The 139,344-nt window shown below is 45.1% G+C and overlaps 7 protein-coding genes and 2 pseudogenes across 22 annotated transcripts; 4 read left to right on the top strand and 5 right to left on the bottom strand.

The window, feature by feature from the left end:
- The first annotated feature begins 9,920 nt into the window (after nucleotides 1–9,920).
- Nucleotides 9,921–11,090, top strand: LOC101600251 (annotated as a pseudogene).
- A 5,451-nt stretch (nucleotides 11,091–16,541) lies between these two features.
- Nucleotides 16,542–18,221, bottom strand: LOC123460758 (protein SET-like). The gene is made up of 2 exons (XM_045149778.1): nucleotides 17,852–18,221; nucleotides 16,542–17,787 (listed from the first exon to the last, which is right to left on the bottom strand). Exons 1-2 carry the CDS (start codon nucleotides 18,123–18,125, stop codon nucleotides 17,228–17,230), a joined length of 834 nt encoding a protein of 277 aa, XP_045005713.1. The 5' UTR covers nucleotides 18,126–18,221; the 3' UTR covers nucleotides 16,542–17,227.
- A 21,893-nt stretch (nucleotides 18,222–40,114) lies between these two features.
- On the bottom strand, nucleotides 40,115–64,320 carry Retn (resistin). Its single transcript, XM_045149161.1, is given in 6 exon segments — nucleotides 40,115–40,128; nucleotides 44,036–44,155; nucleotides 44,436–44,476; nucleotides 47,141–47,159; nucleotides 54,015–54,079; nucleotides 64,313–64,320. Coding segments are annotated over 6 exon segments (267 nt in total).
- Nucleotides 64,321–64,323: 3 nt separating this feature from the next.
- On the top strand, nucleotides 64,324–67,621 carry LOC101599672 (annotated as a pseudogene).
- A 3,715-nt stretch (nucleotides 67,622–71,336) lies between these two features.
- On the bottom strand, nucleotides 71,337–82,649 carry Stxbp2 (syntaxin binding protein 2). 13 transcript variants are annotated; one of them, XM_045150140.1, is made up of 20 exons: nucleotides 82,493–82,649; nucleotides 80,836–80,885; nucleotides 80,526–80,607; nucleotides 79,893–79,990; nucleotides 79,260–79,338; nucleotides 79,062–79,165; nucleotides 78,579–78,727; nucleotides 77,978–78,062; nucleotides 77,757–77,887; nucleotides 77,547–77,654; nucleotides 76,941–77,037; nucleotides 76,748–76,813; nucleotides 76,579–76,659; nucleotides 75,464–75,602; nucleotides 74,979–75,088; nucleotides 72,612–72,707; nucleotides 72,242–72,349; nucleotides 72,050–72,135; nucleotides 71,810–71,967; nucleotides 71,337–71,478 (listed from the first exon to the last, which is right to left on the bottom strand). In XM_045150140.1, the coding sequence occupies exons 3-20, from the start codon at nucleotides 80,581–80,583 to the stop codon at nucleotides 71,393–71,395; spliced, it is 1,839 nt and encodes a 612-aa protein (XP_045006075.1). In that variant the 5' UTR covers nucleotides 80,584–80,607; nucleotides 80,836–80,885; nucleotides 82,493–82,649; the 3' UTR covers nucleotides 71,337–71,392. The 13 variants fall into 13 exon arrangements, with proteins under 13 accessions (XP_045006075.1, XP_045006066.1, XP_045006070.1 ...); XM_045150131.1 differs by lacking the exon at nucleotides 82,493–82,649 and adding an exon at nucleotides 82,306–82,413; XM_045150135.1 differs by lacking the exon at nucleotides 82,493–82,649 and adding an exon at nucleotides 82,306–82,412 and having other exon boundaries at nucleotides 72,242–72,274.
- Nucleotides 82,650–86,222: 3,573 nt separating this feature from the next.
- Pcp2 (Purkinje cell protein 2) lies at nucleotides 86,223–88,171 on the top strand. Its single transcript, XM_045150324.1, has 3 exons — nucleotides 86,223–86,331; nucleotides 86,485–86,612; nucleotides 88,052–88,171. The coding sequence occupies exons 1-3, from the start codon at nucleotides 86,262–86,264 to the stop codon at nucleotides 88,169–88,171; spliced, it is 318 nt and encodes a 105-aa protein (XP_045006259.1). The 5' UTR covers nucleotides 86,223–86,261.
- Nucleotides 88,172–88,236: 65 nt separating this feature from the next.
- Nucleotides 88,237–91,427, bottom strand: LOC101597513 (protein PET100 homolog, mitochondrial). The gene is made up of 4 exons (XM_004661742.2): nucleotides 91,366–91,427; nucleotides 89,548–89,634; nucleotides 89,346–89,378; nucleotides 88,237–88,391 (listed from the first exon to the last, which is right to left on the bottom strand). The coding sequence occupies exons 1-4, from the start codon at nucleotides 91,390–91,392 to the stop codon at nucleotides 88,308–88,310; spliced, it is 231 nt and encodes a 76-aa protein (XP_004661799.1). The 5' UTR covers nucleotides 91,393–91,427; the 3' UTR covers nucleotides 88,237–88,307.
- A 225-nt stretch (nucleotides 91,428–91,652) lies between these two features.
- Xab2 (XPA binding protein 2) lies at nucleotides 91,653–101,816 on the top strand. The gene is made up of 19 exons (XM_045150831.1): nucleotides 91,653–91,724; nucleotides 94,129–94,277; nucleotides 94,553–94,676; nucleotides 94,932–95,129; nucleotides 96,245–96,379; nucleotides 96,474–96,638; nucleotides 97,453–97,597; nucleotides 97,926–98,077; nucleotides 98,163–98,282; nucleotides 98,403–98,534; nucleotides 98,637–98,768; nucleotides 98,858–98,971; nucleotides 100,015–100,177; nucleotides 100,270–100,460; nucleotides 100,656–100,778; nucleotides 100,890–101,061; nucleotides 101,251–101,380; nucleotides 101,494–101,603; nucleotides 101,693–101,816. Exons 1-19 carry the CDS (start codon nucleotides 91,674–91,676, stop codon nucleotides 101,752–101,754), a joined length of 2,568 nt encoding a protein of 855 aa, XP_045006766.1. The 5' UTR covers nucleotides 91,653–91,673; the 3' UTR covers nucleotides 101,755–101,816.
- Nucleotides 101,817–103,078: 1,262 nt separating this feature from the next.
- Camsap3 (calmodulin regulated spectrin associated protein family member 3) lies at nucleotides 103,079–128,145 on the bottom strand. Of its 4 annotated transcripts, XM_004661739.2 has the most exons (19): nucleotides 127,976–128,145; nucleotides 115,768–116,021; nucleotides 114,745–114,867; nucleotides 114,562–114,657; nucleotides 114,327–114,359; nucleotides 112,967–113,014; nucleotides 112,559–112,697; nucleotides 110,528–110,667; nucleotides 110,342–110,435; nucleotides 110,201–110,255; nucleotides 110,000–110,073; nucleotides 108,678–108,747; nucleotides 107,119–108,580; nucleotides 105,535–105,674; nucleotides 105,125–105,438; nucleotides 104,313–104,412; nucleotides 103,920–104,032; nucleotides 103,726–103,844; nucleotides 103,079–103,631 (listed from the first exon to the last, which is right to left on the bottom strand). In XM_004661739.2, the coding sequence occupies exons 1-19, from the start codon at nucleotides 128,121–128,123 to the stop codon at nucleotides 103,326–103,328; spliced, it is 3,828 nt and encodes a 1,275-aa protein (XP_004661796.1). In that variant the 5' UTR covers nucleotides 128,124–128,145; the 3' UTR covers nucleotides 103,079–103,325. The 4 variants fall into 4 exon arrangements, with proteins under 4 accessions (XP_004661796.1, XP_012804925.1, XP_012804924.1 ...); XM_012949471.2 differs by lacking the exon at nucleotides 112,967–113,014; XM_012949470.2 differs by lacking the exon at nucleotides 114,327–114,359.
- Between the last annotated feature and the right edge of the window lie 11,199 nt (nucleotides 128,146–139,344).

Raw genomic sequence — 139,344 nt, 5'->3', positions numbered from 1 at the left:
CCCTGGTTGAAATTTGTCTTTCTGCCTCTTTTCTGTATTGTTTTGTGTGTGTATATGTATGTATACAGGTGCACATGTTTATGCATGCATGCACATTGCACATATGTGGAAACATAAGTATCACCCCTGTCCACTTTTTTTGTTGTTGTTTGTTTGTGTTTTTTTTTCAGGTAGAGTTTTACTCTAGTCCAGGCTAACCTGGAATTCACTATGAAGTCTCAGAGTAGTCTTGAACTCACAGTGATTCTCCTACTTCTGCCTCCCAAGTGCTGGGATTAAAGGCATGCACCACCATGCCTGGCCCTGTCCATGTTTTTGAAAGTATGTCTCTTACTTACCAAGCATGTCAGGCTGGCTGTTCAGCAAATTCCAGGAATCTACCTCCCTCTGCCTCCCAAAGCTGGGATTACAAGCACATGACCACCACCACTCCTAGCTTTCCTTCTCTGTTTTCTGTCTCAGTATCTGTATTGCCTCAGAGTCTTGGAGGTAAGACTCTTGGGTTCCCCACACCTTCTCTCCTCCAGTCTCAGGTCTATTCCCACCCTTCCTCACAACCCCACCCTGTCCCAATAGCTCTACTTCTCTAAGACACTATAAAGGACAGAAAAGGCTGTGAATTGAGGGCATAACCACTAGAAATCCACATATGCATCTGGGGCAGAGCTCAGACCTACATCAACTCTTGCTTTAATAGAACCCTCAAGGTAGTTTCCCCTAAGAAAAGGTACCCCAGTGAGAGAAACACACTATTATCCATATACCTACCTCTGCTATCTCCTCACACACAAGTGTACACACCTCCATCAATCACATATTTGCTTCTGGATGCACATTACACACTGCTTTGCAGTCTTCATTTTGTACATACAGTGATATACATATATGCTTGCTTCCATATTTCAAAGGCCTATTATCCATCTAGATGTCTTAAATTTCTTTGGTGTTGCATATTTGTTGGTTGGTTAGTTGATTTTTTTGAGAGTCTCACTGCATCTCAGGCTGGCCACAAACTCATAATTCTCCTTCCTCTGCTTCCTGAATGTTGGATTGATGGATGTGCATCACCATGCCTAGCATTTCTTGTATTTATCTCACCTTAACAATGGGAAGTACAAAGGTCCTGAAGTATATAAGGAATTTTCTGTTTAAGTCAAGAGATGAGTCTCAAACATGTTAACTACATGTTTAAGCTAGTTATTTTTTTCCATGCTACAGATCAAATTTAGGACCTCATATATGCTACACAAATATTGTACCACTAAAATATAACCTCAGGCCCTCACATGTTCAATTTAAAACTTCAAGGCAGAGCCAAGCATACTGACACACACCTTTAATTCCAACACTTGGAAAGCAGAAGTAGGAGGATTGCTGTGAGTTCAAGGCCACTCTGGGACTACATAGTGAATTCCAGGTCAGCCTGGGCTAGAGTGAGACCCTACCTTGAAAAAAACTTCATAGAACCTACATTTAAAAGGTATAAAAAGGGCCAGGGGACTTCCGGTTAAGATGGCGGCGTAGGTACCATGCCTAAGCAGCCTAGGGGGGAAAAGGACCAAAAAGACTCAGCAAAATACACACTTTTACTAAAAAGTGAGGTGTATAGGAAATTGAAGTGGCAGCGGAGAAGTAGAAGAGATCCAGAGCGTCCAGAGACCGCGCAGGCCAGCAAAAGCAGCTCGGCAGCTCCGCCAACCACGGTGGAGGCAGCGCAGCAAAAAGCCACCAGGCTTGGCTCCAGCTGCAGGAAAATCCAGGTGTGGGGATGGGCCCCTCACACTGGTGCTCTCCGCAACTCAGGAAATGTGAAGGGAGAGCAGCAGAGAGCAACGGAGGAGCAGACCACAAGAAGAACACGTGGAGCAGCAAGAGATCCAGAGCAGCTGCGGCTCCCTCCCCTCCCCCACCACCTGTGTCCAGCTGCAGTGAACAGAGCAGCGACCCAGGACCTGGCCAGGCCAACTTGGATCTACAGCGAGACTCAAGCAGGAGCAGAGTTTGGCAGCAACATCAGTGGCTCCTGCAACAGTAACAGCGGCCCCAGCAGTAGCAGATCCAGTAGCAGCAGCAGCGGTGGCACCAGCAGTGGCAGCAGAGGCAGCAGCAGCAGAGGCAGCAGCAGCAGAGGGCACAGCACAGCGTCAGCAACAGCGGCTACAGACCCAGCAGTGGCAGCTTTAGCAGCAGCAGTTCCAACAGCAGGGGTGCTAATCTGCAGGGCCACAGTTGCCAGGCTCAGTTTGGCCCACAGGAGAAGCCAGAGCCCAGCTCCAGAAATCAGAACAGCAGCCCGACGACCCAGGCAGCAACTTGACTGAGACCAAAATCATCCAAGGTAACTGGGATTACACCAGGGAAGGGACTCACTTGGTCACGAGCTGACTTGGATCCCTCAACAGACCAGAAATCTTAACCTCTTTGTTGATAGAGGATCTGGTCATTATAATAACTACTCTTGCATACATACTTGGGGCTGTTTTTGATTGAATGTGTACAGTGTTTAGTTAAGTTTTAGAATCAACCTGTATTTTATTCCATTCAGCCTGCTTGAATACTCCCATAGCAAGGAAACTCAGCCCCTAGGAACACCTTTGTAGATTCTCTGAGAGTCTTAAGAGCCACACCTAACACCTTAAGCTCCTACCCTGAAAATATATTACATCAAATCAATTGATACAGCTAAGAATACCCAGCTAGCTAGAGAATCCAAGCCTTAACTTAATGCAAGATGCAAAAATATATACATTATAACACAAGAAACACTAAAAAGCAAGATGATATAAATCCACCTAAAAGTATTAATGCATCAGAAATGTCCTCCAGTGAGAACGAGTTAGAGGAAATGCCTAGAAAGAGTGCAAAAGAATGATTATAAATATGATCAAAGAGGTCAAAGAACAAATCAAAAGAATCAAAGAGGAAATCAAAGGAATCAAAGAAGACGCAGGACACCAATTTAGTGAAATAAAGAAGGCAATACAAGACATAAATAAGGAAATAGAAATAATAAAGAAAAATCAGTCAGAATTACTAGCAATGAAGAACACAGTTAATGAAATAAAAAACTCTGTAGAAAATCTCACCAGTAGGATGGATGAGAGAGAGGACAGAATATCTAAGCTAGAAGACCAGGTGGCAGATCTAATACAGTCCAACAAAGAAAAAGACAAACTTACAGAAAAGTATGAGGGGGAATTTCAAGATATACGGGACACTAAGAAAAGATCAAATATAAGAATTCAGAGCATAGTAGAAGGAGAAGAATTCCACTCCAAAGGCATAGTAGGCATCTTCAACAAAATCATAGAAGAAAAATTCCCCCAAATTGGAAAGAGGTGCCAATGCAGATACAGAAAGCCTTTAGAACCCCAGCCAGACAAAACCTTGAAAGAACCTCTCCTTGCCATATTTTAATCAAACTTCCAAACACACACACCAAAGAAAAAATATTGAAAGCAGTTAGAGAGAAAATCAAGTTACCTACAAAGGCAAGCCCATCAGGATTACAGCAGATTATTCCACACAAACTTTAAAAGCCACAAGGGCTTGGAGGGATATATTCCAAGTTCTGAAAGAGAGTACTCTCAACCAAGGTTACTTTATCCTGCAAAGCTATCTATTCAAATAGATGGAGAAATAAAGACATTCCATGACAAAAGCAGGTTAAAGGAGTATTTGAAGACAAAACCAGCTCTACAGAAAATAGTTGATGGAATCCTCCATGCTGAAGAAAAGGAAAAGCACACATATAAGGAACCTAGAAAAAACAAGCAATACTCAAATACTAGTTAACACAAGAGAGCACAGGTAGAACCGGAACCACACACACAAAAAATGGCAAACATAAATACACATCTTTCAATAATATCTCTTAATATCAACGGCCCCAATGCCACAACGAAAAGACATAGATTTGCAGACTGGATTAAAAAGCAAGATCCTACAATTTGTTGTCTCCAGGAAACTCACCTTTCTACAAAGGATTGAAATTATCTTAGGGTGAAAGGTTGGAAGACGGTGTTTCAAGCAAATGGGCCCAGAAAACAAGCAGGGGTTGCTTTCCTAATATCGTACAGGGTAGATGTTAGTCCAACGTTAGTCAAGAAACATAAGGAAGGTCACTTTATATTGATTAAGGGCACACTCCAACAGGAGGACATTACAATCCTAAACATATATGCACCTAACAATGGGGGCTCCCAAATTCGTCAAACAAACACTATTAGAACTACGGTCACAGATAACACCAAACACAGTGGTGGTGGGTGATTTTAACACCCCACTCTCATCAATTGACAGGTCATCCCGGGAAAAAATAAACAGAGAGGCATCTGGACTAAATGAGGTCATAGAAGGAACGGACTTAACAGATATATACAGGACATTCCATCCAAAGACTGCAGAATATACATTCTTTTCAGCAGCACATGGAACATTCTCTAAAATAGACCATATATTAGGACACAAAGCAAATCTTAACAAATTCAGGAAAATTGAAATAATTCCTTGCATTCTATCTGACCACAATGGAATTAAACTACAAATCAGTAGCAAGAAAGGCTATAGAGCATACACAAAATCATGGAAACTAAACAATACACTACTAAATGATGAATGGGTCAATGAATAAATCAAGAAGGAAATCAAAAGATTTATAGAGTCAAACGATAATTAGAACACAACATATCAAAATCTCTGGGACACAATGAAGGCAGTTCTAAGAGGTAAATTTATAGCCTTAAGTGCCTATATTAAAAACCTAGAAATGTCACAAGACCTAATGCTTCACCTTAAAGCCTTGAAAAAAGAAGAACACAGCAAACCAAAAATCAGTAGATGAGAAGAAATAATAAAGATTAGGGCAGAAGTTAATGAAATAGAAACAAACAAACAAAAAAAAAAAACTCCAAAGAATTAATGAAACAAAGAGTTGGTTCTTTGAAAGGATAAACAAGATTGATAAACCCTTAGCAAATCTGACCAATAGAAAGAGAGAAGAGTCACAAATTAATAAAATCAGAGATGAACAAGGTAACATCACAACAGATTCCAGAGAAATTCAAAAAAATCATAGGGACATACTATAAAAGCATATACTCGGCCGGGCGTGGTTACACACGCCTTTAATCCCAGCACATGGGAGGCAGAGGTAGGAGGATCACCGTGAGTTTAAGGCCACCTGAGACTACAGAGTTAAATCCAGGTCAGCCTGGACCAGAGTGAGACCCTACATCAGAAAACCAAAAATTAAAAAAAATTTTTTTAATTTTAAAAAAATTTAAAAGCATATACTCCACAAAGTATGAAAATCTGAAAGAAATGGATGATTTCCTTGATTTATATGACCTACCTAAATCAAATCAAAATGAGATTAATCACTTAAATAGACCTATAACAAATATAGAGAGCCGAACACTTATCAATAATCTCCCAACTAAAAACAGCCCAGGCCCAGATGGATTCACTTCTGAATTTTACCAGACCTTTAAGGAAGAGCTAACACCATTGCTCCTTAAGCTTTTCCAGGAAATAGAAAAAGAAGGAGGCCAGGCGTGGTGGCGTACGCGTTTAATCTCAGCACTCGGGAGGCAGAGGTAGGATCGCCGTGAGTTCGAGGCCACCCTGAGGCTACATAGTGAATTCCAAGTCAGCCTGAGCCAGAGTGAGACCCTACCTCGAAAAACAAAAAAAAAAAAGAAAAAAAAAGAAGAAAGAAAGAAAGAAAAAGAAAAAGAAGGAAATCTACAAAACTCCTTCTATGAGGCCAGCATCACCCTGATACCAAAACCAGGCAAAGATAGAACAAAAAAAGAAAATTACAGACCAATCTCCCACATGAACATAGATGTAAACATTCTCAACAAAATATTGGCAAACAGAATACAAGAGTATATCAAAAAGATCATTCACCCTGACCAAGTAGGCTTTATCCCACAGATGCAGGGATGATTCAACATACGCAAATCTATAAATGTAACACATTACATAAACAGGTTGAAGGACAAAAATCACATGATCATCTCATTAGACGCAGAGAAAGCATGTGACAAAATCCAACATCCCTTCATGATAAAAGTCCTACAGAGACTGGGAATAGAAGGAACATATCTCAATATAATAAAGGCTATTCATGACAAGCCTACAGCCAACATATTACTAAATGGAGAAAAACTGGAAGCTTTTCCACTAAAATCAGGAATAAGACAAGGGTGTCCACTGTCCCCACTTCTATTTAATATAGTTTTGGAAGTCTTAGCCATAGCAATAAGGCAAGAGACAAACATAAAAGGGATACAAATTGGAAAGGAAGAGATCAAGTTATCATTATTTGCAGATGACATGATTCTATACATAAAGGACCCTAAGGACTCTACTAGCAAACTGTTAGAGCTGGTAAAAACCTACAGCCATGTAGCAGGATACAAAATAAATACACAGAAGTCAGTAGCCTTCATATATGCTAACAACAAACACACAGAGGATGAAATCAGAGAATCACTCCCATTCACAATTGCATCCAAAAATAATAAAGTACCTTGGAAGAAACCTAACCAAGGAAGTAAAGAATCTCTACAATGAGAACTTTAAAACACTCAAGCGAGAAATTGCAGAAGACACTAGAAAGTGGAGAAACATTCCTTGTTCCTGGATTGGAAGATTCAATATTGTGAAAATGGCAATCTTACCTAAAGCAATCTATACATTTAATGCAATCCCTATCAAAATTCCAAAGGCATTCTTCATGGAAATAGAAAAAAAATCCAAAAATTCATTTGGAATCACAAAAAACCTCGAATATCTAAAATAATACTGAGAAATAAAAATAAAGCTGGTGGTATCACCATACCTGATTTTAACCTATACTACAAAGCCATAGTAACAGAAACAGCATGGTACTGGCGCAAAAACACACATGTAGATCAGTGGAACAGACTAGAGGACCCAGATATAAGCCCAAGTAGCTATAGCCACCTGATATTTGATAAAAATGCCAAAAATACTCATTGGAGAAAAGACAGCCTCTTCAGCAAATGGTGTTGGGAAAACTGGATATATATCTGCAGAAGGATGAAAATAGATTCTTCTCTCTTGCCATGCACAAGAATTAAGTCCAAATGGATTAAAGACATTAACATCAGACCTGAAACTCTGAAACTGCTAGAGGAAAAAGTAGGGGAGGGCTGGAGAGATGGCTTAGCGGTTAAACGCTTGCCTGTGAAGCCTAAGGACCCTGGTTCAAGGCTCGGTTCCCCAGGACCCACGTTAGCCAGATGCACAAGGGGGCGCACGTGTCTGGATTTCGTTTGCAGAGGCTGGAAGCCCTGGCGCGCCCATTCTCTCTCCCTCTATCTGTCTTTCTCTCTGTGTCTGTCGCTCTCAAATAAATAAATAAATAAATAAATAAATAAATAAATAAATAATTTTTTTAAAAAATCCTTTTTTAAAAAAAAAAAAAGTAGGGGAAACCCTTCAACATATTGGTCTTGGCAAAGACTTTCTGAATACAACCCCAATTGTTCAGGCAATAAAACCACAGATTAATCACTGGGACCTAATGAAATTACAAAGATTTTGCACTGCAAAGGACACAGTGAAAAAAGCAAAGAGACAACCTACATAATGGGAAAATATCTTCTCCAGATATATATCTGGTAGAGGATTAATATATAGGATATACAAAGAACTCAAAAAGTTAAATAATAAGGAATCAAATAAGCCAATCAAAAAATGGGCTATGGAGCTGAATAGAACATTCTCAAAGGAAGAAATAAGAATGGCATATCAGCATCTAAAAAAATGTTCTACGTCACTAGTCATCAGGGAAATGCAGATTAAAACTACATTGAGATTCCATCTCACTCCTGTCAGATTGGCCATCATCATGAAAACAAATGATCATAAATGTTGGCGGGTGTTGCAGTCTGGGTCGCATTGCTGTTAGAAATCACCCAACCAAGAGCAGCTTCTGGGAAAAAGAGATTTATTTTGGCTTACAGGCTCGAGAGGAAACTCCACGATGGCAGGGAAAAACGATGGCATGAGCAGAGGGTGGACATCACCCCCTGGCCAACAGAAGATGGATCACAGCAACAGGAGGGTGTGCCAAACACTGGCATGGGGAAACTGGCTATAAAGCCCATAAGCCCGCCCCCAACAATACACACCTTCCAGGAGGCATTAATTCCCAAATCTCCATCAGCTGGGAACCTAGCATTCAGAACACCTAAGTTTATGGGGGACACCTGACTCAAACCACCACAGTGGGGATGTGGAAAAAGAGGAACCCTTCTACACTGCTGATGGGAATGCAATCTGGTCCAGCCATTGTGGAAAACCGTGTGGAGGTTCCTAAAACAGCTAAAGATTGATCTACCATATGACCCAGCTATAGCACTCCTAGGCATATATCCAAAGGACTCATCTCATTTCCTTAGAAGTACGTGCTCAACTATGTTTATTGCTGCTCAATTTATAATAGCTGGGAAATGGAACCAGCCTAGATGTCCCTCAACGGCTGAGTGGATAATCAAGATGCGGCACATTTATACAATGGAGTTCTACTCAGCAGTAAAGAAAAATGAAGTTATGAAATTTGCAGATAAATGCATGGACCTGGAAAGGATTATACTAAGTGAGGTAACCCAGGCCCAGAAAGCCAAGCACCACATGTTCTCTCTCATATGTGGATCCTAGCTACGGATGATTGGGCTTCTGCGTGAGAAGGAAAATACTGATAGCAGAGGCCAGTAGGTTAAAAAGAAGACATAAAGGGAAGAGAAAGGAAGGGAGGAGGGTTCTTAATAGGTTGGTATTGTATATATGTAAGTAGAATGATTGAGATGGGGAGGTAATATGATGGAGAATGGAATTTCAAAGGGGAAGGTGTCGGGAGAGGGAGGGAATTACCATGGGATTTTTTTTTTTATGATCATCGAAAATGTTAATAAAAATTTAAAAATTAAAAAAAATATTTAAAAGTTAAAAAAGGGGAGGGGCCAGGAAGTTGGCTCAGCAGTTAAAGCAAAACTTGCTGGCCTGGGTTTGATTTCCCAGTACCCACGTAAAGCCAGATGCACAAAGTGGTGCATTCTTCTGGAGTTCACTTGCAATGGCAAGAAGCCCTGGTGAAGCCATACTCACTCCCTTTCTGTCTACCTCTTTCTCTTTGTCTCTCTCTCTCTCTTTTTCTCTCTTTCAACCTTTAAATAAATAAAAATATTTTCTTTAAAAAACAAAAAAGAGTTCAGGGCCAGGTGTGGTGGTGTGTGCCTTTAATCCCAGCACTTGAGAGGCAGAGGTAGGAGGATTACTGTGAGTTCAAGACCAACCTGAGACTACACAGTGAATTCCAGGTCAGCCTAGGCTAGAGTGATACCCTACCTCAGGAAAAAAATGCCTATGCCTGGAGGGGTCATGAGTCATAAGGAATAGTCTACTGTTGTCTGGTTAAATGCATATATTATGTCCACCAAATTGCCCTCTAAATACTTATATTTATGCTCAAATATTAATGCTACTCTCACTTTTGTTTAGAGAATCTTCTCTTTTTAGATGGTGGTGACCACTGGGGAGACTCAAAACTCACCAAAGTGCTAAGAATAAATGATAATGTAGTTTTCACCACTAAGTGAGATATCTTTATCACACTGTACAAGGCTCAGGAACTATTGCAGAATAAATGGTAGAAAAAATGTAAGCGCCAAAGGCAGAGAGGAGTGCTTACAATACTGCTGTCCTGACACAAAGTGGCTCTATTACATGATCTCACTGTGGCTGATGTTACCTTTACAAGGTCTGCATAACAGGAGGAAAAACAATGATATCAAAACAGAAGAGAGGCGGGGCGGGGCGACTGTCAGCTGATTGAGGCGGCGGCAGCGGCCTCGCGGGACAACCATCAGCATCGCAGGTTCTGGCGCGGAGCGGAAGAGCTCTCCCGGCACGTCTGTGTGCGGTCGGCGAGGCTCGGTCGCCGCCGCAACACCATGGCGACCACCGTCAGCACGCAGCACGGGCCGGTGTACATCGGTGAACTCCCACAGGACTTACTTCGCATCACACCCACACAGCAACAGCAGCAGATCCAGCTGGATGCCCAGGCAGCACAACAGCTGCAGTACAGAGGGGCGGTTGGCACTGTGGGCCGCCTTAGCATCACGGTTGTGCAGGCAAAGTTGGCAAAGAATTATGGTATGATTCTTATGGACCCCTATTGCCGCCTGCGTCTGGGCTATGCCGTGTATGAGACGCCCACAGCCCACAATGGGGCCAAGAACCCCCGCTGGAACAAAGTTATCCAATGCACAGTGCCCCCAGGTGGGGACTCGTTCTACCTCGAGATCTTCGATGAGCGAGCCTTTTCCATGGATGACCGCATTGCCTGGACCCACATCACCATCCCTGAGTCCCTGAAGCAGGGCCAGGTGGAAGACAAGTGGTACAGCCTAAGTGGGAGGCAGGGTGATGACAAGGAGGGCATGATCAACCTGGTGAAGTCCTACACGGAATGCCTGCTGTCTGCAGTCCTGGCATGATGCCCATGGCTATGCCCCCACCAGCTGTGACTGCCCAGCCCCGCTGTAACGAGGAGGACCTCAAGGCCATCCAGGACATGTTCCCCAACATGGACAGGGAGGTGATCCGCTCCTTACTCGAAGCCCAGAGGGGGAACAAAGATGCCGCTATCAACTCCCTGCTGCAGATGGGTGAAGAGTCCTACACCTGCCTTCCACCCTTGGCTTCATGCCATTGGCCCTTTGGACTTGCCCACCCAGGGCTCCTCTGCAGGGTCACTGTCCCCACAAGATTCCAATGAGAGACCGCCCATGTACTCCTTCCTCAGACATCTGTGTCACCCTTTCCGCCTCTTCCTGGGATGCATGTGGGTTTTTGTTCCAGGCAGCCAGCCCTCTGCCGTCAGTGGCAGGTAGGACAGCCCCTCCTTGCTTCTGGTTCAGTGATGTTGGCGTGACCCTGTCACTGAACAGACAGACCTACAGTCCTGTTACTTGGGGACATGCATCTCTCCTCCTCACACTGTTCTGGAAAGTATCTTACAGAAAGTAGCTGCCTCAGCCAGGGCGTTAGAAAATGTGGAGCATCCTTCTGAGTCAGTGAGCGGCATGGGTTATTCATCCTAGTGGGATAGACCCAGGAGTTTAAGGCATAACTAGTCCATGTGCACTGACTTGTGGGCTATTTTTAGGACTTTCGAAATGAAAGTTCCTTCCTTCTCTTGGTGGTATATGTGGACCTGGAGCCCTGGGCTGGTCTTGAGCTGGTGAGCTGGGCTTCTAACCTGACTCTTGCCTAGCTCCACTGTTACTGTCTAGCCAGGCCTAAGCCACACATTCCCATGTGAATCCAGATGGAATCCAGACCTGGCTCTGCTTGGCCTTTGCCTGCTGGACACTACTTTTTGCCTCCTGTTTCATCCCAGTGCCGTGGGAGTTATCCTGGGGATCCTGGGACTTCTCTTCTGTTAGGCTCTTGCCACAGAGCGAGCCTGTGGTGAAGGAGACAGACCTGACCCTGTGTCTACTAAAGGGCATTCAGTAGATGCTGTCACCAGTACTGTAGCTTGGTTTGAGTGATAGAAAGCAGTACACGTCACCAGCTTACAACAGAGGTGCTTGCCCCAAGGGTAGTCACTGTATGTTGCATCTTGGGTTGCAAGCCTCTGAACATGTGTGCTGGCTATAGATCTCAGGGTTAGGGACAGAAGGTGTGACACCTTGTTGTAAGACTCAGAATTTTGAGAGCATTCTCAGAAGTGATGCACTTTCAAGTCTGCAGAACATTGAAGGCTAGTGTGCATCATTGCATGTTTGTGCTCTTGTCATTTTGCATTAAATTGCCATTTCTTCTTCCACAAATTAGCACCCAGCCTTTGGATTTGAGGTCCCACCAGCGCAGGCACGCAGGTGACTCCCAGGAGCAGAGAGTTGCATGACTGACTTAGAATGAGGAAGTTAGTGCTTCAGGTTCAGTCTTTTCCCTAAAAACAGGTTAAGTTTTAGTGCCATTCAGACAATATTGCTTTTTGCCAGCAGTTGTGGGGTGTTTTTTGTCAAATATTTGTTCATAAATATTTATTTTTATATACCTGAAGGTGGTATGGGGTGGTTGGCGGGCATGGGGTGGTGGCATCACATGCTTTTACTTGTGGATCATTCTTAATCCATAATGGAGAAGAAAGAGCAATGTTTAAGTCAATTCAACCGCTCACTTTAACACCATCAGCACTGGAAGTCTCCATTCCAGACTGACATGTGGCCTTGTGCCTGAGTAGCCAGTGCCCCTCCTGTGGGACAGACATGTCAGGTGGGACAAGAGCTGCCAGGTGGTCCAGTTGGTGTCAGCAACAGATGCAACACTGCAAAAAGTGTGAGTCTGCAGGTTCCAGGCATGGTCACAACCACCGGCTTCTGCCTTAACATTGCTGGGGTGTCTGGGCACAGGACCACCTCATTCATGTGGGGGTTCTGTAGTGTGTGACCTGGGAGGAGTGCCACCCAACCCCTGTGGCACCCACAAGGCAGCTCTCGCTCATGAAGGAGAGCAATGATTTCAAGATAGATTCAGACTCAGAACTTGCCAGATTCTTCCCTTCTCATGAACATTTATTTTTTAATAGATTGAAGAAAGATCATATTTTATAAGGCTGAAGTTCAGTGATGCCCTCTTGCCTTCGTTTGCACTATTTTCATTGAAAGCTTGCGTGTCCCAGCCTCCTGCCCCTCCCAGTGCAGGGGAAGAGGCAGCGCTATCCGCCCCATCCCCCAGAGCCATGGTGTTAGCTCTGCTTGTTTGATTCTCCATCCCATCCTGTGTCTGGTTTGTGTGAAAGGTGGAGCAGATTGGCCCCAGCTCAAAGGCAGAGCCATAACAGATGTAGATAGGCTTCTGGCTGGGGATCTAGTCCCTCACTAGGCCTCATTGCTGTCCTGCCAGGTTTAAAGATGTATATCAGTAGCAAAGCCACACAGAGTGCTTGGTGGGAACTCAGCCATTTCTGACATGGGAAGGGGTCTGGGCATAGCCTGGCCTGTTTTCTTCTTGGCAGATGCTAGTGGCTAGAGTTGGAGCCCACCTGGCATCTGTGATCTGACATGAACTCTGGCTTCCATCTCACCATGTGAGTGATGACTGCTGAGGTGAAAGAAGTGTCTCATGTAGTTGGGTTCTGCCCATATCCTCTCAGGCCGCTCTCCTTCATGGCCTCTAACGTGGCTGAGATGCACTGCTTGGAGGTTAGTGGGAATGGTTCTCAGAACTTTGCGTTATCTTGGGAGGGAGGTACATGTCCAGAATTTTCTTTGATTGTACAATATATTTTTACTTTTCAGCCTTCTAATTTAATAAGTGTTCCATATAAAAATAGAGAAATAAAATCTTCTAAGGGAATATTTCCCAAAAACAAAAAAACAGAAGAGAGACTAGTTAGAAAGATGAGATTTAGTGGAGTAGGGATTTTGAAGGGGAAAAAGGAGGTGGTTGGAGGGGATTATGATCATGGTACATTGTCTATATACACAGATGTCAATAAAAAAGACTAAACAAAAAATGATAAGAAAAGCATAATTTTTGTTTCTTTTCGTGTTCTTTTGCTTTGTTTTCTCTTTGTTGTTGTTGTTTCTTGTACTAGTTTTAGATATTGAGACTGAATTTGTGGTAACTACATATCTCCCCTCCACACACTGCCCAATTATAAGTATATAACACCTGCTAATGGACAGTGAAGGATGAGAATATTATTGTTTTCTTTCTTTGGGAAAAAAAAAAAAAGGAAGAAGGAGAAAGAGAAAGTCAGTGTGGTGGCTCATGCCTGCAAACCTAGAACTTGGGAGGCTGAAGAGAGAGACAGAGAGTTGGTTGGAACCCTGGACATGTAGTTCAGTTGATAGAGTGCTTGCCTAGCATGCATGAATCCAATACATAACTAAGGAGGCTAAGGCAAGAGGATCAGTCATTCAAAATCAGCCTGGTGTAAATGAGACCCAGCTTCAACAAAAAAGAAGAGGAGGAAGCCAGACATGGTGGTGCATGCCTTTAATCCCAGCACTTGGGAGGCAGAGGTAGGAGGATTGCTATAAGTTTGAGGCCATCCTGACACTACATAGTGAATTCCAGGTCAGCCTGTGCTAGAGTGAGACCCTACCTCAAAAAGCAAAACCAAATAAATAAACAAACAAAAAGAAGAGGAGGAAGCTGTTAGATCAGGACAAAATGGAGTTATAGCAGGAGGGCAACAGAGGAATCATCCACCACATTCTCAAGAAGTTGTCCAGCCATTATCCCTACCTTGCCTAACAGGGTTCCAGGTCTAGATTTACTGCCCCCTTATCTCTCATTGGGTCACTTCTGGTCTCACCCTATGGCTAGTGTAAAGAACAGAGATTTACTGCCCCAACAAAGAAATTCCTTCCCTTCCTCGCCTTCCCCCAGCTAAAGAGCCTATAAAGCCCACTATCTGTAACCACAAGCTGACTGCTCCACTCTTGAGAGTCAGTCCTGGCAGCTCGTGTTTTTCCCCTGAATAAAAACTTCCATCTTTGCCTTAGAGTGGTCTCCATGGTCCTTGGTCACTCTTGAAACCTTTCATGTGGTGCTTTGACTTGGATGGGAAGGTTGCTGATTACTCTCTTGGGTAGCCAGACCTTCTTTTTCCCTGACCATACCACAGAGCTGCTATTCAACCCTCTGAAGGCCTCAGACCATCTCTGTCTGATACAGGCTCTCACACCCGCCACAATTCGCCTCACTGTTCTTTTCTCCATTATCTCCTCCCTTCTCAATAAGTGTCCCTCTCTCTTGGGCTGAGCTGTCTCAGGTTTCACCCCTCCTCATGGAAGCCATGCTGGCAAACCCAGCTACACCCCTCAGCCACTAGGCCCAACCCCAGATCTTCAGAAAGATGCACTCTGGACACCTCAGGTCTCTCGCTCTGGTCTACCATACCCTAAGGGGCGCCTTTTGGTTCAGTTGTACCATCTTGGGACACTGCCTCTCCCTCTCTCCTCTCCCTGCTGTGCTCTCATCTTCCACTGCCAGCCACTTCATCTTCCACAGCCAGACATTTTCACCATGGGGAGCACAGGCGCCCTCCTCGACCACTAACAGGCTAAGCAGGCGACAGTTGTGACCTGCACAGCCTCTGCCCACGTGGGTGGTGCAGGCCCTGTTCGCCCTAATGGGCCACGGATTCATATTGGTGTTCTGTGTAAACCCAGCTTAAACTCTGGTTTATTTTTCTCTCACCCTTATTTTGCTCTTTCCCTGTCTCCTTAAGAACTTGAAGCCTCTGTGACTCTTGGATAACATCTTATCTTTCTCTGCAACTCTGCTGAGCCATATCCACAATCTGGACAATGGGTCCAAATAGCCTGAAAATGATACTTTTGATTTCCAAGTTCTTGCTGATTTAAAACAAACATCTGCCAACATACAGGCAAATGGTCCGCAGTACCCTATTTTTCACTCTGTATGCAAAGCCTTCTCTCTACTCTACCTGCCATTCTCACCAGGTCCTAGCCAAGGTCTCAGAAATGTGCTTTTAATCAACCCCTCCCCCATATTCATCCTCACTCTCTGCTTTTGACCCTGAAGCCATAGAAGTCCTTGCCCCAACTGCTCCTCTGGCTCCTCCAGCTCCCTCAGCCTCTCCTAACACCCTGCCTGGTAACAAGGTTTGCTTTTAGTCTCCGAAGTTGTAAATAGAATAGAAATTTAAAATGGAAATGCATAAGTTCTGAATGAATTAATTAATGTGTGAAGGGTTGTCTAGAGTCTATATGAAAAGTGCACTTAAAATGAATGTGTGTATGTGTGAATATGTACATGGCTCACATCCCTAATGTTTTCCACCAAGCCCACTGTACTAGTCAGCATAGCCTATTTTTACTTTTGAGAGTCCCCCAGAAGGAGCACTAAAAGTAATTAAAGTAATTAAGATCATAGACAAAAAAAAAAAAGCAAGCTTCTCCTACTGTTAGAGAGTTGTAAAATGACAGGTTCAAAAAGCTGCCTTATAGATCTGAGGGAAGATCAAAACTCTCCCTGGAATTTAGTGGGGGTGGGGCTCTTTCTTAGTTTCCCTGCCTTGCAGAGTCAGGGAACTACAAGCCCAGGGAATCTCAGGATCTTGGCCCCAGCATGGTGATGAATGAATGCCACGTCGTTATGGGGACTTCTTATAAGAAATCTGTAACTATCTTTCTATGCTTATATAGAACTACTAACAGACAATAGCCTCAAGATTAATATTTAAATTTAAAAGTACTCAATACTAAATTTGTAAAAAAAAAATTTTAATTTCTGATAATGTTTAAATCTGCTTTCATATTTTATTTTGTACACATTTAGTTTTATTGTAACAAAGCAACTGGTACACTTAACGTTTAAAACTGAGCAGTATCTTTCCTTTCCAGTGAAAACAAAGAAAATTTAAAAATAAAACAAAATTACAATAGAGAATGTCAATTCCAAATAAATCCTACAGGTTCTGCTGATTCTCCCATAGAGTGGCAGGGCTCAAGTCATCATTAGGAGAGAATTTTATTTTAAAAGTGTCATCTTAAACTGCAAGGATGTCCATTAAACATCACAATTAAACATGCCAAAGGAGAAGCCATGTTGTCAAAATGCCCACTTAACCCACCCAGACATCTCAAACCCACCCTTTGCTGACCTTCTATACCCCATTTTTTTAAAAGATTTTTTTCTTTTTATTAAACAAGAGAAAGTAGACAGGTACATGTTGGTAAATGCTAACTGTCCGTATTCACATAGAGACACAGTGTAATCTCTGAGCCCAATATACAGAGAAAGGAGGAAAGAAGCTAGAATCTATGCACTACTACACAGGGCCAGCACCCTCCAGCTTCTGTCCGAGTGAAGGGAGCAGAAGGTTTTTCTTTTTTTCCCACAGAGCACGGTGGTGGTGTTAATCCATACAGTTCTTGTTTAGACAGGAAGGGATAAAAATGATTTTAGAACAATTTTTTTTAAAAAGATTATTTTCCTGTTGTATTCTGATCAGGGTAATTTCCCCCCAAAATAAGATGAGAACCATGATGTTGAGAAAAAGAGATCTCAAAAATAGGGCTACTGAGCATGAGAGGTTGTGGGGAGAAAAGACTGCGACTTGCTCCCAGGGACTGGAGAAAATTTAAAAAATAAAAAATAAAAATAAAAGGTTGGAATCCATCAGTGTTCTTTTCTATTAGTCATCTTCTCCTTCATCCTCCTCTCCTTCTTCCCCTTCATCATCATCTTCATCTTCTTCACCTTCATCCTCATCCCCTTCTTCATCAATATCTTCCAATCCTCCTTCTTCTTCATCATCATCATCATCATCTTCCCCCTCTCCTTCTTCATCATCCATATCAGGAACCAAGTAGTACTGCAAGGGATTTGGCCAAATATCATCTTTGATGACCTCTCCTAACTCATCTGCACCTGCATCAGAATGGTCTGTAAACCAGGTAAAGAAGCTCTCTGGCTCTTCGTGCTGCCTCTTCCTACTGGCTTTATTCTGTGTCTGACTTGAGCGTTTCGTCAAATCCTTTCCAGATTTCCATTTGATTTCAGTGGACTTTGAAGATGGATCACCACTCTCATTCAGATGAAATTCTTTGGAGAGGACTTTATTTTCAAAGTAAGGATTTTCATCAAAATAAAAATCTATTCTGTAACCTGATTTTATATCTTCAAATTCTGTCACCTCAACTCTGGTCAGGTAATGCAGCGCCTCTTCATCTTCCTCCCCAAGCAGTGCAGACACTAAATGGGTATACACAGATGGCTCACAGTAAGTGACTCCTTTTGAATGTTTCCAAATTTACACCTTGTGGATGGTTGACAAATGTTGTTACCCAAAAATTTGGGATTTTGGCGATCAATTCTGACCTCTTCTGAAAAAATGGTTGGCGAAGTTTGTTATATTTCTGTTCTACTTTCAAAATTTCCTCACTGGCTTGTTCATTAAGTCTGTCTATTTCATTTTGTACTTCATCAATATGTTCAATTGCTTCTTGCTGTTCTTTTTCTGAGGTCTCGTCGGCCCCGTCGTGGTTGGAGTTGAGCTCCTTTTTACTGACTTTGGCAGCCGGCGCCGACATGGTGCTGCTCCGCGGTCGTGACGGGAGGGGAGCGGGGAAGGGGGGAAAAGAAGGGAAGGCGAAGGGGGCGGGCGGGCAGGCGGCTTCCCCTCACGCCACACGCGCGGGCGCCCGCGCGGTCCGGCCGCCTCCTCCCGGCGCTCGCTGCTTCTCCCTCCCCCTCGCTAGCGCGGGCCTCGCGGCCTGCTGACCGGGGAGGGGCGGGGGCGGCGTGCCGGGCCCGGGCCCGGGCTCTCGGTCGCGGAGGGGAGGCGACTGCTCATATTTTTTTTAAAAAATGTGTTTCAAGAAAGTTATAAGAAACAAAGTTCCAAAATCTATGCTTATCCTGGGTAAATAGCATAAGTCAAATCTGATCTTTAAAAAAAATCATTTCAAAAGGCCTTTTGAGGGGTAAAATGGTCATATTAAAAGTGTTATGGTTGGGCTGGAGAGATAGCTTAGCAGTTAAGTGATTGCCTGTGAAGCTGAAGGACCCCGGTTCGAGGCTCGACTCCCCAGGACCCACATTAGCCAGAAGCACAAGGGAGTGCACGCATCTGGAGTTCGTTTGCAGAGGCTGGAGGCCCTAGCGCGCCCATTCTCTCTCTGTCTATCTCTCTCCTAGATCTCTTTCTGTCTGTGCTTGCAAATACAATAAAATATTTTTTAAAGTGTTATGGTAAGAACAATAAAATTTTTGTCAATAGTTATGAGATTAATGTGAATAAAGAAGATAAACTACAAAGAAAACATATGTTTAATGTTAAATGTTTGATGAAAAAGAGTTGTTACATGGATTGTAAGGTAAAAGCATGAAGGTATGAATAAAGTAGGTAGATGAAGATATGAGTAAGCTTAAACAGAAGGTTAAAGGCAAAGTACTTAATCAGATCACAGACTTCTTGAGTTTTAAAATGACTATTAGCCTAGGGCTTACATCAGACTAACAAAGTATGGCCCTGGCTGATAGCAGGATGCTAATGGTATTCAGGTTGTAAGCTTGGACTTCCGGCTAAGATGGTGGCATGGGAACCATGCCAAAGCAGCCTAGGGGAGAAAAAACCAAAAAACAACAACAACAAAAAAAAAAAAAACAGCAAATACACTCTTCTACTAAAAAGTGAGTTGTATAAGAAATTACCAAGGGCAACAGAGAAGTAGGAGAAAACCACAGCATCCAGAGCCCACACAGGCAGGCTCCAGCAGCAGCAGCACCAGGACCATGGGGCCACAGCTGCCTGACGTGGCTTAAGCCTCAGGAAAAGCCAGGTGAGGGGATTTTCCACTCACACTGGAACGCTACATAAGTCAAGAAACATGAAGGAAGAATGGCAGCGAACAATGGAGGATCATGTGGACCAGTGAGAGAACTAGAGCCACCATCCACAGCCTCCCCTCCCTTACTGCCAGCACAAAAGCAAGCAAGCACCAGAGACCTGGGGAAGGAAGCTCACAGCACTGGAGACCAGAGAAGCGATCAAAAAACCCAGTCAGCCTACTTGAACCCACAGTGCACCAGAGAGGGACCCAAGCATCATAACTGAGACCAAAATCATCCTGAAAGGTAACTGGGATTACACCAGGTCCATCCCCACCAAATAAACCTGGTATATAGGACTGAACCAGAAATGCTAATTGCACCTCCCATATCAGGATAAATTATATGTTAAATCTGATGGAGGGTCAGATTTTTCACTCTTAAATAAGCTATATTTGGGGCTTGCTTTTGTTGCTTCTTGATTTATACTGCCTTTGCTTCCTCTTCTGTTATACATTAGGGAAGGTTCTCACTTGATCACAAACTGACTTGGAACACTCAACAGACCAGAGATCTTAACCTCCTTGTTGACAAGATTAAGGGTGTGGGGCAACACACACCCTAAGGAACAGTGATTTTGTTAGAGGATCTGGTTGTCATAATACCTACACCTGCATAAATACTCTGTGCTGTTTTTCATTGAATGTGTACATTGTTTAGTTAAATTTTAGAATCTGCCTGTATTTTGTTGCACTCTGCCAACTTGAATACTCTCATAGCAGGCAAACCCAACTCCTAGGGTCACTTTTGTAGATACTCTGAGAGTCTTGAGAGCCACACCTAGCACCTTAAACTCCTACCCTGAAGATATATAACATCAGATTGATTGATACATCTAATAATACTGCAGCTAACTAGAAAACCCAAGCATTAAATTAATCCAAGATGCAAAAATATATACATTATAACACAAAAAAATCAATACAATATCAATCTACCAAAGAGTATTAATGCATCAGAAATGACGCCCCGTGAGAATGAGTTAGATGAAATGCTTGAGAAAGATTTCAAAAGAATGAATATAAATATGCTCAAAGAAGTCAGAGGAAAACAAAGGAATCAAAAAAGAAACAGGACAACAATTTAATGAAATAAAGAGGTCAATACTAGCCAGGCATGGTGGCACATGCCTTTAATCCCAGCACTCGGGAGGCAGAGGTAGGAGGATCACCATGAGTTCAAGGCCACACAGAGACTACACAGAGAATTCCAGGGCAGCCTGAGCCAAGGTTAGACCCTACCTCAAAAAAACAAAAAAAAAAATAGGCCAATACTAGACATAAATAACAAAATAGAAATAATAAAGAAAAACCAGTCAGAATTACTAGCAATGAAGAACACAGTTAATGAAATAAAAAAAACGCTGTAGAAAATCTCACCAGTAGAATTGATGAAGGAGAAGACAGCATATTTGAGCTAGAAGATCAGGTGGCAGATCTAATACAGTCCAACAAAGAGAAAGACAAACTAATAGGAAAGTATGAATGGGAATTTCAAGATATTCGGGACACTATCAAAAGATCAAACATAAGAATTAAGGGTATAATAGAAGGGCAAGAATTTCACTCCAAAGACATAGTAAGCATCTTCAACAAAATCATAGAAGAAAACTTCCCCCAAATTGGGAAAGAGGTGCCAATGCAGATACAGGAATCGTTTAGAACACCAGCCAGACAAAACCTGGAAAGAACCTCTCCTCACCATATTATAGTCAAACTACCAAACACACAAACCAAAGAAAAAAATATTGAAAGCAGTTAGAGAGAAAAAAATCAAGTTATCTACAAAGGCAAGCCCATCAGGATCACAGCTGATTACTCAAAACAAACTTTAAAAGCCAGAAGGGCTTGGAGTGATGTATTCCAAGTTCTGAAAGATAACAACTGCCAACAAATGTTACCTTATCCTGCAAAGCTATCCATTCAAATAGACGGAGAAATAAGGACATTCCACAACAAAAGCAGTCTAAAGGAATATTTAAAGACAAAACCAGCTCTACAGAAATACTTGAAAGAATCCTCTATGCTGAAGAGAAAGAAAAGCACACATACAAGGAAATTGGAAAAAAGCAAGCCATACTCAAATACAAGTTAATACAGAAAAGCAAAGGTAAACCAGAAGATCTACAAGAAAAAATGACAAAAAATAGTTATGCACTATTCAATAATATCTGTTTATATCAATGGCCTAAATGACTCAACCAAAAGACATAGGTTTGCAGACTGGGTTAAAAAGCAGGATCCTTCAATTTGCTGTCTCCAAGAAATTCACATTTCTACAAAGCATGGACATTATTTTAAGGTGAAAGGTTGGAAAATGGTGTCTCAAGCAAATGGGCCTAGAAAACAAGCAGGGGTTGCTATCCTAATATCTGACAAGGTAAACTTCAATCCAACATTACTTAGGAAAGATAAGGAAGGTCAATTTATATTGCTGAAAGGCACACTCCAACAGGACATTACAATCCTAAACATATATGCACCTAACATGGTGGCTCCCAACTTCATCAGCCAAACTATTAGAACTAAGGTCACAGATAACACCAAACATGGTGATAGTGGGGGACTTCAACGCCCCACTCTCATCAATTGACAGGTCATCCCAGCAACAAATAAACAGAGAGGCATCTGGATTAAATGAGGTCATAAACAAATAGATCTAACAGATATATACATGTCATCCAAATGCTGCAGAATATACATTCTTTTCAGCAGCACATGGAACATTCTCTAAAATCGACCATATATTAGGATACAAAGCAAATCTTTACAAATACAGGAAAATTGAAATAATTCCTTGTATTCTATCTGACCACAATACAATCAAACTACAAATCACTAGCAAGAAAAGCTATAGAGCATACACAAAATCATGGAAACTAAACAATACACTACTAAATGATAAATGGGTCAATGAGGAAATCAAAAAATTCATAGAATCAAATGATAATTAGAACACAACATACCAAAACCTTTGGGATGTAGTGAAAGCAGTCCTAAGAGGTAAATTTATAGCTTTAAGTGCTTATATTAAGAAATTAGAAAGGTCTCAAGTAAGAGACCTAATGCTTCACCTTAAATACTTGGAAAAAGAACAAGGCAAACTGAAAATCAGTAGACGGGAAGAAATAATAAAGATTAGGACAGAAATTAATGAAATAGAAACAAAAAAAATCCAAAGAATTAATGAAACAAAGAGTTGGTTAGTTGGTTCTTTGAAAGGATAAACAAGATTGACAAACCCTTAGCAAATCTGACCAAAAGAGAAGAGACACAAATTAATAAAATTAGAGATGAAAAAGGCAACATCACAACAGATGCCAGAGAAATTCAAAAAATCATAGGTACATACTATAAAAACATATACTCTACAAAGTATGAAAATCTGAAAGAAATGGATGATTTCCTTGATTTTATATGACCTACCTAAATTAAATCAAGATGAGATTAATCACTTAAGTAGACCTGTAACAAATATGAATATCCAAGCAGTTATCAAAAACTCCCAACAAAAAAAAGTCCAGGCCCAGATGGATTCTCTGCTGAATTTTACCAGGCCATCAGGGAAGAACTAAAACCATTGCTTCTTAAGCTTTTCCATAAAATAGAAAAAGAAGGAATCCTACAAAACTCCTTCTATGAATCCAGCATCACCCTGATACCAAAACCAGGCAATGATAGAACAAAAAAAGAAAATTACAGACCAATCTCCTTCATGAACATAGATGCAAAAATTCTCAACAAATTATTGGCAAACAGAATACAAGAATATATCAGAAAGATCATCCACCCTGACCAAATAGGCTTTATCCCAGAGATGCAGGGATGGTTCAACATATGTAAATCGATAAATGTAAGACATTATATAAATGGACTGAAGGACAAAAATTACATGAGCATCTCCTTAGATGTAGAGAAAGCATTTGACAAAATCCAACATCCCTTCATGATAAAAGTCATACAGAGATTGGGAATAGAAGGAACATACATCAGTATAGCAAAGGGTATTTATGACAAGCCTACAGCCAACATATTGCTAAATGGGGAAAAATTGGAAGTTTTTCCACTAAAATCAGGAACAAGACAAGGGTGTCCACTGTCCCCAGGTTTTTTTTTAATTTTTTTTGGTTTATTTTTATTTATTTATTTGAAAGTGACAGGATTGAAAGAGGCATATAGAGAGAGAATGGACCCGCCAGGGCTTCCAGCCACTACAAACGAACTCTAGACGTGTGTGCACCTTTGTGCATCTAGCTTACGTGGGTCCTGGGGAATGGACCCTTGAACCGGAATCCTTAGGCTTCACAGGCAAGCATTTAACCGCTAGGCCATCTCTCCAGCCCCACTGTCCCCAGTTTTATTTTTTTTTCTTTTTTTTTAAATTTTTATTAACATTTTCCATGATTATAAAATATATCCCATGGTAATTCCCTCCCTCCCCAACCCCACACTTTCCCATTTGAAATTCCATTCTCCATCATATTACCTCCCCATTACAACCATTGTAATTACATATATACAATATCAACCTATTAAGTATCCTCCTCCCTTCCTTTCTCTACACTTTATGTCTCCTTTTTAACTGACTGGCCTCTGCTACTAAGTATTTTCATTCTCAGGCAGAAGCCCAGTCATCTGTAGCTAGGATCCACATATGAGAGAGAACATGTGGCACTTGGCTTTCTGGGCCTGGGTTACCTTACTTAGTATAATACTTTCCAGGTCCATCCATTTTTCTGCAAATTTCATAACTTCATTTTTCTTTACCACTGAGTAGAACTCCATTGTATAAATGTGCCACATCTTCATTATCCACTCACCTATTGAGGGACATCTAGGCTGGTTCCATTTCCCAGCTATTATAAATTGAGCAGCAATAAACATGGTTGAGCACGTACTTCTAAGAAAAGGAGATGAGTCGTTTGGATATATGCCTAGGAGTGCTATAGTTGGGTCATATGGTAGATCAATCTCTAGCTGTTTTAGGAACCTCCACACTGTTTTTCACAATGGCTGGACCAGATTGCATTCCCACCAGCAGTGTAGAGGGGTTCCTTTTTTTCCACATCCCCGCCAACATTTATGATCATTTGTTTTCATGATGGTGGCCAATCTGACAGGAGTGAGATAGAATCTCACTGTAGTTTTAATCTGCATTTCCCTGATGACTAGTGACGTAGAACATTTTTGTAGATGCTTATATGCCATTCGTATTTCTTCCTTTGAGAACTCTCTATTTAGCTCCATAGCCCATTTTTTGATTGGCTTGTTTGATTCCTTATTATTTAACTTTTTAAGTTCTTTATATATCCTAGATATTAATCCTCTATCAATAGCTGGTGAAGATTTTTTCCCATTCTGTAGGTTGCCTCTTTGCTTTTTTCACTGTGTCCTTTGCGGTGCAAAATCTTTGTAATTTCATTAGGTCCCAGTGGTTAATCTGTGGTTTTATTGCCTGAACAATTGGGGTTGTATTCAGAAAGTCTTTGCCAAGACCAATATGTTGAAGGGTTTCCCCTACTTTTTCCTCTAGCAGTTTTAGAGTTTCAGGTCTGATGTTAAGGTCTGTAATCCATTTGGACTTAATTCTTGTGCATGGCGAGAGAGAAGAATATATTTTCATCCTTCTGCAGATATATATCCAGTTTACAAAACACCATTTGCTGAAGAGGCTGTCCCTTCTCCAATGAGTATTTTTGGCATTTTTATTGAATATCAGGTGGCTATAGCTACTTGGGCTTACATCTGGGTCCTCTATTCTGTGCCACTGATCTACATGTCTGTTTTTGTGCCAGTACCATGCTGTTTTTGTTACTATGGCTCTGTAGTATAGGTTAAAATCAGGTATGGTGATACCACCAGCCTCATTTTTGTTGCTCAGTATTATTTTAGATATTCGAGGTTTTTTGTCATTCCAAATGAATTTTTGGATTGTTTTTTCTATCTCCATGAAGAAAGCCTTTGGAATTTTGATAGGGATTGCATTAAATGTGTAGATTGCTTTAGGTAAGATTGCCATTTTCACAATATTGATTCTTCCAATCCAGGAACAAGGGATGTTTCTCCACTTTCTAATATCTTCTGAAATTTCTCGCTTGAGTGTTTTAAAGTTCTCATTGTATAGATTATTTACTTCCTTGGTTAGGTTTATTCCAAGGTACTTTATTTTTTTTGGATGCAATTGTGAATGGGAGTGATTCTCTGATTTCATCCTCTGTGTGTTTGTTATAGCATATATGAAGGCTACTGACTTCTGTGTATTTATTTTGTATCCTGCTACATTGCTATAGGTTTTGATCAGCTCTAACAGCTTGCTAGTAGAGTCTTTAGGGTCCTTTATGTATAGAATCATGTCATCTGCAAATAATGATAACTTGATTTCTTCCTTTCCAATTTGTATCCCTTTTATGTGTGTCTCTTGTCTTATTGCTATGGCTAAGACTTCCAAAACTATATTAAATAAAAGTGGGGACAGTGGACACCCTTGTCTTGTTCCTGATTTTAGTGGAAAAGCATCCAATTTTTCCCCATTTAGTAATATGTTGGCTGTAGGCTTGTCATAGATAGCTTTTATTATTGAGATATGTTCCTTCTATTCCCAGTCTCTGTAGGACTTTTATCCTAAAGGGATGTTGGATTTTGTCACATGCTTTCTTTGTGTCCAAGGAGATGATCAAGTGATTTTTGTTCTTCAACCCGTTTATATAATGTATTACATTTATAGATTTGCATATATTGAACCATCCCTGCATCTCTGGGATAAAGCCTACTTGGTCAGGGTGAATGATCTTTTTGATATACTCTTGTATTCTGTTTGCCAATATTTTGTTGAAAAATTTTGCATCTATGTTCATGAGGGAGACTGGTCTGTAATTTTCTTTTTTTGTTCTATCTTTGCCTGGTTTTGTTATCAGGGTGATGCTGGCCTCATATAAGGAGTTTTGTAGAATTCCTTCTTTTTCTATTTCCTGGAAAAGCTTAAGAAGAAATGGTGTTAGCTCTTCCTTAAAAGTCTGGTAAAATTCAGCAGTGAATCCATCTGGGCCTGGGCTTTTTTTTAGTTGGGAGATTATTGATAAATGTTCAGATCTCCATGTTTGTTATAGGTCTATTTAAGTGATTAATCTCATTTTGATTTAATTTAGGTAGGTCATATAGATCAAGGTAATCATCCATTTCTTTCAGATTTTCATACTTTGTGGAGTATATGCTTTTATAGTATGTCCCTATGATTTTTTGAATTTCTCTGGAATCTGTTGTGATGTTACCTTGTTCATCTCTGATTTTATTAATTTGTCTCTCTTCTCTCTTTCTTTTGGTCAGATTTGCTAAGGGTTTGTCAATCTTGTTTATCCTTTCTAAGAACCAACTCTTTGTTTCATTAATTCTTTGGATTGTTCTTTTTGTTTCTATTTCATTAATTTCTGCCCTGATCTTTATTATTTCTTCCCATCTACTGATTTTTGGTTTGCCTTGTTCTTCTTTTTCCAAGGCTTTAAGGTGAAGCATTAGGTCGTTTACTTGCGACCTTTCTAATTTCTTAATATAGGCACTTATGGCTATAAATTTACCTGTTAGAACTGCCTTCATTGTGTCCCAGAGATTTTGGTATGTTGTGTTCTCATTATCATTTGACTCTATACACTTTTTGATTTCCTTCTTGATTTCTTCATTGACCCAATCATCATTTAGTAGTGTATTGTTTAGTTTCCATGATTTTGTGTATGCTCTATAGCCTTTCTTGCTACTGATTTGTAGTTTAATTCCATTGTGGTCAGATAGAATGCAAGGAATTATTTCAATTTTCCTGAATTTGTTAAAATTTGCTTTGTGTCCTAATATATGGTCTATTTTAGAGAATGTTCCATGTGCTGCTGAAAAGAATGTATATTCTGCAGCTTTTGGATGGAATGTCCTGTATATATCTGTTAAGTCCATTCCTTCTATGACCTCATTTAGTCCAGATGCCTCTCTGTTTATTTTTTCCCGGGATGACCTGTCAATTGATGAGAGTGGGGTGTTAAAGTCACCCACCACCACTGTGTTTGGTGTTATCTGTGACCTTAGTTCTAATAGTGTTTGTTTGACGAATTTGGGAGCCCCCATGTTATGTGCATATATGTTTAGGACTGTAATGTCCTCCTGTTGGACTGTGCCCTTAATCAATGTAAAGTAACCTTCCTTATCTTTCTTGACTAACGTCGGACTAAAGTCTACCCTGTCTGATATTAGGATGGCAACCCCTGCTTGTTTTCTAGGCCCATTTGCTTGACATACTGTCTTCCAACCTTTCACCCTAAAATAATGTCTATCCTTTGTAGAAAGGTGAGTTTCTTGGAGACAACAAATTGTAGGATCTTGCTTTTTAACCCAGTCTGCAAATCTATGTCTTTTCGTTGGGGCATTGAGGCCATTGAAATTAAGAGATATTGAAAGGTGTGTATTTTTGTTTGCCATTTTGTGTGTGTGTGTGTGTGTTTCTGGTTCTACCTGCGCTGTCCTTTGTTAACTAGTATTTGAGTATTGCTTGTTTTTTCTTGGTTCCTTATATGTGTGCTTTTCCTTTTCTTCAGCTTGGAGGATTCTATCAAGTATTTTCTGTAGAGCTGGTTTTGTCTTCAAATACTCCTTTAACCTGCTTTTGTCATGGAATGTCTTTATTTCTCCATCTATTTGAATGGATAACTTTGCAGGATAAAGTAACCTTGGTTGACAGTTGTTATCTTTCAGAACTTGGAATATATCACTCCAAGCCCTTCTGGCTTTAAAAGTTTGTGTTGAATAATCTGCTGTATCCTGATGGGCTTGCTTTTGTAGGTGACTTGATTTTTCTCTCTAACTGCTTTCAATATTTTTTCTTTGGTGTGTGTGTTTGGAAGTTTGATTATTATATGGCGAGGAGAGTTTCTTTCTGGGTTTTGTCTGGCTGGGGTTCTAAAGGCTTCCTGTATCTGCATTGGCACCTCTTTCCCAATTTGGGGGAAATTTTCTTCTATGATTTTGTTGAAGACGCCTACTATGCCTCTGGAGTGGAGTTCTTCTGCTTCTACTATGCCCTGAATTCTTATATTGTATCTTTTCATAGTGTCCCGAATATCTTGAAATTCCCACTCATACTTTTCTATAAGTTTGTCTTTCTCTTTGTTGGACTGCATTAGGTCTGCCACCTGGTCTTCTAGCTTAGATATTCTGTCCTCTCCCTCATCCATCCTACTGGTGAGATTTTCTAGAGAGTTTTTTATTTCATTAAGTGTGTTCTTCATTGCTAGTAATTCTGACTGGTTTTTCTTTATTGTTTCTATCTCCTTATTTATGTCTTGTATTGCCTTTTTTATGTCATTAAATTGGTGTCCTGCATCTTCTTTGATTCCTTTGATTTCCACTTTGATTTCCTCTTTGATTTTTTCTTTGATTGTTTTGTTGTGTTCTTTGACCTCTTTGAATATATTTATAATCATTCTTTTGAGCTCTTTCTCAGGCATTTCCTCTTACTCTTTCTCACTGGAGGACATTTCTGATGCATTAATACTTTTAGGTGGGTTTATATCGTCTTGCTTTTTAGTGTTTCTTGTGTTATAATATTTTTGCATCTTGGATTAAGTTAAGGCTTGGATTTTCTAGCTAGCTGGTAATCTTAGCTGTATCAATTGATTTGATGTAATATATTTTCAGGGTAGGAGCTTAAGGTGTTAGGTGTGGCTCTTAAGACTCAGAGTATCTACAAAGATGTTCTTAGGGGTTGAGTTTCCCTGCTATAGGAGTATTCAAGCAGGCTGAGTAGAATAAAATACAGGTAGATTCTAAAATTTAACTAAACACTGTACACATTCAATAAAAAACAGCTCTGAGTATGTACGCAAGAGTAGTTATTAATACGACCAGATCCTCTATCAACAAAGAGGTTAAGTTTTCTGGTCTGTTGAGGGATCCAAGTCAGCTTGCAACCACGTGAGACCCTTCCCTGGTCCAATCCCAGTTACCTTGGATGATTTTGGTCTCAGTCAAGTTGCTGCCTGGGTCGTCGGGCTGCTGTTCTGATTTCTGGAGCTGGGCACTTGCTTTTCCTGTGGGGCAAACCAAGCCTGGCAAGTGTGGCCCTGCAGATCAGCACCCCTGCTGCTGTAACTGCAGCTGCTCAAGCTGCCCCTGCTGGGTCTGTAGCCACTGCTGCTGAAGGTGTTGCTGCTGGACCCACTGCTGCTGCTGCCTCTGCTGCTGCTGTAGCTGCCACTGCTGGAGCCACACTGCTGCTGAAGCTGCTGCTGCTGTGTCCACTGCCGCTGCTCCCCCTGAAGCTGCTGCTGCCGAGTCTGACACTGCTGCCACTCCTGGGTCTGCTGCTGCTGGGGCCACTGTTACTGGTGCTGGAGCCACTTATGTTGCTGCCGAACTCTGCTCCTGCTAGGGTCCTGCTGTCAGCCCAAGTTGGCGTGGCCGGGTCCCGGGCCACTGCTCTGTTCGCCGGAGCTGGGCTCAGGCGGTGGGGGAGAGGAGGGAGCTGCAGCTGCTCTGGTTCTCTCGCTGCTCCAAGCATTCTTCTACCTCACGGTCTGCTCCTCCGTTGCTTGCTGCTGCTCTCCCCTCACGTTTCCCGAGTTGCGGAGAGCGCGGTGTGAGGGAAAAGCTCCCATACCTGGCTTTTCCTGCGGCTGGAGCCGAGCCTGGCGGCTTTCTGGTGCGCCGCAGCCGCAGCGGTTGGCCGAGCTGCCAGAGCCGCTTTTCCTGCCTATGCAGGCTCTGGATGCTCTGGAACTCTTCTACTTCTCCACTGCCACTTCAATTTCCTATACACCTCACTTTTTAGTAAAAATGTGTATTTTGCTGAGTTTTTTTGGTCTTTTTCCCCCCTAGGCTACTTTGGCGTCGTACCTACTATGCCGCCATCTTAACCGGAAGGCTCCAGTTTTTTTTTAATATAGTACTGGAAGTCTTAGCATAGCAACAAGGCAAACATAAAAGCCCTAAAAGCACATAAAAGTAATACAAATTGGAAAGGAAGAGATCAAATTACCATTATTTGCAGATGACATAATTCTATACATAAATGATCCTAAAGACTCTACCAGCAAACTATTAGAGCTGATAAATACCTATAGCCATGTAGCAGGATACAAAAAAATACACAGAATTCAGTAGACTTCTATATGCCAACAACAAACACAAAGAGGATGAAATCAGAGGATCACTTCCATTCACAATTGCATTAAAAAAATAAATAAATAAAATACCTTGGAATAAACCTAACCAAAGAAGTGAAGGATCTCTACAATGAAAACTTTAAAACTGTCAAGTGAGAAATTGCAGACGACACTAGGAAATGGAAAAACATCCCTTGTTCCTGGATTGGAAGAATCAATATTGTGAAAATTGCAATCTTACCAACAGCAACCTACACTTTAATGCAATCCCCATCAAAATTCCAATGGCAACTTCTGGTTAAGATGGCAGTGTAGGTACCACACCAAAGCAGGCTAGGGGGGGAAAGGCCAAAAATCTCAGCAAAATACACACTTTTACTAGAAAGCAAGGTGTATAGGAAATTGAAATGGCAGCAGAGAAGTAGGAGAAATCCAGAGCATCCAGAGCCCACACAGGCCAACAAAAGTGGCCCCAGTAAGTCCGCAGACCATGGCAGTGGCGGCACACCAGAAAGCTGCCAGGCTCGCTTGAACCACAGGAAAAGCCAGGTAAGGGGAGTTTCCACTCACACCAGAGCTCTCCACAAACTCTAGAAACGTGAAGGGAGAGTGGCAGTGAACAACTGAGGAGCAGATCACAAGGAAGAAGAACACTTGGAACAGTGAGAGAACTAGAGCAGCATCGGCTCCCTCCTCTCCCCCACCACCTGTGCCCAGCTCCAGCAAACAGAGCAGCGGTCCGGGGACCTGACCATGCCAACTTGAGCTGACAGCGGGACCCAGACAGGAGCAGAGTCCAGCAGCACCATCAGTGGATCCAGCACCAGCAACACTGGCCCCAGCAGCAGCGGATCCAGCAGCAGCTTCAGAGGCAGCAGTGGCAGCTACAGCAGCAGCAACAGTGGCAGTGGCAGCAGCAGATCCATCAGCAGCAGCTTCAGCAGCAGCAGCAGATCCAGCAGTGGCAGCTTCAGCAGCAGCAGTAGAGGATCCAGCAGTGGGGGTGCCGATCTTCAGGGCCACAGTTGCCAGGCTCGGTTTGCCCCACAGGAAAAGCCAGTGCCCAGCTCCAGAAATCAGAACAGTGTCCCAATGAGAAATTGCAGAAGACACTAGAAAGTGGAGAAACATATCTTGTTCCTGGATTGGAAGATTCAATATTGTGTAAATGGCAATCTTACCTAAAGCAATCTATACATTTAATGCAATCCCTATCAAAATTCCAAAGGCATTCTTCATGGAGATAGAAAAAAAATCCAAAAATTCATTTGGAATCACAAAAATCCTCAGATATCTAAAATAATACTGAGCAACAAAAATAAGGCTGGTGGTATCACCATACCTGATTTTAACTTATACTACAGAGCCATAGTAACAAAAACAGCATGGTACTGGCACAAAAACAGACATGTAGATCAATGGAACAGAAAAGGAGACCCAGATGAAAGCCTAGGTAGCTAGAGCCACCTGATATTTGATAAAAATGCCAAGAATACTCAATGGAGAAAAGACAGCGTCTTCAGCAAATGGTGTTGGGAAAACTGGATATATATCTGTAGAAGGATGAAAATAGATTCTTCTCTCTCTCCATGCACAAGAACAAGGTCCAAATGGATTAAAGACCTTAACATCAGACCTGAAACTCTGAAACTGCTAGAGGAAAAAGTAGGGGAAACCCTTCAATATATTGGTCTTGGCAAAGACTTTCTGAATACAACCCCAACTGCTCAGGCAATAAAACCACAGATTAATCACTGGGACCTCATGAAATTACAAAGATTTTGCACTGCAAAGGACACAGTGAAAAAAAGCAAAGAGGCAACCTACAGAATGGGAAAAAATCTTCTCCAGCTATATATCTGATAGAGGATTAATATCTAGGATATACAAAGAACTCAAAAAGTTAAATAATAAGGAATCAAACAAGCCAATCAAAAAATGGGCTATGAAGCTAAATAGAGCATTCTCAAAGGAAGAAATATGAATGCCATATATGCATCTAAAAAAATGTTCTACATCACTAGTCATCAGGGAAATACAGATTAAAACTACATTGAGATTCCATCTCACTCCTGTTAGATTGGCTACCATCATGAAAACAAATGATCATAAATGTTGCCGGGGATGTGGAAAAAGAGGAACACGTCTACACTGCTGGTGGGAATGTAATCTGGTCCAGCCATGGTGGAAATCAGTGTGGAGGTTACTAAAACAGCTAAAGATGGATCTACCATATGACCCAACTGTAGCACTCCTAGGCATATATCCTAGGGACTCATCTCATTTCCATAGAAGTACATGCTCAACCATGTTTATTGCTGCTCAATTTATAATAGCTGGGAAATGGAACCATCCTAGATGTCCCTCAACTGATGAGTGGATAATGAAGAAATGGCACATTTATACAATGGAGTTCTACTCAACGGTAAAGAAAAATGAAGTTATGAAATTTGCAGAAAAATGGATGGATCTGGAAAGTGTTATACGAAGTGAGGTAACCCAGGCCCAGAAAGCCAAGCACCACATGTTCTCCCTCATATGTGGATCCTAGCTACAGATGATTGGGCTTCTGCATAATAAGGGAAATACTTAGTAGCAGAGACCAGTAAGTTAAAAAGGAGATATAAAGGGAAGAGAAATGAAGGGAGGAGGGTACTTAATAGGTTGGTATTGTATACATGTAAGTAGAATGATTGAGATCGGGAGGTAATATGATGGAGAATGGAACTTCAAAAGGGAAAGAGCCGGGGGGAGGGTATTACCATGGGATATTTTTTATAATCATGGAAAATATTAATAAAAACTGTTAAAAGATAAAAAATAAGATAAAAAAATAAAAACCTAAGAGGATATAAATAAATCATATGGAATCCTCTGGTGTTAGACAATGGGACACTCAGGAGCCGTAGGTCATTGGTAGAAAATTTTCAGTGCCTGGTTGGGATACCTTCCAGTGAGTTGTTGGCCACAGATGTCCCTGATGCCCTCAAAACATTATAGGCCATTGCCGAAGCCCTTGGTTTCCCACCAGGAATAGATGGTAAGACCCTATTGCTGAAGACTCCACATACTTAGGCTGCAAGGCTACTGAGAAATCCTGCTGGAACCAAGCTGATAACCTCCTCCATGTAGACCAGCTGGCAGAAAGCTGGAAGAAGCTATTCTACATGCGGTTCATTGGGAGAAAGAGATACCACTAGTGAAGATACTCAACAGTGGACACTGCAAGCCTTATATTTGGCCAGCCAGGCCAAATGAGCCAACTGGTGCAATAGTGGCACGTCTATCATGGTGGAAACCCACTGCCCTCTAATTGGACTGGAGGCCTGCTCCATGGGAGGGAATACATCCCTGATACTGAAAACTTAAAACAGGGTTAGTCATGATCCCTAGAGGTGTAACATTTGCTGATGTCTAGATAAATGTATATACTATGCTCATCAAACTGCCTAGTAAGTACTTCTCTTAATATTCATACCTTTATTAATGATACTCTCACTTAGGTAGAGAATCTTCTCTTTTCAGATGGCAGTGATCTTGGGACAACTCAGAAGGTATCATAGTGCTGGAAAGAAGTGACTGGATCTCTATCACCCCTTCCAGGGCTCAGGGTCTGATGCAGAAGAGGTGGCGGAAAGAATGTAAGAGCCAAAGGAAGAGTAGGACTCCTTACAACATGCTCCCTCCAGACATAAAATGGCCTGGATATCCATGACCTCAATGTGCCTGACACTACCTACACAAGACCATCATAAGAGGAGGAAAAGATCATGACATCAAAATAAAAGAGAGATCAGAAATGTGGTTTTGTTTTATATACTCTTAACAGAAAACCAGTGTTACTAACATGCCTCAGCACGGTCACTTTTAAAACCTGTCAGGGTGACACTAAACTTGGAACTGGGCAGTGCTGCATTTTCACATACTATAAACTTTACTCAACTTCTGGGTTGATTGTGTTCTATTTAACAATGAGAGAAGCAGTGGTAAGACCTGTACTTCCAAAAAAGCATAAAGTGAAGATAAGACAGGGAGTTTTGATATCTAGCCCAGAGCCTGTTTTTGAATCGAGGTGTGTGCATTGATTGGACATGCTTATTACTTAGATTTACATGGTATGCACACGTGGGTCACTTCCTCCTCCTCTGCGTGCCTCCTGCCAGTGGTAGAACGCATGCATAGAGCCAATGACCACTTAATTTTGGACTTACTCGGTATGGGGTGGATTTTGTCAGAAGCACTTGCAGGGTAACTACCTCAGTTTCTAACCTACCTTGTCATTTCATCTGGTTTGCTCTAAAATCTGCCTCCGGTGTTAAGATATTCATCCATGCACACACTGAGAGTGCAACACTATGAAGCTGGTCACATGTCTGCAGGACTCTTTCTGTGTGTTGTGAGCGCAGCTGCAGAGTCTAGTATGGACCATGGAAACAGACCAGCTTCAAGCCTTGGTTGGAAAGCAGGCATGTGCCTAAGGAAGAAAGAACTGACACTGCATAGACAGTCTTTTAAAACCAAAACTAAAGCATGATATTTTATTTCAGAGATTTAGGTTATTTTTGTGTTTCTGAAATCCAGCACCTGTGGGATAGCTGTACATTCATTAAGTTTTGAAGATTGTTTCCTGAGATTCCACCTCACTACTAGTAAGGAAAAGCCTGGTTAAATATCCCAATACACATAACCCTGTAGAAATGATGAGGGTGGAGGACAGAAACTGGACCAGAGGAGAAGAGAAAATTCCGGTCCTTGACATCCCAAACCTTACATAAATAACCCCTCCCAAGAAAAGAAACTCCTTAGAGGTTTCAGCTGAGTGTTTTATACACTCTCATCTTGTAATGGTGCTTTAAGTGTTGATGTAAGCATATGAAAGGCTGAGTGACAGATGTGATAACAGCTCATGTATAACTTGAAATCAGAACCATCAGACTTTATTTTTTTATAATTTAAGGCAGATCAAATTAGGAGTAGATGATTTCTAAATTGGCTTCTTCATATCCAGTGATTTAAATGTATCCAGTTGGGATTTTATAGCTAAAATTCTATTTGTATATAATTGTTAACTAATTTGTAAATTGTAATAAATATATTTGCAGTTATTAAATGCTATATGATATTTTTGTTCAAAAAAAAATAAAAGAGAGGCTGATTGAGATGGGGAGACGATATGATGGAGAATGGAATTTCAAAGGGGAAAGTGGGGGGAGGGAGGGTATTACCATGGGATATTTTTATAATCATGGAAGATGTTAATAAAAATTGTGAACAAAAATATATATAAAGAAAAATTAATAAATAAATACTTTAAAAAATTCCAATGGCATTCCTCATGGAAGTTTTAAATAAATCCAAAAATTCATTTGGAATCACAAAAATCTCAATTGTCTAAAACAATATTGAGCTACAAAAACAAGGCTTGTGGTATGACCATACCTGATTTTAACCTATACTACAGAGCCATAGTAACAAAAACAGCATGGTACTGGCACAAAAGCAGACATGTAGATCAATGGAACAGAATAGAGGACCCAGATGTAAGCCCAGGTATCTATAGCCTCCTGATATTCGATAAAAATGCCAAAAATACTCATTGGAGAAAAGACATCCTCTTCAGCAAATGGTGTTGGGAAAACTAGATATATATTTGTAGAAGGATGAAAATAGATTCTTCTCTTTCATGATGCATAAGAATTAAGTCCAAATGGATTAAGAATTTAACATCAGACCTGAATATCTGAAACTGCTAGAGGAAAAAGTAGGGGAAACCCTTCAACACATTGGTCTTGTCAAAGATTTTCTGAATGTAACCCCAGTTGTTCAGGCAATAAAACCACAGATTAATCACTGGTACCTCATGAAATTACAAAGATTTTATACAGCAAAGGACACTGTGAATAAAACAAAGAGGCAACCTACAGAATGTGAAAAAAAATCTTTGCCAGCTACACATCTGATAGAGGATTAATATTTAGGATATACAAAGAACTCAAAAAAATTAAATAATAACAAATCAAACAAGCCAATTAAAAATGGGCTATGGTTTCAAAGGGGCAAGTGAGAGGGAGGGCATTACCATGAGTTATTTTTTATAATCATGGAAAATGTTAATAAAAATTGAGAAAAAAATGGGCTATGGAACTGAATAGAGAGGTCTCAAAAGAAGAAATATGGATGACCTATAAGCATTTGAGAAAATGTTCTACAGCCCTAGTCATCAGGGAAATGCAGATTAAAATTACATTGAGATTCCATCTCACTCCTGTCATATTTGCTATCATCATGAAAACAAATAACCATAAATGCTGGCAAGGATGTGGAAAAAGAGGAACCCCTCTACACTGTTGGTGGGAATGCAATCTGGTCCAGCCATTGTGGAAATCAGTAGGGAGGTTCCCAAGGCAGCTAAAAATAGATCTACCATATGACCCAGCTGCAGCACTCCTAGGCATTTATCCTAAGGCCTCATCTCATTACCTTAGAGATACTTGCTCAACCATGTTTACTACCACTCAATTCACAATATCTTGGAAATGGAACCAGCCTAGATGTCCCTCAACTGATGAGTGGATAATGAAGATGTGGTACATTTATACAATGGAGTTCTACTCAGCAGTAAAGGAAAATGAAGTTGTGAAATTTGCAGGAAAATGGATGGATCTGGAAAGGATTATACTAAATGAGGTAACCCAGGCTCAGAAAGCCAAGTGTCACATGTTCTTTCTCATATGTGGATCCTAGCTACAGATGATTGGACTTCTGTGTGAGTAGGAAGAAAACTCAGTAGCAAAAGCCAGTAAGCTAGAAAAGAGACACAAAGGGAATAGAAAGGGAGGGGGCTACTTTTTAGGATGGTATTGTATATATGTAAGTAGAAGAATAGATTAATGGGGGTGAAAGGGCCCAAGTGAGGTCAGGGGAAGAGATTGAGTAAAGGAAAAGTGGAGGGAGGGCTAATCAAAATCTAAAAGGATATAAATAAATCACATGGAAACCTAATTTTTTGAACAATGAAACACTCAAGAGCCGCAGATTGTTGCTAAAATATTTTCAGTGCCAGGAATGGGATAACTTTCAGTGAGCTGTTGACCATGGAGGTCCCTGATGCCCCCAAAACATTATAGGCTATTGCCGAGGCCCTTGGTTTCCCACCAGAAATAGATGGTAAGACACTATTGCTGAAGACTCCACATACTTGGGCTGCAAGGCCACTGAGAAATCCTGCTGGACCTGAGCTGATAACCTCCTCCATGTAGACCAGCTGACAGAAAGTTGGAAGAAGCCATTCTGCGTGCAGTTCAATGGGAGAATGAGAAAACACCAGAGAAGATACTCAACAATGAACACTGCAAGCCTTATATTTGGCCAGCCAGGCCAAATGTGTCAACAGGTGCAATAGTGGCACATCTGTCATGGTAGAAACCAACTGCACCCTAATTGGATTGGAGGCCCGCTCCAAGGGAGGGAATACATCCCTGATAGTAAAAACTTAAAACAAGGGTATTCAGGAGCCCTAGGGGTGTAACATCTGCTGATGTCTGGCTCAACATATATACTATGCTTATCAAACTGCCCAGTAAGCACTTGTCTTAATGTTCGTACCCTTATATTAATGCTACTCTCACTTTAGGTAGAGAATCTTCTCTTTTCATATGGCAGTGACCTTGGGAGTCTCAGAAGGCATCATGGTGCTGAAAAGAAGTGACCGGAGTGCTCAGCACTGCAATATCTCTGTCAAACCGTCCAAGGCTCAGGGTTAGAATTGCCAACAGAAGGGCAGGACTTCTTACAGCGTGCTCCCCCGCAGAAACAAAATGGCCTGAATATCCATGACCTCATAGTGCCTGACACTACCTACCCAAGACCATCATAATAGGAGGAAAAGATCATGACATCAAAATAAGAGAGAGACTGAGATGGGGAGGGGATGTGATGGAGAATGGAGTTTCAAAGGGGAAAGTGGGGGTGGGAGGGTATTACCATGGGATCTTTTTATAATCATGGAAGTTGTTAATAAAAAAAAGGCATGCACCACCATGCCCAGCAATTCTTTTTTTTTTTTTTAATTTTGTTTATTTGAGACGACAGACAGAGAGAAACAGGCAGAGAGAGAGAGAGAATGGGCATGCCAGGGCCACCAGTCACTGCAAATGTACTCCAGATGCATGTGCCCCTTTGTGCATCTAGCTAACATGAGTCCTGGAGAATCAAGCCTCGAACTTGGGTCCTTAGGCTACACAGGCAAACACTTAACCACTAAGCCACTTCTCCAGCCCAGCAATTCCTTTTTTAATATGTTATTTTTATTTATTTGAGAGACAGAAAGAGTGCCAGAGGGAATGGGCATGCCAGAGCCTCCCACTGCTGCAAATGAACTCCTGATGCATGTGCCACCATGTGCATCTTGCTTACATAGGTTCTAGAGAATCAAACCTGGGTCCTTTGACTTTATAGGCAAACGCCTTAACTGCTAAGCCATCCCTCCAGCCAAATAAATTATTTTTTAATATACAAACAGACCCCTGACTTTTACCAATTCTGAGGGTAAAAATGAATATCATCAGATATCATCTGTGGCCTTGTAGTGGCTTAAATGTAAAATGTCCCCATAGACTCATGTGTTTGAATAAGTAATCCACAGTTGGTGGCACTTTTTAGAAAGGTTGTGAAGCCTTCAAAACCTTGAACCTTACTGGAGGAAGTATGTCACTGGGGATGGGCAGCTCTGCTTGCCACACTCAGCTTACTCTCACTGCTTCCTCCCTAATGATGAGATATGATGCCCAGCCATCTGCTTCTGCCATGTTGTCTCCACCATGATCAAACTTCCCAACAATCAGAAAAGTGACTGCTGAAGCTGACATTTCCCAGCTTTGCCAAAATCTGCAGGCCTAACATTTTCACCAATATATTTGAAGTGTCTTGATTTGTGACTTTCTTTATTCTGTTACTATAAAAAGTTCATTAAACTGTTACTATGTTAAAACATATTTATTTCTTTATTATTCGTTTATCTATTTAATGCTGACAACAGTTTCACAATCCATTTTGAAAGCACACCTCCCAATGACATAAGAACCTTCTGATAAGCTCCATCCCTTAAGTCCACAGATCTCTCAATAGTGCCACCCTGGGATCCAACCCTTTGACCCACAAACCTTTGCATACTTTTGGCAAATACTCATCAAAACTGTAGTACCATGCTGAGTGAATTCTGTGTTGTGTATGTGTCTTGTGAAACTGTGTGCACATGTAACATGTATACATCTAAGTTTATCTAAGTGTCTATGTGACTGTTTATTCAATGTTTACCAATCATTTACCACAGGTGATGGTATATCCTAAGCCCCAGAGAAATACAAAAATCAAAGAAGTCATCTACCTGAGGTTTTATATTGTTGTGTTCAGGAGAGTATAAGTGCCCCATATGTGCTAGTTATAATTAATTATTTGAAACTGTATCTGCATGTGTGAGAACATATTGTGATGTTTGCATTCCCAGCCCCTGCAAAGATTCCTTCCCATTCACAAGTAGACTCTACCTGTAACTTAGGGATCTATTCCTGTATGTAGGGAGTGAAGGATAGGGGTTTAAGGAGCTCTGTGATAGATTATTCAGGGCTCTGGGGTAGGAAGATGGCTTGGTCAGTAAAGTGCTTGCTGTGAAAGCACAATGAGCTGAGTTTGGATAACCAGCACTCAGCTAGTATGGCAGCATTACCTGTAATTTCAGTACTTGGGAGGCAGAGACAAGAGGATCCCCAGGGTTTGCTGGCAAACTAGCTAAATTGACAGCTCCAGGTTCAGCAAGAGACTCTGCTTCAAAAAAAAAAAAGTAAGTTGGGCTGTAGAGATGGCTTAGTGGTTAAGGTGCTTGCCTGCACAGCCAAAGGATCCAAGTTCCATCCCCCAGGATCAATGTAAGCCAAGCACACAAACTAGCGCATGCATCTGGAGTTCATTTCCAGCCTGGCACACCCATTCTCTCGCTATCTGCCTCTTTCAAATAAATAAAAATAAATGTTAAAAAAAAATTAAAAAATAAGGAGGGCTGGAGAGATTGCTTAGCGGTTAAGTTGCTTGCCTGAGAAGCTTAAGGACCCATGTTCTACTCTCCAAATCCCACATAAGCCAGATGAACAAAGGTGAGGCAAGCACAAGGTCACACATGCCCACTAGGTAGTGCAAGCATCTGGAGTTTGATTGCAGTGGCTGAGACCCTGTCGTGCCAATTCTCTCTCTCTCTCTCTCTCTCTCTCTCTCTCTCTCTCTCTCTCTCTCTCTCAAATAAAATAAAGTAGAGAATGACTGAGGAAGACATTCTATGTTAGCCTCTGGCCTCACTGTACTCACACATACACATGCATACACACACACACATATGCAGCAAAAAAAAAAAATTTTAAATAAAATAATATAATGAGTATAAATATACAATAATAACCAAGGATCTGGGAAGATGTCTCAGAGGCCAAATGTGCTTGCTTGCAAAGCCTGATGGACAGGTTCAATTCCCCAGTACCCACATAAAGCCAAATGCACAAAGTAGCATATATGTCTGGAGTTTGTTTACAGTGTCATGCCTTGTGGAAATAAGATGGAGGACTGCTAGAGGACATTTGGTGTGCTTCTCTGTTCTCATGTGTGCATATATAGCACTGCATATACCAAAGCACACATATACACAATGCATATCACACACACTTGGAGACAATATTGATGGTCTGGTTGGCTGGATTGGGCTTTGAAGGTTACCTGGTTGTCTCTGTCCTAGAACCAGGCCAGCCCAAGACACCACCCAACACTTCCAAGGTTCCTCTTTGGTTGCACACAGCCATCATGAGCATGTACGTTCTTCTTGCTCTCATCTTTGGATTTTGCGTCATCCTCTGTGTTTTAGCTTCTCTCTCGTTTTCTTTCTCTCTTCTCTTCTCCCATTCAGAGTTCACTTTGGCTTTGGGGATGCAGAGGGCTTAGCACCCACAGAGAATTTTGGGGGGCATCCAGAATCAGAACAGTGACTTCCAAGGTGACACACAGATTAGACTCTCTACCCCCTCCTGAAGGCCATCATGAGTCTTAATTATTAAGGAAGAATGAGTTACATTTTTTTGTTGTTGTTTTTCAAGGTAGGGTTTCACTCTAGCTCAGGATGACCTGAAATTCACTATGTAATCTCAGGGTGAGCTTGATCTCAAGGCAATCCTCCTACCTCTGCCTCCCAAGTGCTGGAACTAGGTGTGTACCACCACACCTGGCTAATGGGTTCTATTTTTGGAGAAAAAATGGAAGGAAAGGGTACAGAAGGAAGTTATAGCTGAAGTTGGGCATGGTAATTCAAGTTTATAATCCCAGTGCTCAGAAAGTAAAAGCAGGAAGATCAGGAGTTCAAGGCCAGCCTCAACTCTAGCATTCATGTGCAAGACCAGTGACAGTGCATTGAATAGGCTTCATCCAGATGGCAGCGAATACCAGGGAGACCTAAGACTCTCCAGAATGATAAGAAAAGAAATTCAGGTGTGGCAGTATATGCCTTTAATCCCAGCAGAGGTAGGAGGGTCACTGTGATTTCGAGGACACTCTGACTTCATAGTTAATTTCAGGTCAGTTTGGGCTAGAACAAGACCCTACCTTGAAAAAAAAAAAATAGGGATGGAGGGATAGCTTAGTGGTTAGTGTGTTTGCCTGCAAAGCCTAAGACCTAAATTTGATTCTCCAGGACCCACATAAGCTAGATGCACAAGGGGGCACACATGTCTGGAGTTCGTTTACAGTGGCTGGAGGGCCTGGCATGCCCATTCTCTCTCTCTCTCTCTCTCCCCCTCCTTCTCTGTTAAATAAGTAAATAAAAATAAAATATTTGAAAGAGAGAGAAAGGAAAAAGCTGACGACCTAGCATGAGATGGAGTCATCTTTATCATACCAGCCAGGACCCAAGAAATCCTGCAGATTACATATGAGTGCTACTCCCACTGCTAGCCTGAGAATCTCCTTTAGGGAGATGGAAGTAGACAGTGAGGAGATTCAAATGTATCAAAGCAGAAAATAAGAGGCTGCTGAAAGCTCAAAACGAAAGGAGACTTACAACACACCCTCCAAGGGCTTAGGGAACATTGAGGAACTGGGATAGAAAGAGTGTAAGATTCACAGGTAAGAAGGAGTATCCTGAGACATTTTCCACCACACAGAGACTGATTGTATTCATAACCCCACAGTGAATACTTATAACCCCACTGAGGAGGGCTCTCAGCTAAATAGGGGGGAGGGGACAGTGTGAATATGATCAATTTTCAATATGTTTATATATTAAAATTTTCAATAATTTTTTTTAAGAATGGGATGGGGAGATGGCTCAGCAATTAAAGGCACTTGCTTATGAAGCCTGCTTGCCAGGGTTCAATTCCCTAGTACCCACATAAAGCCAGATGCACAAAGCAAATTGCATGTATCTCGAGTTGATTTGCAGCAGCAAAAGGCCCTAGCATCCCATTCATTCTCTCTCTCTCCACAAAATAAATAAAGTATTTTTTAATTTTAAAAACAAACTACACACACACAGCACTAAGGAAATGGTTCAGTCAGTAAGGCACTTGCAACATACACATGAAGACCTGAGATCAGATCCCAGAACCCACAAAAATGGCAGACATGGAGGTAAGCATCTGTAATCAGGAGAGGATCTCCAGAGCAAGCAAGCTAGCTAGCTAGACTAGCCAAATCAGTGAACTCTAGGTTAATTAAGAGACACTGTCTCAGAAAATAAGGTGGAGAGCTGGGCGTGCTGGTGCATGCCTTTAATCCCAGCACTTGGGAGGCAGGGGTAGGAGGATCACCATGAGTTTGAGGCCACCCTGAGGCTACATAGTGAATTCCAGGTCAGCCTGGGCTAGAGTGAGACCCTACCTCAAAAATTAATAATTAAGTAAATAAATAAGGTGAAGAGCAAATGAGGAAAACGCCTGATATCTGGACCTCTGACCTCCACATGCATACAAATTCAGTCCATGCACATATATGAACAGGCATATAAACATGCACATATATCACACATATGCACACACACAAAAAGTGGCAGTCCTCCACAGAAGTCTCCCATGCCCCTCTCTGACTAAAGAAACCACACAGGGTGGAAGAAATGGCTTAGCAGTTAAAGTGCTTGCCTGAAAAGCCAAAGGACCCTAGAAGCCACATAAAGCCAGATGCACAAAGTGGCACACACACCTGGAGTTTGTTTACAGTGGCTGGAGGCCCTGATGCCCATTCTCTATCTGTGTTTTCCTTTCTTTCTCACATCTCAAATAAATTTAAAAATTTTAAATCTTTTTACAAAAAGAAAACACAGAGCCTATACCACTTCATCATCTTATCACTTCCATCATCTCTGGTTTATTTCAAGTCCCCAAGCTTGGGTCTGCTCTTCTCCTCCCCCCCCCACCCCTGCAAACCACACACACAACTCTCTTAGGGGACCTTCAGAGTCACTGTGTCCTGTCCAATCCATGCCAGTACATTAGCAATGACATGTGGCCTCAGCACGCACATCCCATGAACCACAGGCAGAGCCACACGTACAGCCAGTAACTAAAAAGCCTGCAGGGGGGAAGACAAGAAGTTTAGTGGGAGTTGTGGAGTGGAGGTGGAACAAAGTGGCTGGAAGCTCCAGATCAGGGAATGTGTGCAGAATGCCTGGACAGGACCTGGGAAGTATGGACACTAATGTCCTGAGAGACCTGGAGCTGGTGTGGAGGGTGAGACTACAGGCTGGACCAGAACCCTATCAAAGGAGATATGGAAGCTCCAGTCAGGACAAGGGAGGAAGGAAGTCCCAGGGGATTTTCAGATAGTCTGAACAATGGACCTTTGCACTTACCTTTAGGACAGGTGGCCAAGTCTCCCCTGGAAGTGACACTCCTGCAACCCAGGAAATGCTCTTTAGTGTCTCTAAAACTGGCAGCAATGAGGACAGAAGGCCATCATTGACTTGGTGTTAGACAAGGGATCAAAAATTTCCACTAATGACATAATGAAACCCATTATTTTTTAAAAAATTTTATTTTTATTCATTTGGCAGAAAGAAATGCTGCTGCAGACAAACTCTAGATGCATGCACCATCTTGTGCATCTGTCTTGCATGGATCCTGGGGAATCACACATACACACACACACACACACACACACACACTCACACGTACATATGAAGTTGTGAATGTGGTTATGAAACTAGAAAGGAAATCACAAGAGGAGAAAAGGAGTCACTGAGGGAGTGGGGCAATAGAACACAGGTGACATGAAAGTAGAAAGGAGTCTCCTGGGGCTGAAGAATACAAGAAATCAGGAAGACACGTAAGAGGAAACAGGAGGACCAACAGAAACAAATGACTGGGCTGGGGAGATGGCTCTGTGAGTAAAGTGCTTGCTATGCATGCATGAAGACCTGAGTGCAGATTCCCAGAACCCACATAAAGCTGGCTGGCATTTGTGATCCTGGGACTCCTATGACAAGATGGGAGGTGGAGACAGAAGAATTTCCTGAAGCTCACAGTCCAGCCAGCTTAACCTGTGCAACAATGAACAGCAAAGATACCCTGCCTCAAACAAGGCAGAAGGTGAGGAAAAACACTTGACATTGTCCTTTGATCCCCCACATGCATGCATGGCACACATAAACCTGCACATAACCCCCCCACACACACACAAAATATGCTTGAAAATACCATAATGAAACCTTATATTTTATATACTAATTTTTTAAATTTAATTTATTATTTTTCTTTTCAGCAAATACAGGCAGTTTGGTACCATTGTTTAGGCTCATCCATGATCTACCCCTTCCCATTGAACCCTCCTTGTTGATGTAAATGGGTCGTGCTTTGTGGAGTTAGCCCACAGTTATTGGTATGATAAATGTCTCTGCATATCATGACCCAACATGTGACTCTGACATTCTTTCCTCCCCCTCTTCCGCAAAATTTCCCTGAGCCATGTTGGGTTCATTTTTGGTCTGCTTCAGTGCTGAGGTGTTGGGGGCCTCTGAGGCTCTGGCTCTCTGATTTGGTAGGAGTTGATTTTTCTCTGTGTTGGTCTCCTTCCCCTTTGTGCTGGTATCCGGTTCATCAGGAAAACATCACTCTTGCTTGTTTCGCCAATTGTCCTTAGTTTCAGTTGGGCCCCTTTTGAGGTATGTTGGTGCAGCTCTCTCCTTAGGATCTGCATCTATCTGAAAAAGAGAAGCAGATTCTCCAACGGAGAGTAAGTTAGCACCCAGAAAATTGAGATAACAATTACTTTTTTGATGGAGAGTTTGATAGGTGTAGGCCCTCTTGTACCCCATGATTGATGGTAGCTTGATATTGGAGAGTGGGCTTATGTTTGGGTATGGTTCTGACTTGTTTCCCAGCTCCAGCTATGGGTCTCGTACCACTGAGGGGATCAGTTAGCCAAATCAAGAGCAGTTGGTTCCCCACCATGGCTGTGTGCCACTATTGCACTTGTGTGGGCATCACATCAGGTTATTTGTTGCTAATTAGGTTAGACAATGAGTTGCCTGGACAGATATTGGTCATTTCCCCCAGTCGCCCATGTAGCACCTTCTGGCACTAGACACACTGACTGTCTGGGGACTGACTCTCTCCTGGCTTCCAGCCATACAATTCCATTTTACATGTCAGCTGCGTATGGAGTCTTCAGCAATAGGGTCTTACCACTGGCCTTTGGTGGGTCATCAAGTCCTCTGACAGAAGTCTGTCATTGTTTTGGGAAACCTTGTAGGTTTCTCTGAGCAAAAGCTCATTGTGGATGGTAGCCCCAAGCTGGTAGTGGGGGTTACAGGTCAGTGCCCACTAAGAAATTGAGGAAAAACATAACTAATATACAAGAGTTAGAGAGGAGAGAGAGAGGGGGAGGGAGAGGAGGAGAGGGAGGGAGGGAAGATGTAGAAGATTTGGGTTAGTCTTGATCCTAACCTCTCCAGTGTCTTGTGGTTCAGGTGTTTCCTGTAAGGGTCTAGTGAAGGTTCAGCCATTTGGTCTGTCTTTTAGGAAGTAGAATTTTATGGTACCATTGCCGTTTGGGTCCAGATTACTGTTTTCCACCCTTCGATGCCCTCCTCACCCTCCCCATCCATCCTATTGTCTAGTCCATGAGGTGCTTGCTGGGTATGTAAGGTATCTTGGGTAGATTCAGATTAGGTGTTGTAGATGAGGGAGACTATGTGTCGATTTTTTTGCTGTGATTGGGTAAGTTCACTGAGAATGATCTGTTCCAGGTTCAACCATTTTTCCTCAATTTTCTTTGTGTCATTTTTTCTTACTGCTGTATAGAATTCCATTGTGTAGATTTACCACATCTTTGTTATCCATTCTTCTAATGATGGACATCTGGGTTGATTCCAGCTTTTAGCTATTACGAATTGAGCCGCTACAAACATGGTTGAGCAAATCTCTCTGGCCTGTGGTTTGAAGGTTTTAGGGTAGATGCCAGTAAGGGTATAACTGGGTCTGTTGGTATTTCTATAGTCAGCTTTTTCAGGAGTCTCCATACTGCTTTCCAAAGTGGTTGTACCATCCAGCATTCCGCCAACAGTGAATGAGTGTTCCTGCTTCTCCACATCCTCGCCAGCATTTATTTTCATTTGATTTTTGATGTTGGCTATCCTTATTGGGATAAGGTGGAATCTCATAGTTGTTTTAATTTGCATTTCTCTGATGATTAGGGATGATGAACATTTTCTTAAGTGTGTGTTTGCCATTTGTATATCTTCCTCTGTGAATTGCCTGCTTAACTCTGTGCCCCATTTTATGAGTGGGGTATTTGTCTTCTTAGTGTTTAGACTTTTGAGTTCTTTGTAGATTCTAGAAATTAGGCCTCTATCAGTTGGATAACCTGCAAATATTTTCTCCCATTCTGTGGGTATTCTATTGGCTTTGCTTATGATATGCTTGTCTGTAAAGAAACTCTTCAGCTTCATATTATCCCATTGGTTGAGTGACTGTTTAAGAACTTGAGCCACTGGGGTTTTGTTCAGGAAGTCTTTTTCCATTCCTATATCATGGAAAGTACTTCCTAAATTTTCTTCCAGTAGTATTTGAGTTTCTGGTCTTATGTTGAGGTCTTTCATCCATTTGGATTTGAGTGTAGTACATGGTGAAATGTGTGGATCAAGTTTTAGTTTCCTGCATGTGGTTATCCAGTTTGTCCAGCACCATTTGTTGAAGATGCTATCTTTTTTCCATCCTATATTGTTTGGGCCTTTGTCGAATATCAAGTAGCTATAGTTGCTTGACCCAAAATCCGGGTCCTCAAGTCTATTCCATTGGTCTATACTCCTGTTTTTATGCCAGTACCATGCTGTTTTTATTACTATGGCTTTGAAATATAGCTTTAGATCAGGTATGGTGATGCCACCAGAGGTATTTCTTTTGCTGAGGATATGTTTGGATATGCGAGGCCTTCTGTTTTTCCATATGAAATTTGAGATCATTTTTTCTATCTCTGTGAAGAACACTGTAGGGATTTTAATTGGAATTGCATTAAATCTATATATTGCCTTTGGTAGGATTGTCATCTTCACAATGGTAATTCTGCCTATCAAGGAGCATGGGAGGTCTTTCCATCTTCTCAAGTCCTCCTCAATTTCTTTTTTGAGAGTTTTTATATTTTCGTTGTATAGATCTTTTACTTCCTTGGTTAACGTTATTCCAAGGTATTTTATTTTTTGGTGCTATGGAAAATGGGACTATGTCCTTTATTTCTTTTTCTGTGTCTTTGTCATTTGCATACAGCAATGCTACCAATTTTTGTTCATTGATTTTCTATCCTGCTACTTTGCTATAGGAGTTAATCACCTTCAGGCATTTTGGGATGGAGTTTCTCGGGTCTCTTACATATACAATCATCAGCGAATAGAGTTAACTTACCTTCTTCCTTCCCAAATTGTATCCCTTTTATTTCCTTCTCCTGTCTTATTGCTTGAGCTAGGACTTCCAGAAATATATTGAAAAGCAGAGGTGAGAGAGGACATCCCTCTCTTACTCTTATTCCTGATCTCAATGGGAATTCCTCCAGTCTCTCTCCATTAAGTATTATTTGGGCCTTTGGAGCTTTATATATTGCCTTTATTATGTTAAGAGGTGAACCGGCCATGCTGATTCTCTCCAATGTTTTGATCATAAAGTGATGCTGTATCTTGTCAAAGGCCTTTTCTGCATCTATCGAACTGATCATGTGTTTTTTATGTTTAAGCTTGTTTATGTGGTGTATTACATTGACAGATTTTCATATGTTGAACCACCCTTGTGTTCCTGGGATAAATCCCACTTGGTCAAGGTGGATAATGCTTTTGATGTGTTGTTGGATTCGATTTGCGAGTATTTTGTTCAAGATCTTTGCATCTAAGTTCATTAGGGAAATAGGCCGGTAGTTTTCTTTTCTTTTTTTTTTTTTTTTTTTTTGCTTTTTCAAGGTTGGGTCTCACTCTAGCTCAGGCTGACCTGGAATTCACTATGTCATCGCAGGGTGGCCTTGAACTCACTGCGATCCTCCTACCTCTGCCTCATGAGTGCTGGGATTAAAGGTGTGTGCCACCACGCCTGGCAGTTTTCTTGTAGAATCTCTGCCTGGTGTTGGGATTAGGGTGATACTAGCTTCATAGCAGTTGGGTAGCTTTCCCTGTTCTTCAATTGTGTGGCACAGTTTTAGAAAGATTGGTTTGAGTTCTTCCATCAAGGTTTGATAAAATTCGGCTGGGAATCCATCTGGTCCTGGACTCTTCTTTTTTGGGAGGATTTTTATTACTTTTTCAATCTCCATGAGTGTGATCGGTTCATTGAGGTAATTAATCTGCTCTGAGTTTAGCTTTGGTAGATGATATGCATCCAGGAATTTATCCATCTCCTCCACATATTCCAGTTTTGTGGAGTAGAGGTTTTTGAAATAAGTCCTGATGATTCTCCCAATTTCACTTATGTCTGTTGTGAACTCTCCTTTTTCATTTTAAATTTTGTTAAGTTGGAGTCTCCTTTTTTTGCTTGATCAAATTGGCCAGAGGTTTGTCAATCTTGTTTATTTTTTCAAAGAACCAGCTCTTTGTTTTGTCAATTGCCTTATTTGCTTCCTTGGTTTCCAATTCATTAATTTCTGCTCTGTTTTTAATTATTTCTTTCCTTCTGGAGATCTTCGGGTTGGATTTTTCTTGTTTTTACAGTGCCTTTAGGTGGATGTTTAGGCTATTGATTTGGGATCTTTCTGTCTTTTTATGAAGGCATTGAGTGCTATGAATTTTCCCCTGAGGACTGCCTTCATTGTGTCCCATAAGTTCTGGTATGATGTGTTCTCATTGTCATTCCATTCCAAAATTTTGAAATTTCATTTTTTATTTCATCCACTATCCATTTATTGTTTAAGAGTGTGCTATTCAGTTTCCAGTTGCCCTTGGGATTCTTGGTGGTTTTTTTGTTGTTGATTTCTAGTAATATAGCATTATGATCTGATATCATGCAGGGAATTATGTTAATTTTCCTAAATATGTGGAGGCAGTCTTTGCGACCTAGTATATGGTCTATTTTAGAGAATGTTCCATAGGCTGCTGGGAAGAATGTGTAGTCTGTGGATTTGGGATGGAAAGTTCTGTAGATGTCTGTTAGGTCTAAGTGTTCTATGGTTTTGTTGAGCTCTCCTACTTCCCTGTTGTTTCTGTTTGGATGATCTGTCTATTACTGATAATGGTGTGTTGAAGGCCCCAGCTAGGATGGTATTGGTGGTTATTTCTGTTTTATTGTCAAGTAGGTTTTGTTTTATGAACTGTGGTGCCCCTGTGTTTGGGGCATACAGATTTATGATTGTAATATCCTCTTGATGGATTGTTCCCTTTATAAGTAGGAAGTAGCCTTCTTTGTCTTTTTTGATTATTTTTGGTGTGAAGTCAATTTTATCTGATATTAATATAGCTACACCCGCTTGTTTCTTATTCCCATTTGCTTGGAATATTGTTTTCCACCCTTTCACCTTGAGGAGGTTTCTGTCTTTAGCGGTAAGGTGGGTTTCTTGAAGGCAGCAGATTGAGGGATCTAATTTTTTGATCCACCCTGTTAGCTTGTGTCTCTTAATGGGTGAGTTAAGGCCATTAATATTTAGGGTGATGACTGTGAGATTTGATTTTATCCCTGCCATGTTGTGATGGTAGAGGTGTTTTGGTGTTTTCATGGAATTTGAAATTTATTGTGTCTACTCTGGGTTTGGTTGTTGTGATCTGCTTCTTGCAGGCATTTGTGTTTGGTTATTTGTTTCTTCTCTGTGGAGAATTTCCTGGAATACTTTCTGTAGGTTTGGTTTTGTGTTCATTGTAAAGCTGAGTTTTGTCATGGAAAGTTTTCCTTTCACCATCTATTATAAGGGAGACTTTTGCCGGGTAGAGTAGTTTGGGTTGGAAACCATAGTTTCTTAAAGTTTGGAGGGTTTCATTCCAGGCCCTTCTAGCTTTCAGGGTTTCCATTGAGAAGTCTGAAGTAATTCTGATGGGGTTTCCTTTGAAAGTGGTGTGCTGTTTTTCCCTAGCTGCTTTTAGGATTTTCTCTTTGGTGTCAATGTTTAGAGTCTTAATGATAATATGTCTCGGGGAGTTTGTCCTTTGGTCTAGTTGGTTAGGAGTTCTGTTTGCTTCTTGTATCTTGATGGGCCTTTCTTTTAAGAGACAGGGGAAGTTTTCTTCAATTATTGTGTTAAATAAGTTCTCCATGCCTATGGTCTGAAATTCTTCAACTTCTGGTATTCCAATGATTCTGATATTAGGACGTTTAAGTGTATCCCACAATTCCCTCATGTTCTGTTCACAGGAACTTTTGCACTTACTGAAATTTTTGGACTCTCAAACTGTTTCTTCCATCTTGTCTTCCAGATCAGAGTTTCTATCCTCCACTTCGCTGACTCTAGTCTTGAGAGCCTCTAGCGAGTTTTGGACTTGTTCAATTAAGTTTGCATTTTCTACTACTTTCCTATGTATCACTTCCATCATTCTGTCCAGCTCCCTTTCCACCTCATTTTTCTGGTTTTCTTGATGATGCTTGGAAATCATCCTTGCATTTCTTTATGTTTTCATTTAGTGTGGCCAGCTGATTTTTAAGGTCCTCTTTTTTTTTCACTCTCCCTCAACTCTCTTAGCTCTCTTTGAATTCCTTCCAGTGTCTTATCATATTGCTCTAGCTTAGTGATGGTAGCATCCACACGATTATCTGTCCTTTGTAGCTTTCCTGAAAGTTCTAGCAGTAGATTGGTCAGGGTTGCATTGCTCATAGCTTCCACTTGATGTTCTGATCCTAAACACTCTTCTATGTTTTGGTTAGATGTAATCCTTGTTGGACTGGGAGATCTGTCTGGATTTTCTTGCATTTTATTTTTCATGTTATTTCTTTTGCACTGTGGTCTACCCATGTCAGTGTATGGGCGGGTAGGTGGGTGGAGCAGCCTGGGCTCTATCTCAGTGAGAATCCAAGGCAACCTGGGGCAGTTGCAAGCAGCCTGGGTTTTTGCTCTCTCTTGCCAAAGCCGCCTATCTACTGCCTGACAGGGGCGCCAAAGTTGCCTGAATTCTCACCCAGTAATGCACCAAAGCTGCCTGCCTTCGAGCTTGAAAGGGAACTGAGGTAGCAAGCCCTGAAGCTGCCCAAACTCTGGCTGCGAACACTGGGGCCTGCAAACAGTCTGTGCTCTTCTGCCTCAGGGGAGTGGGGGATGGGTGACGATGGACAAGTAGGGGATGGCACCTGAGCTGGCGCTAGTGACTATGTGTGGGCTTGTGTGGCCCTTGCTGTGGGACTGGGCCCACTGCACGTTCAATTGTAGTGCAGAGGCAGCTGATGCAGACATGGGATCGGGACACAGCAGAGGCTGGCTGGTGGGCAAGTGATTGGAGCACAGCAGCGGGGGGGGGGGGTCTGGCAGCAGCCTAATCACAGCAGAGGTGGCCCCCACGGGTGTGTGAACTGAGCACAGCTTGGTGGGCCAGCACGCGAAATCAGAGCACAACAGCAGAGGTCTCCACATGGTCAGCACAGCGGGCTGGCGGGTGCACAATGGGCTGGCGATTGGAGCACAGTCGTTTGGGGCACGGGGTGCGGCGGCCGTATGGGGGGGTAGACTACCCACCCGAGAGGGGATCTGTGATTCCCTCTTTTTCCCCGCTCTGTGCCCTCCCACTGGCAATAAGACCCTGATAACCCTTAATTTCTTGCTTTTCTTTCCCCAGTATCTGCAGCGCAGCTAGGCGGTTGCCATCTTGGCCGTTTATATACTAATTTTAAAAAATAAAAATTGAGTGGCTGAGGAGATGGCTCAAAGGATCTTGCCTGCAAAGCCTGTCAATTCCCCAGCACCCAAGTAAAGATGTATGCAAAGTGGAACATGCATCTGCGATCCCAACATTCCCACAACAATGGAAGGTGGAGCCAATTTACAGGCAAGCTAATCTGACTTGTTTGCAGACCAGGAATTTGAGTTCAAACCCCCAGCACTCACCTAAATGATAGGTTGGCAAGGAAGTCTGCCTTTAATCCAGAGGTCTGGATGCAGACAGGGGGTCCTCAGGGTAAACTGGCTAGCTTGACTAGCTGAATCAACAGGCTTGAGTTCAAATAAGAGACCCTGTTTCCATATCAGGTAGAAAGCAACCAAGGAAGACATTTGTCATCAACCACTACGCATATGCCTACACACATACTCCCCACAGTCATATGCTCAGCAAAAAAAAATTGAACACTCATGAGGATAAGGACTTTAAGGTCATCTCTGGTTACATAACAGAATTTGAGGATGGTATGTGACACATGAGACTCTGTTTCAAAAAATAAAATAAAGAAACAGTTCCAGAGAGCTTGATATGGGGCTTACACCAGTCCTCCAGCACTCAGAAGGTGGAGACAAGAGGATCATGAGTTTGAGGTCAGCCTGGATTACAAAGTAAAACTTCATGTCAAAAAGAGAAGTTTCGCTGGGCATGGTGGCACAAGCCTTTAATCCCAGCACTGGGGAGGCAGAGGTAGGAGGATTGCCATGAGTTTAAGGCCGCCCTGAGACTACATAATGAACCCCAGGTCAGCCTGGGAGAGTGAGAGCCTACCTCGAAAAACCAAGAGAGAGAAAGAGAGAGAATTTCTCTGAGATAGGCAGAAGGAGAACACTTGCCTAGCATGTACAAGACCCTGGATACCATCCTCAGCACTGCCTTGGGTTGGAGGTTTTAGAGTAAGGCAAGATTTAGAGGTGATGGATAAGATTAAAGTTGGGGTAGCATCTGGAACAATGGTTCAAGATAGGGCTGGGTGAGGTTGGGCATAGGATTGGAGTGGGTCAGATGAGTTTCAGGTTGAGGTTAGCCTTGGCACTGGGTAGGGTTAGTTTTTAGTCAGAGATAAGAGAGAGCTCTGAAGTCCCTACTGAGGTAGGGTATAGGGATCCTCACTTAAGGAACTTCCATCTTCCTTGACCTTCTTCTTGATGGCTTCATCCATGGAACACAATGATGTGCTGGTTGCCAGAGGCTCCAGGATTAGGAGGAGGGCATAAAAGAAGAAGACCTTTCATTCCACAGGTACTGAAAAAGACAAACAAGACTCCCACCTCTGTGTCAGAATTTTTTTTTTTTTTTTGAGTTAGGGTCTTAACTCTGGCTCAGGCTGACCTGGAACTCACTCTGTAGTCTCAGGTTGACCTCGAGCTCAGTAACCCTTCTACCTCTGCCTCCTGATTGCTAGGATTAAAGGCATGTGCCACCACACCAGCCTGTGTCAGACTTTTTAAGGTTGGTGAGAATTAGGCCATAAAGCTGGATCCCTGGGTCCCTGTGGGAACATAGATAGACATCTAGGTTGATCCTAGGCTCTACAGAAGCTACGGTAAAGGCAGGAAAAGCTTACCTTGTCAGTGGACTCAGCTAGACACAAATCAAATCTGGCACATCAATTTCTGTACCACAGCTCCTCCTTGGAGGCCTCTGGGTATAGGGATTCCTGTTGAGTAAGAACTCCCTAGCCCTCCCCTTCCACATCTGGGCCCAAGAGGAGCAAATTCTAGAGGCCCCAGCGAGGAGACTTCCCCCTCTTTCTTCCTTTCCACACACTGCACACCTTCAGCACCGATCCCTTTAGGCATTCTGCCACTGTTCAGGAGGTAATATCTAGGACCAAATCCAGGGCCATGATGGGAAAAGCAGGTAGAGAATAAAGACTTTGCAGGGGCTGCAGATGCAAACTAAGATTATGTGGAATCCCTGTATGACCACTACATGCCATGTTTGCTTGTTCTATGGTAGGATTTGCATTCCAAGAACACTACCACTGTGTTTAGTATTATCTGTGACCTTAGTTCTAATAGTGTTTGTTTGATGAGTTGGAAGCCCCCATGTTAGGTGCATATATGTTTAGGATTGTAATGTCCTCCTGTTGGAATGTTCCTTTAATCAGTATAAAGTGTCCTTCCTTATCTTTCTTAACTAATGTCGGACTTCAAGCTACCTTGTCAGATATTAGGATAGCAACCCCTGCTTGTTTTCTAGGCTCATTTGCTTAAAACACCGTTTTCCAACCTTTCACCCTAAGCTAGTGTCCACCCTTTGTAGAGAGGTGAGTTTCTTGAAGGCAACAAATTGAAGGATCCTGCTTTTTAACCCAGTCTGCAATCCTATGTCTTTTGGTTGGGACATTGAAGCCACTGATATTAAGAGTTATTATTGAAAGGTGTTTATTTATTTTTGCCATTTTTTTGTAGTTCTTCTGGTTTTGCCTTTGTTCTCTTGTGCTAACTAGTATTTGAGTATTGTTTGTTTTTTCTAGGTTCCTTGTATGTGTGCTTTTCTTTCTCTTCAGCAGGGTTCTTTCAAGTATTTCTGTAGAGCTGATGTTGTTTTCAAATATTCCTTTACTCTGCTTTTGTTGTTTTCTCCATCTATTTGAATGGATAGCTTTGCAGGATAAAGTAATGTTCGTTGACAGTTGTTATCTTTCAGAACTTGGAATCGTCACTCCAAGCCCTTCTGGCTTTTAAAGTTTGGGTTCAGTAATCTGCTGTGATCCTGATGGGCTTGCCTTTGTAGGTAACTTGATTTTTCTCTCTAACTGTGCTTTCAAGATTTTTTCTTTGGTTTGTATGTTTGGCAGTTTAATTATAATATGGCAAGGAGAGGTTCTTTCCAGGTTTTGTCTGGCTGGGGTTCTAAAGGCTTCCTGTATCTGCATTGGCACCTCTTTCCCAATTTGGGGGAAGTTTTCTTCTTTGATTTTGTAGAAAACATCTATTATGCCTTTGGAGTGAAATTCTTCTCCTTCTACTATACCCTTAATTCTTATGTTTGATCTTTTCATAGTGTCCCAAATATCTTGAAATTCACATTCATACTTTCCTATTAGTTTGTCTTGCTCTTTGTTGGACTGTATTAGATCTGCCACCTGGTCTTCTAGTTTAGATATTATGTCCTCTCCTTCATCCATTCTACTGGTGAGATTTTCTATAGAGTTTTTTTATTTCATTAACTGTGTTCTTCATTGCTAGTAATTCTGACTGATTTTTCTTTATTATTTCTATTTCCTTATTTATGTCTTATTTTGACCTCTTTATTTCATTAAATTGGCATCCTGTGTCTTCTTTCATTCCTTTGATTTCCTCTTTGACTTCTTTGAGCATATTTATAATCATTCTTTTGAAATCTTTCTCAGGCATTTCCTCTAATTCATTCTTACTGGAGGTCATTTCTGATGTATTAATACTTTTTTGTGAATTTATATTATTTTTTTATGTTGCAGGATCATTCTTTGTTATTTATATTGTATTGATTTTTGGTGTTTTGTGTTAGAATGTATATATATTTGCATCTTGGATTAATTTAATGCTTGGATTTTCTAGTTAGCAGCAGTATTATTAGATGTATCAATCAATCTGATGTTATATATCTTCAGGGTAGGAGTTTAAGGTGCTAGGTGTGGCTCTCAAGACTCTCAGAATATCTACAAAAGTGAGCCTAGGTGTTGGGTTTGCCTGCTATGGGAGTATTCAAGTCGGCGGAGTGCAACAAAATACAGGCAGATTCTAAAATTTAACTAAACAATGTACACATTCAATGAAAAACAGCACAGAGTATTTATGCAAGAGTAGGTAGTATGACAACCAGATCCTCTAACTGTCTAACTGTCCCTTAGGGTGTGTGTTGCCCCACACCCTTAATCTTGTCAACAAGGAGGTTAAGATTTCTGGTCTGTTGAGGATTCCAAGTCAGCTCGTGACCAAGTGAGACCCTTCCCTAATGTACAACAGAAGAGGAAGCACAGCCACTATAAATCAAGAAGCAACAAAAGCAAGCCCAAAATATAGCCTATTTAAGTATGAAAATCTGACCATCCATCAGATTTGACACATAATTTATTCTGATGTAGAAGGTGCAATTAGCACTTCCAGTTCAGGCCCATATACCAGGCTTATTTGGTGGGTACTGACCTGTCGTAATCCCAGTTACCTTTTGGGATGATTTTGGTCTCAGTTATGCTGCACTCCTGCTTGGGTCCCTGTCTGGTGCACTGTGGGTTCAAGTAGGCTGGCTGGGTCATTGGATTGCTGCTCTGGTCACCGGTGCTGGGTGCTATGATCTCCCTTCCCATGGTCTGTGGTGCTTTCGGGTGCTTGCACTGGCAGTGGGAAGGGGAGGTTGTGGATGGTGGCCCCTGTTCTCTCACTGGTCCATGAGATCCTCTACCTCATGATCTGCTCCTCCTTTGTTTGCTGAGGTTCTCCACATTTGTTGAGTTTGCAAAGAGCTCCGGTGTGAGTGGAAAATCCCCTCACCTTCCACGTTTTCTTAATTAATTAATTTTTTTGCAATGCTGGTGATGGAACTTGGGGCCTCACAAATGATACATGAGTGCTCTACTGCTGAGCCACCCCCAGCCCCTCACTGAGGGATTCTAGTCAGATACTCTACCACTGGGTCTCACCCTCAACTCCACTTTCTCATACTTCTGTGACTGCTCTCATATGAGAGGCATTTTTACATCAATGGCAGAATTGAGTACTTGTGATATGTCAGTGGATTTGGTCTACAAACCAAGCACATTTACATTTGTTCTTTTACCCAAGGGGGGGAAAAGCCCAGCTGAGGTCTCTAACAATGCTTGTTATATGTGGGTGAGAGGTCCAGCTAGCCAAGGCAGCTCCATATAATGATGTGGCACAGTAGCTAGATGCAAAAGAGGACATAGCACACAAACCTACTTACACTAAAGGATGAAAAAGAGGCAAAACTAAGGCTGGGGATGTAGTTCAGTTGATAAGAGTGCTTGCCTAGCTTTCAAGAAGTCCTGGTGTTCATCCACACATAAATGTAGCATGGTGGTACACATCTGTAATCTCAGCACTCAAGAGGTAGAGACAGGAGGACAGGAGTTCAAGGTCATCCCTGGCTACATAGTGAGTTTTAGGACAACCTAAGCTACATAAGACCCTATCTCAAATAGGCAGAAGAAAAATGGGATATTTATATTATCCCCTCCAAGGCTCACGGACCACTGTTGAAGATGGAGGCAGAAAGATTAAAGAGCTCGAGGATGTGGGGGAGTGCTGTGTAACACTGTCTTCTAGACATGATGTGGCCATTACACTCATAAGCCCTTACCCTAATAAACTCAAAGCAGCTGTGACTTCCTGCACAAGATTGGGCCTTGTCAAATGGAAGGGGAAAGGCTCCTGAGACCCTAACCCTCTCTGAGGAACTATTGACAGTTAATGGATGCTGGGGGATGGGTACTTGTGCTCTTCAGTGGTATAGCTAGTGGTAAATTGCCTATACTCCAATAAATTACCTCTAACCATGCTCATGCAAACAACTTTAACTTAACTCAGTGGGCCACAAAGAAATCAAAAGTAGGAGGGGGTGTACTTAAAAAGAACAAGAGTGTTAGTGGGAGTAAAGGAAGATAATGAGGGTTATCATGATCAAAATATATAAATGAATTTGTGAACTTGGCAAGAAATAAAGTAATTTTTGAGACAAGGTCTTATGTGGCCCAGATTGGCCTGTAAATTGATATGTAGCTGAGAATGACCCTGAACTCCTGATCCTCCTGCTTCCCCCTCCCAAGTGCTAGGATGACAAGCATGTACTACCACACCCAACTCTATGCAGTGCTGCAGATGGAACCCAAGGCTTTGTGCATGCTAAGCTAGCAGTCTATTAACTTGAGCTACACCCTAGCCCATATATATATATATATATATATATATATATATGACTCAAAAAGATTTAAAGAGAAAGACCAGCAAAAGAAATCAATGCTACTGGAAAGGACCCTACATATTTCCTGAGCAATAAAAGGTAATAATTGGTGATAAAGGGACAAGGGACACACAGAAACTTTCTGCAAGTTTCATGCAAGAAAGGAGCTATGCACTTTTTCTCTATGTACATTATGTTTCAATAAAGGTGATAAGCATGTCTGAATCCACCATGTAAATTCAACAGAGTCCAAAGTGGGAGGATTTTCATTAGGCATATACTAAATGCTAGTGCTAGTGATAGAGATTAGGAGTAAGGTAATCTTTTGTGGGTAGTATGTAGAAGAAGAGGGATTCCCAGTGTTTACCTGAGAGTGATTTATGGGATGGTGACACAAAAACACCATCTCAGACAAACTAAGTGTGTACTTCATAGGGTGAACTCAGACTGAAGAAGCACACAGCTGAAAGGAGAGATCATCTTTTATTACAAAAAGTTTACTGTTAAGGATATTACAGTAGTAATCAACTAATTAGTAAACTTAAAGTACATCTGAAGATTATTTATAAAGTCTAATCATCAAAGTAGTTTAGACATGAGAGTATTGAACTGATCCTATCTAGCAAAACACAGAGAAAAGTTAAATTGATGATTTTATGTGGGGATGAACTATTAGAACAAACTGTGGGGGTGAACTGTGGGAAAGAACTGTAGGAATATTTCTTATGGACCTAACAAATAACTTTTCTGATATTATTGATGTGAGATGCTAAATTCCTTATTTCTAACTTGCCCTAAAGTTAATCTTATACAAATATGTAATCTACCTGCTTAAAGCAGTGTGACTAGATTTCCTCTGCTTTGATGTACCTTTGGCCTGAACAACACAGATGGCCAATATTGACAAGCAATGTTTAAAGATGCTGACTAACCTTCAACTATGCTGATTTCCTCAGTGGCCTGATTGGACTGTAGACTCTAAGCAAACATACATGCATAAGAAGTGCTGACTGAGCTAGAGAAATGGCTTAGCAGTTAAGGCATTTGCCTGCGAAGCCTAAGGATCCAGGTTCATTCCCCAAGACCCACATAAGCCAGATGCACAAGGTGGCACATGCATCTGGAGTTCGTTTGCAGCAGCTGGAGGCCCTGGCATACCCATTCTCTCTACCTGCCTCTCTCCCTCTCTCTCTCTAATAAATAAATAAATAAAATATTTTTAAAAAGAAGTGCTGACCATAGTGCTGAAGACAACAAGATCAGTTGCTATGGGCCCACAGATCTGTTGAAGACAAAAGATGGGCTTGATGTGATTGCTCTTGTGATCAGAGTATGTTCTAGATCAGCAGAGTCCAGCAGGTCGTACCCGTAAATCCCTTCCTTTAAAAAATGTTCAAGGATTATCCAAAGTTTAAAGTTCCTTACCCTTTGCTCATGCACTGTGATACTTGTTCATGTATTACTGGGTTTTTGGCTGTTTAGTAAAAATGCCAATGAGTACTTATATGCCGAGGAAGCCAGGGCTATAGTAACATCAGAACGACAGTGACAGCATATGCAGTAGGTTTATTAATGGCTTAAACTAAATTTCTCTTCAGCCTTTTTCCCCTTAGGCTGCTGCTAGAGGCAGCTAGCCCACTCCTGAATAGGAGTTAGTTCTATTTCTCAGGCTCTGCTCCTAGAAACAGTTTGCCCACTTCTAGAAAGGAAAGTTCTACAGTTTAATCTTCCCCAAATTCAGGGCTGTGCCCCACAAATAGGGCAATAAAGCAACTGAAATGTAAGCTTCAAAAGAAAATAGAGCAGCAGAGAAAATATGAAGACTATAAAATATAAAGATATAAAATATAAAAAGTGGGCTGGAGAGATGGCTTAGCAGTTAAGCGCTTGCCTGTGAAGCCTAAGGACCCCGGTTCGAGGCTCGGTTCCCCAGGTCCCACGTTAGCCAGATGCACAAGGGGGCGCACGCGTCTGGAGTTCATTTGCAGAGGCTGGAAGCCCTGGCACGCCCATTCTCTCTCTCTCCCTCTATCTGTCTTTCTCTCTGTGTCTGTCGCTCTCAAACAAATAAATAAAAAATTTAAAAAATAAAAATAAAAAGTATAAAATATAAAATCTTAAGAATATAGGATTAATGAAATGTATCTACTGCTGGGAATTAGCATCGTGTCAGCTAGGCAGGTGCAGAGTGGGTTAAAAGTTTAATTGTGGGGGCTGGAGAGATGGCTTAATGGTTAAGGCGCTTGCCTGTGAAGCCAAAGGACCCAGGTTTGATTACCCAGTACCCACATAAGCCAGTGCACAAGGTCTGGAGTTTGTTTGCAGCAGCTGAAGGCCCTGGCACCCCCATTCTCCCTCTCTCTCTCTCCCCCTCCCCTCTCTATTTCTCTCTCAGACATACACACATACAAAATAAAATAAAAAGGTTTTTTTTTTTAATTTTTTTGGTTCAGTTTTTATTTATTTATTTGAGAGCGACAGACATAGAGAGAAAGACAGATAGAGGGAGAGAGAGAGAATGGGCGCGCCAGGGCTTCCAGCCTCTGCAAACGAACTCCAGACGCGTGCGCCCCCTTGTGCATCTGGCTAACGTGGGACCTGGGGAACCGAGCCTCGAACCGGGGTCCTTAGGCTTCACAGGCAAGCGCTTAACCGCTAAGCCATCTCTCCAGCCCAAATAAAAAGTTTTTTTAAATCTCCTTTTCAAAAAAAAGTTTAACTCTGAACCCCAACAGTAATAGTGACACAGGCCCAGAGGAACATAAATGATGACTTGCCCAGGCACTACTAGAAAGCAACTTCAGTCTGACTCAAGATGGAGATCAAGAACAACTTCCTGGTTCTACCTTCCTCCCCTGCCCATGGCTCATTCTAAGTCTGTGCTCTCCTTGACCCACCAAACCATCAAGGTCCTCCATATATATTTAGATTTAAGCAACTGTATGCCTAATTTATATCTCTAATGCAAATATAAGAAAATCTGACCCAAATCACTATGCAGACTACCTGCTTGTGATCTATATTAGTCAGGGTTCTCTAAAGGAACAGAACTGATAGAATGAATTGTATTTAAAGGGAATTTATTAGATTAGTCCAACAATAGCAGTTTGCAGGCCTGAGAGTCAAGGAACCTGGTAGTTGCTCAGTCCACAAGGCTGGATGCCTCAGCAGTCCCAACTGAGCACTGAAGGCCTGGAGGCTTCCTGGAGAACCACTGGTCTTTGTTCCAAGCTGGTCTTCAGTTCACACTGGAAAGCAGCTAGCAGTACCAGCAGCCAGGTGGGAGGAAGGGATTCTTTTTTCCCAGAGCTCCCTTAGATAAAACTCCCTTCAGAGAGGGGCCTGCCCAATCTGGGGGACTCTGGGAGGACTTCGTCCTTCAATTAATTCTTCCTGGAAGCAACCTCAGAGACCCACTCATGAGGAATGTCTGTGGATGCCTAAACAGACTAAGTTGACAACAAAACTTAACCATCACAAGACCGTCCATCTTTCTTAACTCTTTATACTTGCTAATTGCTTGTGAGTCATAAAACAAGAACTGGAGAACCACTGGATTAGGGAATCAGAGGAACTGTTGAATGTCTGGTGTTCTAATCCCTAAACTACACCTGTCCACAGCCCAGAGGGGCTCTGTTGCTCTTAAAACTGGTAACATCAGGTGCTGTCCCAAGAAGTGCAGGTACCAGAGAGCTAACAGACACTGCTCTTGCCTCAGTGGAGTGTATATTTGTCTGAAAAGACAGACACTCACTAAAGAAAGCTTGAACAGCCCTGCATTACTTTTCTCATTGCTGTGACTAAATTCCTAAAGGGAGGAAGGCTTATTCTTACTATTCTGGCTTACAGTTCAAAGTTATAGTCCATCATGACAGGAAAGGCAAGACAGGAGGAGGGGGAGGCAGCTAGTCACATGGTATTAGCAGTCAGAAAGCACAGAGCAATGAATGTTGGTGCTCAACTATGTCTCTTCTTTTTCTACAGTCCACAGCCCCAGCCCATGGAATGATATCACCCATAGTTAAGGTAGGCCTTGCCACCTCAATTAACCCAGGCTACATAATCTAATAATCTAATAATACAGGCATATCCCAGGGTTCATTGCCTAGGTGATTCTAGCTCTTGTCAATAGAAACAATCAATATAAAGGCAACAATTAATAAAAACCATTACAAGCCCTAAATTCCATCCCTGCTTGGAAAAAGAGAGGTCCAGTTTTATAAGAACTTCAAGCAAAACAACAGAGGAATGTAGGAAGGTTTTGTGGAGGAAGAAGTGGTGAAAGAGAGATTGAAGAATGAGTCAAAGTTAGCTGGGTGTACAAGACAGGAAGAGCATTCAGAGTGGTGGGAAATGCATAGCCCAAGGTCCTGAGGCAGGTCAGAGTGTACCAATTTTGAGGAAGTGGAGACAAACTAACAAAGCAAGGAAAAAATAAGGCTAGCTGGGAAAAAAAAACAAAACCCAGGTTCTATCATGTAATTTACATTCGGTAATATTCTGCATTCTTCCCTGTGACTATGACTATTTAATGCTTTTAATTTACATTTAAGTAAAAGGAAATCCCAAAATACTAAAGTAAATTGGCCTCAGTTCTCCCTGCAACCAGAAAGAGAATTTTATTCTGCCCCAGAGGACTAATTTTTCTTTGTGAATATTCAAACACACTGCTCACTTGTTCTTGCTGCTACTACACATCTGTCCTTGAAGCCTTATTTGGACAAAGGAGATTCTTGTCTTTTAGGAGACACTGTTGCCATTTCCTGAGAATTTCAGCCTTCTGATTGGCTTCCTTATCCACTGATAACTTGTTGCCCTGGCGACAAGGTACTATGACAGAGGCCTCTGTCAAATTGGAAGAAAATCCTTGATATTTTGCCAATTTGAATGATATAAAAGTAAAAAAAAAAAAAAAAGTAAAAGCCTTTAATTGCTGCAGGATTTCCTTAATAGTGAGCTAAGGACTTACAAAATTCCTTCTTTTTAAATTTATATACACATGCACATATATAATCTTAAAGCTAGGTTCTAGACATGAGAGAAAGCATGTGATATTTGTCTTTCTGAGTCTGGTTTATTTCACATGATAATCTTAAAATTTTTATTTATTTATTTCAGAGAGAGAGAGAAAGAAAGAGTCAGATATATAGAGAGAATGGGTGATCCAGGGCCTCTAGCCACTGCAAATGAACTTCAGACGCATGTGCTATTTTGTGCATCTGGCTTACAACACTTAACAATTTTTAGTTCCCTCTATTTTCCTAAAAATATCATGATTTGCCTTGATGGTTGCATAAAAGTCACTGCACATAATTCCTTTATCCATTCATCTGTTGATGGATGTCTACACTGGTTCTATTTCCTGGCTATTGTAAATAATGCAGCTATAACCATGGACATTGTTTGTTTGGTTGGTTGGTTTGAAGCAAGGTCTCATGAAGCCCAGGCTGGCCTTAAACTCTCTATGTAGCCCAGCATGGCCTCAAACTCCTAATGCTCCTTACCTCCACATCCCATGTGCTGGGATGACAGGTGTGTACCATCACACTCCATTTATAGGGTGCTGGGATGGAACCCAGGACCTCGTGCATATTAGGCTCTGTTTTACCACCTGAACTACATTCCTAACACCTACATATGGATGTTATGTAGATGCCTCTGACCTACAGAAAATCCAAACTTCAGACTGAGGATCCATGTGTCTGTCAGCCACACAGGTGTTCAAAGAGGGTGTGACAAGAAGGGGGCATGCAGGAAAGGAATGGTGACAACCTCTGGAATGGATAGTTAGTACCATGAGATGTCCAGTGTTAACAAGCCTAGATTGTTTTTGTTTGCTTGCTTGTTTTTGAGGCAGGATCTCACTCTGGCCCAGGCTAATATAACTGCCAAGTCACAACAATCTTCCTACCTCAGCTTCAGCTGAGATTATAGGTATGAACCACATGCCTGGCTTGATTTGTGCGTGCGTGCATGTGAGAGAGAGAGAGAGAGAGAGAGAGAGAGAGAGAGAGAGAGAGAGAGAGCGCGTGTGTGTGTGGTGTGGAGGTTACTGGGGATTGAATTTATCCCCCCACCCCAAGTGCCAGACAACCACTCTACACTGATCTGTACTCCAGTTCAATAACCCTAAATTTTGTTTTGTCAGACTCAGTCCTCCCACTCTGTGTTCCTGCCAAGGAAAAGAAGACTCCCACAGTCTCTGACACCTTTCCCTTCAGGGTCCAGGTCAAGGTCTGATATGATCCCAAGTAATCCCTGTGGAATGCTTAAATTTGTGCTAAGCAATTTTGGCTAGTGACGTAGCTAAGCTATGCTGGGTCCTGGCATAAAACTGTGGTGCCACACATCTATAACACAAGCATTCAGATGCAGACAGGAAAATCAGAAGTTCAAGGTCAGCTTCAGCTACATAGTGAGTTGGAGACCAGAGTGAGCTACCTAAAACTCTGTCTCAAAGTCAAACACAAAATTCTGTTCTGCAACTTACGTATAGGAACTCAATTATTGCAACCACCAGTGAGTTAGGTACAATTTTTTATCACTGCTTCAAAAAAGTTAGATCCAGAGAGACTGAGTGACTCATCTGGGCAGCACAGCCCACGTATGGACAAGCTAGGACATGACCCCAAGTCTTCACTTGGCACTAGGACCATCACATTTCAGCCACAATGTGGGGCCGCAGCACTTCTTGGGCAGCTGGCTGTTGTCACTCCACATTGCTGAGACAAACATCCAACCATACCCAGTTTATGTGAAGAACAGGTTTATTTCAGACTTACAGAGTCCAGGAGAATAGCATTAATGGCAGAAGAAGCTGACATTCACAGATCCAAGCACAGAGACAACACCAACAGTCAGCACCACAAGCAAGCATAAACTGCCCACACCAAGAACAGCCAGAACTCAAAGTGCTCTCTCCACGCCTTATAGGATTGGGCTGAAATTCCATCCCAAACACACCTAGGGCTGGACCCCAGGATAAGCCCCCAGTGACACTTTCTCTAGCAGGCTGCAACAGACTTAAGCAGGAAGCTTAACTTTAATCAAAAATACCTGAAGCTATAGGAAACATACATTCACATTCAAACCACCACAGTGTCCATAGTGGTTGTGTGAAGTTATTAGTAAATTCTCATATTAGCATATAAAATTTATAATATATATTATAACATATGTATATATTATAATGATAATAATTTATAATATTTTCATACATATATGTCAGTGTACTTTGTTTATATTCACTCCTCCATTATTCTCTTTTGTCTATCCTCCCTTTCCCACTGATCTCTTTTCTCCTCTTCCAATATTCCTTCTGCTTTCACATTGTATGTGTCTGTATGTTAAGTAGATAGACAGGTGAAATGGATGATTGAACAGAAAATAGTACAGGATTCAATAGATAACATGAATTAGATAGATGAATGGGCTGATGATACATGAATCATAAAGATAGTACATGATAGATGATAGTAAGATAAATAGAAGCTAAAATGGATGATTAGCTAGATGAATGGGTATATGATAGATGGCACATGATTAGATAATAGATAGATAGATGATGACAATATATACTTCATATAACAAAAAAGTGATATTTTATCTTTGTTTTTTTTCCTCCATTACCTTCATTTGTTTCCTACCCTCTTACCCACCATACCCCTTCCTTTCTCCACATGCTTTTCCGTATATTTTCAGGTCTTATAGTTGTTTTAAATCTTGACTCCATGTATGTTAAAGGACATGTGATTTTTTGGGGGGGGGATTTCAAGGAAGGATCTCACTGTACTGCAGGCTGACCTGGAATTCACTATGTAGTCTCAAGCTGGCCTCAAACTTACAGCAATCCTCCTACCTCTGCCTCCCAAGTGCTGGGATTAATGGCATACACCACCACACCAGGCCAATATCTACCTTTTTAAGTCTATCATATTTCATTTAACATGATGACCTATGCTTTCACAAACTTTTCCTGCAACTGAAATAATAATGATTCATTGTTCATATTTTTTATTTAGGCATCAATATGTTCATGGACATCTAGGCTGGTTCCATATCTTGGCTATTGGGAATAGAGTAGTGGTAAACTGAATTAGATTACTTCAGGTGTATATCCAGGAGTGGTATAGCTGGATCATATGGTAGTTCGATTTTTAGCTTTTTAAAATTTTATTTATTTGAGGTTGGACAAGTTGGTGGTCTCCACAGGAGTTAAAGTTCCTCGTAATTTTCACTTGTTGGAAGAACTGGAAGAAGGACAAAAAGAGGTGGGTGATGGTACAGTTAGCTGAGGCCTGGAAGATGATGAAGATATGACACTTACAAAGTATACAGGCATGATTATTGGGCCATCAACGACAAACTATAAAAACAGAATATATAGCCTGAAATTAGAATGCAGACCTAAATATCCAGAAACTCCTCCATCAGTTAGATTTGTAACAAAAATTAATATGAATGGAATAAATAATTCCAGTGGAATGGTGGATGCATGGAGCATACCAGTCTTAGCAAAATGGCAAAATTGATATAGCATTAAAGTTGTGCTTCAAGAGTTAAGACATCTAATGATGTCCAAATAAAATATGAAGCTTCCACAGCCACCAGAAGGACAGACATACAACAATTAATTCTAGTGGATCTCAAACTTGTCTTAAATTGACAACTTTCTACTCATGTTAATGTCTTGATTAAATATCACAATGCAAAAACACCCACACATTAAGTAAAAGAATTCCAGCTGGTAAACATGACCTGGACATTTGTAAGAATATATTTAATATATGTACTCCCAGTATGTTTTCAGGTAACAGGAGGGAAAATACAGCACAATTTTTCTTTCTCTTGTTAAGGCACCATCATTTAAACATGAACCTGGCGTACTCGAAATACCGAATTCAGTTTACAAGATGAAAGAAAGCATTGCAAGAGGCGTCAGATGGCAGTGGGATTCTGTTTTTCTGAAAAGGAAAATCTCAAGAAGGAAAAACAAATGGCAGCTTTATCCATCTTGCTTAGAGAGATGCAGTTGAAATTGTTTAAAGTAGCAGGTACCATGAATATTGTCACAAATTGTGTTAATTTTTGAAGCAGTGTGGGTGCTAACTACTAGTAGTATCAAAAATAGGTTCAGGGCCGGGCGTGGTGGCGCACGCCTTTAATCCCAGCACTCGGGAGGCAGAGGTAGGAGGATTGCCGGGAGTTCGAGGCCACCCTGAGACTCCATAGTGAATTACAGGTCAGCCTGGGCTAGAGTGAGACCCTATCTCGAAAAAAAAAAAAAAATAGGTTCAGGATTATTTTGATACCTGTATTTATAATAAAAGGATGTTGCAGGAGAGGGGTCTGATGCATTTCTGTTAAAAGATGTTCCTGTTTGGTACATGTAACAGACATGATAAATATTTGTTTGCAGTCATGGTTTAATAAACCATGCATTTAAGTTTTAAGTGAAAGCCAACAAAAAGGAAACAGGTGTATGGATATGTGATTTTGAGATTATAGTTAGTCTTAAAATGTAAATAAAATGTGGAATGTGTCCTCAGGAAAAAAAAAATTATTTATTTGAGATTGAGACAGAAAGAGGCAGAGAGAGAGAGAGAGAGGAGAATGGGTTCCTGCTGCTGCAAATGAACTCCAGACACATGTAACATTGTACATCTGGCTCTATGTGGGTATTGGGGAATCAAAATCAAACCCAGACCATCAGGCTTTGCAGTCAGGTGACTTCAACCACTGTGCCATCTCTCCAGTTCTGTTTATAGCTTTCCTTTTTTTATGTTTTTTTTTTTCTTATTTTAAAGAGAGAGAGGAAGAATTGGCATGGCAGAGCCTCAGCCACTAAAATTGAACTCCAGATGCTTTTGCCACCTAATGGGCATGTGCAACCTTGTATTTGCCTCACCCTTGTGCATTTGGTATACATGAGATCTGGAGAGTCAAACATGGGTCTTTAGGCTCCACAGGCAAGCACCTTAACCACTAAGCCATTTCTTCAGTCCTATTTTTAACTTTTTGAAGAACCTCCACAGTGATCTCTATTGTGGCTACACTAATTTACATTCCCATCAGCAGTGTATTTTGTTTATAAGGCTGGGATATACATCAGTGGTTAAACATTCACCTAGCCTGTGGAAGGCCCTATGTTCCATTTCCAGCATCAAGGAAAAAGTAATCATATTTTGATCATTTTCTGTAACTTTTCATACTTTGTGGGTGGGGGGAGCCTGGAGGCAGGGTCTCACTATAGCTCAGGTTGACCTGAAACTCACTCTGCAGCTCAGGCTGGCCCCAAAATCACGGCAATCCTCCTACCTCATCCTCCCAAGCACTGGGATTATAGGCATGCACCACTACATCTGGCTTCCTTCATACATTTGATTGCACATATTTAAGGGGTACAATATGATGGCTCAAAATGCAGACAGGTGGTAAAATGGTTATCCATTAACATATATTAACATAAATTAACATATAATCTCATATAGTTACCCATTCTGTGCATGTAGGATAACAAGCATATCTAAAGTCTTTTAGCAGAAATTCCAACTACAATTATTACTATTATTAAGTTGGGCATGGATGGTGTCTCATAAACCCAAAAACCAGCTATTCAGAAGTGAAAGCAGGGCCAAGAGTTCAAGTACAGTCTTGCCTAAATGGTGACTTTGGAGCCAGCCTGGGCTACACAAGACCCAACTCATCTCTCCACTGAACAAATGGTAATCTGTGTAGTCCTCATGCTGTGCTGGACAATGGAGAGCTGTCTCTCTGACATGTTTGACACTACTCTGAGCTACATCTTGTTTCCTCTTTCCCTTAAATAAACAAAGTGTCCTGATTTTAAAAGAAACCCAAGAGGTGCTGGGGAAATGGCTCAGTGGATAAAGGACTTGTGGGAACCCAAATTTGGATCCCTGGCACCCGAATAAGAACCAGCAAGTAGCAAGCATGGCTTTGTACACAAGTAATCCCAGTGCTCAGGAAATGGAGACAAGAGGATCCCCAAGGCAAGCTGGCTAGCCAGACTAGCCAAGTATGTGAGCTTCAGGCTATGACCTTGTCTCAGTAAATGAAGGGGGAGGCATGGAGGGAGCACCTCATGTCAGTCTCTGGCCTCCACATGCACACGCACTCACATGTGCCTACACACATGCACCTGGACACATGCATGCAGAGAGAGAAATCCAATAATACATAATTTTTCAAACTAAAAGTTCCCTTGTATTTCTACTCCCCTGGAGTAAACTATAAATGGGAGTTGGTTTATGGAGAATTTTAGACCCCCAAATGAGGAAGTATGGGGGAAAGGAAGGGCTGGGGCCAGGATCAACTGGTCAATTTCCTGGAAAAAAGTTGAGCCACCCTCTTCCCAGCTGCTCAGCTTCCACTATACACCTACTACTACAAACACACTCCCTATCCCCTTGAATTATAGCAAGAATGTGCAATTTTACAGTTGGGACAACTGATATGGGGTGACCTGGAGCCACATTCAAAAGGTCACTGGAGAGCAGGAGAGCTGGCTTAGGGATTGTGGTAGTTTGTATGTCTCCCAATAGACTCAGATGTTTTATTAAAGCTTGAAACTTCTTGGATTTCTAGCTGCCTGGCTAGAAGAGGTGTTACTGTCAGCAGATACTGGGGTCCTAAGGTGTCTCCGGGGGCAGATCTGCTTTCAAGCAGTTTGAGCTCTGCCTGGGGCCCTGCTGCTTGCTAGGGGCATCTGCTGCTTTGCTGCTGGTTTTGTGCTTACTTGTGGTGCTGGCTGTTTGGGTGGCGTCTCTCTGCTTGGATTTGCAAAAGGGGGCCAGTCTCTTCCGTCATTATGGAACTTCCCCTGGATCCGTAAACCTGAAGCAAATCTCATTCCTCCCATAAACTCATAAACTTGTGTTTGTTTGAAAGTTCATCCCAGCAACATGGAGCTGACCACAACAGAGGTTGCAAAGCCTGATGGTCCAGGTTCAAAACAGGGGGGTCACCGAGTATACTGGCACATTCCTTTGATCCCAGCACTGAGGAAGTTGAGGGTGGAGGATCACTATGAGTGTGAGGCCAGCCTGAGCTACAGAGTACGTTTCAGGTCAGCCTGGACTAGAATGAGACAGACCCTCCCTCAAACAAACCAACAAACAAAAAAGATTACTGGGACAGTTAGACTTCACACCAGATATCTGATGCTATGCTTCCTCTCAACACAACACTACTGGAAACCCTTTGGCCACATAGAATGGGTGGGTCTTTTCACTATGTAGTTTCAGGGTGACCTCAAACTCATAACAATCCTCCTATCTCTGCCTCCTGAATCCTGGGATTAAAGGCATGTGCCACCATGCCCCACCCAGCCTTTGAAAAGGAGACCAGCCAGATAGCCAGGCCTCCTAGCTTGTAGGACTTCAAGCCAATATTGGAACTACAACCCAGAGCTGAAGATGCTCTGAGGAGCCAAGGAAAGCAGGCCCTGGGGAGGCCTGTGGCACAAGTGTGATCCAGTAGAGCAAAACAAAATGAAGTGAGCACCAGTGGAAAGACAAAAGGAATTTATTTATATGGAAAGGCAGGATGTGGGGGCAACAGAGTCAGGGCAGGGCAATGTCCTCCAGCTTCTGATCCAGAGTCTTGAGGTCATCCAGGAAGCGGGTAGGTGTAAGGATATGTGAGGATCCTAGTCAGGAGCAGAGTGCGGGGAGGGGGAGGTAGGGGTGTTGTCTCAGACCCAGGCACCCCTACTAGGATTTCTGCTGGTAGGGACCATTTCATGTCACTCTGCACCCCAGGTTCCCAACTTTCCAAGGATTCAAGTCCAGCCCCAGACAGACCTCTAGGGACCCAGAGTCCTGCCCCAGCTCCCACGGGTCTACAGAATCCATCCCAGCCTTTTAGGGACCCTGGACCCAACAACAGATCTCATAAGACCCCCAGAGTCCCAAGCCTGGGCACCAGGTGGCAGTCCCAAGTCCAGTCCCCAGGAACCACAGTTCCAACCAACCACTCACCAATGAGCACTTCCCATTTGCCCTCGGTGGCCCTGGTCACCTCGTAGGCAGCCCTCATCTCGGACATGGCCACACCACCCACAATGTAGACAATAAGCCTGGGCCCGGCCCGAGACTCCACACCAGTCTTGTTCTTATGCCAATGACCAAAACGTGCACTGGGTGGGGTTGGGGTGCAGAGGTCAGTCTAGGATGGAGACACCAACTCACCCCCAACCTGGGCCTCCCTGGGTCCCTCACCTGACCGCAGCTTGGGAGCTGGGTGTAGGGGCAGGGTCAGACACGAAGGGCCAGAGTTTTCGGTCTAGCCGGTCCTCTACCGCATCCTGGGTGGCCAGAGGTGGCCAAGTTTAAGAGAGGAGCCATTAGACAATGGGACCAACTAATGTGTTCAGGGGCCACAATTCTGGTAAAAAGAGCCATCAAGTGTACCTTCGGAGACCTAAGAGTCCAGACATCCAAGGCCCTCAAGCAGAAAGAGTCAAAGACCAGCAAGAGCAACACCCTGCTGTTGCTCTGGGGTGGTAGGATGGCCAGAAACTAGCACGAGAAAAGCTTTTAGGCTGACAGGTGGAGGTTAGAGGGAGAGACAGGATGGAGAAAAGGCCAGGTTTTTCAATAAGTGAGTCCTATGTGACTTAGGATACATGTGCATTCCCAGACAGAGCAGAGACAGTGCCAGGGGAATGCTGATAATGAGGGATTTTCCATTAAGCCCAAGGCTTAGCACTGAGAGTGGGAAGGAAGCTGAGCAGCTGACAGGATCAGGAGGGAAGAGGTGGACCCCCACAACCTTAGGTACCTCCATTATGTCCTTAATGACTGGAGACCAGCGAGACAACTGATAAGTGGACTCTGTGCGTTCCCTCCTCTCCAGCCGGCTTGAGGTTGTAGAGCCCTATAGGAGGGATGGGCAGAGTTGGGAAAAAGGAGGCTGGTCACAGATGGGCCTGGGCCTCAGATGACTGGAAGAGGGGAAAGGCAGAGAAATGGAGCAGGGAGAGCACTCAAGAGAGAAGGAGAAATACAGAGAGAAAGAAAATCAGAAAGAAACAAAGAAAGATATAGATACAGATAGAAGGACAGATATAGAGAAGGGGGGAGAAAGAGGCAGACACTGAGAGGCAGACAGACAGCAAGGCAAACAGAGAGAGAAAGACAGAAAGAAAGAGATAGAGGAAGAGACAGAGAAAGAGAGACCAAAATGACAAAAAGAATCAGAGATAAGGGAGATGGGGATGAAAAAGAAACAGAAGGAACAGAGATGGAAGAAAAAGGAGAAACAGAGAACAAAGAAAAAGATGAGAGTGAGATGCAGGGCACAGAGAAACAGGGACAAGCAAGAGACAAAAGACAAGCCAGGCATGGTAGCTTATGATTACAATTCCATTCACTTGGGAATCTGAGACAGGAGGACAGCCATGATGAGTTCAATGCCAACTTGAGCTACACAGTGAGATCCATGGAAGCCAGCCTGGGCTAGAGAGAGATAGTGATCAAAACACTAAATAAGGGGACCTAATCCTAGCACTCGGGAGACAGAGTAGGAGGATCAGTGAGTTTGAGGCCACCCTGAGACTACATAGTGAATTCCGGGTCAGCCTGAGCTAGCATGAGATCATGACTCAAGAAATTAATTAATTAATTAATAAACAAACAAGGGGGTGCTGGAAAAATGGCTTAGTGGTTAAGGCGCTTGCCTGCAAAGTCAAAGGACCCAGTTTCAATTCCCCAGGACCCATGTAAGCCAGAAGCACAAGGGGGTGTATGCATCTGGAGTTTGTTTGCACTGTCTAGAGGCCCTGGCATGCCCATTCTCTCTCCCTCTCTCTGCCTATTTCTCTCTCTCTCTCTCTCTCAAATAAATAAAGAAAAAGAAAAATATTTTAAAAAAATAAAATAAGGGGTCCAGGTGTGGTGGCTCATGTCTTTAATTGCAGCACTCTAATAGGCAGAATTTTGGCAGGACTAGGACTTTTAGGGAAGGGGCCTTGGAGAGGAGTGAGATTTGGGTGAGAAGGTGGAGTCTTGGAGAGGTTGGTGGAGTTATAAGAAAGTGGTTCTGGGACAGGGATGTGGCCTGTATTCAGGTGTGCCAGACTTTGGGAGGCAGAGGTACAGGGATCCCTGTAAATTCGAGGGCAGTCTGGGACTACAGAGTGAGTGCCAGGTCAGCCTGGCCTAGAGTGAGACCCTACCTTGAAAAAAAAAAAGGAAAGAAAAAAATACCAAATAAAATAAGGATTAGGAAGATGCTCAGTGCAAACATGAGGACCTGTGTTCTATTCCCCAGCACTCATGTAAAAAGGTGGGCATGACCATACATACCTGTAATCCCAGTGCTGAGGAGGGCTTACTGTCAGCCATCTAACTGAAAAATGGCACATGCTACAGGTTCAGTGAGACTCTGTCTCAGGGAGAAAAAGTGGGTAGAAGAGCAATAGAGGAGGATATCTGACATCCTCCTATGGACTCCACATATGTATGCATAGGTTATGCACACAACACCAAATGTACGTTCACGCATACACACACCAAAAATAAAACAAGCTGGGCATGGTGGTACATGCCTTTAATCCTAGCACTTGGGAGGCTATGAGTTCAAGGCTACCCTGAGAATACAATGTGAATTCCAGGTCGGCCTGGACCACAGTGAGACCATACCTTGGAAAGCCAAAGGGAAAAAAAAACAAAAAGGAAAAGAAAAAAGAAAGAAAGAAAACAACGAAGGACAGACATACAAACACAGGGAGGGTCAGAGGATGGAGGCAGGGTGGAAGGCACACAAGGAGCCACAGGCCCATAGCAGAGAAGGGTCAAGCGAGGTGGTTATATAGGGTCAGAGAAGACAGGAGAGGCCAAGTCTAGGGCTGAACACAGGAAGTCACCATGTGTGCTGGGTGAGGGATCTACCAAGACCTTCAGGATCACTAGGATACCATCCCCCAACAACAGTTACCCTAACACCCACTCTTAGGGATTAGACCATACACCCCACATTGTGCCAACATTTCAGGGATCCCATCTTAGCCCTGCTGCCTATCATGTGATCCAGAAATGGGGGTGACTTGCATGCTTTATGTCCCCAACAAGCCATGCTGTGTACCCAAACTGGTCATATGCCACCCTTACCCTACAAGACCCCACCTCTTGCCAGTTCCCAGCATACCCCGGGGTTGGTGACAGTACTCCCCAGCTGCTCCAAGTTCCGAATGAGGCTGCTGTAGGCCTGCACGTTGGCATGCTGAATCAGCTTGGCCAGGTTCTCCTCACTCACACCTGGGGACAGCAACAGGGAGGGGCTGAATGGGGTCCTGGGTAAAGAGGGTTGGAATGAAGAGATGGATGCAAGAAGTTTCCAAAGTTAATTGTAAAGAGGAATTCTCGTTTTAGAGAAATTGTGAATTGCTATCCTTGATAAGGTAGGATGGGAGGGTTCATCACAATTAGTAGAAGGAACCCTAAGTCTATAGGATCCACAGATTTGGGGATCTGTATATCATGAGGAACTCTCATGTTGATAAGTGGGTTACTGCACCATTGAAGGGTCATCCCTGGCCCAAAACAGTATCTGCTTGCCTGGTTATTGGGGAATGATAAACTTGAGGTTTCTTAGACTAGAGACACTGGTGAGTAGGGTGTCCCAGAACTCACCATTCCGTAGAAGAATGTAAAGCAACAGGACCCGGATCTTATCATAGGGAGGTACTGTGGCATCTAGTAGGACCGGAACTATCAGCTTCATGGCATCTTTGATCTTCTCCCCCTCTGCATCAGAGCCCATGGCCAGGTCCTGTGGAGCATGAGGGTCAGCTGTCCAGTCAGATGCTGGGGTGGACAGGGGTAGGAAGGTGGCAGAAGAGAGGCAACCCAGGGTCCTTGATAAGAGGTAGGGACCCTCCTTCAACCTAGTAACAGGCCTCCCAAAGTCTGGCACAACTGTACACAGGACACATCCCTATACCAGGACCACCTTCTTATAACTCCACCAACCTACCTCTTCAAGGCTCCATCCTCTCACACAGGTCTCACCCCTCTCCAAGGCCCCTTCCCTACAAGTCCTAGCCTGCCCAAGTTCTGCCTATCAGAGGGCTCTGCCCTGCTGGGAGGCAACATAGTACCCTACACTCTTATTAAAAAAATTTTTTAGCAGGGCATGGTGGCACACATCTTTAATCCCAGCACTCGGGAGGCAGAGATAGGAGGATCACCATGAGTTCGAGGCCACCCTGAGAATACAGAGTGAATTCCAGGCCAGCATGGGCTAGAGTGAGACCCTACCTTGAAAAAAAAATTAATCTTTACAAATTTTTATTTATTTATTTATGAGAGAAAGAGGCAGATAGAGAGAGAATGGACCCACCAGGGCCTCTAGCCATTTGCAAAATAAACTCTAAACGTATGCACCACTTTGTGTATCTGGCTACGTGGGTACTGGGGAATCAAACCTGGGTGCTTTGGCTTTGCAGGCAAGTGCCTTAACTGCTAAGCCATCTCTCCAGCCCAACCCCACACTCTTAACTCCCTGCCCTTTCAGAGGCTCTACTGCTTCCCCACTCTCCTAAGTACCCATCCCCTCTTAGAGGCCCACCCCTCCCTAGATCCCAACTACCAAAGGGTACAGCCCCCTTTTGGAGACACCAAACCTCCTTACACTGCCTCCTCTCTGAGGCCTCACCTCTCCTCATGCTCTGACTCCTGGAAGCCCCTGCCCCCTCCCAGAGGATGTCCTCCTACAGGGCCACGCTCCCAGCAGCCCTGCCTCCCACCTGCTCTACACCGCAAAGCTTCTCCACAGAGCCCTTGAAATGCTTCATGCAGTCATCAGCTAAATGCAGATGTGTAGAATACTGCAGGAATAGGGATAACAGAGGTGGTCAAATCAGAGAGCAGGACCATGCTTGGGGCTGAAGGTCCACTCCACTTGCCAGAGCTCACCTTGTTCAGCTCCTTCTGATACTGTGGCATCTTTTTCAGTATGTAGGACAGGTCTTTGATGTTGGCCTGGGGTGGAATGGGTGAGGGTAGGAGGTGGTAAGAAGCCAGGCCCTGGTCCTGTACCAGTAGGGATCCCACTCCAGACTCAGGATAAGACTGAAGCTCTGCCCACCTTCCATGGGCTAGCCCCTACCTTGTCAGTGGTCAGCCGCTTGCTCTCACAGAATGACTTCAGAAGCTCAGTGACCTTCCTAGCCATGAGGGAAGGCAGGGAGAGGTGGAGGAGGGCACTAAGACAGTGTTGGGGGGGGGTCTCACTGCCATGGAATGGTAAACAGGGGATGCATATTCTAGTACCAGGCTACGGTGGTGCCCAGGGTTGGGGTTAGAGGCTGGTCAAGTGTACCACTGAGGGTCTAGGGAGATGGCTCATTGGATAAGATGCTTGGTGCATGAGCATAGAGCTGAGCATGGTTAGATGTACCTAAAATTCAGCACTGGAGAGGCAGAGATGGGGGATTCCTAGGGTGTGCTGGCTAGCTAGTCTAGCCAGATCTGTGAGCTCTAGGTTCTCAGTGAGTTCTCTGTCTCAAAAAGGTGGAAAATAACTAAGTTAACTCTGCCCTCAACACACACATACACACACATAAGACCCACTAAAGGGCATTGCTTATAGAATGGTCATGAGCAACTTGAGGCTTGGGTGCCCCAGGGGTCCTACAACCATGTACCAGGTTCACAATGGGTGAGGAAGTATCTGATGAGACCCACACTGCCAGCACCCATGGTGTGCACATACTTGGAAACATCTGCAATGTGCATGTGTCGAAGCTCCACCCACAGATCATCATCTTCATCCAGGAGTACCACCTTCTCCCGAGCCTCACTTAGTCCTGTTGTCTCATACCTGGAGGAGAAGGAGACATGGAAGGACATAAAGGTCAAGGGTATTAACTTAGGACCAGGGATTACCAGTGGGGATGGAGGGTGCCCTCCTGGGTCTGGCAACCTGTATGTATCCTGTTCGATGTCTAGCAGGTCATAGGCCATGGCTTGGAACGTGAGTTCATGCAACAGTGGGGACACAGGATCGGCTGCCCGGTCCATGATAAGCAGCTGCGAGCGGGTTTTCTCAAGGCCCTAGGCGGGGTGGTGCAAGGATAAAGGTGCTTACCCCAATCATGTGAACCCTGAAAAGCCTCCCTCTGTACCTCCTCATTGTCCCCTCACCTCGCCTAGACTGGGAGTATCTGCCTTGAAGGCATTCAGCTTGGCTAAGACAGCATGGGCCAACTGGGCTGTGTCTTCTGGACCCCTGAACATGGTAAAATCACACAGAAGGGCATCAGGAAATGGAGTCTGGGAAGACTGGGTACAATCTTGAGATCAAGGTTGGGGATGGGAGTCAGGGGCTGAGATGAGGACCAAGTTAAAGATTGGTTAAAGGGATCTTGGGAAATAGCTTTAGATCAAGCACTTGCCACTAAAGTGTACAGACCAGAGTTTGAATCCCCAGCACCCACATACTACCCAGGCAGACATGGAAATCCATCTGTATTCCCTGTGCTCACGAGGCAGAGAAAAGGGATACTTAAGAAGCTGGCTAGCTAGACTAGATAAACCATCGCGCTCTGGGTTCAAATGACAGACCCTGTCTCAACAAATAGGATGGAGAAAAACTGAAGACACCTGACTTCAAACTCAACACCTGCACACACATGTGCCCACATGTACACACACATGCATTTTACACATGCAAAAAAATATTGGACGCAGGCTGGAATGAAGGTCAGAAGGTAGCACTGGAGCGGGGATGGAACTGGGTCCCCACTTGCGGTAGCGAATAGATGGGTATTCCTGAAGTGTGGCACAAAGTGTAGCAATCTGCTGGGCCAACACATCGACCTGCCGTGCCCGTTCCCCAGCCCGGAAGGGGCAGTAGAGGTTGTAGGTGCTGTGAGGGGCATCCAGAGAGAACACCTGGAGGACAGAAGTACAAAGGCCACCACTATAGGAGTAATCAGCCCACTTCCCAGCAACTGCCCCTTGCATTTCTCTGAAATCTGCTTTCCAGCCTGAAGGCAAGCTGAGGCTGCCCACCAACTGGCTGGCCCAGAAGGGGTGCAAAGATAAGCCCTCCCTCCCCACCCTGGCAAACTTCCTCCCTCTCCTGTAGGAGGAAGTCTGCTCTGTGATCTGTACTGTCCCCTAGAAATGAATGCCCAGAGGGATAGAACTCCACCCTGTTTCCAAGGGAACCTGGGCTATTTGGTTGGGAATGCACATACACACCCTATCCAGGCCTGGGCTATACCTGGGCCTCATAGGGGAGGAAGGCAAGGTGGATTTCTTTCAAGGTCTTCACCACTTTTGCTAGGCGAGAGCGGCCCAGCTCACTGAATAAGGGCTCAGAGCAGGCTGGGATGGACAAGAAGGTTGTTAGACCAAAGCCAACCCCATGCTTCTCCCTTCTTGCCCCAGCTCCTCCCAGCACCTCCTTTCCCTCACTCACTGTCAGTGAAGAAGACATGTGCAGCTTTATAGGCAAAGGTCGGAGTCCCCCGGAAGTCTGCGATTAGGGCCTGAACTGACTGAGGAATGCAGATCACTCTCAGAGTAATACCCTGCACCCGTGGACTTTTCTGCTGCAGGAGTCTCAAGCTGTTCCCCATGCTACATTATATGCAAACATGCACAGGGACATGCACACATACATGCATTGACATATACAGGGCTGGCAATACAAACATTTCTTAGGGCTGGGTGTGGTAGCGTGGCACATGCCATTAATCCCAGCACTTGGGAGGCAGAGGTAGGAGGATCACCATGTGTTCAAGGCCACCCTGAGACTACAGAGTGAATTCCAGGTCAGCCTGGGCTAGAGCAAGACCCTACCTTGAAAAACCAAAAAAATTCTTAGGACGCATGTTTTGGCATGTATATGCATGCACACACATACATATGACACATGCATGTACACATTTAGACACATGCACTTATGGCATATACAGGTACACATGCATACACAGATACATTATGGCATTGTACATGCACACACACTATGATGTACTCACATATTTGTGCAGACACATGCATTCTGACGTGTGATGCACACACACACACACACACACACACACACACATACACACGCAACTCCTGTGGGCACCTTCTCCGTGGGACTCAGCAAATAAATGGCTTCCAGGCTGGGAATGGGTTCTCGACGTTTGTTGATGTCTTCCACAACTGGTAGCAACAGAGGAAGGGACATATGTAGGTGGTATGGAGGAGAGAGACAGAGGGAGTCTCAGGTTTGAGGAACTTGACCCTTAGCTATGGTGGGTGGAGGATCATATGTTTAAGACAGCTTCACTCTCTAAGGTTCCTAAACAGGAGGAATCATGGGGTTCCCCTACCTAAGAGCTACAAAGTCAAGGGTTCTCTCTATTTCAAGTCACATGGCCATACCCTTGGAAGGGCTCTAATTTCTAGGATGACCTGAGTTCCATCCTGGATCTCTTTAGAGTTGCATATGCAATAGGAGTACTCAATGAAACTGAGCCCTTAAGGGTTGTAACAAGGTAGTCCTTCATGGGACCTCATGGGCTCCCTCATCTAGGGGATGTACTTTGTTCCATGCCTAGACTATGTAAGGGGAGCTGCATGTTTGGGACAACTGGAAGAAATCCTATACTCAAGAGTTTCACCCAGGGGCCCCACTTTCAAAAAGTCCCGCATCTGGGTACCATGTGGAGAACATGAGGTGGGGACATCCACTCACTGGTGATGCCCTCTGCCAGGATATCTGACATTTTACAGCAGGACGATAAGATACGCATACTTGGGTGGTCCAGAATAAGCACCTGTCCAGATAGATAGACACATAAGCCCATACACAGGCAAGTAAGGCAAAAGAGGCCATAGCTAGCCCCAGGAGGAACACAAGCAATGAGAAGACACTGAAAGTTTCAAGGGCCCAGGGCCCACCCCCCCACCCTCAAGAAATTCCTGGAAGTGCCATATTCAGGGACCCCAACATAGACTTGGGTAAAGGACTGCCTCTGGACACCCAGCATTCTGCTTCACCCTACCTTCCATTCGCCATCCTTTTTCACACTCCGAATAACTCCACTCAGGATTTCTACAGGGGAGTAGATGGGAAGAGTTCAAGACACTTGTCATACCAGGTTTCTTCTGAGTTGGAACCTTTTCTGTTTTGCAAAACAAATGTGGGCGGTATGCAAGTGTATATATGTTTGTAGACATATGGAGGAATATGTGTGTGCATGAGTATGGGGGGGAGAGCAGAAGCCAGCTGTCAATGTCAGGTGTCTTCCTCAGACATTCTTATTTTTTTTTTTGAGACAGAGTGTCACACTGAACCTAGAGCTCACCAATTTGGCTACACTAGCTAGCCAGCCAACCCCAGTCTCCACCACACCTACAATTTTATATGGGTGTTGAGGATCTGAACTCAGGTCCTCCTGTTTGTAAAGCAAGCAGTTTATTCACTGAGCCATCTCCCCAGCCCTGTGCCCTCATCTTAATGTCTACCCACTGTGATCCTGAGACATCACCCCCAATTTACAGATAGAAAAACTGAGGTTCTGAGAGGTCAAGCAACTTAACTAAGCACCCTCACATTTAGGTACAGTGCTTAAGAGAAAGGAATAAGTAAAGCCTTCCCCCCCTGTGACCCTCACTGTACCTCCATCAGGCCTCTTTTGCCTACAAGGCAATATCTGGATTCCCAACACTTAGGGGTTTTGGGGGGGGAAGGGCGGGGGGCTATGGTCATCCCCTCAACCTCCAAGCCTCGTTTTCCTCATCTGTAAAATGGAATTACTGCTTTTACCCCCAATATCCCCATTAACTCCTGAGTAGTGGCCTCATTGCACTGTACAAGAAGGTTTCTGCTTGGCTCAGCAGTGGAGAGAAGCGACACAGGGGTTTTACCTTAGCCTGGACAGTGGGCCAGAGTGTCAAGTATACTGTTATAAGGACAGAAAGCACAGCTGAGGCTGGAACTACCAGAGGGGAAAGGAAGGAGGTATACTCTATCCCTCCCCCCAACAAGAACCCGAGCCTCTCGAGGCCTGGATTTTCAAGCTGCAAGTTCTCAGTCATGAAGCCAGGAGGAGGGTGTCCCTCGCGTCGTCCCCGCGGGGAACAGACATTTCACCTGAGCGCTCACACAATTTGAACCAGGAGTTCAGCCCCTAACTGAGTGGTTCGGACACACAAGAAGAGGGTGTCCGAAGCTGTGTCTTCCTCCTGCTGCCACCCTAGCTGGCCTACAGGTCGCGATCGAGCCTACGCCAACTCCCTACCCGTACCTTAGAGTCCCCACTCTCCCAATTTTGTTCAGCACAGACACCCGAGGACCCGGGAGCCCAGCTGGAAACAAGCCCCGCTACCCCCGCTTCGAGGATCAGGAGGTCCGGAGTCCAGCCTGGCGTGGGGCTCGCCGCCACGGGGATCCTAAGACCCCAGAGTCCCCGTGCCACCCAGGTCCCCGTCCCCCAGGGTGCACCAAAGCCTTGCCCCAGGGTGGCACTCACTTTCCCCTACCACAGCCTTCAGCCCGGTGGGCGCCATCTTCCCCCAGGAACGCCACTGAGGCTTCCGGGTCGGTCTCAAGGTGGGGGCGTGGCCTCGCGTCATCCACGCGGGTCCTGCCCCTCGGGTTTGGGCTACGCCCTTACGCACCTTGTCCCGGAAGTCGAGTCCCCCTCCCCAGCTCTTTACCTGCAGTCACACGCCAAGTTACTGGGCCGGTCCCTCCGACATGCGCTCAGATGGGAGGTTAGCTACACAGGTCCCCAACATGTGTGCGCCTGCACAGGAGGAGGGGAGGTTTGGATAGTTGGTTAACTCAGGTGGTCTATCTAGATACCCACTGCACATTGACTGGAATAGTTTTTCCTCAAACTTGACATTCTGCCAGAAAGCGTTATGCAAAAGGAGGGAACAGAGACTCACGTGATCGTGACCCTATGTGAGCCAGCTGGGATTTGTGCCAAGCGTCTGATCGTGGACTGGGGAGATGGCTCAATGGATAAAGCATGAGAACCAGAATTCAGTCTCCAGCTTCCACATTACATGCCAGGTGGGAATGGCAATCCACCTGTAATCCCCGCGCTCAGAGATAGAGGATTTCTGGGGCATATTGGCTAGCTAGACTAGCCAAATTGGTGAATTCTGAGTTTTACTGAGATACCATATTCAGTAAGCAAAATGAGTGATAGAGGAAAACACCTAATGGCGATCTCTGATCTCCACATGTACACACATACACGTGCACAAGCTTGCCTACCCCCCCACACACCATCCACACAAACACGTGTTGAAAAGGTGTTCACGAAAGAATGTTTTATCACAGTCTGTTCTCTTTATTTGTGTGTGTGTATAGTACTGAGGATTGAATCCAGGAGCACCGGCATGGTAGGCAAGCATTTTGCCAGACCTACACCGTAAGCCTTCTTGGTATACTTGCCACTGTAAGAAACATACATGCCTACCCTCACAAGCTGACAGTTGCATTGCTGATGTACACAGCAACTCAAATGCACGCGCATGCGCACAAACTCAACTCAGATGCTGCCACTGTTGCTCCAGAGAGGCTGACACCCTGTCTCAAAGAGGGTGCAGTCCTTGCAGTACCTATACAAATGAGCAAATGAGGTCAGAGGTGAGGGGTATGAACACAATCATGCTTGGCTGAACTAGTTGTTTCATTAAATGACACTAAGTCTTCTAGAAGGGCTTAGGGATGTAGCTCAGTGGGTAGACTGCTTGCCTAGCATGCAAGAAGCCCTGGGTACAATCCCCAGCCCTGGATAAAACCAGGTTTGGTAGTACACATTTGTCATCCCAGCACTTGGGAGGATGGAGGCAGAAGGGTCAGAGTTCAAGGTAATTCTTGGCTGCTAAACTGGGCTAAAGGGGGTGCTGGGGAAACAGCTTAGTCAGTAAAGTGCTTAACCTCACAATCACCAGGACCTATGTAAAAATGCTGGGCATGGTGTTATGTGCTTGTGATTCCAGTACTAGGGAGGCACAGACAGGGGGATCCCTGGCACTCATAGGCCAGCCAGTCTTTACACTCACACAGGTAAGCTCCAGGCCAAAAGACCCTGTTTCAATTTGTTGTTGTTGTTGTTGTTTTTAGAGGTAGGATCTCACTCTAGCCTGGGCCAACCTGGAGTTCACTATGCAGTCGTAGGGTGGCCTTGAACTCATGGCAATTCTCTTACTTCTGTCTCTCCAGTGCTGGGATTAAAGACATGCACCACCATGCCTGGTTTTGTCTCATTTTTAAAAAATATTTTGTTTTTATTTGTTTGACAGAGAAACAGGGAGAGAGAGAAGAGAGAGAGAATGGGCATGCCAGGGCCTCCAGCCACTGCAAATGAACTCCAGATGCATTTGACTAATGTGGGTCCTAGAGAATTGAACCTGGGTCCTTCGGCTTTGCAGGCAAATGCCTTAACCACTAAACCATCCCTCCAAACCCACTTTCTCAATTTTTTTTTTTTAAGGTAGGGTTTCACTGTAGCTCAGGGTGGCCTGGAATTCACTTTGTAGACTCAGGGTGGCCTAGAACTCATGACGATCCTCCTACCTCTGTCTCCTGAGTGCTGTAATTAAAGGTGTGCACCACCACCCCGGCTCCACTTTCTCAATTTTTTGAGTGTGGGCTGGAGAGAAAGCTCAGCAGTTAATGTGCTTGCCTCCTGGGGGAGCTGGAGAGATGGCTTAGCAGTTAAGCATTTGTCTGTGAAGCCTAAGGTCCCAGGTTTGAGACTTGATTATCCAGGACCCACATTAGCCAGATGCACAAGGAGGTGCATGCATCTGGAGTTCATTTGCAGTGGCTGGAGGCCCTGGTGTGCCCATTCTCTCTATATATATATATCTGCCTCTTTCTCTTTCTCTATCACTCTCAAATAAATAAATAACAATAAACAAACAAAAAAAGGGTGGAGCCAGGCATGGTGGGGCAAGCCTTTAATTCCAGCACTCAGGAGGCAGAGGTAGGTGGATTGCCATGAGGCCACCCTGAGACTACATAATGAATCCCAGGTCTGCCTGGGCTAGAGAGCGAGAACCTACCTCGAAAAAAACCAAAAAAAATTTTTAAACAATTTTTTTGTTTGTTTGAGAAAGAGAGAAGAGAGAGAAAGGCATGCCAGGACCTCTAGCCACTGCAGATGACCTTCAGACGCATGTGCCACCATGTGTATCTGGCTTACATGAGTACTGGGAAAATGAACCTGGGTCCTTAGGCTTCACAGGCAAGCGCCTTAACTGCTAAACCATCTCTCCAGCTCAGTGTTTATTTTTTGTTTTATTTACTTGCATGTGCTTGTGTGTACACACTGGAGCCAGGGTTTCTTGCTGCTGTAAATGAATACCAGACACATGTACTACTTTGTGTCCAGTTTTACATGGATGCTGGGTAATCAAACGTGAGCTAGCAGACACCAGATAGGCTAAGCATGCCTTTTTAGGATACAAGAAGAAAGGGAGGGGGAAGGGGTCTTGGGTTCCAGCTCCCTTCAGTAGCATGAGCCCAAAGGCCCATCTTCCCCAACACTGTGCTGGCATCTTCCACACTCCACCTGAGAATCCCAAAACCTGGTGAGTGTGGCTGGGTGCCCTGCCCCCATACTTATGCCCAAACCAGCATCAGTCAGAATAATTATTGAGAGATCATCTTTATGGAGCTTAAGCTTGGGTGGGAGCAGATGGGATATGAGCTGGGGATTTGGGGTAGGGGAGTATATCTAACCCCCCCTCACACACATCCTGGCTATTTAAAAGGCCTTCTCTGGTGTGGGGCCCCCTCAAAGGCTAGCAGATAAGTAGAGTGTGAAAAGAGACATGATGGAACAGCAAAAGGGAGAAGGGTGCTCAACACCCCTGGACAAGGTAAGAGGACTCTGTTCTAAGCCACCCCCAGCTCCTTGAGTTCTTACTACCCATGACTGACAGGACCAGTTCATTTGTAGGGCACCTAATTAGCAAGTGAGTCTCTGGGGTCACCTGACCTAGATACAATAGCAGAGAGGTGCTGGTGGGCACAGGGTATGAGCATCCTGCCAGGGCACAAGACAAATTATGGGGTACTTGGTGTTGACCCAGGAGATGGGATATTCCTTGGCTGGACCCTACTTCCCTGGTTTATGGGCCAGGCCCCAGGTCAACCCATCAGGCCCCAATCTAGGACAGCGGTGGGACAGTCACGACAGCCTCTCTCCTGAGGCAGTATCACGTGAACTAGTGCTGCTGGCTGGGACCCCTAGGGTGGGGGCCCAGATTAAGAAGGACACACACACACAGAAATCCGTGAAGAGCATGGTGAGAGCTGAGGGAGACTGGAGGCAGGCCTGGGTCTGGATGGGAGCTGGGGTGGCTGGAAAAACACAGGAGAGTAGTCCTCAACTGGACTAATTGTGTTTGTCCCTAGGCAGGCTCACCAGACCAGGAAGGCTTCTTCAACCTGCTGAGCCACATGCAGAGCAATCGTATGGAGGAGCAACGCTGTTCACTGCAGGCTGGGTCTGGCCAGACCGCTGAGAACCGTGAGCTTGGGCATGGGAGTACTTGCATGGAGAGGTGGAGGCAAATGGGGTTGGGATGGAGGGGCTTCTGGGAAGCTTGGGGGTCTTGAGGTCCAGAGATCATGCTGGACTCCTCTGGAGTCTGTGTTCACATTTAAATGCCTCCGTTTCATGCAGAGGATGCTCCGGTGCCTGAGATGGACAGTCTTATGGACATGTTGGCCAGCACTCAAGGCCGCCGTATGGATGACCAACGTGTGACCATCAATGCCCTTCCTGGCTTCCAGCCTATCGGTCCCAAGGTATGTGACATCTGGACAGTGCTGGGGAAGACAACTTCCAGTTGTAGTTTCTAACCCTAGATAGAATGGCACTCCTATCTGTACATTTGTTCAACACCTGTCCTGAATTCAGTCTTAAAGACCAAGGCACAAGATGGAGCTGAGGGGGGCTTAATGTCACACCAGGGCTATGGTAGTGTTAGAACCATGACTAGCTCCTGCCCCCATGCCTGTGGTTTTGCTCACATGATTGTAGCTTCTGTTCTCATGGTTGTAAGTTTTGGAGAAGGAGAAAATAGTCCCCTTTCCTGGGGTGACATTTCAGGAAGTGGTCACAAAATAAACATATCTATGCATCCCAGTAGTCACACAAAGCCTGGGTTGTTTTTGCTTCCTTGAGGTTTCTTTGTTTCTGAGACAGGCATATCTCATGTATCCTAGGCTGGCATCCGACTCACTATAGAGTGTACAAACTGAAGGATGACCTTCAGCTTCTGATCCTTCTACCTCCATCTCCTGAGTGCAGGGATTACATCATCACACCCATTTGTGCAGTGCTTGGGATCAAGTCCAAGGCTTAACTTAATGCATGCTAGGCAAGCACTCCACCAGCTGAGCTGTATCACCAACCCTGTCTCATGTGTGTGTGTTGTGTGTGATGTATGTACAGGTTGCATAGACCTCATGTGTACACACAGGCCAGAGGAAGACATGGGTGTCCTCATTTGTTGCTTCTGTTGTTGTCTTCTGTCTTATCTTCCTCCCTGAGAGAGTATCTCACTGAACCCGGAGCTCACCAGCTTTCAGAGAGAGAAGAGAGGCCCCAAAGATCCTGTTTCCACCTGCCCCCAACTCCTACCCCCACCCCAGTGCCGGGCTTACAGATATGTGTGGCTTTTTATGTGAGTGCTAAGGATTGAACTAAAGTCCTTAAGTCCTCAGCAAGCACTCTCCCTCCACCCAGCCTGCTTTTTGTTTTGTTGTTGTTTTGTTTTGTTTTTCTGAGATAGGGTCTCACTGTAGCCCAGGCTGACCTGGAATTCACTATGTAGTCTCTCAGGGTGGCCTTGAACTCACAGCAATCCTATCTCCACCTGGGAATTAAAGGTGTGTGCCACCACACTTGGCTCCTGGTCCCAGCCTGTTTTATTGTTGTTGTTTTGAACTATGTAGACCAAGCTGGCTTTGAACTTGTGGTGATACCTCTTCCTCTTCCATCCACACTAGCATAACAGGCATGCATGGAAAGTTTGGGTTCTGATAGAGACCACAGTAAGAGCCTCAATATACACCATCTCACATGCAAACACCACCCAAAGTGGCAGATGAAGACAAACACAGAGGAATGCTCTCTGGAAACAAAGGGGAGGAGAGACACACACTAGGAAATGGGACACTGATTCCCATCTGCACCCTCTCTGCAATGTCTGTGTTACCTCTGGCCCCTTCTTCATCCACAGGATGGAATGCAGAGACGCCCTGGGACCCTCAGCCCTCAACCCCTGCTCACTCCTCAAGACCCTGCTGCACTCAACTTCCGAAGGAACAGCAGCCCTCAGCCTCAGACACAAGCCCCCTAAGGGTCTGAGCCATACTGGGTCCCCACTGGGTCCCCCAAAAGCAGACAATAAAATATTCCTATAAGTAACAAGAAACTGAACCTGTATTATTTCATGGGGGGGGGGGCGGGGAAGGGCCAGGACTCAAGTGAAGATCTCAGGAGCTCTGTTGGGCAGCTCGAAAGACTCTCTCTTCACGCTGCTTCCGTATCTTCAGTTTTAATTCTTCAAGGTCCTGGCGCTGAGGGTGGGGAAGGAAGCGAGATGGAAACAAAGGAGGGGCGCACACCTCAGCACCTGGACTCTCTCCCACTACCCTCCCTCTTGAGAGTTGGCTTGAGAGTTTAATGTTTACATTGGCCAATTAAATACCAATTACAACCAGCATGCAAGTGAGATCAGCTTCATCCTGGGAGAAGTTAATATAGGAAACCATTTGTCCCTATGTCTGTCTGTCTTTTTCACTCAACCTTCTGCTTCTTCCTCCTGTCTCTGAGACAGGGACAGTGTATGATTAGCCCAGGCAGGCCTCCAACTCTATGTAGCTGAGGATAACCTTGAAATTCTGACCCTCTTGCCTCCATCTCCTGAAAGCTGGGATACCTGTCACCATGCCCAGTTTACAGGATGGAGATCAAACCCAGGGCCTTATGGATGCTAGGCAAGTACTCTACCACCTGAACTAAACCCACAGCTCCAAGTAGTAATACTGAGTCAAACAACATGATTTTCTTTTTACTTTTCTTTCTTTTTTTTTTTTTTTGAGAGTGTCTCCTATAGCTCAGACTGACTCAAATTTCCTACATAGTTGAAGATTAACTTGAAATTCTGATCCTCCTGCCTCCACCTCCTCACAATGCTGAGATTACAGGCATGCCTTAGCATACCCAGTTTATGCAGTACTGGGGATGGAACCTAGAGTTTTGTGAATGCTAGCCAGGCACTATATCATTTGAGGCACATCCTCACTCATTTATGACAGGGTTTTTCTATACAGCCAAGACTTGCCTCAAACTCACAGTTCTCCTATCTCTGCCTCTGAGTGATGAGATTACAGATGTGTGCCATCATGCCCATCTCTGCTTAGGGTTTCCTACTCATAACTGAGGATGAAATTTTCCTTCCAAACCTATTGTGGTGAAAGTGACCTAGTTCCAATCCATCTATCTGTTGGGAGGAAGAGTAAGTGACTTACCTGACTCTCCTTTTCTGGTGGCCATAGCTCCCTCTGTAGGAACAAAGTCATAAATGAGGAAACAAGCCAGGAATATTAAGAGCCTCAAACCCAAAGTATAGTTGGCCTTGGAGGTAGACAATGATCCCCAGCAGCAGGTTGGTGCCTCCTCCCCCGTGTAACTCCTTTAGAATGACCCAGTAAGCACTCTCCTGATGCCCACCTTGCGTTGGATAACATAATCCTCAAACCACTCGGCCTGATTGGAGATCCAGAACATAGCCACAGGAAAAGTGAGGTAGAGGGTCATCTAGAAAGGTAAGGATGGAAAAACAGAAACTGGAACTGTCACCACCCCAAGCAACATATGAAATGTGCTGAAGAGGGTGGAAGACAGACACCTCCTCCTACACAGCCCAGGAGCACATCTGCAGAACCACTCCACCAGGGAAACTGGTACACGCTGTAATTCCCACCAGGGGAACAAAAGCTTGGCCCACTATTTTTAGTAGCCCCCTTCCAAGTCTTTTAAAGAAACATGGGGCTAGGGAGATGGTTCACTTGCTACACAAGTATGAGGGCCTGAATTTGATCCACAGAAAAAGTAGAACATGGGCTGAAGAGATGGTTTAGTGGTTAAGGTCTGTGAAGCCTAAGGCCCTAGGTTTGATTTTCCAGTACTCACATAAGCCAGATGCACAAGGTGGTAGATGTGCCTGGAATTCGTTTGCAGTGGTTAGAGGTCCTGACAAGCTAATTATCTACCTGCCTGCCTCTCTCTCTCTCTCTCTCTCTCTAGTAAATACATTATGTTTTTAAAAAAAGAACACGAAAAGAATGACATCAAAAAAAGAGACTGATTGAGAGGGGAATGTGGGAGGGATTACCATGGTTTATTGTCTATAATTATATAAGTTGTCAATAAAAAAATAATAAAAGGTGTTGTTGTTTTAAGCAGAACATGACAGCACATGCCTATGACCCCAATGACAAGGGAGGCAGTGACAGGAGGACCTCTGGGACTTACTAGCTAGCCTGTCTAACCAAAAAATAGCTTCAAGTGTCTCAGGGAAGTAAGGCAGAAGAGCAACAGAGGTAGACCCTCGCTGTCTTCCTCTGGCTTCTGTATGTACACGTACATACATCAGGCGCACAGGTGCACATACACATTTAAAAAAAAACCCTGGGGCTGGAGAGATGGCTTAGCGGTTAAGCGCTTGCCTGTGAAGCCTAAGGACCCCGGTTCGAGGCTCAGTTCCCCAGGTCCCACGTTAGCCAGATGCACAAGGGGGCGCATGCGTCTGGAGTTCGTTTGCAGTGGCTGGAAGCCCTGGCGCGCCCATTCTCTCTCTCTCCCTCTATCTGTCTTTCTCTCTGTCTGTCACTCTCAAATAAATAAATAAAAAATGAACAAAAAATATTTAAAAAAAAAAAAAAACCCTGTGTGCAAAGCTAGGCGTGGTGGCGCACGCCTTTAATTCCAGCACTCGGGAAGCAAAGGTAGGAGGATTGCCGTGAGTTCGAGGCCACCCTGGCACTACATAGTGAATTCCAGGTCAGCTTGAGCTAGAGTGAGACCCTACCTCGAAATAAAAAAGAAAGAAACGCGTGCACACACAGACATCAGCAGCACAAACAATGCTCCTACAAAGGCAATTTCCTTGTGACCTCATGATCGTCCACCCCCGTATGATCCCTGGAGCATCCACAACCCTGGGGCTTTTCTTGAACTCTACTCTCCTACAACTCCCCACAGAAGCACACACCATGAAGGCTCCCCAAGATCTTCTGCTCCTTTCCTTGAACCCCCTTTCCAGCTCACTCCTCTCGAAAGCACTTCCTCAAATCAGCAACCTTAAGTTCCCTAAACGTTGTCCCTCCATTTGGAGTTCCTACATCTACCGCCCTTCTTCTGGGTTTCCAACTGTAAGTCTCGTCCGTCTCAAGTTAATTCTCTGGAGCGTCCCTCTCTTTGCATCTCTCCCCTTTTAAAGCCTTTTCTCAAATTCTGGAATATCCCCGTCCAAACCACTCCACTGACCCGAAACACTTCCAGCTTCACCCCCATTTCGCAGCTCTACGTCTACAAAGCCACTTCCGCCCAAAACTGACCTTCTAACAACATAGCAACGCATTGGTGATTCTTAGCACCATTGCTGAGGCTGATTGGCCATGGAGGACGCAATGTTCGAGCGTCTCTGCCCTGCTGTTTATCACGACGTTATCTATGCGAAAGTAGCAATCCAGTATAGTGCAACCAATAGGAAAAAGAGCTGAACCGGAGGGGCGGGCCTAGGGACTTCACGTCATTAGCGCGCGACTCTCATCGGTACCGGGGGAGCCAGAAAAATGGTGGTTATGGCGCGAGTTCAGCGGTCTGAGCGACAGGACCTTGTCTTTGTAAGTCCGCGGAAGAACCAAGGGTGACTCACGTGAGGGGAATCGAAACCTGGATTGTTCTGGGGGATCGAATCCTGAACAACTTGGAGGATATAGGCTAAAATTGTGCCTGCCCAAGACCTGGGGGACCCTAATAACCCAAAAGCTATCTAGTTAATAGCCATACCGGCATGGCCTCGAATAAAGGTATCAGGAGCTGTTGTCGGAGTTAAGAGCCTGAAGTCTGTAGCCAAGTGTGGAAGTGAGAAGTCAAGGAGAATGGGAGAGGAGAAAAATCACACGAGTTTGACAGATAAAAACATAGTAAATCAGATTAAGGTTCTGGTTTGTGGTTAAGTGCTTGATGCCCAGGGTTACAAAAACCCTGAATCATGAAGAAAAGAATTGAAGGTGTAGAGCTTGTTGGGTGATGACTAGTGAAATCCTAAAAAACTGAAAACTTGATGTCTGAAGTAGAGGTTTGGAGTAGAGGCTGGACACTACATTCTGCTCCTGCTAAAATAAAGCCCCGCTTGTAAGTTCTGGGGCAGAGTTGAGCTAGATTAGGGTTATTGGTATCTTGAGGGGCCAGAAATTTGCTGTCTGAACTTCAGAGTCCAGGTGACTGAGGTAAATAATTGATCACCTGGGATTGGGATGAAGATAAGTTAAATGCTGACAGTGGGTATGTAACCGGCTAAAGAGCTGGTGTCTGGGAGGAGGTATGTCCTAAGGAGGTAAGACTTGATGCCCAGAGCATAAGCCTGGTGCCTGGACCAGGGATCTGGTATTTTAAAACTCTTAAGGATTGGGACCATAGAGTAGGCAGTGAGATTTGCAGAGCCAGTGCTTGATGTCTGGGTAATGGTTTCATTATCTGGGTCAGATTGAGAGGAAGAGCTCTGCATTATTATCCTGGTGTCTGGGTGACCTGGCTTTGACAGTGTCAGTAGCTCCCAGACCTTTTGTGGGGGGTGGGTGGGTGTGTAAGTGCACATATGTGCAGGCATGTATGCACTTAGATGTGCATACATGTGGAGGCCGGAACACCTTAGATGTTCCTCTTACATTGCCCACTTTTTTTTTGCATGGTTATATTTGTGTGAATGTATGTAGGTGCATGTATGGATGGATGTATATGCGAGTGTGTGCACAGAAAGGCTAGAGCTTAATGTCACTGTCTTACTTGATTACTTTCCACTTGACTTATTTTTTCAAGGTAGGGTCTTTAGCCAAGGATGACCTGGAACTCACTCTGTAGCCCCAGGCTGCTGGCCTCAAACTCACAGTGATCCTCCTACCTGAGCCTTCCAAATGCTGGGACTAAGAGTGTGTCAACACACCCATCTCTACCTTACTTTTGTTGTTGTTTTTTTTTGTTGTTGTTTTTCCGAGATAGGGTCTCACTCTATCCCAGGCTGACCTGAAATTTACTATGTAGTCTCAGGGTGGCCTCACATTGATCCTTCTACCTGTACCTCCCCAGCATTGGGATTAAAGGCGTGTGCCACCATGCCCAGCTCCACCTTACTTTTTGAGACAGAGTATCTCACTCAACCCAGAGCTCACAGATTAGCTAGCGAACTAACAAACCCAAGATACCCTAATGTCTCTACCACCCCCACACTGGGATTATAGGTGAGTGCCACCATACCCAGGATTTTACATGGCTGATAGGGGTCTGAACTCAGTGGCCGTTCTGCAGCCCCTACCTTCACCCTGTAGCTCACCAATTAAGCCAGACTGGCTAGCCACTGATCCCCAGGGTTCTGCCTGTCTTCACCTTCCCAGCACTGAGATTCCAGGCATGTACCACCAAACCTGGATTTTATTTATTTATTTTTATTTTTGTACTTTTTGAGAGAGAGTGAGAGGCAGGGAAAGAGAGAGAATAAATGAATGAATGAGTGACTGATGGCCTCTAGCCACTGCAGATGAACTCCAGATACATGTGCCATCTTGTGCATTTGGCTTTACATGGGTGCTGGGGAATTGGACTTGGGTCCCTAGGCTTTGCAGACAAGTACCTTAACTGCTGAGCCATCCAGCCCAGACCTGGCTTTTTAAAATGTGGGTCTTAGGAATTGAATTCAGGTCCTCATGCTTGCAAGGAAAGCACTTTACTGGCTGGGCTATCTCCCCAGACCTTGTTTTGTTTTTGTTTCATTTTTTGAGACAAAAATCTTACTATATAGCCTTGGCTGGCCAGGAACTCACTATGTAAAACAGGCTGGCCTCAGACTTGCAACAATACTCCTGCCTCTGTCTCCTGAGTGCTGAGATTACAAACGTGCTCTACCACATCTGATGGAGGCCTGAGATCTTAGGAGGCTCCTAGAGTAGGTTTAAGCGCTAGTAGTGAGGTGGGACTGCATTCAAGCTCTGAGGATAGATCTCCCTTCTTCCCATGTCTTGGTTCTGCCAGGAGGAAGAGGACCTTCCCTATGAGGAAGAAATCATGCGAAACCAGTTCTCTGTCAAATGCTGGCTCCGCTACATTGAGTTCAAGCAGGGGGCTCCAAAGCCCCGGCTCAATCAGCTATATGAGCGGGCACTCAAACTGCTGCCTTGCAGGTATGAATAGTCCTTGCTTTCTGCCCACCAACTCCCACCCCTCCTGGTCCAACATAACACCATTGGCATTAGGTTTCAAGTGATTGCTTTGTATTTTGCCATCAAGATACAGCCTCTGACAGGTCATATACCTCCCTGATGTCCCACTTTTTTCAGTCTTCCTCGGACTTGTCATTCTTCTTCAGTCCCTTTCTCCCCACAGTTCTCTTCTATAGCAGGAGGAGGGATTCTAGGGGTTCATAATCCATCAATGTCCGTTTCCTCCTATTCCCCAGCTACAAACTGTGGTATCGTTACTTGAAGGCACGCCGAGCACAGGTAAAGCATCGCTGTGTGACTGACCCCGCCTATGAAGATGTCAACAACTGCCATGAGAGGGCTTTTGTATTTATGCACAAGGTAGGGAGCTGGACAGCAGGATTTGTGAGGATATGGGTGAAGAAAGGGTTCTGGGCTCAGCATGGCAGAGACAGAGGATTAGAGACCTGACACCTCTGTATGTAAAACTTTGAGGTGGGTTTAGCCCTTGAGTCAGGAGCTCTGGATCCTGCTACCTTTATATCCCACATATGGCTAAGCCATAGACATTGAGTGTCTGTGGCCAGACCATGCAGCCGTTGGCTCAGACTTAGCCATCACTCACCACACTTCCAGATGCCCCGTCTGTGGCTTGACTACTGCCAGTTCCTCATGGACCAGGGACGTGTCACACATACACGCCGCACCTTTGACCGTGCCCTCCGGGCTCTACCTATCACACAGCACTCTCGTATTTGGCCACTGTACCTGCGTTTTCTGCGCTCCCACCCATTGCCTGAGACTGCTGTTCGAGGCTACCGGCGTTTCCTCAAGGTGAGTGTTAGGTGAGCCAGTTTCCCAAGTTATTTTCCAGGTCTCGCCTTATTGGAACACTTGGTCCCATGCAGGATGTTACCCAATAGACAGGCTGCAAGGAGAAACTGCTCAGGGTGCATAGGTTTTGTTTGTGAGTTCTTTTTTTTTTTTTTTTTTTTATGTGTAGCCCAGGATGGCCTCGAACTCCTGATCCTCCTGCCTCCACCTCTTCAGCATTTCCTACCAGTATGGACTACCACAACTGGCTCTCTTTTTTGGGGGTGGGGGGGCTTGTGCAATGTATGTGTGTGTCCATGTGTTTTTGGGCACATGTGTGTGCATAGGTTTACATGTACATATGTGCATATGCATGTGGAGGCCAGAGGACAACCTGTTCCTCAGGTACATGGGTACTGAGGATCAAACTCCAGTCCTTGTGCTTGCAAGGCAAGCACTTAACTGACTGAGCCATCTTCCCAGATCTGTGATTCATTTATTGTCCAAGTCATTTACTAGTACCTGATCCATAACAAACAGACAAGTGTTAGGGTAAGTGTGCATAGAACAGTTATCACCTGCACAGAACTTTCAGTCTTACTGACTAGACAGGTACATATGTCCTGATTGCATGAACCAGAGTACAAATTCAGCTGCGGTGAAGGACAGGAATAAAATGTGAACAATAGGTATGTGTACCAGGCAGTGTGGAGTAGCACAATGTAGCTATGTGGAGTAGCACAACTCAGATTGTGATTGCTATTATGGTGCATCCCTTAGCTCAGTGCTGTTTGATGGCTTGTGATAGAAGCAGGTCCTGGCCTTACTATTGGAGTCAGAACTAGGGTTGGCCCAGGGACATCAAGACAAAAACAAAAGGGCTGAGTCTAGACCAATCAGGACTGAGGCTAGACCCATGGGAAACAGGCTAGACTACTGTAGTCAAGACTAGACCCATAGTATCTTGGCTGAACCAAGGCCTGAGGATGGACTTACTGTGAAACTGAGGCAGTGTCAGCAATGGCTGTTATCCAGGTCTGTGAATGGGTAGGTGGTAGGGGACCTGAAGTCACTGAGTCAGGAGGGAGATGTAGCTCTGCAGCCTACTCACTTCTCGAGGGGTGGGTGTTCCCCAGCTGAGTCCCGAGAGTGCTGAGGAGTACATCGAGTACCTCAAGTCAAGTGACCGCCTGGATGAGGCTGCACAGCGCCTGGCCACTGTGGTGAATGATGAGCGCTTTGTATCTAAGGCTGGCAAGTCCAACTACCAGGTAGGCCTTGGGGGAAATGGGGCTGGGTAAGATGCTTCCTCCTTCCCTCTGGAAAAGAGACTGAGATGTCCTCTACACACCCTATACCCTGTAGCTGTGGCATGAGCTGTGCGACCTCATCTCCCAGAACCCAGACAAGGTACAATCCCTCAACGTGGATGCCATCATCCGTGGAGGGCTTACCCGCTTCACTGACCAGCTGGGCAAGCTCTGGTGCTCACTGGCAGACTACTACATCCGCAGTGGCCACTTTGAGAAGGTACATGGTGGGCACCCAGGCCCTAGCTGTGGGGCAGCTTTCCCTCCAACACCTCAGACACAGTGTGTGGAAAGAACACCAGTGCATACATACTGTGTATGATACTTGTTTGCATGTTTTATGACTTTCTAGGGAGATAGGAACAAATGTTTGCTTACTTCACCTTAGGGCACTGACAACAGACCAAAGAAATAGTTTCACCCATCTAGCATAGTGAACCACTAAATCTATTGGGATTTCTTACAGGAACATGGGTGACTGAAAGGCAGCTGCATCACCAAAAAGAACCCATCCCAATATGGGTGATGACTCACAAAAGCTGTATCCCAGGGGCTCTGCACAACTTGTAGGCAGCTCCATGGATATGCTTGTGCTCTCTCCCCCCCCCCCCAATTGTTTGCTGCATCTATAACCTTGACAGCCTTGTGAAACTTGTAAGTTTCAGCAACTCTCTGAGCCTTATAAGTTTCTTTTACTTTTTGAGTTTCATGAGCCTTCCTCCTTCCAGGAGGAAGAAGTAGCTAGTTACACATGCGCTGGAGTGGTTTTGCAAGAGAAGGAACATTGCTGGGTCTTACTGGGTGCCAAGTGCTTTACACTTACATAGTCTTGAGGTAACTGTACAAAGAGCTGTCAGGTGATCCTGAGGCTCCCACAATTAGCCTGGCTCCATTCCATTCTTGGCACTGTTAGCCTGTAGATGTTGGGGCAGAAAGTTCTGTGTAGATTGCAGTTTGAAACAAGAGCTGAGAGCAGTGCATTTTGTCGCTGTGGGTGGGTTCTCATGCCATTCCTCTTCACTTTGTCCCCACAGGCCCGGGATGTGTATGAGGAGGCCATCCGCACTGTGATGACCGTGCGGGACTTCACACAGGTATTTGACAGCTATGCTCAATTTGAAGAGAGTATGATTGCGGCTAAGATGGAGACCACATCTGAGCTGGGACGGGAGGAGGAGGGTGAGTTATGGGGACCTGGGCTGGAGCTGTGAATGGAGAATCAAGTGGCTAGAATGGGAGAAGGGCTGACAGGAGGGAGACTGGGTGGACAGTGGATTTGGGTGGTTCTTGAGTTAGCCACAATTGGTGACACACTTCTTAGGTGTAGGCTTGAACCTGGCTGGGCAGAAGGGCTGCAGTTGGATCCAGGGTGGTCAGCCAGGGTCTTTAAGGCCCACATCACTGGGTGGAGAACTGGGAGGGAAGGAGAATAGGGGACAGAAGTGGTCACAGGCTGGTGCCATCAGCCCCAATTCCATAGCCTCATGAATATGTTTGTGGCTCCCAGATGACGTGGATCTTGAGCTACGCCTGGCCCGCTTTGAGCAGCTTATCAGCCGACGGCCACTGCTCCTCAACAGCGTTCTGCTGCGTCAGAACCCACACCACGTCCATGAGTGGCACAAACGTGTGGCCCTGCATCAGGGCCATCCCCGGGAAGTATGTGATGGTCCTCCAACCCTTCTTGCCCCTTGCAACCACAACCCTTTGTCTGTCCAGACTAACCTTGACCTTGCCACACCAGATCATCAACACATACACAGAGGCTGTACAGACAGTGGACCCCTTCAAGGCCACAGGGAAGCCACACACCCTGTGGGTCGCATTTGCCAAGTTTTATGAGGACAATGGGCAGCTGGACGATGTAAGTCTCACTGGTGTGTGCATGGTCACATTTGTATGCACATTTGTGTACGTGTGTGTTCATCATGGTAGGGTGGCCCAGGCAGCAGGACTTCAGCCCAGCCTCTGCCCATTAATCCAGGCCCGTGTCATCCTGGAGAAGGCCACCAAAGTGAACTTCAAGCAGGTTGATGACCTGGCAAGTGTGTGGTGCCAATGCGGGGAGCTGGAGCTCCGGCATGAGAATTATGATGAGGCTTTGCGGCTGCTGCGGGTAAGGACAAGCCTGGTGTGGGAGTAGGCAGGGCTGCAGGGCATGCAACAGGGTAGGAACCACCTTTTAGTGCATCCCATCTCTGCTGCCATCTCTCCACAGAAGGCAACTGCACTGCCTGCCCGCCGAGCCGAGTATTTTGATGGCTCAGAGCCTGTGCAGAACCGTGTATACAAGTCACTGAAGGTGTGGTCGATGCTTGCAGACTTGGAGGAGAGCTTGGGTACCTTCCAGGTCAGCTGCCATTGGCAAAGGGAATACAGGAGGAGACAAAAAGCCAGTTCACAGTCCCAGTTGCACCTAACCTGTTCCTGTCCCCACAGTCAACTAAGGCCGTGTATGACCGCATCCTGGATCTGCGCATAGCCACACCACAGATTGTCATCAATTATGCCATGTTCTTGGAGGAGCACAAGTACTTTGAAGAGAGCTTCAAGGTGGGGTAGGCCCAAGGCCTGGCTCCAGAAAGTACCGTGGGGGCTCAAATGCGGCTGCAAGTCTTAGGTTGGGATGGCAGGGCTGGTTTCCCCCCATGGTTTGCTTATTCCCTCTTTTCCTCGCACTGTCATCCTCTGTACCTATCTGTGTCCTGATCTCCTCTTTTTAATTTTAGTTGAATTGGAGGGAGCAATTGTTTTCTTTTAGCAGTGCTAGGAGTAGAACCCATATATGTGCTAGCAAGGCAACATCCGCAGTCTGTGATCTCTTAATAAGACCACCCACCATGGCAGATTAGGTCTAAAGATCTAATTTTATTTGTTTTTTTTTTTAATTTTTTTATTTGAGAGAAAGAGAAGCAGAGAGAATGGGCATAACAGGGCTTCCTGTCACTGCAAATAAGCTGCAGACCCATGTGCCACTTTGTGCATCTAGTTGTACATACATACTGGGGAATTGAACCCAAACCAGCCTTTATAAGCAAGTGCCTTTAACCCCTGAAGCATCTCTCCAAGACTTCATTTTAATCAATTGCCTTATCTTAGGGTACTAGGTATTAGGACCTCAGTGTATGATTGTGGGGAGGAGACATGGGTGAGATGGAGTAGATGTGGATGCTGGGTATGTGACTGTCCTTGTGCACCACTCAGGGAATGAAGTGTAGGTCTGCAGGAAGGTGAGGGCCTGCCCCAGTGGGTGTGGGCTTGTGTGGCATAGGCAGATATACAGGTGTAGAGTATGCATGTGTGTAGGTTTGTCCCTAGCCTTTGCACAGAAGTGTGAGCCTTCTCCCAGGATAGAAATTTGGAACTGCCTACCTTCACCCAAATGAGGTTCCAGACCCTGTTCTTAGTGTGTTGTATGACACCCTTTCCTTGTGTTTTTACAAATGGTGGAGACACAGTAGCGTACTTGACTGGCTGTGATGGAGGGATGGACAAGGAAGGGGCCCTAGGCAGCCTCCTGGCAGACACTGGCTTAGGGTATCTGAGTGCCAGGGGTCATACCTTCTGTTCTCTCACCCCATCTTCTCTGGGAACAGGCATATGAGCGTGGCATCTCACTGTTTAAGTGGCCCAATGTGTCTGACATCTGGAGCACCTACTTGACAAAGTTCATCACCCGCTATGGGGGCCGCAAACTGGAGCGGGCACGGGACCTTTTCGAGCAGGCTTTGGATGGCTGCCCCCCCAAATACGCTAAAAGTGAGGAAGCTATAGTTTTCCCCCAGGGTCTGGGAGTGGGTAGTGCAGGGCAAGCTGCTGGCCTATGACACCTCTGTTCCCATCCTATGCAGCCCTGTATCTGCTATACGCACAGCTGGAGGAGGAGTGGGGCCTGGCCCGGCATGCCATGGCTGTGTATGACCGTGCCACCAGGGCTGTGGAGCCTGCCCAGCAATATGACATGTTCAACATCTATATCAAGCGAGCCGCAGAGATCTATGGCGTCACCCACACCCGTGGCATCTACCAGAAGGCTATTGAGGTTCCTACCATCCAGGCCTAGGACAGGATATGGGGACTGGAGGTTTCTGAGCAAATGAAGGGGTCCAGGCAGGCAGAAGGATCCCAAAGAGACTGCACATGAGATAGCAGAAAGCCCAAGGATGGTAGGTGTGGTCTGGACTTCTCTTGAAATGCCTTTGCCTCACACTTGCCCTCACTGACCCCATGGTGCCAGGTGCTATCTGATGAGCATGCCCGTGAGATGTGTCTACGGTTTGCTGACATGGAATGCAAGCTTGGAGAGATTGACCGTGCTCGGGCCATCTATAGCTTCTGCTCCCAGATCTGCGACCCCCGGGTAGGTCTGGCTCTTGGTGGGAAGTGGGGGGAAGGAGATGGGTATTAGGGATATTGTTATCAGGAACCTGGCTCATCCACACAACTGTACCCATATGCCACCCCACCCCAGACAACTGGGGCATTCTGGCAAACGTGGAAAGACTTTGAGGTCCGGCATGGCAATGAAGACACCATCAGAGAGATGCTGCGAATCCGCCGTAGTGTGCAAGCCACATACAACACACAGGTCAACTTCATGGCCTCACAGATGCTTAAGGTGTCAGGCAGTGCCACGGGTACTGGTGAGCAACTGTAGCCTCTCCCCTGCCATGGCCACATGGGATCCCAGAACACCTACTATCCACCCCGGGCCTCCTGGGTTTGTTAGCACCTAGGATCATTTCTCGGACCCACAGCCAGAAACTCCCTGAGAGCTAGGGTGGCAGGGGAATTTGATGGGCCTGGGATTTGACCTCCTTCCTGCCTCCCAGTGTCTGACTTGGCCCCTGGGCAGAGCGGGATGGATGATATGAAACTTTTGGAGCAGCGTGCAGAACAGCTAGCAGCTGAAGCAGAGCGAGACCAGCCCTCTCGGGCCCAGAGCAAGATTTTCTTTGTAAGGTGAGAGTTGGGACCAGGAGTAAGGGAACAACCCAGTCCTACTTGGGGATAATAGGTTCTGGGGAGGCTGCTGGGATTCCCACCACTAAGGCAGTTTGGCCTTCCACCTTCAGGAGTGATGCATCTCGGGAGGAGCTGGCAGAGCTGGCCCAGCAGGCCAACCCTGAGGAGATCCAGCTGGGTGAGGATGAAGATGAGGATGAGATGGATCTGGAGCCCAACGGTCAGTGACTGGACAATAGCAAGGGTAGGGCAAGCCCCCCCCCCCCCCCCGAATAGTAACCAACTCCTTCTCACCTTCCATCCCCTTAGAAGTCCGACTGGAGCAGCAGAGTGTGCCAGCTGCTGTGTTTGGGAGTCTGAAGGAAGACTGACCCACCATTCCTCTCCACAGCCACTCCCCCATACCACCCTTATAATACAACCCTTCTTTGCACATCATGGTTTGTACCTTTTTCCTGATACCCAGGTGCCCCAGGGCTTGCCAGCTTAGGGCACCTGGCCCTGAGCCCAGATTGAATGGGGCAGGAGGTGAGGCCATGGGGGAGGGGAACAGATGGACACCCCACCCTCACCAGGAAGAGCAAATTCTGGACAGTGCAGAGCCATTCTGCCCCACTGAGTTTCTTGTCAAACTTGCTGAAAAGCCTGCTTAAGCTCCAAGCCTGGGGAGCCCAACCCACTAGGACCATTCCAGGGCCCTCTTCCCCAAGTCCATGAGTTCTGTGTACCAAACAGGCCTGGAAGAGCTCTGTGAACTTGTTAGCAAGGCACTTGTGTCCCTGGCAAGATGCCAGGCACCAGGCCTCCTGCACAGGCCATACCCAGGGCGTGGTCTTTACTGTTAAGCTCTGTCAAGCTATTAGTGTGTTCTAAGTCATTAAGGGGCTTTAGGCATCAGGGGATACAATCAGATTTGTTCTTTAAGCCACACAGTCCATTGTGCGAGCAGAAGGCAGCTGGGGACACAGAGGCCTGGCCTGTTGGCATGGTCATGGGACCAGAGGGGGTAGCATTAGGAGGTAAGCAGTACAAGATCTGGCAGTGTTGAGGAAAGCTGGAACCAGCCTGGCTGGGGCTGTGGTGTGAGTCCTACACCTGAGTCTTACACCTATGTGGTAACTGCATCCTCAGGTGAGGGGCTCCAAGGAGAGGGAAAACAGAATCCTCAACTCAGAGACAGTAATTGAACAGAGAAATGTAGGCAGGCTGGCTGCAGGAGACAAGATCAGGAGATTACTTGGCTCCACACCAATAACAGCCACATGGAGGAAAATGAATGTGTGTATGTGTGGAGGGGGGCAGCAGGTGTGAAAGGAGAACTAGTCTGGAACTTCATGCCAGGTCAATTCAGAGGTGATGAAGAACATCTCCATTGAGGAGTTGTCAACAGCAAGGCACTATGGACCTTTGCAGAAGCAAAGACAAGATCAAGTTGGTTCTAGAGAACAAGAGGAGCTGGAGATGTGGCTCAGTAGGTAGAGTGCTTGCCTAGCATGCACAAAGCCCTGGGATCCATCCCTAGCACTGCATAAACCTAGGCATAGTGGTGCACACCTGTCATCCCAGCACTCAGGAGGTAAAGGTGGAATATCAAAAGTTCAGGGTCATCCTTGGCTACAAAATAAATTTGAGGCCAGCCTGAGCTAATGAGACTCTGTCTACAAATAAATGGATAAATACAAATGAGATGGAAACTACTTCTCTAAATTATTTATTCAAGAGTGTAGGGAGGACAAACAGACAAGGGGGGGGGGCTGAAACTGAGCCCTGAGTCCCTGAACTTCCCAGCTCAACCCCCACAGCAGGACCAGACTCAAAGTTAGAGGGTGGGGACTCCAGCTCCACCTAGACAAGGACGGTGACAGGACCCAGGAATAACCAATGAACTGCCCTATAATGGGCCAGTGGCCTAAACAGCACCCCTCTCCAGCCTGTGAACTGCCTATTTGGGGGTGCCACTGCCCTTCTTAGGTGTTGTAGGCTTCTTGCTTTGCCAGAGATGTCCCTGGATGGTGAAGGCATCCACACTCATGGACATGGTCTTGGCAGGGATCTGGGTGAAGCGTTTGCGGTCTGAATTGTACTTATAGATGCCTTCGACCATGGCTGGTGTGACAGTACGGGGACCATAGCCGGCTAGTCTTGATAGCTCCTCTGTCTCTCCCGAAAGTGTGTACAGCGCCCGGAACTGGCAGCTCGAGTCCCGAAAAAGAATCAGGAAGTGGTTGGCTTTACTCTTCTCAATTTCCTGAGGGTGTGATAGAATCCAGTGAGCTAATAACCAAGCTGGACCACTGTCCTACCCACCAACCCTCCACACCTAGGCAGGTACGAGATCTCACCTCCAGAATGCGGTTCTTCTGTGGTTCATTCACCTTCCCAGCCAGGCAGCAGTGTGACAGAGCATTGTGGATAATGAACTTGTTGGATTTGGCACTGGGCTCCTTGTATAGCCGGGGACCTGAGGGCAGGAGCAGTCAGCAAGGATGATGGTGTGCCAAGTAGAACCACTAGTCAACATTACCCAAGACCTTACCTGTGTACTCGGGCACCGATGCAGGGGAGGAGGCATTACTGCCGTTCTCCCAGTCACGTTCTCGACTGCCAGGCAGGCGGCTGGGGGACATGAGGCCAGATGGGGATGGGGCCCTGTGAGGGGAAAGGGAAGGGTTGGAGGTGGGTTAGTGATAGGTGAAGCTTTGCAATTTGCAGAGGTATTAGGGAAGCAGTGAGCCCAACATTGCAGAGATGTGTACACTGTCTACCCTACAAGTCTACACAGTGGTCAGTTCAATCCCTCTCATGCAAATAACAGCTGCATGGAGTGTGTTCTCCAGCCTATACACACAAGGCCTACACACTCAAGCCATACTTCTTCACACAGATGTGTGTGCACACTAATGGACTCAGAGATCCAGGTGGAGCTTACCGAGAGGTGGGCCTCTTCACACCAAGGTTATTGGGGGCCTCATTGGCCACGGTAGACAGGGACAGTGTGGACTGAGAATAAATCTTACTGAGTCGTGAGCCTAGAGAAGAGACAGCAAACTATCTTAAGCCCCTTCACATCCATACATACAAGGGGCTAGGGTCTGCCTTTCCCAACACTCAGCCTTCTGCAGTCCTGCTTGATTGGTTTACTTTATTTTAGAAACAGGGTCTCACATAGCCCAGGCTGGCCTCAAACTTGCTATATAGACAAGGATGACCTTAAACTCCCGATCCTCCTGCCTCCACCAAGTACTACAGATTAAACCCAGGGCTTTGTGCATGGTAGCGAAGTATTCTACCAACTGAGCTACATCCCCAGCACTGCCCCACCTCTTTTTTGGTTGTTCTTTTGAGACAGGGTCTCACTATGTAGCCTAAGCTCTGAAAGCCAGACTAGCCCCGTTAGCCTCTTGCCTCAACCTCCCAAGTACTGTAAATGACAGATGTGTGCCACCACATCCAGTTTAGAATTACAACAAATGTTTTGTTTGCAGTAGTAGGGACTGAACCCAGGACTTCACACATGCCAGGAAAAGATTCTACTACTGAGCTACATCCCCAGCCTTCAATCCCATTTGAGTCTGACCTACCAGCACCCCCAAAACATCCCTGAGGGGACTCACTATTCAGCCATGCAAGAGAGAGCCCATCCACCCTGCTGAAAACCACCCTGCACCACTGTGAAGAGAAAGCTCCACAACAGAGCCTCACCCAGATACAGGGTAGACCCCATCCCCACAGGGTCCTCACCCAGCAGGCCACGAGCTGGGCTTCGTGCCAGGGCCGAGTCATCACAGCAACCAGAGCGTGGCCGGGGGGCCCTCCGCCCGCCCCGACCTGGTCCCCCGGTTCCCGCAGCCCGGGGCCGAAGCACCTTATCAAGATCATCCATCAGTTTCAGCTGAGCCCTTCTTTCATACTCCAGCCTTGTGAAGTCCCCACGCCGAGGGCCTACTTCCTCCTCAGCTGGGAACTGGGCTCGGGCAGCAGGGGCTGGGGTGGCTGTCGGCACTAAGGGAGCTGTGGGTGCTGCAGGAGCTAGACCTGGAACCTCCTGAGCCAGCCTGCAGATTAATATGAAGGAAGAGGATAGAATAGGGTATAGGGGTTATGAGAGGTAGCAAGTTGTGGTCTCCCAAACCCACTGGGCTCAATCTAACCTCACAGCCTCCTCCCTCCGCTGCTCTTTCTCAGCCTCCTGCCACTGTTTGCGCCTTCGGGCCTCCTCTGCCCTCCGCTGTTGCCGCTCTAGCAGGGTGGCCCGTTTTTGGGCCATCTCATCTTCAGGCTTGTCTTCACCCTGGGTGGGGGTGACATGGAGTCTTGCTGGCCGTCCCTCCGTGCTATGGCTAGAGTCTGTCTGAAGTAGCCAACTGCTCACCTGACCTTTGTAAATATTCTAAAAGCATGTGGTTGGTGCTTATTTCACGCATAGTCTATACACCTAAACCTTGCTCACACAGCACAAAACCCCAAGGGGATAACAACCAAATAGCACAAAGACCATAAACATTCTAAGTGTGCAGGACCCTGTCAGGCTACATTTTAGTCTATCCTATTCTGACAGCAACAAGTGAGGCTTCCTGGAAGAAGCATCCCTAGAGAATAAGGAGAAGGATTTAACTGGGAAGGAGTGAGGAGAGCTTTCTAGTCAGACAAAATAGTGAGTGCAGAGGTCCTGAGGCCAGAACAAACCAGAGGCATAAAGCCAATGTGGCTTGGACATAGCTATGGAGAATGATATAGAGGAGAACAGAAGTAAGTAGATGGGCTGGAAAGATGGCTTAGCAGTTAAGGTGCTTGCCTGCAAAACCTAAGGACCCATGTTCGCCTCTCCAGATCCCACATAAGCCAGATGCACAAAGGTGAGGCACACACAAGGTCGCATATGCCCACTAGGTGGCCCAAGCAGCTAGCATTCGATTGCTATGGCTGAGGCCCTGGCATGACAATTCTCATCCCCCTCCCCCCGCAAAAAAAAAAAAAAAAAATTAAAGTCAGTAGAACCCAAGGCTGTATATAGGTAGAATTTTTATCCCCAGAACCAAGGGAAGCAGCTACAAATCCTTAACTGCTCAGGAGACAACAGATGGGTAGAGGAGGCAGTATAGACTAGCAGGAGCTGACTGTACATGTTCAAGTAAGATAGTATGGTGGCCCGTGCTGTAGATAGGATGAAGATGGAGAACTATCCAACAGGACAGGATCAAGAAGGGGAATAGGTATGTTCAAACATGGGAGATTGTATCACTTAGGTCTGTTTGCTCAGCTACCACCACACACATCCATCCATGGATATAGCAGTAACTTGTCCATCTGCCTACCCATCTCCCCTCTATCTATCTAACCCTCCACCCACCCACCAAATTATCAATCCATCTGCCATTCATTCATCCATCCATCAACCCAACCTATCCATCCATCCACACACCCAACATATTCCCTGCCTACCCACACATCCATTTATCTAGCCAATCTATCCACCCACCTTTCCATCCATACATCCATCTTCCCAACCTGTCCATCTACCTGTCTATCTAGCCACACACCCAATCTATTCTTCTATCTATCCCACCATGCCTGTTTGTCCATCCATCATCCATCCACCCACCTATCCACACAGCCATACATATATACATACATCCACCCACCCCATCAACTCAACCATCTACTAACTCACTCATCAATCTGTTCATCATTGATTCACTGACCTGTCTGCTGTCCCACCCACTCAGGTAACTAACCTTGTAGAAGAATCCAAGCCCAACCCGGGGCTCTCCCTCAGAAGATGCCTCTTCCTCTAAAGAATCCTCAGCACCAGGGGGGCTTCCATCTCCCTCCTCATCAGCAGCAGGCTCTCCCAGGCTGCCTAAGGGGATCTCAATGAGGCTGGACCGGGCTGCAGGCTCCTCAGGAGGTGTCCCCTCCACTAGTAGGATGGAAGAGCGTGTCTGTACTGGCACCTGGCTCGGTGAGAACTTGCGTAGGTGTGGGAGGCTGTCTACATCATGGGGTGGTGTAAGCACCCTTGTCAGGGGTGCCAGCCGCAGCTCTGCTGGCCTTGCATGTTTGGGGCTACGGGGTGTTGGGCTGGGACCAGGCCCTGGGCTGCGCCGAGCAGCTGAGGCACGCCGGGCAGGGCTAGGGGATGCAGCCTTAGGCCCAGTTGTGGGGCCAGGAATGACCCATGCTGCAGGTGGTGGGGCAGGTCCAGAGGCCTCCTGTGGAGCCAGAAGCCGCTGCTGCTGATCTGTTAGTCTCTGCATGTCCCGTTGAAGAGAGCTCAAGGCAGCACTCAGCTTACTAACTGCTCTGTTGTAATCCCCCAGGCCCTCAGGGGGCACTGGGCCCAGCTCTGGAGAAAAGGTAACTGACTTAGACCGTGAGGAAGGCTCGCCCTGGCCCTGGCCCTCGCCTGCTGGTCGCTCCCCACTGGGGACTGAGCCTGGCTCAGTCTCTTCCTCTGCAGCCTCTCGTGACTGCACCTGCAGGAAGGCACTCTTTCCCAGTCGCTGGCGGTGTTTGGCAAAGATGGCCTCAATGCGTCGTTTCTGGGCCTCAATAGCACGACGTTTCTCCTCCAGACGGGCTCCCAGCTCACTCATCTCTGAGCTCACGGCCTCAGGTGGTGCTAAAGTGGATGTGGGGGACCCTATTCCCACCTCGACCTCAGCCTTCACCAGCTGTTTCTTGCGTTCAGCAAAACTGGTCATCTTTACTTCAGAGTTGTTGGCTGCTGCAGAGGAAGCCACTGCCTTTGGGGACCCCTCGGATGGGTCTGGTGGCTTTAGTACCTCCCCACCTGGGCAGGGAGATGGTTTTGAGGGGGTCTCAGAGTGGGACACATAGATGGGTGCTTTGGTGAGCCCATCAGGCAGTGGTTTTGAGGTTCCCTCAGATGGATAGGAGACCAGTGGTGGCTTAGAGGGCCCCTCAGGGGAGTGGAGGTAGAAGCTGCCATCAGCTGCCCCATCTGGAAGTAACCGAGGCTCAGCACTATGAATGATCTGTAGAGCCTCCTCGATAGTAGGTAAGTCTCCAGGGTCCGGGGGTGGCTGAGCAGCATTCCGGGATGCTAGAGCACGCGGTGGACCCAGACTGTCAGAACTGACAGAGCGCAGCAGGACAGGGTCTCCCATGACAACATCCACATCGCTGTCCAGGCCAAAGGGGGTGCTGAACGACACTGCCTGGGAAAGGGGACGGCTGGGCGGCCAGAGGTTAGGGTCAGCCCCTGGGACAGGCCTCCACTCCCTCCCAGAGCCTGCTCCACTACCCACTAGGATCCTTGAGAGGCACTCACCTGAGTTGGCGGTTCCACGCCTTGCCTAGGGCCTCCATGTGGGACATAGATGGAGATGACTTCAGGGAGCCTGGGGAAGAGACAACGAGTGGTTACTATAAGAGGGTCACTGGGTGGTGTCAGCTGGTGTCTGGAGGTCACTTCTTTCTAGTCACTGGGTAAGTAAGTCACTGTTGTGTTTAGTTACAGTAAAGTTTCCAGAAATGGGTATCTGGGGATAGGGATATGGGTCAAGTGCTTGCTGTGCAAGCTTGAAGACCAGAGTTTTGATGTCCATGACTCATGTAAAGCTAGGCACCATAGTGAGTCTACAATTTCAGTCCTTCTATATAGCAAGATGAAAGACAGAAATAGGAGAATTCTGGAATCTTGTGGGCCAACAGGTCTGGTGTTCACAACAGAGTACAAGATTCTCTGCCTCAAACAAAGTGGAAGGTCAACACTTGAAGTTGTCCTCTGACCTCCAAGTGCACACCATGGCACATATATGCCTGCATTTACAGTAATACATATACATGCATAAAGATAACAATGATAATAAAAATTAATAGGCTAGAGAGATAGCTCAGTGGATAAGAGTGCTTCCTGAGCAAACATAAGGACCTGAGTTACATCCCCAGCACTCTTGTAAAAAGTTGAGCATTCCAGGGCAGCCTGGGCTACAGTGAGACCTTACTTCAAAAAAAAATTGAGCATAGTTGCAAATGCTTATAACCCTAGTGCTGAAGGGGGTAGAGGTAGGAGGATCACTGTGGTTTGCTGGCTAGGCAGTCTAGCTGAAAAAATTAGGAGTTCCAGGTTCAGTGAGATTGTCTCAGGGAAATAAGGTGAAAGAGATACAGGAGTATGCCCAACATTTTTCTCTGGCCTCTGCACAGGTGCACACAGAATATGTGCATCTAAATACAGGTACATTTACCACACACAACACATACTACATATACCACTCATATCAGACACACACCAAGAATAAAAACTTAAAAAAAAAAAAAAAAGCTGGGCATGATGGTGAATCCTTTAATCCCAGTACTCAGGAAGCAAAGGGAGGAGGATCAACTGTGAGTTCAAGGCCACCCTGAGACTACATCGTGAATTACAGGTTAGCCTGAGCTAGAGAAAGACCCTACCTTGAAAAAGACAAAGCAAAAATAAACAAATTAGTTGGGACTAGTCAGTGTCATTAAAGGTGTCTTGATCTAGCCACCAGGGAAGTTATCTTTGGTAGAGAGCCAGAAAGGCCCACTGAGGGCCAGTTAACATGAAGTCAGCTGGAGCAGTCTTTGTTGAAGTGCCCAGTGATAGAAATCACACCTTCTTCTCACCTGTGGATCCTCGGAGTGGAGACTGGGGCCCACCAGGTGACAATAATGGGTGACGGAAGTTGAACACAGGAGAACTGTGGAGAGACAGACTTCAACCTTGACCCTTCTCCCTCACTTCTCCCAGATGTCTCCAGCCCCATCCCATCCCAGCACCCAGGCAAAAAGAACCCACCATAGCTGAGGTATCATAGGGACCCATACCTGCTGCCACTGTTGTTCTGAGACGGGGAAGCCTCAGTGCCCCGGGGAGAGGCAGCTGCCGCACAGAGAAAGGGGTCAGGTAGGGGAGGGCCTCCCCACCCTCTCCTGGACCCTGAGCCCAGCTGGGACCCCAGGTCTCACCATGTCCATCAGATAAGTCCTTAGCCTGTACAAAATCAGGCTTCATCACTTCAAAGCACATGAACATCTCAGCCAGCAGCACCACCAGGTTAACCTGAAGGCAGGAAAGGAGAGTTGACCAATGGGTTGCATAGCCCAGGATGCCTCAGACCCTAAGTCACCCCACCATCCCTGAAGTGGCCTTACCTTGAGGGGTGGTGGGACATACAGTAAGTCCTCCAGAGATAGAGGGCAGCCATGAGGAAGATGGGAGGCACAGAAGTCCTGCACCAGTTGAAGGTTGTACAGGCTGTCTGCCACAGACATGGGGTCTTTGAGGCACACCTCTATAGGGAAAGGATGCCTGAGTCTCAATGGGAAAGAAAGTGGGGGCCCCAGAGAAGCCCTCCTGTGGGTGAAGTATCATGCCAGGTGTCTTCTGCAAGGTACATACTACAAAAGAGTGCAACTTCAGCCTCTGCATCTGTGTGAAACACTAGACACCCCCCTCCCCAAGATTCAACTAAAAAACCTTTCCCAGTGCTGGGGAGATGATTCAGTGAGTGGGCAAAGTGTTTGTTGTACAAGCATGAGGATCTAAGTTTGGATTCCCAGCACCTACACAAAAAAATGCCAGGTGTGGTTGTGCACACCTATAATCCCAGGACTAGGGAGGCAAAGCCCGAGGATCTCTGAGGCTCCTTAGCTAGCTAATCTAGTCAAATCAGTGAGCTCTAGGTTCCATGAGAAACCCTGCCTCAAAAAATAAGGTAGATGCTGGGTTTGGTAGTGCACACGTGTAATCCTAGTACTTGGGAGGCAATGGTAGGAAAATCACCATGAGTTTGAAGCCAGCCTGGAACTACAGAGTGAGTTCTAGGTCAGCCTGGGCTAGAGTGAGACCCTACCTCAAAAACAACTACAACAAAACTAGGGTGGAAGGGCTGGGGAGACAGACAGTGGTTAAAAGTGTTACTATGCAAGTCTGCCAAATGGAGTCCAGAACCCATGTGATATCAGACACAAGTAGAGTACATGTCTACAATCCCAATGTGCCTATGGCAATAAAAACCCAAGTCAGAGGAATCCCAAAGCTTGCAGGTAACAGGCTGGCATTTGCAGAGGCTAACAGGAGAAACCCTGTCTCAAACAAAGTGGAAGGCAAGAACCAATACCCCAAGGCTGTCCTCTGACCTCCTGATATGTGCCTATACACACACACACACACTAAGGTGGAGAATGATTGAGGTAGACACCCATTGCTGACTTCTGGCCTCTACATACAAACAAACACACATACACACAAACAGTTGGTAGCCTGGCCCTGGTTTAATCCCCAGCACCATATAAAACTGGTGTGGTGATGTACACCTGTAATCTTAATACTCAGGAGGAGGAAAAAGAAAGATCAGAGAAGTTCAAGACCATCCTAGGCTATATAATGAGTTGGAGGCCAACCCAGGCTCCAGGAGACCCTGTCTCAAAACAAGCAAAACAAAAACAAAATACCCTTTTCCTAGCCATATACTGCCCTTTGGCAATAAATACTTCTGGATAAAATTTTATTTGTCTCCCTCAGTGAATATGTTGAACTGTCTAAGTAGTCAGCGATTGTGATAGAAACCTAGTCACCTAAAGTGGGATTTGGCACGTGGTCTTCCAGTGGGAATGAACTTAGGAAGTACAGAAAGGTTTAGATACTTGTGCAAGGTCACATAGTTAATAAATGGAAGAGAAAGATGCAAACCTAGATGATCTGGTTGTAGAAGCTGCCTTTAATAACCTCTGTAGCAGTATGGAGATGGTTCAAGTTAGGTGTGCTTCCTGAGACCTGAGACCACCAGAGTTTGAATGTCTAGATCTCACATAAACAGCTGGGTGTGGTCATGTACACCTGTAACCCCAACCCTGCAGAGAACACAGACCCAAGAATTGCTGTAGCTGCACAAGCTCCAGAATAACTAAAGAGACTCTGCTTCAAAACAAGACCAGATGGGAAAGCAATGGAGTAGGACACCTGACATTCTGTTCCTGCTACTATAGGCGAGTGTCTGTTCCTTACCCCCCTCCGCCCCACTGTGCCACAGGCAAGCATATGGGGTACCACATCACATACATAACACACACACACACACACACACACACACACACACACACACACACACACATTCTGTATTCTGGTCTTCTAGCCCTGGGGACAAAAGCCAAGCAGGTAGGGTAATGGAAGTCTTCACTTACCCTCAAGTCGTAATAGCTGGGGACAATAGCAGTGGATGGTGGCAGCCAGTGCAGCTCCACTGGCCAGGTCCTGGAGGGTAGTCACATTTGGAAAGCAGGGGGCACGCCGGGCCACAGCACGGTCTTTGCGATAGCGGATCTGTAGATAGGAGCAGGGTAAGGTTAATGATCTGTTGGATCCCCCGAATCAGAGGTCATGCAGGCTGGGCAGGGAGGCCTGGGGTATCCGCCATGAGGGGGCTGGAAGCTGGGGGCCCCAGAGCCAGAATGGGGGTAGGGAGGACCAGCCTGGAGCAGGGAAGGGGCAGCAGTGAGAGGTAAAAGGACATGTATTTGCAAGCAGCCAGGCCAGCAGCAGGGGCTGGGGACAGGGGTCTCCTGGAAACTCCGGTGCGGGGGATACATTACCATGGGGGGTTTGTTCCCCGACTCCTTCAAACAGAAGGCAATTGCGTGCTGAGGGGGGGAGAGGAGCGGCCGTCAGCAGGGAGGGGATGATGCTGGCCTGCTGGGTCCCTAAGTCCCTCTCTGGGGGAGAGGAAGAGTCTTGAATCCTATCCTGAGCCTTGGCCATCAAACTCCCTGATTATATTCTGGCCAGCTTTGGGGACACCAGCTCCTCCCAGTCCCGAGTAACCACGTAAGAGCAGACTCCCATGCAGGGAACCCACCGCCCTTGAACCCAGGCCCAAGCTTAGGAAGAAGATGCAGAGGAAGCAGTTAGTCAGGAGAACTGCCTTCCCCCCAATCCTCAGGGAGAAAAAAAAACAGTGAGCAAGGGTGGTGACCCCATCCAGCCCAAAACCTCTCCACACTTGCTCCTTATTAGCTGTAGGAATAAAATCTGTGATGTACAGAGAGGTTTACATACTTATACAAGTTTTCATAGCTAAATAGGGGATAAACTTCAAGCTTCAAAAGTAGGCCTCTTCCCAAACCTGGGAATTCCCTCCCACCCCTTAGTAAATTCAGGCCTCTGAAGGCTCGACCTTGTTCTTGGTTTGAAGGTCTTTCTCTTGGATTGAAAACTTCCTCCATGTGCCTGTACACTGAGTTCAGGATCTTTCTCTCTCTCTCTCTCTCTCTCTCTCTCTCTCTCTCTCTCTCTCTCTGTGTGTGTGTGTGTGTGTGTGTGTGTGTGTGTGTGTGTGTGTGTGTATACAGTGGGGAGGGTCTCCCATCCTCCACTAAGGACAGGCTCAAGGGTCCTACTCTCTTAAGTTAATGGGAAGATTGAAGATTGCCCTCTTGATTATTGGGAAACTAGTCTCCTTTGTTTTGGGGTTTGTTTGTTTTTTTTGTTTTTCGAGGTAGGGTCTCACTCTGGTCCAGGCTGACCTGGAATTAACTCTGTAGTCTCAGGGTGGCCTTGAACTCACGGTGATCCTCCTACCTCTGCCTCCCAGTGCTGGGATTAAAGGTGTGTGCCACCACACCCGGCTATAGTCTCCTTTGTTTTCATTTGTTTGTTTGAGGTTCTTTAGAGACAGGGTCTTTACATGTACCTCAGGCTGGCTCTGAACTTGCAAACTTCCTGCCTCAGCTTCCCAAAGGCAAGGATTACAGGCTCGTGCCACTATGCCCAACTCCACCTTAAATGACAGATTACCCTCCTTTCTCAGTTCACAGAGGGGTTTGCCAGTCCCCAGGAATGAGGGTTCCATGCCCTTTGCTCACAGCTAAGGGGAGACAGGAGAGGGTGCATGCTGGCAGGCAAGAACAGACAGACAGCAACAAGCCGGGCAGACAGACAAACAGCCCCACTTACAGGAACCAGCTTCCAGTACCAGCGTGTGGGGCACTATTGCCAGAGGGACAGAGAGGGGACAGCAGGGGCCGGTTCAAGGAGAAGGTAAAGAGAGAAGAGAGGAAGGGAGAGAGAAAGTCATCTCCATGCCCACCCTCACCCTTAGCAATGGCCAAGAGGTGTAGGCCGCCCCTACCCACCCAGCACTCTGATAGCCCACTAACATCCATTTATGCATGGATTGCCTTAGCCTTACCGAAGGTTGTGTGGGAGCTGCCCCATCTGTAGGGGCAGCAGGAGATGCACGTTGGGCAGCTTCTTGCTCTGTCTTTTCCTGTAGCCTTCGGACAGTCTGGAGCCCAGAGAGAAGTCAACTGGTACCTTGCTCATTGGCCAGTGTCAGATCCCCACCCATCCAAGCCCAACCCTACCCACCTACCTTATCTACCCAGAAAAGGAGTTTGTGCTCCAAGCTGGACAGAGCCAAGGGACCAGGCAGTGTCTTTGTCCACTCGAAGGAGAAGGTGACCATAAGGGCATCAATGACTGCTAGGTGTGCTCCCTTGGGGGGAAAGGGGTGAGATTGAAACTAGAGGGCAGGGCAGGAATAACCTGGAGGTGGGAGGGACTCGAGTGGGCAGGGCTTCAAGGAGTCCTAGAAGGACCACACAGGGTGCACTGGTCTCTGAGGTCAGACACCAGGCCTGAGAATAGAGTGGGCTATGTAGGGAAATCAGGAGTCAGAGCTATGTCTGTCTGGGGTGAAACTAGGCTTGGTAGAAGAGTAAGGTTTGTAGGGATGGGGTCTTTGGGAAAGGAGCCAAGCCTAGTAGGTGGAACTTCACAGGAAGAGCTCAGCATAGTGAGAAAGGCTAAGTCTGATGCCCAGAACTTGGATAAAAGGGCTAAGTTTGGTGGGAGGAGCTAAGATTGATGGATGGGACTGTCTGATGGATTGTATGAGGGGGCCAAGACAGGCTTTTGGGGGAGGAGCTAAACTTGGTGGGTGGTACTATGCCTGATAGGTTGTGCTTGAAGGGAGAAACTAAAATTAGTGAGTGGGCTGCCAGGCTGGAGGGATGGCTTAGCAGTTAAGGCACTTGCCTGCAAAGCCAAAGGACCCAGGTTCAATTTCCCAGGACCCACGTAAGCCAGATGCACATGGTGGGGCATGCATCTGGAGTTCGTTTACAGCAGCTAAAGGCTGAGAAAGGCTACATTTGATGGGTTGAGCTTGAGGGGAAGAGCTAGGCTTGGGGAGAGGAGCTAAGATTGGTAGGTCAGACTACATCTGATAGGTTCTACCTAAAGGGAGGGGCTAACTAATGGGTGGAGCTTAAAGAGAGGCTCAGGCTTGACAGCCTAAATCTTGTGGAGGAAGAGACTTTAGGACTATTATGGCAGTTCAGGGGATGAGCCAGGTTTGATGGGCACAACCTAACAGTTCAGAGGTGGAGCCTACCATGAGAATGGGCTGATGTCTCAGGTCGGCTTCACACACTGGGCGCTCAGGCAGGGAGGGTACCATGCCCCTCCGTGTCAGCAAAGCCAGCAGGGCAGATGGACTGGGAGGTGTCTCCAGCTGTGGCAGAGCCTGGCGCCAAGCCCGGCAGTAGAGCTCTGCAGAGAGTAGCAGCCTCGTCACCGGGGGCTTCACATGCTCCTGCGCATATTGGTCTGTATAGAAGGGTTCCCACAGCTCCGGGGGCACGTGCTCTGCAAGGGGACACCAGTCAGAGCCCACATTTATAATAACCCACACACACACACACACACAGAGACTAGGAAAGGCACCTGGAAGGGAGATTGTGAATATGGGGCAATTACATGATGATTTAGTTTTTCCAGGGCAGGATGTTTCAAGTAAACTCGGCTGCAACTGCAAAGGCCAGGAGGTGAGAGACAGCACTGGATGTTGAACTCATTTAAGTCTCCATACATCTTAGGAAATATTCAGAGCACCATGGATTTTTCTTTCTTTTTTTGAGACATGGTGTCATGTACCCCAGGCCAGCCTTGAACTCACTATGTAACCAAGGGGGGACCTTCAACTCCGATCCTCCAGCCTCCACCTCCCAAGTGCTGGAATTACAAGCATGCATCACAACACCCAGTTTATGTGGTACTGCTGATGGATTCCAGGGATTTGTGCGTGCTGCTAAGTACTCAACTTATACTGTAGCAGTTTAAATAAATGCCCTCTTAAAGACTTGACTTACGAACTTTTTAAGGGGAAGGAAAGACTACAGAGGACTTTATTAAAACTGGACTACTGACATAAGGACTGACTGTGTTCTGCTGTCCATGCCCAGACAGTTTAATCAAGGTTAAATTTATAATAAACTGGTGTGCTTTACTAAAAATATTAGACTAAGAAATTTAAAATTTTAAGTTAAAAAAACCTCAAGTTAAAATTACAGACACTAAGACTGGTTTTAGGTTGCTAAAGCTACTATTATCAAACACATTAACAATCTTAAGGAAGATGAACCAACTGTTTTACATTAAATCAATAAAAAAAAAAGATGACTTATAAACTATAAGGGCTGGAGCGATGGCTTAGTGGTTAAGGTGTTTGCCTGCAAAGCCAAAAGGACCCAGGTTCAATTCCCCAGGACTGACATTAGCCAGCTGCACAAGGTGGCACACGTGTCTGTGGTTCATTTGCAGTGGCTGGAAGCCCTAGAGCACCCATTCTCTCTCTCTCTCTTTCTCTCCCTCTTTCTCTGTCAAATACATAAATAAAAAGAAAATATCTTTTGAAAAACTATAATAAAAATACAAACTATTAGCTGGGCATGGTGGTGACTCCCAGCACTCGGGAGGCAGAGGTAGGAGGATCGCAAAGAGTTTGAGGCCACCCGTAGAGTACATAATAAATTCCAGGTCAGCCTGGGCTAGAGTAAAACCCTACCTCAAAAAAAAACAAAACAAAACAAAAAAAAACCCTAAATTTAAAATATGACTGTGTCCTACACACCTGCTATTGACTTCAAAAATAAAAGAGAATACATAAAATAAGCATACCAAAACTACACAAAGGCTACCATAAATACTGTTAACTAAAGATTAAAAAATTTTCCCAACTACTCTGCTCAGCTGAAAGGACAAAATTTAAAAAACCAAAAATTTGTTAATCACTAGTTACACTGAACTTAAACTACAAAATTTTAATGTTTACTTAATGGTTGTTAGGTTTACATTATTCCAGTCTCTCCCTAGTATGCATTATACCAATTAAAAATGTTTACTCCTGGGGCTAGAGAGATGGCTTAGTGGTTAAGCACTTGCCTATGAAGCCTAAGGACCCTGATTGGAGGCTGGATTCCCCAGGACCCAGGTAAGCAGGTGGCACCTGCATCTGTAGTTCATTTGCTGTGGCTGAAGGCCCTGGCACACCCATTCTTTCTTTCTCTCTCCCTCTCTCAAATAAATAAATAAATAAACAAAAATGTTTACTCTGTGCCATTATAGGTTAAAAATATATAACTTGTTTGATTTTACAAAACTCACAAATAGGGTTGGATAGATGGCTTAGCAGTTAAGGAACTTGCTTGCAAAAAACCCAGGTTCAATTCCCCAGTACCCACATAAGCCAGATGCACAAGGTGGCTCATGTGTCTGGAGTTTGGAGTTTGTTTGCAGTGGCTAGAGGCTCTGGTGTGCCTATTCTCTCCATCTGCCTCTTTATCTCCCACCTCAAATGAAAAAATTAAATATTTTTGTAAACTCACAACTAAAAAAAATTCCCACATCTCAAAAAAAAATAAAACTTTAAAACTCTCTAAAGTTAATAAAAACTGTATGCCGGGTGTGGTGGCTCATACCTTTAACTCCCAGCACTTGGGAGGCAGAGGTAGGAGAATTGCTGTGAGTTTGAGGCCACCCTGAGAATACAGAGTGAATTCCAGGTCAGCCTGGACCAGAATGAGACTCTACCTTGAAAAACAAAACAAAAAATAAAAACTGTAAAAACCTTTGTATTTAAACTAAATATAATTTACAATATAAAATAATTTTAAATCTATTGGGGACCAAAAACGAAACATAGTAGTTTAGATGCCCCCCTCCCAATAGATTCAGTTTCATTAAAGCTTCTTAGATTTCCAGCCACTAGGTTAAAGGAAGTGTCATTAGGCAAGGTGTGATGGTGGATTTATAATTCCAGCCTAAAATTACACAAGTGCCTGAAGTGTACTTGTTTGTGGTGTGGCTTTTGGCTGGCTGGCTTTCTTTCTTTCTCTTTCTTTCTTCCTTTTTTTCTTTCTTTCTTTCTTTCTTTCTTGGCCTTGTGGCTTCTCTCTCTCTCTGCTTGGTCCTTTGAAAGGAAGCCAGCTTCTTCTGCCATTGTAAGACTTCCTCTAGATCTGTAAGAGTCAATAAATATTCTTTCCTCCATAACTGTGCCTAGTTTAAAAGTTCATCTCAATGACCTGAAAGCTGTGTGCTATACCTACCAAATGAGCAACATCTCCAGCCCTAGTTCATCTAACAAATGAGAAATTATTTTACTGAGAACACATGGGAAAGGAAAGTAAATGGCCCAAGACCACAGAGTATTTCAAAGCCAGGACTGGGATTCAAACCCAGGCCTTAAACAAATTCTACACCCTCTCTGTTTGGTGGCAGGGGTGGAAAAAAGCTGTGAGGAGTGTGAGGCTGGCTAGCAGAGCATAAATGGGGAAAGGTAGGGGAGAAGAGGTGATGACCAGTATGCAAAAACAGGAGGGGCAGGTGAAAGGGTAAAAGCTAAGTGTGAGGGGCCTTGGCAATGATATTGAAGCAGAGGACATTAGGGGTAGGGACTTGAGGAAGATAAAGAAGCCAAGTCTTAGTAGCCAGGAGAAATGCACTAGGAGAAAAAGTTCCAAGTAGGCCTTCTCAGGTACCTGATGGTTCACAAGCCTGCTGAGGTGGAAACCCCAGCAACCCACTCAAATCAAACAACAATGGGAGCCAGTCATCAGATTCCCAAATCTCATGGAGCCTGTTAATGTGGCCTCCCCTGAGCAAAACAAGAGATCTGTCTCAAACAAGGTGGAAGGAAAGGAATAACACCTCAAGGTTGTCCTCTGACCTCTATATACCTTCCAAGGTGTGCACACATACATGCGTATACACACCCACCCACAGTAGAGAGGTGAGCCAGGCACTGTGGCTATAATGCCTATAATCCCAGGACTCAGAAGGCTGAGGCAAGGAGGATCACAACCACCATGCCAGCTTGAGCTATATAACAGTACCAGGCTAGCTTGCACTATGAAATCTGCCTCAAAAAGTCCTTTTTGGGGCTAGGATTGCAGTGGCTCGAGGCTCAGGCACGACAATTCTCTCTTGTGCACATTTTCTCTCACTCTCTCTCTCTCATAGAAATAAAAAAAGGGGGGGGCTGGAGAGATGGTTTAGCGGTTAAGGCACTTGCCTGAGAATCCTAAGGACCCATGTTCAACTCTCCAGATCCCACATAAGCCAGATGCACAAGACGACACAAGTACACAAAGATGCACATGCACCAAGGTAGTGCACATGTCTGGACTTTTTCAGTAGCTGAAGGTCCTGGTATGCCAAATCTCTCTCCTCTCTTTCGCTCACTCTGTCACATAAAAAAAAAAAAAAAATCCCAGTCTGTTGGGCTTGCCCCCAAAAGAAAATGAATAAAAAAGTAAAATAAATTAAAAACTGGTGGGTGTGGTGGCTCATGCCTATATTCTCAGAAGTACAGAGGCACAATTGGAAGAAGAGTCACAAATGTGAGGCTAGCCTGGGCTACACAGTAAGATCCAGGCCAGCCATGACTTCAGAGTTAAGACCCTGTCTCAAAAAATTGCCTTTTTGGGCCTGGAGAGATAGCTCAACGGTTAAGGCACTTGCCCACAAAGCCTAAGGGCTGGGGTTCAATTCCCCAGTACCCACATAAGCCAGATGCACCAGGTGGCACATGCATCTGGAATACATTTGCAGTGGCTGGAGGTCCTGGCACACTTGTCCCCCCACCCTGTATCTTTTTTTCTCTCTCAAATAAATAAATAAAATATAAAAAATTAAAATAATTGCCTTCTAAATATTTATGTTGGTACCCATAGATTAATGCTTCTCTCAGCCTTGGACAAGGAAGTTCCTTTTTGCACAGGATGATGGTTAATGTAGATACTCAGAACTGGTCAAAGTGTCAAGAATAAGTGTTGACTTCTCAGACCTAAATGGGATATCTTATCTGTAGCAGTTAACTTCTTATTGTTGGGACAAAAACACCAGAATCATCTTATAGAAGGACAAGGTTTCAAAGGGATACAAATAGGATACAGTTTCAAAGGGAAGTTTCATCATGGCAAGAAAGCATGGTAGAAAAGAGGCTGGTTCATATGTGGGTGGAAGTAGTATCAGTGAGATAGCCTCAAGGTCTGCCCCCCAGTGACACACTTCCTCCAGGAAGGCTCCACCTCCCAAAGTGCCACCAGGTGGGGATAGAGTATTGGGCTTAATCACAAACATGATGCTATGGGGGATATTTCACATTCAAATTCCCACAATATCACCCTCTCCAAGACTCAGAGAACATCAAAGAAGAGGGGGTGGAAAGAATGTAAGAGCCTAACGATGAGGAAGAATGCTGTGGAACACTACCTTAGCTATCAACTTTCCATCATGGATGGAGGATGGGATTATGAGGCCTCACCACTCCCTGAGGAAGCTATTGACAATTAATGGTTGCTGGGGAAAAGGAGCCTTATTTGTTAGTGGTGCAGGCACTGGTAAATTACCTACACTCCAGTAAATAATCTCCACCTATGCTCATGCAGGCAACCCTAATTTAATCTAATTTTAAGTGGTTCACCAAACTAATAAATATAAGGCAGGACTGCAAGGGGAATAAGAGACAAGAGGATAAACAGGACCAAAATACATAAAACACATATTTGAAATTATAAATAAAATAATAATAATAATAATATTATTATTATTATAAAAGGAGCCAGGCATGGTATCACACACCTTTAATCACAGCACTTTGGAGGCAGAGCTAGGAGAATTGCTGTTAGAGGCCAGAGGCCAGCCTGAAACTACAGAATGAGTTCCAGGTCAGCCTGAGCTACAGTGAGACCATACCTCAGGGGGGGAAAATTCAGTGGGTGGGAGAGGGCTGGGGATGTAGCTCAGTAGCATAACACTTGCCAAGCATGCACTGATTCCTTCCCCAGCAAGGGTGGGAGGCATTGTGAATGAGATTCATCAGGCCAGACCACCCCTTATTCAAAGCCATGCTCTAGAGAGACTTCCTTGACAGAAATTCCTTCCTGCCACAGTACTTTTCCCAAGCCTTAAACCATACTTGACTGCCCCACTTAGAGGCCCACCCCTGTAGAGCATCACTTGAGTCTTGCAGACCTTCTCAGTTTTGCTCCTTGAAAAATGAGGGATTTGCAGGCTCACTTAATTTGTTCCTTTGCCCTCAATGCCCTTGCTTCAACCTTTCCAACCTGGTTTCTGTGTCTGTGTCCCCAATCTTCCCAAGGCCAGCAGCAGCCAGCCAACACACACCCAGGGCCCATAACACACCTGGGCTCTGTGCCCAGCACCTCCTTCTTTTGGAAACCTTCTTCCTATTATCTCCTCCAAAGAGTATGCCCACCCTACCTTTGGAAGGCCATCTCAGAGCTATCATCTGCTACAGTCCAGCCTGTGTCCCCATCCCCACTTCAAACATTTCCGACAACCCTGAGATTCTTGCTCCAAGAAATCACCACCTCATCTTACCTCCCACCCTATATGCAATCACTCCTTTGGTTTCAACCCCTTCATAAGGTTCAATTCCAAACCCTCCTTCTTATCTCCCCAACCCCTACTGGAGACTCAGCCCTGAGCATTTTCTGTTCCCATCAGCAAAATGTAACAACTTCACAGGGACTTCAAGCTGAAGAAAAAGTTGAGTTAGAGCCCCTGTATCATTACTATTTATCAAAACTTCTTCTATACCAGTGCTTCTCCACTTGGATGGACTGACACTGTGTGTGTACACACACATGTGCGTGTGTGTGTGTGTGTGTGTGTGTGTGTGCATCTGCACATGCCTGTTGATCCAGAGAACAACCTCGGGTGTCATCCTTAGGAACAGTCTACTTCCTGTGTGAAATGGCCCCTCATTGGCCTGGAGCTCAGCCTACCAAATAGGCCAGACTATCTGGCTAGTGTTCTCCTATGGATCCCCCTGTCTCTGTCTTCCCAGTGCTGGGAATATAGGCATGGACAACTATGACCAGCTTTTTATGTGGGTGCTAGGGATAGAAGTTGGGTACTCATACTTGCACAGCAAACACTTTACCCATTAAGCCATCTTACTAGCCTTTTAATTGACATTGCTTTGTAGGCAAGCACCTTAACCACTAAGCTATCTCTCCAAGGGCTAGGTAATTCTATGTGTTGGGGGATGCTGGCTTATACATTTCATGATGCTAATCAAACCCCCTAGGCTCTACTCACAATATGCCAGCACTCAAAGTTGAGATAGTTGGCCAAGCCTGGGGGTGCACACCGGTGATTTCAGTATCAACTCAGGTGGCAGAGGCAGAAAGGATTACAAGTTTGAGGCCAGCCTACACAGCAAGACTCATTGCAGAAGAGGTAACAGAAAGAATGTAAGAACCAAAGGAAGGGGAGGAGTGCTTTGTAATATGGTCTTCCAAGCAAAAAGTGTCATTGTATTCATAGTCTCACAGTGGTTGATGTTATCACACGAGACATGCATAATATGAGGGGGAAGATAATGACATCAAAATATGAGAGAGACAGGGCTGGAGAGATGGCTTAGCGGTTAAGCGCTTGCCTGTGAAGCCTAAGGACCCCAGTTCAAGGTTCAACTCCCCAGGACCCACGTTAACCAGATGCATAAGGGGGTGCATGCATCTGGAGTTCGTCTGCAGTGGCTGGAAGCCCTGGCATGCCCATTCTCTCTCTCTCTATCTGCCTCTTTCTCTGTCTGTCACTCTCAGGTAAATAAATAAAAATAATAAACAAAAAATTTAAAAAAATAGGAGAGAGACTATTTAGAAAGAACGGATTCAGTGGAGAGGGAATAGGGAAGAGAGGAAAGGAAGGTCAGTAGGAGGGGATTCTGATTATGGTATATTATCTATATATATAAAAAATCCCACACCAGGGACTGGGGAGATGGTTCAGTGGATAAAATGATCACTGCTCAAGCTGGAGTACCACTGTTCGATCTGCAGACCCCATGTAAAAAGCTGGAAGCTGTGGTGGGCTTCCATAATCCCAGCATGCTGACTCTGAAGGTAAGGCAAAGAGATTTTCCAGAAGCTCATAGCAAGGGCAACAAAAAAGAGTAGAGGCCTGGGGAGATGGCTTAGCAGTTAAGCACTTGCCTGTGAAGCCTAAGGACCCCGGTTCAAGGCTCAATTCCCCAGGACCCACGTTAGCCAGATGCACAAGGGGGCACATGCATCTGGAGTTTGTTTACAGTGGCTGGAAGCCTTGGTGTGCCCATTCTCATTCTCTATCTGCCTCTTTCTCTCTCTCTCTCTCTCTGTCACTCTCACATAAATAAATAAAAATGAACAAAAAGTTGTTTTAAAAAAACAGCACAGAGTGAGGACTAAGATCAAGAAATCCTACCTAAATGAAGTGGATAGGCAAGAACCAACACAAAAGTTGTCTTGTGACCCTCACACATGCACTGTGGCACACATGCACCTGTACTTGCACGCATGCTTACACAAACACACACACATACCCCACACACAAATACATAATAAAATTTTAAAAACAACCAAAAATGTCCCCCAAAAATATCTCCCAAGGGGCAAAACTATCAGCAGCTAAGAACCAATGCCCTCCACTAGAAAATGTTTATTGAAAGCTGAACATGGTTGCACATGCCTTTAATCCCAGCACTCAGGAGGCAAAGGTAGGACAATCACCATGAGTTTGAGGCCACCTGAGATTACATAGTGAATTCCAGGCCAGCCTGAGCTAGAGACCCTACCTCCAGAAAAAAAAAAAAAAAAAAAGTTTATTGAATTTACTGCAGAGTGGTGCTTCATGACAGAAAATATGTGAATCACATGCATAGTTTTGTTTTCTAGTTAGTCACATTTTTAAAAGTAGAACGAAAAAATATTTTAATATGTAATCAATGGCAAAACATTAATAAGATATTTCATTTTGGTTTTTGAGATAAGGTGTCATGTAGCCCAGGCTGGCCTTGAACACATAATCCTCCTACCTCTGCCTCCAGAGTTCTGGGATATCAAATTTGTGCCTCCATGCTCTTCTCCAATATATTTTACATTTCCTGTACATTTTTATTAAATTAGCTACATGTCAAGTGTTCAATAGTCATACAGGGTCAGTTTCTACTCTACTGTCCAGAACACCTCCACAGAACAGGAAACACCTGCAATTCCACTGGCTTGTGTGTTTATCCCAAAGCACTTCTTTGCTTAAGTGTGATGTCCTGGGGGTGGAATCATGTGTATACAAAACATGAACTCTTCCAGTAACCTACACCTCTAGCCCCTAAGACACTTATTTTCATGCCATTGTAGATAAGAAAACCAAAGTTCAGAAAGGTAGTTAATTTGCCCAAGATCAGCAGCCAGAAAATGGCAGAACTCACATCAACTAAGTTTCTCCCACATACCTTACTGTTATCCTGAAGACTTAAGGAATGGCATAAGGTATTTCTCAAACATATATAGATCCCTTTCTTTAAGCTTGCAGCTTCCCTGAGCCACCAGCCAGCATTCCTTACACCCATGCCTTGGGGCTACCAGAACTACCCACTCCCCAGTTTCAGTCCCCACTGGGTAACTAACTGTATGTTGAACATGTCAATCCTCAAACATCATCTATGGCTCCCTGTACCTTCAAACCCCCACCCACAGGACTAAGAAGACCTCCTCCTTTAGAGGTTCCCTGCAGCCCTCATTTTCAGCCACCACTGGGACCTACATGCTTTTCTTTAATAATTTCTTTATGCAGGGCTGGAGGAGATGGCTCAGTGGATAAAGTGCTTGCTATGCAAGCATGAGTGCCTGAGTTTGGATGCTAGGACCCACATAAAGAGCTGTAAGTTGTAGCAAGCATCTGTAATCCCAGCACACCACAGCAAGATGCAAGGTGGAGACAAGACAATCTCCTAGAAACATGTGAGCCAACTATCCTGGCAAAGGCAGTGGTGAACAAAAGACCCTGCCTCAAATAAGGTAGAAAGCAAAGACAGACATCCAAGAGATATCTTCTGGCCTCCACAAGTGTACAGTGGTATGTGCACACACATACACAAAAGAATTCCTAAACTCCTCCATGAGCATACTCCTGTGCATCCTCCAAGACTCAAGTCCTTATTCCTTATATCCTCACTTTCCCCTCTGGAAGATTTCTACTCCAAGCCCTGATGTTTGCACCATTAAGCATCCATGATTCAATTACACACCCATCCCCCCACACTAGATCCCTCTCAATATCTCCTCTATTTCCTAAGTACCCAGTAGTGGTTTAGCTCCTGATACACACTGGTACTTGGGTTTGGTGGGGCCCGGTGACACAAGCCTGTCATCTCAGCTAGTAAGGTAGAAGGACAGCAAGTTAAAGGCCTGCCTGGATTCCAGAATGAGTGCAAGGCCAGCTCAGGCAACTTAGTGTGATCCTGCTTCAAAATGAAAAGTAAAAGGAGGGCAGTATAGACAGGCCCAGAATCCGCAAGTGAGGGCTGGAAGCATTGCTCAGTGGTAGAGTACTAGCCTAGAATCCCCTAGTGAAAGGCTGGGGTGTGGCTTTACAGTATAGTGCTTACCTAGTATGCGAGACATCCGAGGCCCATTCCCCAGCACGTGAGGAAAAAAAAATTTCCTTTATAAATCTAGCCAAGTTCAGTTCCCCATTTCCTTTAGTTTCTCTCTGTTTAGGCAAGGTGCATGTGAGAGACAAATTGAACTTGACTTTCAGCGTAGTGACAGCCACTGGACAGTGTTACACAGGGGAGAGAGCTGAATCAGTTAGTATAGAGCTGAGTGAGTCAGAACATCAATCTCCCCCTCGGGGGTCTTGTTTTCCTTCCTGTGAAATGGGATAGTAATTCCTGTACTATCTCCTAGCTAAGAGATTATTAACAAAAATATCCCCACTAATCACAAGGGCAGTAATAGTGAATATTCACTTAGCATATGCCCTGCACCACACACAGTGTGATGAATTCAACAGTAACCTCGTAGCAACCTGGCCCCAAAGGTATTGGAGGTCTCAATCCACCCTGGCTGCTTTGTCATAGGTAAGAACCCTGTAGGCATTTTCAAGCATGGACACAAGTGCAATAACACTTTATACAAAGTGAGACAGGAGCTCAGAGAAATGGAAGAACTGTCTGCCTTATAGAAGGGCTAGCATACAAACTCAATTCTAACTTCCAAAGCTGGACTCTCCACCTCATAATCTCACATATAAGGGGCTAGGGTAGATGCGAGTTCTAATCTCCACACCTTTTCTTCCTCTAGCAAAATCCCTATAGGGTAAGCAAATGTCAGAGTGGATTACACTTGGATGGGTGAAGAAACAGAGACTGGGAGAAAGTGGAAGATTGAACTTGGGTAGTAGCAATGGATGGACAGCTGTCACAGAGACCCACACCCAAAACTGGTTGGTCTGGGAAGGCCAAAGGGAAGGGGAGGGGCTATGCCCAGTTGGTGCCAACACCAGTAGGCAGGACCTATAGGAGGGCAGGGTGGCCCCTTACACACTTACTTACACACACACACACACACACTCCCAGGAATGCACAGACCCATGTCTTCCTCCAAGGCCAGGCCTGGCCTTAGGTGGCTAGATCTGCCCCCAAAGCTGGGACTGAGTGTGCCAGGGCTTCTCAACCAGGGGACCCTAATCCTTCTAGTTGAGTATGGCCAAAATCCTGCAAGCGTGTAGGTCTGGGGGAGTGGAGAAGAGTCAACCCTAACGAGAGAAGACCCTGCAGCTGGGACTCCCACCCCAGGATGGTTGTGCCCAAGCTATTATGATCGCCTGCCTCCTCGAGAAAATGGGTAGATAAGTCACAGCTGTCAGCCACCATCAAGGACCATAGAGACGGAAGGAAAAAAATTTCAAAAAAAGCTCCCGACCCCCCCACGCCCAGGCCACCGCCCGCAGAGCAGGCAGGACCCCAGCGGGATGTGTGTCCTATCTAACCTGGAGAGTGTGCAGTGCTGTGGACTCCAGCGTTTACACCCCATAGGGAGGCTGGGCTGGGATTATTGGGGTGCGGGGTGGGGTCCTCGCAGGCGCGTGATGTGTGTAAGGGAGGAGGTGGCGTGCAAAAGGAGGCCCCTAGGGGTGTGGAATGCCCTCACCGGGAGATTTCCCACCCAGTTCTCAGATCCCGCCCAGCTCACCTGGGGGGACCTGACGCTGAGGTACCTAGTGCACAGCTGGGAAGCCAGCCCCACCCCCACTGCGCTCCTGCGGCCGGGCAGGCAAAGTCCACGCGCCGGGGCTGAGCAGGAAGCTAGGAGGCCCGGCTCAGCTGGGCCCCAGAGCTTGCAGACCTCAGGCGGCCACCGCTATTGTTCCCACGGCCCTGGCTTCCCCCAGCCAAGCGTCCCCGCCTCTCCGCACCTGCCGCGCCCCGCCTGTCCCCTTTCGTGTCCTTTCCCCAAGCCCGGTACCTGCTCCCCCGAATGCGGCCCGCAGCACCCACGCCAAGCTCGCCGCCGCCTTGGCCCGCGAGAAATCGTACTGATCTAGCGACTTGATCTCGGGTACCAGGAAAGTCCTCCGCAGCGGCCCGGGCCCCGCGGGCGCCGCCTCCACCATGGCGCCGCCGAAGCTGCGGGCAAGCGAGGTCCGCGCTTGGGCTGGGCAGCACCGCTCTCAGTCCCCGCCCGGCCGCCGCCGACTTGGTCACCACCGCCGCCGCCGCCACTAACCCTACTGCTGCCGCTGAGCCAGGTGCGGCTGCTGGCGCTGGCGACGCCGCGTCGATCCCGCCCCGGGGCGGAGCCCAGGTGTGCCCGCCCCCCGATCTGACTGGGTCCCGTGGGTCTCCACGCTTCTATAGGGCCCCCTATTGTGGTGCTCAGGTATAGGACTGCAGTGATGATGGGGAAATGGAGGGCTGCCAAGAAGTTTGTGGGGGGAAAGGGCGGGGAGTGATTGTGCACGCGCCTGAAATCCTGGAAAAACTCTGGGACCCTCTGTTGTGGGTGGGTGTGCAGGCTTGTATGTCCATTTAGGCCTCTGAGCACCTGTGTGTATTTGTAATTCCTGGTCCAAGAGAGTGTGTTGGGCGCACCTGTTTCTGAATGTAGCACAAGAATGTGTAGGTGTCATTGCACATGAGCTTGGAACTCTGGAGAGGCCCTGAGACCCTCAGTGGAGGATGGGCGCTCCGGCCTGTGTCTCCACTTAGGTCTTTGACTATCTGTGTAGGCTGTAATGCTTGGCCCAATAGAAAGAGTACATGTGAGCTCGCCTGTTTCTGACTGTGTGAAGAGAGGATGTGTGTTTGGGGTGGGAAAGATATTTTCTTTAGTGGTGTAACCACTGGTAAGCTGCCCATGCTCCTGTAAGTAACCCTAGTGAATCTCACTGGGCCACCAAAAATAAATAAGACAGTTGAAGGGACATAACAATACATTATACATAAAAAATGTAATGAAAACTCTTTATGTAATAAATATATGATGGGCCAAGATGGCGACCGCCTAGCTGTGCTGCAGATAGGGGGGAAAGAAAGATAGATGCAGATCCTAAGGAGAGAGCTGCCCCAACATACCTCAAAAGGGGCCCAACTGAAACTAAGGACAATTGGCGAAACAAGCAAGGATGATGTTTTCCTGATGAACCAGATAACAGCACAAAGGGGAAGGAGACCAACACAGAGAAAAATCAACTCCTACCAAATCAGAGAGCCAGAGCCTCAGAGGCCCCCAACACCTCAGCACTGAAGCAGACCAAAAATGAACCCAACATGGCTCAGGGAAATTTTGCGGAAGAGGGGGCGGAAAGAATGTCAGAGTCACATATTGGGTCATGATATGCAGAGACATTTATCATACCAATAACTGTGGGCTAACTCCACAATGCACGACCCATTTACATCAACAAGGAGGATCCATTGGGAGGGGGTAGATCATGGATGAGCCTAAACAATGGTACCAAACTGCCTGTATTTGCTGAAAAGAAAACTAATAAATTAAATTTAAAAAAAGAAAAAGAAAAAAAATAAGTAAAATAATTTTTAAAGAAAAATAAATAAATATATGGTAATAAAAACAAACAAAAAAAGAATGTGTATATGTTTGTATCTGTGTATGCACCTGAATGTATCTGAGTGGCCAGTGTATTGGAGGGTATCCACCTCAATGTATCTGGGATTGAGTGTGACACGCATGTATGCATATATGTAAGAGAATGTGTTTAATGTGTGGTGAGTACAAAGATTTGTATTATGAAGGCAACTGTATTCTGAGATTAAAAGTCGTTGAGTGCACAGTTTGGGGTTGTACCTCACTCAGAAGAGTGCTTACCCAGCACGATTGAGGCCCTGGATTCCACCCCCAACACTGCATAAGCCAGGTGTGCTGACACATGTCTGTGATCCTAACATTGGGAGGTGGAGGCAAGAGAAACAGGAGTTTGTGATCATCCTCAGCTACTTCTTTGGCTCAAGGCTAGCCTGGGGTACATGAGACTCTCAAAAAGTATCAGATTTGTCTGCTACTATATTCTGAGATTAAAAGTGGTGTCTGTTTTGTGGGTGGGCATAAGTGGGTTTTTTGGTTCATCTAACCATGTTTGTATGTTGTGTAAAAGTGTGATTGATGACTTAACACAGAAATATGGGACAGATACTGAGTGAGTATATATATTTATGTTAAAATGTAGCTGTATCTATGAGTGTGGCTGTATTGTTGTTCCAGGTTATTTTTGTAACTGTCTTCATATGCATTTGTGTTATATGCAATATTTCTTGTGGAGGGGTTCCAATACAATATAGGGAAAGATCTACTTAGGTATAAGTGGATTTGTATATGAGTATGTGGATGTGGTTGTGTGGATGTGGTTTTGTGCATGTGGAAAAACAATTTCTGTGTACATATGTATGTATGTCCTTTGAGGTATGGTATCACTCTATCCCAGGCTGACCTGAAACTCATTTTGTAGTTTCCAGCTGGCCTCAAACTCACAGTGATCCTCCTTCCTACCTCTGCCTCCCAAGTGCTGGGACTAGTGTTAGGGTGTGCACCACTATGCCCAGCTGGATATATATTTTTGTTCACAGTCTACATTTGTACCTGTGTGTTCAACATCCACAGATTCAATCAATTACAGATTGGAAATATTTGGGGGGGGGATTGAGGTGGCCAGGCATGGTGGTTCACCCCTATAATTACAGCACTCAGGAGACTGAGGCAGGAAGATAACCCAGGAGTTTAAAGTCAAGCTGCAATACATAATGGGTTCCAGGCCAGCCTGGAGTACAGAATGGAACCCAGTTTCCAATCCATCAAACAGAAAACAGTTGGGTGTGATGGCACATGGTTACAATCCCAACATTTAGGAGGTGGAGGCAGGAAGAACAGATCAAGGTTATCCTCAGTTACATATTGAGTTTGAAACCAGACTGGGCTACATGAAACCCTGTCTCAAAATCATAACAACTGAGTGTGTTTGCTTAAGCCTTTAATCCCAGCACTCAGGAGACTGAGGTAGGAGGATGCTGTGAATTCAAGGATAGCCTGGGCTCTAGAGTAAGATCCAGGTCACCATGGGCTAGAGTGAGACCCTACCTCAAAAAAAAAAAAAAAAACAGGCCAGGCTTGGTGGTGGCACATGCCTTTAATCCCAGCAGTAGGGAGGCAGAGGCAGAAGGATCACCTTGAGTTCAAGGCCACCCTGAGACTACATAGTAAATTCCAGGTCAACCTGGCCTAGAGTGAAACCCTACCTGGAAAAAAAACAAAAAACAGTAAGAACAAATATTGAGTCTGAAATAAAGACTTTTTTTTTTATAGGTAGACACACAAATGGTTCTTTGAATTAGTATCCCTGTCTCTTTTTTTTTAAAATTATTTATTTATTTATTTGAGAGTGACAGACACAGGGAGAAAGACAGATAGAGGGAGAGAGAGAGAATGGAATGGGCGTGCCAGGGCTTCCAGCCTCTGCAAACGAACTCCAGACGCGTGCGCCCCTTTGTGCATCTGGCTAACGTGGGACCTGGGGAACCGAGCCTCGAACCGGGGTCCTTAGGCTTCACAGGCAAGCGCTTAACCGCTAAGCCATCTCTCCAGCCCTGAAATAAAGGCTTTTCCTGATATTATTCCCTAAACAATATATGCATAGCATTTACATTGTATTCAGTATTATAAAACATCTAAAGATGATTGAATGTATGTAAAAGTACCAGGTATGGTGATATATGCCAGTAATCCCAGTACTTTGGATGCCATGAGTCCAAGGCCAGCCTGGTTTGTAGTGAATTCAAAGCCTGCTTGGATTTCATAGTGTCTCAAGAAAAATAAAACATACAGAAGTTGTGATTTGATTCATATGTCCCCCATAAACTCATGTGTTTGGAATACTTGTTTCACAGCTGGTAGCAATTTGGGAGGTGAAGCCTTTTGCTGGAGCTATGTTGTTGGGGGTGGCCTTTGGAGTGTTATAGCCAGCTCCCCTTTGCTAGAGATTGGCTTGCTCTCCTGCTGTTTTCCACCTGCTGTGGCAAAGGTGATGTCCAGTCTCTGCTCATGTCATATTTTCTCCTGCCATCATGAAGCTTTCCCTAGAGACTGTAATTCCTCTCCTCCCATGAGCTGTTTTTTGTTTGTTTGTTTGTTTTTTCAAGGTAGAGTTTCATTCTAGCCCAGGATAACCTGGAATTCACTATGTAGTCTCAGGGTGGCCTTGAACTCACCATGATCCTACTACCTCTGCCTCCTTAGTGCTGGGATTAAAGGCGTGTGCCACCACACCCAGCCCATAAACTGTTTTTGATTGGGTGTTTTGTCCCAGCAATGTGAAGGTTATGACAACAGAAGTATTTCATGAGTTTTATGCAAACACTATGGTATTTTATAAGTTTGTTTTGCAACAAGGTCTCTCTGTGTAATCTAGGGTGGTCTCAAACACATAATCTTTCTGCCTTCCCTGTGAAGTGCTGGAATTACAGGAGAGTGCCAATACACACCCAGCCCTACAATGTAATTTTATATAACAGATTTGAACATCTACATATTTTGGTATTTGCAGCAGGTCCTGGTACCAATCCACCTTAGGCACCAAGGTTCAACTTTTAAAACTTTTTTTAAAAAGCCAGGCGTGGTGGCACACGCCTTTAATCCCAGCACTCGAGAGGCAGAGGTAGGAGGATCGCCGTGAGTTCAAGGCCACCCTGAGACTCCGTAGTGAATTCCAGGTCAGCCTGGGCTAGAGTGAGACCCTACCTCGAAAAAAAAATTTTTTTTAAGTATATTTATTTATTTATTTGACAGAAAGAGAGAGAGAGAATAGGCACACCAGAGCCTCCAGCCACTGAAAATGAACTCCATATGCATGTGCCCACTTGTGCATCTGGCTAACCTGGATCCTGGGGAATAGAACCTGGGTCCTTTGGCTTTGCAGGCAAATGCCATAACCACTAAAGCCATCCCTTCAGCCCCAAGGTTCAACTTTTTATGTGTTTACAATACAAGGATATACTTGTAGGGTTGAATATGTGGTGTGAGTCTGGGAAGAAAAGGTTTTGTAGGCTATGGAAAGGAGTATAAATATTTAAGAGTTTGGGCTGGAGAGATGGCTCAGTATGTAAAGTGCTTGCCATGCAAGCATAAGTACCTGAGGTTGGACCCTCAGAATCCATATAAATGTCAGGGATGGTAATGTGTAATAAGATCCTACTGCTGGGAGGCCATTCCTAAGACTTGCTGACTAGCTAGTCTAGCTAAATTGGTGAGCTCTTAAGATCAGTGAAAGACCCTTTTTCAAAAAATTAGGTGGTACCGGGTGGTGGTTGCACACGCCTTTAATCCCAGCACTCATGAAGCAGTGGTAGGAAGACTGCCAAGAGTTCTGGGCCACCCTGACACTACATAGTAAATTCCAGGTCAGCCTGGGCTAGAACAAGATCTTACTTTGAAAAAACAAAAAATAAAAAAATAGGGCTGGGCATAGTGGCACACGCCTTTAATCCCAGCACTTGGGAGGCAGAGGCAGAAGGAGTGCCATGAGTTCGGGGCCACCCTGAGACTACATAGTGAATTTCACATCAGCCTGAGCTAGAGTGAAACCCTACCATGGAAAAAAAAATTAAAACTAAATAAAAAAATAAAATAAGGTGGAGAGCACTGATGAAGAGACCCAACATAGACACATAGACAATATATGTAATAAGTTAGTAATTTTCCAGAATTCCTATTTATGAATGCATCATGATTATGCATATTTACCTTAGAGTTGCATATTTATGTACTTGCCACACAGATGTATTTGTAATGTGGAATGACTGTGTGTGTAAGTATAAAAGTTCATGTGTATGTGTGTGTTATGTGTACAGATTTGTGTACTTGAGCCTAGTTGTGTGGTGTTTTAGGGTACATTTGTAAGTGTCTAAACTGCTACATGTAGATAGTTGCTGATAATTTGCGTGTTCAGTTGTGGGATTATTTTGTTTGTTTTGTGTTATATTATTTTGATGTTTGAGACAAGTTCTCATGTATCCCAGGCCATCCTCAACCATGCTGTGTAGCTGAGTAGGACCTTGAACTCCTGATCCTTCTGCCCTGACTCCCAGGTGCTGTGATGACAGGTGTGTGCCACCATACCTGGCTTCATGGGGATAGATAGATAGATAGATAGATAGATAGATAGATAGATAGATAGACAAATGTATACATACACACAACACATATATATGTATTATGTAGTTTTACACATTATTGTCTAAATGTGTGTACATGGAGTATGTACATGGATATAACTGTGTACATATGCTACCTACATATTTGTACAAGTATCTGTGTGATCTTTTATTTTGGTGCATGTATTTTTTTGTGTGTATGTGTGTTTGTGAGAGAAAGAGAGAGTACACAGGTGTGCACAAGCCACAGTACAGATATAGCTGTCTGAGGACAATATTTAGTCCTTGCCTTTCCACCTCCTTTGAGGCAAGGTCTTGGGGTTTTCACTGTCATTTTGGCCAAGATAACTGTCACTCCCACTCCCAAGCTTCCACCTCCCTTCTCACCATAGGTATGGCTGGGGATGACAGATGCCTGCAACAGTATCCAGCTTTTTATCTGGGTACTAGGCACTCAGGTTTACAGGGCAAGCATTTTAGCCACTGAGGAATCTCCTGTTTCCTGTGTGTTATGTATTTTTATTTCATATCCTTTTAAAATTTTTATTTATTTATTTAGAGAGAATGAGAGACATAGATAGAGAGAATGGGTGCACTAGGGCCTCTAGCTACTGTATACAAACTCCAGATGTATTTGCCACTTTGTGAATCTGGCTTCACATGGGTAGTGGAGAATTGAACCCAGTTCATTGGGCTTTGCAGGCAAACACCTTAACCACTGAGACATCTCTCCAACCTGGGCTACATGAAACTCTATTTCAAAAATGAAAATAAAGGGACTGGGAAGATGGCTCTGCAGTTAAAGGTGTTTACTTGCAAAGCCTTTTGGCCAACGTTAAATTACCCAGCCACCCACATAAGGCCCTATGGGTCTTCATTTGTAGCAGTAACAAGCATGTGCACACAAGTATTGCATGTGCATGCACACAAATAAATGTATTAAAATTTTTTTAAATACAAAGAAAGTACTTTGGGACTGGGGAGATGGCTCAGCAGTTCAAGGGGCTTGTTCTGCAAGTCTGCCAAGCAGAGTTTGGATCTCCAGCACCTATGCAAAACCAGACACAAAAAGGTACAGTATCTGTACTCCCAGCACAACTACAGCAATGGGAGGCAGAGTAGGGAGAATCCTGAAGCTCAAAGGCAGGCTAGTCTGACCTTCCCATCATCAAACAAGAAAGCCCTGTTTCAAATAAAGTGGAAGGAAAGAACCAACATCCTGAGATTGTCCTCTGACCTCCACACACCTGCTATGACATGCACACACACATACACATGCACCCACAAAACTAAGTACATAAATAAATAAATGCTTTAAGATAGAAAAACTACAGCATGCATGTTCTCAAGACCCCCAACCCAAGGTGGTGGCCCCTGATCCAACCCTATGTTAAAATTCCAGGGTACCACTGGCATGCATTGCGCACACGTGTTAAGGTGTGGGTCTCATGGTGTGTAACAGGGGTGTGGGTGTACCTTGAGGAGAAGAACCAGGGCATGTGTCCTCCTGTCTAGATATGCCCATGCAGGAGTGGGTGTGGGTGCACAAAAGGGCCAGTGTGTTTGAATTGGAACACACATGGATTTTGGCACAATGCACAGGACTCGTGCCCAGTTCCCTGTTCCAGACCCTTCAAAGGACCTAAACAAAATCACTTTTATGTTGAACCTTGGTAGCTTCCCCATCTGCTGCATTTTGGGGAATCTTAGGCTGGGAACATGGGGCGACTCCTTGGCAAGGAAGGGTGTTCCCTTCATTCCCTGTCAGAGTTGTGAGCTTGGTGTGTCCTGCTGGCTTCCATGCCTGTTTGCTTGTTCTGTGAAGTTCCTATAACCTCAAAAGACTCCAAGGACAAACCTAGGTGAGCAACAGTACCTGCTACTTGCCTCACTTAGGACACCTTGAGGTGAATAAGCATGCTTTCTGTTCCATGAGGGGGCTCCAGGCTCTCACCCATCATGCGTGGGAGAAAGAGGCATCTGAAGCTACTGGAGCAGGGTTCAGGCTTGGTGCCCTCGCCCCAGGTGCTAGGGGCCTCCGCAGGCCCAGCCCCCACACTGGGCCAACCAGAAAGCCAGGCTCAGCTAGACCTAAGAGTGCTCCACCCACACATGGCCGGGCCTGGCTGGAATCAAGGTTCCTCCTGCCCTTTGGGGCTTATTCCTGTGGCCCAGGGAGCCTCAGACACACTGGCTCCCCTATGTATATGTGGGTGAGCAGGCAGTCCCCAACCAGCAGCCCACCCTGTAGCCTGCTGCAAATTCCTACCTCCCACCTCCTCCTTCACCTGGAGCTGTGTGTGTGTTATGGCCTCTGCCTCAAGGGACAGGTTGTGGTTATTAAAGCAGGGGTGGGGATGGATGACTTAGAATGTTTATAGGTCACAGGATCAGGATTGGGTATGGGGAAGTGTGCAAATTCCTGTAAACATCATCTGTAAAGTTCTACTTACATGTGCACTTTTCTGATCCACTGACTTTTTTTTTTTTTAGTTTATTGTATGGCTGGCACTATCTTGTTTAATCTACAACCCTGGCATAGTGATTTAATCTTTGAAACAAGCTTAATATAATGTTATGCATGTATGTGTGTATATGCATATTTGAATATGTACAAGTGTGTATGCATGTATGCACATGCATGTGGAGGCCAGAGGATAACTTCAGGTGTCATTCTCAGGAATGCAATCCACCTCCTTTGAGACAGGGTCTCTCTTTGGCCTGGAACTCACCACTTAAGCTAGACTAGCTTGTCAGAGAGTCCTGGGGATCCTCCTGTCTCCTCCTCTCCAGTACTAGGATTGTAGGTGCATGCCTCGTATTTTACTTGGGTTCTGGGGATCAAGCTCAGGTCCTCATGTTTGCAAGGCATCTCCCAACCCCAATAATGATGTTTTCCCCCTTTGAGATGGAGTGGGGTCTTGGGGCTGGAGATGTGGCTCAATTGGTAGAGTATTTGTTTAGCATGCACAAAGCCATGGATTCCATCCTCAGCAAGAATAAAGTCCAGTGTAGAGGTGCATGTAAACTCAGAACCCGACTGGTGAAGGCAGGAGAATCAGAAGTTCAAAACTATAATTGGCTACATAGCATGTTCAATGCTAGCCTGGGCAACTTGAGATCCCACCATAAAAGAAAGAAAAAAGGAGTTATATAAGAAAGAAGGGGAGGGGAGGGGAGGGAAGGGAAGGGAAGGGAAAGGAAGAGAAGGGAAGGGAAGGGGAAGGGGAAGGGGAAGGGGAAGGGGAAGGGAAGGGAAGGGAAGGGAAGGGAAGGGAAGGGAAGGGAAGGGAAGGGAAGGGAAGGGAAGGGAAGGGAAGGGAAGGGAAGGGAAGGAAAGGGAAAGGAAAGGAAAGGAAAGGAAAGGAAAGGAAAGGAAAGGAAAGGAAAGGAAAGGAAAGGAAAGGAAAGGAAAGGAAAGGAAAGGAAAGGAAAGGAAAGGAAAGGAAAGGAAAGGAAAGGAAAGGAAAGGAAAGGAAAGGAAAGGAAAGCCAAGCCAAAGGCAGGAAAGCTGAAGGGAAGGGAAGGGAAGGGAAGGGAAGGGAAGGGAAGGGAAGGGAAGGGAAGGGAAGGGAAGGGAAGGGAAGGGAAGGGAAGGGAAGGGAGAAGGGGAAGGGAAGGGAAGGGAAGGGAAGGGAAGGGAAGGGAAGGGAAGGGAAGGGAAGGGAAGGGAAGGGAAGGGAAGGGAAGGGAAGGGAAGGGAAGGGAAGGGAAGGGAAGGGAAGGGAAGGGAAGGGAAGGGAAGGGAAGGGAAGGGAAGGGAAGGGAAGGGAAGGGGAAGGGGAAGGGGAAGGGGAAGGGGAAGGGAAGGGAAGGGAAGGGAAGGGAAGGGAAGGGAAGGGAAGGGAAGGGAAGGGAAGGGAAGGGAAGGGAAGGGAAGGGAAGGGAAGGGAAGGGAAGGGAAGGGAAGGGGAAGGGGAAGGGGAAGGGGAAGGGGAAGGGAAGGGGAAGGGGAAGGGGAAGGGGCAGGGGAGGGAAGGGAAGGGAAGGGAAGGGAAGGGAAGGGAAGGGAAGGGGAAGGGGAAGGGGAAGGGGAAGGGAGGGAAGGGAAGGGAAGGGAAGGGAAGGGAAGGGAAGGGAAGGGAAGGGAAGGGAAGGGAAGGGAAGGGAAGGGAAGGGAAGGGAAGGGAAGGGAAGGGAAGGGAAGGGAAGGGAAGGGGGAAGGGGGAAGGGGGAAGGGGAAGGGGAAGGGGAAGGGGAAGGGGAAGGGGAAGGGGAAGGGGAAGGGAAGGGAAGGGAAGGGAAGGGAAGGGAAGGGAAGGGAAAAGAGTGAAAATGTAGATGGAAGTTCTTGATATATTGCCTAGGCTGACCTTGAACTCCTAGCTCAAGCCATCCTCCTGAGTAGATGGGATGGTAGGTTCATGCCACCATCCCTCAAACTTTCTCACATGATGACTATTAAATTCCTACTATTGATAAAAGCCAATGTCACAAAGCAAGGAAAATAGAAGTACTGAATCCACTTGCTTGGTGGCTATGCTGTCTTTCCATTCTGAGGCTGGCCTTACCATCTCTAAATATTCATGACCCTCAAATGGTATTAAATAGGGCTAGAATTGTGGAGCTCGAAGAGAAGAATTTGGGTCCCTCTTTGATACCTCTAGCCCACAATAAACTATAAGAGATGAATCCTAAAGCCCCACTCAGATTCTCAATCTCACTGGAGAAACTTCATTATCCTGAGGCCCTCTGAGAAATAATATGTCAAAATACTTTTGTATTTGTGGTGCTGGGGTCCAAGCCCAAGGCCTGTGTATTCTAGGCAAAGTGCCCTACCACTGAGCCACACTCCCACCCTGGAAAAACAATTTTGTTTTTGAGACAGAGTCTTGCTGTGTAGCCTCAAACTCTGCCTTAGTCTCCTGGGTGCTGTAACTACAGGCATGTCCACCATTTGTAACAATGTTTTAAGAATGGACTGGATGTAGTGGTTCTTACCTGGAATCCCAGCACTTGGGAATCTGAGTTGGAGGCCAGCCTGGACTACAGAGTGAGTTCTAAATCAGCCTGTGTTTGAGTGGGACTCTACCTCAAAACAAACAAATACACACACAATGGATAATAGGGCTGGGATATAGCTCTCAGTTGGCAAATTGCTTAGCATTCGTGAAGCTCTGGGTTTGTTCAATCCCCACCTGAAAATCAGGTGTGGACTCAGGAGAATCAGAAGTT

Source organism: Jaculus jaculus, chromosome 5 (genome assembly GCF_020740685.1).
Source record: "Jaculus jaculus isolate mJacJac1 chromosome 5, mJacJac1.mat.Y.cur, whole genome shotgun sequence".
Lineage (NCBI taxonomy): Eukaryota > Metazoa > Chordata > Mammalia > Rodentia > Dipodidae > Jaculus > Jaculus jaculus.
Note: the sequence above shows the minus strand (reverse complement) of the source record. Positions and strands in the feature narration are given on the sequence as shown.

Excerpts from the sequence above, each read along its gene's own strand:
- LOC123460758 (XM_045149778.1), bottom strand. The coding sequence starts at position 18,125 with ATGTCGGCGCCGGCTGCCAAAGTCAGTAAAAAGGAGCTCAACTCCAAC. Across the intron at positions 17,788-17,851 it reads ATTTGTCAACCATCCACAAG|TGTCTGCACTGCTTGGGGAG; the intron begins GTGTAAATTTGG and ends ATACCCATTTAG.
- Stxbp2 (XM_045150131.1), bottom strand. The coding sequence starts at position 82,408 with ATGACGCGAGGCCACGCCCCCACCTTGAGACCGACCCGGAAGCCTCAG. Across the intron at positions 80,608-80,835 it reads AAAAGGATGGCGAATGGAAG|GTGCTTATTCTGGACCACCC; the intron begins GTAGGGTGAAGC and ends CTATCTGGACAG. Across the intron at positions 77,888-77,977 it reads ATACTCCCAGTCTAGGCGAG|GGCCTTGAGAAAACCCGCTC; the intron begins GTGAGGGGACAA and ends CACCCCGCCTAG.
- Pcp2 (XM_045150324.1), top strand. The coding sequence starts at position 86,262 with ATGCAGAGCAATCGTATGGAGGAGCAACGCTGTTCACTGCAGGCTGGG. Across the intron at positions 86,332-86,484 it reads TGGCCAGACCGCTGAGAACC|CAGAGGATGCTCCGGTGCCT; the intron begins GTGAGCTTGGGC and ends CTCCGTTTCATG. Across the intron at positions 86,613-88,051 it reads TCCAGCCTATCGGTCCCAAG|GATGGAATGCAGAGACGCCC; the intron begins GTATGTGACATC and ends CTTCATCCACAG.
- LOC101597513 (XM_004661742.2), bottom strand. The coding sequence starts at position 91,392 with ATGGGGGTGAAGCTGGAAGTGTTTCGG. Across the intron at positions 89,635-91,365 it reads TGAAGCTGGAAGTGTTTCGG|ATGACCCTCTACCTCACTTT; the intron begins GTCAGTGGAGTG and ends TTACCTTTCTAG. Across the intron at positions 89,379-89,547 it reads ATTATGTTATCCAACGCAAG|AGGGAGCTATGGCCACCAGA; the intron begins GTGGGCATCAGG and ends TTGTTCCTACAG.
- Xab2 (XM_045150831.1), top strand. The coding sequence starts at position 91,674 with ATGGTGGTTATGGCGCGAGTTCAGCGGTCTGAGCGACAGGACCTTGTC. Across the intron at positions 98,535-98,636 it reads AGGCTTTGCGGCTGCTGCGG|AAGGCAACTGCACTGCCTGC; the intron begins GTAAGGACAAGC and ends ATCTCTCCACAG. Across the intron at positions 100,779-100,889 it reads CCCAGATCTGCGACCCCCGG|ACAACTGGGGCATTCTGGCA; the intron begins GTAGGTCTGGCT and ends ACCCCACCCCAG.
- Camsap3 (XM_004661739.2), bottom strand. The coding sequence starts at position 128,123 with ATGGTGGAGGCGGCGCCCGCGGGGCCCGGGCCGCTGCGGAGGACTTTC. Across the intron at positions 114,868-115,767 it reads GACATCAGCCCATTCTCATG|GGAGCACACCTAGCAGTCAT; the intron begins GTAGGCTCCACC and ends TTTCCCCCCAAG. Across the intron at positions 108,581-108,677 it reads GCGTGGAACCGCCAACTCAG|CCGTCCCCTTTCCCAGGCAG; the intron begins GTGAGTGCCTCT and ends CTGGCCGCCCAG.